This window comes from Moschus berezovskii, chromosome 14 (genome assembly GCF_049115385.1).
Source record: "Moschus berezovskii isolate FMDL1 chromosome 14, NW_MosBer_1.0, whole genome shotgun sequence".
Classification (NCBI taxonomy): Eukaryota; Metazoa; Chordata; class Mammalia; order Artiodactyla; family Moschidae; genus Moschus; species Moschus berezovskii.
Window position 1 is genome coordinate 43,370,547 of NC_142473.1, and position 144,179 is coordinate 43,514,725.

Consider the following 144,179-nt stretch of genomic DNA (forward strand, 5'->3'; position numbering starts at 1 on the left):
TCCAATTGCCCAGAAATAATATTACTGCTGAAGTTTCCAAAAGGTCTCCCTTAGACAGGGTCTATTGGAATATTGGCTGCAGGGCACCAGTCCTTCCAAAGGCCGTTTTTCCTCACAATCTGACTCGATCTGCCTGGGTGGTGTAAGCAGGTTTGTTCTGGATATGGAAGCTGTGTCAACCCAGTAAACAATTCCAGGTTAAAGACTACTGTAGGGAAGTTTTGGGCTTGTCCCAAGCTCCCCAAACAGCAGAGGCCTGAGAAACAATTGCTGAAGCCCCAGGTACACCAAGGGCATCTTCGTCCTTCAGCACAGGGTCAACACCAGTCAAGTGAGGCTGATCTTCCTCTTTCTCATTCGCTGTAACTTTCTCTCTTTGAAGATCCTGATGGGCGAGGCTCCAGTCAACCCCTTAAGCCAGGTTCCTCCTAAGTCAGCCCTGGGTCAGGGAGAAGGCAGCAGGAGCATAAAGGAGAGTAAGGAACTGCTAAGTAAGCCCATCTGAGAAACAGGACCCTCAACCCCAGGAAGAATTTGACCTTGTCTCCACTGTCTAACTCTGTGGCCCTCCCACCTGTCACAGTCGCTGTTAATGCCCCTCAGCCCACCCCAATCTGTTTCCTCACCTCTCATTTCTGGATCCACTATACTTTCTTCAGTCACTCAAAGGTCAGCTGTATTCTGTGCCCAGACACCTCAGGGCTCTGGCTCAAATGGACTCCTGCAGAGTCTAGGGCCTAGCTCTCCCATGCCACCCCAGGCACCACAGGCCCAGGTCTGATTTTTTTTGGCAGCTCTTGCCAACCCAGCCCTGCCATGGCCTCATGGCTGGTACTTTCCCCTACGGGCTGACTTCTCAGTGCCTCCCACTTGTTTGACACTGGCTTCTGTGCCCAGAAGCAGGGGAAAGGCTGACTAGCTGTGGCCTTCCTGTTGTGGGTCCAATCATCCACCCAGGGCCACACTGAGGCCTTCCGTGCTCTGTGACATCACACTGACTCTGACTAAGTTCCTTGAGGACAGACAAGGTGTTGTAGCCACAATTACCATAACTTCATCCCAGTGGGGCTCCATGAGAGTCCAGTTCTCACTGCTTCCTGGTATTTCAAATGATGAGTCCAGTTGGTTCCAGAATTTCTATTTAGAAGGAGCTAAGGAGTAGCAATCGGGTTGGGAAGATTGGCAAGGAGACTGGTTCTAAAGTTGCATTTTCCTAAAGTTGCATTTAGAAGGAGCTATGGTCTGTCTCAGAGAAGGCAATGGCACCCCACTCCAGTACTCTTGCCTAGAAAATCCCATGGATGGAGGAGCCTGGGAGGCTGCAGTTCATGGGGTCGCTACGAGTCAGACATGACTGAGCGACTTCACTTTCACTTTCACACATTGGAGAAGGAAATGGCAACCCACTCCAGTGTTCTTGCCTGGAGAATCTCAGGGACGGGGGAGCCTGGTGGGCTGCCGTCTATGGGGTCACACAGAGTCGGACACGACTGAAGTGACTTAGCAGCAGCATGGTCCGTCTAGTCAAGGCTATGGTTTTTCCCATGGTCATGTATGGATGTGAGAGTTGGACTGTGAAGAAAGCTGATTGCCGAAGAATTGATGCTTTTGAACTGTGGTGTTGGAGAAGACTCTTGAGAGTCCCTTGGACTGCAAGGAGATCCAACCAGTCCATTCTAAAGGAGATCAATCCTGGGTGTTCATTGGAAGGACTGATGCTAAAGCTGAAACTGCAATACTTTGGCCACCTCATGCGACGAGTTGACTCACTGGAAAAGACTCTGATGCTGGGAAAGGTTGGGGGCAGGAGGAGAAGGGGATGACAGAGAATGAGATTGCTGGATGGCATCACCGGCTCTGTGGACATGAGTTTGAGTGAACTCCGGGAGTTGGTGATGGACATGGAGGCCTGGTGTGCTGTGATTCATGGGGTCGCGGAGAGTCAGACACGACTGAGTGACTGACCTGGACTGAACTGAACTGAAGAAGTAGCAATCAGGTTGGGAAGACTGGGAAGGGGACTGGTCCTAAAGTTGTTTTTCTTGTGTGGTAGACAAGTTTACCACCACATTCTCCTTAAAGGGAGGACTTACCATTCAGCTGCAGGGAGTGTGGTCAGCAAACAGCCTTTGAGTGAGTTCCTGCAGGGTCTGAATCAGCTGAAGAGTTGCATGTCCGAAATCATGCCCTCACCAGAGTAGGCCCTATCTGGTGATTGAGGGAGGTAGGGTATCTAGGCTCAGCCATTTTGCCTTGATAGGAGACATCTAACAGGCAATGCTGACTCCTGGGCTCCCTGCCCATGGATTGAGGCTCTATAGCAGCCTCCAACACAGTTTGACTTCTACCTCTGCCAATCCTGCCTCCCCTCCTTTTCGCAGGTATTCAGTTCAGTCACTCAGTCATGTCCGACTCTTTGCGACTCCATGGAATGCACCATACCAGGCTTCTCTGTCCATCACAAACTCATGTTCATCGAGTCGGTGATGCCTTCCAACCATCTCATCCCCTGAGGTCCTCTTCTCCTTCTGTCTTCAATCTTTCCCAGCATCAGAGTCTTTTCTAATGAGTCAGTTCTTTGCATTAGGTAGCTAAAGTATTGAAGCTTCAGCATCAGTCCTTCCAATGAACGTTCAGGACTAATATCCTTTAGGATTGCCTGGTATGATCTCCTTGCTGTCCAAGGGATTATCAAGAATCTTCTCTAACACCACAGTTCGAAAGCATCAATTCTTTGGCGCTCAGCTTTCTTCATGGTCCAACTCGCACACTCATACACGACTACTGGAAAAACCGTAACTTTGACTATACGGACCTGTGTCATAAAGTGATGTCTCTGCTTTTTAATACATTGTCTAGGTTTGTCATAGCTTTTCTTCCATGGAGCAAGCGTCTTAATTTCGTGGCTGCAGTCACCATCTGCAGTTGATTTTGGAGCCCAAGAAAATAAAGTCTGTCACTGTTTTCATTGTTTCTCCATCTATTTGCCATGAAGTGATGGGACCAGATGCCATGATCTTTCATTTCATTTTAGGCCAGCTTTTTCACTCCACTCTTTCACTTTCATCAAGAGGTTCTTTAGTTCCTCTTCACTTTCTGGCATAAGGGTGGTGTCATCTGCATATCTGAGGTTACTGGTATTTCTCCCTGCAACCTTGATTCCAGGATGTGCTTCATCCAGCCTGGCATTTTGATGATGTACTCTGCAAATAAGTTAAATAAGCACGGTCAAAATATACAGTCTTGACATATTCCTTTAGCAATTTGGAACCAGATCATTGTTCCATGTCTAGTTCTAATTGTTGCTTCTTGACCTGCATTAAGATTTTTCAGGAGGCAGGTAAGGTGGTCCGGTATACCCATCTCTTTAAGAATTTTCCACAAATTGTTGTGACCCACACAGTCAAAGGCTTTAGCATTGTCAATGAAGTGGAATATGATGTTTTTCTGTAACTCTCTTGCTTTTTCTATAATCCAATAGATGTTGGCTATTTTAAATCTGGTTCCTCTGTATTTTCTAAATTCAGACTGAACATCTGGAAGTTCTCAGTTCACGTACTGTTGAAGCTTCGCTTGGAGAATTTTGAAATTTTGTTTGCTAGTGTGTGAGATTGTGCAGTAGTTTGAACATTCTTTGTCATTGCCTTTCTTTGGAACTGGAATGAAAACTGAACTTTTCCAGTTCTGTGGCCACTGCTGAGGTTTCCAAATATCCTCACATATTGAGTGCAGCACTTTAAAAGCATCATCTTTTAGGATTTTAAAAAGCTCAGCTAGAATTCCATCACCTCGATTAGTTTTGTTTGTAATGATGCTTCCTAAGGCCCACTTGACTTCACACTCCAGGACATCTGGCTCTAGGTGAGTGATCACACCATTGTGGTTATCTGGGTCATGAAGATCTTTTTTGTACAGTTCTGCTGTGTATTCTTGCCACCTCTTTTTAATATATTTTGCTTCTGTTAGGTCCATACCATTTCTCTACTTTATTGTGCCCATCTTTGCATGCATGTTCCCTTGATATCTCTGATCTTCTTAAAGAGATCTCTAGTCTTTCCCATTCTACTGTTTTCCTCTATTTCTTTGCATTGATCATGAGGAAGGCTTTCTTATCTCTTACTATTCTTTGGAACTCTGCACTCAGATGGGTATATTTTTCCTTTTCTCCTTTGCCTTTTGCTTCTCTTCTTTTCACAGCTATTTGTAAGGTCTCCTCAGACAACCATTTTGCCTTCTTGCCTTCTTCTTGGGGATGATTTTGATCACTACCTCCTATACAATGTCACGAACCTCCATCCATAGTTCTTCAGGCACTCTATCAGATCTAATCCCTTGAATCTATTTGTCACTTCCACTGTATAATCGTAAGGGATTTTATTTAGGTCATACCTGAATGGTCTAGTGGTTTTCCCTACTTTCTTCAATTTCAGTCTGAATTTGGCAATGAGTTCATGATCTGAGCCACAGTCAGTTCCTGGTCTTGTTTTGCTGACTGTATAGTGTTTCTCCATCTTTGGCTGCAAATAATATCATCAGTTTGATTGATGATTTTGGTGATGTCCATGTGTAAAGTTGTCTCTTGTGTTGTTGAAAAAGGGTGTTTGCTATGACCAGTGTGTTCTCTTGACAAAACTCTGTTAGCCTTTGCCCTGCTTTGTTATGTACTCCAAGGCCAAACTTGTCTGTTACACCAGGTATCTCTTGACTTCCTACTTTTGCAATCCAGTCCCCTATGATAAAAAGGACATCTTTTTTGGGTGTTAGTTCTAGAAGGTCTTGTAGGCCTTCATAGAACCATTCAACTTCAGCTTCTTCGGCGTTCATGGTTGGGGCATAGGCTTGGATTACTGTGATACTGAATGATTTGCCTTGGAAACAAACAGGTATCATTTGTTATTTTTGAGATTGCACCCAAGGACTGCAGTTCGGACTTTCTCATTGACTATGAGAGCTACTGTATTTGCTCTAAGGGATTCCTGCCCACAGTAGTAGATATAATGATCATCTGAATTAAATTCACACATTCCAGTCCATTTTAGTTCACTGATTCTTCAAATGTGATGTTCACTCTTGCCATCTATTTGACCACCTCCAATTTACCTTGATTCGTGGATCTAACATTCCAGGTTCCTATGCAGTACTGTCCTCTACAGTTCTATTCAGACTTTACTTCCATCAATAGTCAAATCCACAACTGGGCCTTGTTTTCACTTTGGCTCAGCCCTATTTCTCCACTCTTCTCCAATAGCATATGAGGCACCCACCAACCTGAGTTCATCTTTCAGTGTCATATCTTTTAGCCTTTTCATACTGTTCATAGAGTTCTCAAGGCAAGAATACTGAAGTGGCTTGCAATTCCCTTCTCCAGTGGACCACATTTTGTTAGATCTTTTCACCATGACCTATCTGTCTTGGGTGGTCCTGCATGGCATGGCTCATAGTTTCATTGAGTAAGACAAGGTTATTAATATCACAGGTATTAATCCCTAACAAACAGTTTGATCCCCAAACCCCAACCCTCAGTCTGTTCTCCAAAACCTGAACTGCTACATTTTAAAAAAATTTAAAGATAAACAATGATCCAGCGATCGCACTCCTGGGCATACACACCGAGGAAACCAGAATTGAAAGAGACACATGTACTCCAATGTTCATTGCAGCACTGTTTATAATAGCCAGGACATGGAAGCAACCTAGATGTCCATCTGCAGATGAATGGATAAGAAAGCTTTGGTACATATACACAATGGAGTATTTCTCAGCCATCAAAAAGAATGCATTTGAATCAGTTTTAATGAGGTGGATTAAATTGGAGCCAATTATACAGAGTGAAGTAAGCCAGAAAGAAGAACATCAATACCATATATTAACGCATATATATGGAATTTAGAAAAATGGTAACCTAAACCCTGTATAAGAGACTGCAAAAGAGACATAGGCATTTAGAACAGTCTTTGGGACTCTGTGGGAGAGGGTGAAGGTGGAATGATTGGAGAGAATGGAATTGTAGCATGTATATTATCATAAGTGACCAGTCCAGGTTCGATGCATAAATTTTCCTCTGTTCATTTCTTTGCATTTGTGCTTTTTTAATAAAATTCTTTTTTAGAAATAAAAAAAAAAAAGATAAACAAAAATATCAGTATTTTCTAAAATTCTTGTAATTCAAGCTTTTCATACATTTGAGAACAGTCATCCCTACTGAGGAATACCAATAGGTGACTTGGGGGTGTTAAGACGATGGAGGAGCTAAAGCCCCTCCAGTCCTCCGTTTCCACTTCACTGATACCTGATAGAGTTCTCTAATTTGGAAGCCTTGTGGGTACAGAGAAATTTAGCAAGGGGTACATCAGAGACAGGGAGCTGGGTGGCCCAAATGGACCCAGGAGGAGAAAGGGAGCTGCAGATTTCTCCCTGGATATCAGGCACCTCCCTAATCAGATGGCCAGAAACAGTGCCACAATCACCTCCTTCTCTCTCAGGAAGGACTATCAGAGCCTTGAGGAGTTCAGGACTGAGGGTGATCTTGCTAGGTGGAGGAAACAGAAAGCACAGTCTGGAGCTGCTGAGGTGCCTGGAAATTTAAGATATCAAGAGAGGAGGGAGCTGTGTGGAGAAGGAGCTCCTGAAACCTAAATGAGAACCCCCTTGGCTCTTTGGCCATGTATTTGTCTGTAGATACACAGAGCAAGATACCACAGGTCTGTCAGAAAACAATTACCAATGAGGTTTTGTGTAAACTAAGTGAAGATTCTGAAGGTTGAACAGTTCTGGTGTTCTGACTAGCCAGAATAAAGTGACACCTCAGGTGTTCGGTGGAGAGCTCAGAAGGGCCATATCTTAGAAGTCTGCTCTAGCCTTAGAATAAGGGCTACTCTAGTCCCACCCTGCTGCTGCTGCTGCTAAGTCACTTTAGTCGTGTCCGACTCTGTGTGACCCCATAGACGGAAGCCCATCAGGCTCCCCCTTCCCTGGGATTCTCCAGGCAAGAACACTGGAGTGGGTTAAAGCCTAAAAGCAAGTCCAAGTTGGAGCACACTGATGAACCAATACATTAAACTGCCTAAAAGAAGAAAAGCAATACTCTTTGAGGAAGATAACAAAATCCAGACTCTCCAATAATGTAATATCCACCCACATGTTCAGCAAGCAGTAACAATAACCAGACATGGAAAGGACCAGGGAAATATGACCCATAACCAGGAGTAGCAACAACAAAAACAGTCCAAAGAAACAGATTTTGAGAGGACACAGACACTGGCATTAACAGCCAAGGACTTTAAAATAGCTACTATAAATATATGCGAGAGGGAGTTCTCTGGCGGTCCAGTGGTTAAGACTGTGCCTTTCAATGAAGGAGGTGCAAGTTTGGTTCCTGGTTGCAGAGCTAAAATCCCACATGCTTCATGCCCCCAAAACCAAAAAATATAAATGGGAGAAATACTGTGACAAATTCAATAAGTACTTTTAAAAATGGTCCACATTAAGGAAAAAAAAAAATCTTTAAAAAATATATGCAAGATTTAAAGAAAAAGACAGATATAAGGAATCTCATCAGAGAAATGGAAACTATAAAGATAAAAGAGAACAATGAAAATTCTAGAACTAAAAATTATAATATTTAAAATGAAATTTTACTGGATGGGCTTAACAGCAAATTGGACACTACCAAAAAAATTAAAAATTTCAGTATATTTGAAAACAGGTCAATAGAAGCTATCCAAACTGAAAAAAAGAAAAAGGACTGAAAAATTAAACATAGCCTTGGTGATTTATGAGATAATATTAAACAGCCTAATATATGTATGTTTGGGATCTCAAAGGAAAAGAGTAAAACTGGCACAGAAATGATTCTGAATAATGGCCAACATTTTCTAAATTTGATAAAAACTATAAACCCACAGAACCCAGAAGAAGTTCAATAAAACACTAGCAGTATAAACATGGGGAAAAAACCCCAACAATACCTAAATATCCATCATATACAAACTGCTACAACAAAATAAGGCAGCCAGAGGAAAAAAGGCACATTACATATAGGGACCAGTGATAATAATTATTGACTTCTCATGAGAAGCTAGAGATCAAAAGACCATAGAATGACATATTTAAAATGTTAAAAAAAAAAGTCAACCTAGAATTCTTTTTCCAGAGAAAATATCCCATCAAATGACGATAAAATATAGACTTTCCAGATAAAGTCTGAAGAATTCATCACCAGCAGACCTACACTACAAGATATGTTAATGCTTTCAATGCATGTGTTAATGTGTGCTCAGTTGTGTCTGACTCTTTGCAACCCATGGACTGTAGCCCAGCAGGCTCCTCTGTCCATGGAATTCTCCCGGCAAGAATGCTGGAGTGAGGTGACATTCCTTTCTCCAAGGGATCTTTCTGATCCAGGGATCAAACCCAAGTCTCCCACACTGCAGGCAGATTCTTTACTATCTGAGCTACTTCAAAGGGAAATGGCACCAGCTGGAAATGAAGAAAAGAAGAACTACATGAAGAAAAAGAAGAACTTCACTACATGAAGAAGAACTCCAAAAATGTTAAATACTTACTCTTAAAAGTATTTTAAGACAATACAAAGTCTTGTTTTTATTAGAAGAAAAACAGTTGACTGTTCAAAGCAAAGACACTAACAATTTATTACAGCTTATAACATTTGGAAAAGCAAAACAAGAAAAAAGCTTAACAACATTATCATGAAGAATGGGAAGGGGTAAATGGAAGTATTCTGTTGTTAGGTTTTTAAGTGGTATAACATGAATTCCAAGCAAACAGTGTTAAGCAGAAATAAATATGAGCAAGCTGAATTCTGTGATGTATACAAAAGACACTATACCAGAACTAAATTGGGTTTAATCCTACCAAAGTGAGGTGGTTTTATCATTTAAAGTGGAGTAATTCACTGTTTGCAAATTAAAGGAGAAAAAGACAAATAATCATATTGTTTTTCCTACTCTAGAATTGTCCTTTTCCATCCTGACAAGCTAACTATGAAACTTTCGTGAAACTTTTAACCAGGTCACTTAGAGATGCTTATGGTTGACAAAAGATGGCAGGTATCACTAAATGATCATGCCTCATTCTCTTCTGCTGAGCCTCTCAAACTTTTTCTCAATACAGGTATCAGTTATCAAATGAATGGCAATAATACCTAGAATCTGTTTATGATCCCTGGTTTGGATCAGAAGAACGAGAATGTGGAATGAAACTTCATCAGAACTCTGAGATCACTTAGGAACAATAGGTTAGAAGACTAATACTATTATAATAACAGTAACAATTATGATGACAAGTAATGAATCAATGCTACCAACTGCCTACCTCTAGAATTTTTGTATGAGAAAAATTCCTTATTGCTTAGTAGCAATCTGTTTTTGGATATCTGCCATTGAAAGCATTCTTGATATAGACTTGAAGCCTAAACTGAAATCTGAAAGATGGGTGAGAACGGACAAAATTTTGCAGAGGCACATCATGATCAAGACAGAGATGAGAACTTTGGTGAGAAGCAAGTGGTTGGGGAAAGAGGAATAGGAAAAAATGTGATAAGAATATCCAGAAGGTAATGAGTTTTAGAAATTGTGTTATGTGAACTTGATCCTAGGGGCAGTGTATAAATGGGAAGTCACTTTGGGGTTTTAAGGGTCTGAAGTATGAAAACTAACATAACAGAATTGTGATTTAGAAATATCATTCAGTAGCTGAAGAGAGCATGCTTTGGAGAGGAACCAGACTATAGGCATGGCAATCAGTTTAAAAAATGTCATTATGATACAGGTAAGAAAAATGTTGGTCTCTGGACCACACCGGTAGCAATGAAGATAGAAGGAAGTTAATATACCCCCAGTGTTAAGGGAACAGAATGGCAAAGATCTGGTGACTGGTGCAAAAATTAGTATAAAGAGAGGGAAGAGCAAAGAATGATTCGCACTTCTAGTTTACCTGGGTAGCTTATGGGGTCCATCAGATGGGACAGAGGAGGGAAATTTGAGGGACAGGGAGAAAAATTTCAAAGATTCTGAAATCTATTTTTGGACAGCCTTGAACAGTCTCTTCCAGAGCTGAATTCATCTTAAGGAATGGATGAAGGGCTCTGTATTGAAGTATTACAGCTTTAACTCCACTGTCTGACATTTAATAGAACAACGTGTGTGTGTGTACACTTATGTGCTGGAAATGGGATGTATATATAGGGGAAGACAGACTAGGTTAAAAGGGTGAAACTATTTTTTTCCCCCCTCAGGCAAAGAATTTACCTTCTGTATGTTGGTGGGCTGACCAAATCTGTGAATAAGCAACCGGTTCCATAGTGATTTATATGGATGAGCAAGAATGAGCTCCATGTGATGATGCTGTACCCATATCAGGTACTGACAAAGTGGTAGCCAACTTGAAAAGGAAAGGTTGTAAACATTTTTTCAGGATCAATCAGTAGGCTTTATTCCACCACATTAGCGTTCTGAACTGTGTTAGCGGAAGGGACCAGCATTGCATAAGGTAGACGACTGTGTTTCCAAGCCAGACAGGAAACAGGCAGGGGAAAAGTAACAGAGGTCAAGGAAGGGCCTCCAAAAATATGAGCAAGGTTAAAGCAACAATGAATGACAGTGAAGTTGCAGGCAAGGGGAGGAGGCAGTGACTAGAACTCTGAGAAACCTGGAGCTGTAGGAGGAAGCAGCAGCATTTGATAAAGCAGTGCAACAACTGCCAAACCACAGCCCAGAGGGAGTGGCTGAGGAAAAAGCTGCCCTGTGCTTTCTTTCCTCCTGTCATCTACTCCCGCTGGTGCCTCTCATGGGCTCAATCCAACTGGAAGCCAGAAGGCAAAGGAACCCAAATGTGTCATCTACAAAGGTCAGCTTGATGTGGCAAAGAACTGCATGGAGAAGAGATTGGGTCTGCAGGGGCAAAGAAGAACATTCCACATGAGAATTTTCTTTCTCGGGGAAAAACATTTTCCCCTTGCATTTATTATTTTTAAATTTTTTCTGTATGAAGATTATGCTAATACATGTGCCCAGCAATAAGGAGGATCTCTGGATACACCAAGACCTTAGTACTGACAATTCTTGAAGAATCTGTTCTTATGCTCTGTGATGACCTAGAATTTTATGGTCTGTTAAGCAGAGTATGGGTATATACAATATGCTTGCAGGTAAGATGCATCTGACAATACGAGAGATAGGGTGCTCCTAACATGGTATAAGTTAGAACAACACTGAAATAATATAATGAGGAAACTGAGGGCTGAAGTGAATGTCACAGCAGGGTAGGCATTCCATATAGTGTATTGAATGTTACCTCTTATGTCAGAGGGGAAAAGTTCAAAACTTGGCCTAGGCCTACAAGATCATTCTGGTATACTGGGAAAGAAGGCAGATGATACAGCCAGGTCAAAATGTGCATTAGGCCATTCTGCTGTGCTGCCAGATGTTACATGCACAGTCCACCTTCCCAGTGGTTTCAGCACCACTGAGCTGAGCAGATTCATAAAGCTTATCAGGAGTTTCTGTTATCTAAAGAAGACACTGCTTGAACCAGCACATACCAGGGTCAAGTTGCCCTTCAATCTAGACAACTGTAATTTCTTTGGATAAATGTCTTCATAAAGAAAAACTCTAGAAGTATTACAGGCATCAGAACTAGTACTTTAAGATCTACTAAGAATTCAGAAGATTGTGTTTAGCATGACTTTACATCAGTGGATAACAAGCAGCCAATCAATGTTTATTGGATAAAAGTAATACTTGTCAGTTGTGGAGTTTCCAACTTGGGGCATTTGTATCATCTTCTGTAAGCATCTCTAGGTGAGGGGAGAAAAAAGAGGTTACTGGTGTCAGCTTACATATTCTTTTGGGCAAGTTCTTCTTGATTGTAGAATTTTGTATATTAAAAGGAAGCTTAACAATTCTGGGGCTGATAGAAGGAAGGACAAACTTCATGTTCTGTGTTAAGTTGAGACATTTATTGAGTAACTTCCATGTGCCAGGTTGCTTAAAAAAAAATGGGCCCTGCCCTACAGGAGAGCTCAATCATATGAAGGAAACAGTGTAAATAGATATTTTCAATCTAATGGGGGTAGGTTCTGTTTTCAGACAGCTTAAGGCAAACTCCCTAATCATTTCAGATTTTCTCCAGTAAAACATTCTAAACTTAGCAATACTTTCAACTACCTGTATGCTATGGTAATTATGAGAGGTTCCCATGGCACAGGCTCTAGAACTCAGCTTTAAGGATAGAAACACCTTCTTCATCTATCAAGAGTTGAGAATTCTCTGTGGGAGTTGCCTCTCCATAAACTCACAATTCACTGATGTGTAATGTGAGCATTATAATGGGAATTACAACAGGGAATTAAGCTAGTTAGAGGACTGTGGTTACTTGGCTGCACAGAAAGGACATACACTCATGGTTGGTACCATATAAAGACCAAGTAACAAACTAGCAAGCATAGAAATGAATATAATTACTAAGTTCATCAAAAACATAACAAAGACTTGGACAATTTCAAGGGCCATCACAACATAGTAAGTTGCTGCTCTCTAATCATGAGACAAAAACACCATCTCAAGATCTGGAGTTTAAAAACAGACCTTTCTTAGGTCCAGAATGAATGGACCTTTTTTTTTCTTTTAAGCTTTTTTCCCCCTCAGCATCCTCCCACCCTTATCTATAAGTTACTTTAAAATTAAAAACTTTTGCTTTTGTGTATAACAAACTCAGGCTCCTTGCAGAAAACGGGGAAAAGTGAAATAAGGGACAAAAATCTAGCCCACCCACAGTTATCACATAAAGCTAACTTCTTGAACATTATGACTTTATTCCTAGGAGGTCAGATCTTTTCCTATGTATCACTACATGTTTTGTATCATGTTTTATGTGTTGATCTTTAGTTTTAAGACCTTCTCCAAGGACCTTAGGACCTTGCTGGTATCTCACAATGACTATCCACACCAGCAGTTCTCCTTAGTATGCTTCATAATCACTTAGAGAGCGTGTAGAACAGGCTGCTGGCCCACCCCAGTTTCTGACTAAGTATGGGCGGGACCTGAAAGCCGCATTTCTATTGAGTTCTCAGGTAATGCCAGATGCTCACTCATGCTGCTGGTTTAGGGTCACACTTCGAGAATCACAGAAAACTGAAAAACATAGAGACCAGTTGTTTCACCATTGGCACCATTAACACTTAGTGACACTATTTTTCTCTTAAATTGATTTCATTCAGAAAATGAGTGTAATTGGTCAGTTCATTCAAAGTCCAAAATGTATTCGTATTTAATAGGAACTGGGTGTGCTCTGACTAGGAGAACCTTCTAAGTGGTTTTGACTATAGCCACTCCACATTCCATAGTGAATTCTGAGCACGCAGAGGCCCTCGTTGGCCCCCAAATATTCCCCCAACCTCATCTTCCATTAGTCATCCTCAACTTTAGCATCAAAATATTTACTCATGGCTCCCCACACTTCCCTTTACAGATGCCCTTCTCTGTACCTGGAATGCTTCCCTTTCCCAGCATTCTTCCAATCAGACTTAAAACCACAATTCAAATATGCCTGTATGAGCTCTTCCCTGAAAACACTAAGCAGTATATCACTCCTTTGTGCTTTTAGTATTTTGTTCTTTATATGTTAATTAAAACTATGTTTATCTACCTATGTTAATTAAGTCACATGATCCTAAATAGTAGGTAGTGTGTCATATTCCAATTCAAACCACTGACAAGTTTACAGTGTGCTGAGTGATACAGATAAACAATGCCTAACACAACACATGTACATGTGTTCCTATAATAAAAGACGGTATAGCGTAATGGACATGTGTAGCAGACTTTGATGCTAAACTACCTGAGTTCAAACCTTGGCTCTGCCACTAGCAGTGTAACTGGATAAATTACTAACGTCACACACCTTAGTTATCACACCTATAAAACATGGGTAAACAGAGGTGCCCTCCTCAAAGGGCTGCTAGGCAAAAATGGGTTAATACATGTAAAATGCTTAGGGTAGTGCCTCACACACTTGCTCAGCAAGTGTTCACTAGTGTTATTTCTACACTGCAAAAGGTTCAAGCTGGTTTTCTTCTCAAGAAAAACAACCTAGTTGGGGAAAATGACAGAAAATTGTGAAAGATGTAACATAAAACAGAAAAGTAGGTATTAGATGTCAAAAAATTAAGCACTAATGAAATAAATACACATTCTCCTGGGATGACTATTTTAAATAAAATCGCACTCATCTGTATGTTTATGTTCAGGTGTGTTTGTTAAAAAATAAAGAAAGCCACTCTTAACACTAGGTTGAGTCATATGAGATTATTTTTGTAGTTCAAAGACCATCAAGTATTGGCATTAATAATTCATGTTTCAGCCTAAACTTTCTAGTCATACTTTGCTCTCAAAAACTGAAGATAAGCTCTTCACAGATAAATGTGGAAAAAGAGAAAGAAAGAAAGAGAATTAGATATTCTGTATAACAGCAGAAAATAAAGGAATTCGGCTTCCAAAGTACCTCTGGAGGATGGCTAATTCAACCCCATAAGGCTGTAACATACAACTAGGTCAAATGTCTAGGAGAGAATCTTAAGGTAAATATTTTGAAGAGAATATTAGGAATGCTTTTTTTTTTTTTAAATGAATTCAGAAAAATCTCCACTGTCTCTTCATCTTGTATAAAAATACAGGTATTGTATGTGATCTGTGATGAAGGAAGAAAGGGAAGGAAGGAGAGAGGGAGTGGGAGGGAAGAAGGAAAAGGAAGGGAGAAAGAAAGAAAAAGACAATTATATCCTTATTAGCCAACCTTAACATTTATCTATATAAATATAGTTTATAGCCATCAACTTGTAAAAGAGCACGTCAAACTTAAATGTTAATCAAAATTTTTTTAATAAAGAAAAATCAAAGGAATTATTTAACAAATATGCTCAAATGACAAAGATGATTTGTTTAGGAATCTTAATGATAGAAATGTTTGCTAAGAGTATCACCATTAAAAAAAAAGACATTCATTCTATGACTAGAAAATACCTCAAGATAAAAATATTAATTCAATAAGAAAATATTTCATATTTCTTTATCACAGAGACTGTAGATTTAATTAACTCATTTCTACTTAAGTTATGCAGTATACATTCCTTTCTCTAGATACTCATGCAAAAGAATAGGGAGTTTTTCTCAGAACAAGTCAGTGCCAACAGTTTCAAATCACGACTTAAGAGTCAAGCCTAGAAGAGCTTGGCTGGGAAGGCCATTTATATTCACCTGTACCCTGGCCTGATGTCAGCTCTCTCCTTTTTTATGGTTACACTCTATTACTAATGAATGGTTCTTTATACTGACTCAACAGACAAGTTACAACAAATGTATTTATAAATTAATATGATATCATTCAATGGGGAGGAGAGTACCTGGAACCTAACTGACACCCTGGCAGTTTTCAGAGAAACCACCTCATTCCAGCTAATAAATAAAAATAATATTTTACAAAAAGTATTCATGCTGCCTATGTGCTTCCTCTAAAATGCTGTGTAAGAGACTTAGAATTCAATAAAATTAGGATACAAAAAAATAATGAATACACCTTAAGAAATGTAAGAAGTGTAAGTGAGAACTGTTTCCTGTAATTCTAACCACATTACCTCATGAGTAACTTTCAGGACAATTATTGTAAAAAAACAATAAGTACTATAATGGAAATATAGGGATTCATTTATTACTTTTTGGTTTACAAACAAAGGCACCCAATAATGCTTCTATTTCTTATAAAAGACTATCAATTTACATTTAAAACAAAAAAGCAAAAAACCCTGAACCAGTTCCTACAGACAAGCACAGAAAAGGGATAGAAATAAGATTTTCCCTTCCTGCTTCCAAACTTTATTACACAGATTCAGAAAATGTTTATTTTATGCCATCCCCAAGTCAAAGAATGTATTGCAATGCTTCTCGGTGATGAGTTATTAAATATATTAATGTCGCCAAGTCAAGTTTACTTATAGTTACAATGACTTCACAAGTGACAAATGCATATGCCAGAATTATAAGAATCAAGAGTGAATGGTGGAAAAAAATGTTTAAAATGTAGCTTTATCAAATGAGTTAAATGATTATTATATTTATTTAACAGGCTATCCTGTTAAAATTTGAGTCTGTGTGTAAAAATATAATCAGAAAGAACTAATAAACCAGGTTGAGCAGATGACATCAATACAAATGATTTCTAAAATCTTTATGTTTGAGTTAAGCTCAAAATTAATTTGGTGAGGATTAACAACCTATGTATGTTCTGTACTAATTTTAAAACTTTTAAGTTCCAGAATGACATATTAATTTATTCATTAGCTTTCGTTTGACAAAAGAATTCTAAACACACAAAATTAATGCAGTGGCCTTAGCACCCTCCCAATTATCATTTCCTCAAGTTAGATTACAATAATAATGACAGAGTTCAAAGATACACACCTCCCATGTACTTCACATGCCTGCTAAAGTTGTACCTGATTCTTTTGCAAGATACAAAGATAATTCATCTAAGTATATTCAGCAGATGTATAAAAATCATACAAATGTTAGCATATTTTCAGCACATTATGGAAATGTATTGGATAGATGGAGCATTCAAAGGATAGAGCATCTATAGTTAATTATGTGGGCCACTTTAAATCAAAGGCATCATCATTTATTCCATTCTTAGACACTGCCATGGTCTCTCACACCTTATAAAAGGTATGGTCCTAGACCAGAGACTTCAGTATCACTGCAAAGAATATATATATATATTATATACATATTTCTTTTAAAATAATGTTTTAAAAGTTTTACTACAGAAAATCTGGCTTCAACATGGAAGCATTTTCCTTTTCAAGATTATACACCTGCATGGAAGAAGGTGATTTCCTTTACATTTAAGTTTTTCACAATAATAAAATAAACTTCTTATACACTGCATCTAAATTGACAAAGAAAATTAAGATTAAAGTTCTATATAACTTTTTGTATTGTAAACTGACTTCATTAAACATATTCAAGATACACTGTTAATGATCTAAATATAGTACAACTTGATCAGCTGAACTAGAACATGTTATGCTGATTTGTTAAACCAAACGTGTTACAACAGTAAAGAGAATTAACTACTATTAAGATTTAAAGGGAATTATAATGTATCATTAAAATATACATCAATTTTCTTGCTATTACTTGTTTCTATAACTCATTTCTTTCTAAAAGCCAAAACCACATGCACAAAAAATAAAAGGTATCTTTAAACTCATTCAACAGTTTGTTACTTTATGTGGTATGTAAATAAAGTTCTTTATTTAATCTTATACACATTATTTTATGCATTATTTTTCTTGAAGGAATTCAGCTCTCAAGGTCAAAAGTTAGTATGTGTTTACACACATATGAGAACATTTTCTTAATGTTATGACTACCTGCAAATACATTCTTCCATAGTAATATACTTTCAGCTTTAATTGGACAGTATAAGCCTTTTAAAGTCCTATTAATAAAATATATAAAGGGAGGAGAGCACAAGTATGATGAATTCCTCCCTGTACCCACATCTGCTTGTCAAAGTCTCAAGTAATCATCCAGCTTCAAAACATGAACAAAATGTCACAGAATTGGTTTTTATTTGGTCATAATGTGGTCAAGAAAAATGTACTCCTATTCTTCTCAATACTAATAGTTTTAGTGAATTTTCATTTTCCTTCTAAAAACACATGGCATATGCTGATATGGATTCTCAAACTCATTTAGATCCAGAAGGGTCTCTATAATAATATATAGTCTTCTGATTATGAAAGTAACTGATTGCTTATAGAAAATGATATGTATCAGACCTCTAATCAGAGAAAGAAGGAAAATGAAAATGTGTCTTTCACATTTGAGACCATTCAGTAACTTACAGGATGATGTGAAAATAGTTTGGCTGTAATTTTAACAAAACTAAAAATCACTTCAACTGATGATAAAAATCAAACATTGAAGAATCAAATATCTACCAACTTAACTAGTATTCCCATCCAAATAAATGCTTTCCACTGCACTAAATATTATTATTAGAAAATCACTCTATGTTAAGGCATATTTTAATTAGTATGTTCCAGAATTGCACAGTTATACTGGTCAGTGTTCCTAATCTCCCCCTCCTACCCTTACCCAACCCCTTTCCCCCAAGGATCAAAATGTTAAGTCATGGTTTTGGTGGCTATTACAGATTTGAGTTGGCATACCACAGTGTATTCACCAGGCTTTTATGAGCATACATTAAAATGTTACATAAAATGTACCATAATTTACTCCACATTCTGAGCTAAGATGGTTTAATGTCTTGACAAAAGGTGAAATGACTTAAGTACATTTTACATTTTATGCATTTAGACCACCATATGCATAGATGTTCTAATGCTAAATTCTTGTCTTCAGTATCTCATAGTGCTGGATGCTCGGAAATAAGACAGAAACTTGTAACACAGACTAACCACAAAGTACCAGATGTTTCTTGCCATTTGTGATCTTGCAATAAAAATGCGCCAAATCAGGATCACAAGGATAGTATTGAAACCGTAACGTATGTTCCTCAACCTGGAAAGCAGATCAAGAGATATATTGGATATTATCTTCTAGAAAAGAATATTGTTGGATAGCAGATAATTCATATCCAATTCTTAATCTAATCAAAGTTCAAATCCATATTAATTTGAAACTTAAAAATTAACTAGAAATTAGAAAGTTAGCAAACATCAAAAACACCTGACTGTGCACATTCTGGATAGCAGTCCATCAAACAATGCATTAATTCTATTAACAATAATAACACAAAGTTTTTTGTAACATTTGAGATGTAAATTTACTTGTTAACAAGTACTATTAAGCAGCCTTCTGTATGCCCTAAACTGTGCTAGGCAATAAGTCTGTTAGGTAAAACAGAAACATCTCTTGTACTTTCTGAGCTTATCTCATCTAAAAAGGGAGATTCATTACATATGTCATCCTACAGACAAAATAAATATTTTTGGACATCTTTAGCTGCTTACAAGTTGTCAGAAAAAAGAACTTACTCCTTAGTTATACCTGTCTGTCAAGATCAAAAGTCAACTGGTCAAGTCCTCATACCATGAATGAAACAAGGTACTTGCTCTACACAGGAAGACCCTCCCATTCTCAAAGAGCAAGATGCGAATTATCTTGCTCATGTTTCAAAACATTTTTGATGTTTTTTTAATGGTGTTAGAAAGGAATCTAAATTCTTTAGGCATGCCATAACATTGCATAAATTCCACTAACTTAAACAGGCAGTGAAAGATATAGGACTACAGTTGATCCTTAAACAATGTGGGGGTTGGGGCATCAATCTTCCACACAATTGAAAATCCAAATATAACTTTAGTCAGCCCTTCTTACCTGTATTTCTGCATTAGTGAATTCAATCAACTTCACATTTTGTGGTACTACAGTATGTAGTTATTGAAAAAACACCATGTATAAATGTACCCAGACAGCTCAAATCCATGTTATTCAATGCTTAACTGTACAATATATGAACAATGGGTGTAGACAAAAGAACTTTGCTCTGCCACTTAATACAATATGACCTTTCAAACACAACTTCCCTAAGTCTCTATTTCTTCATCTACACAACTATTTGCCCTATAAAGTCTCAAAGAGTTGAAAGAGCAAGAATAATGTGAAAGTTTTGAAAACTGTTATAAAAATTGTATTAAAAATTACTATGAATAAAAGACATTACTATTAAAACTAATTGCATCTCTGAATAATGAATTAGCAGTAATTTTTTCTTTTCTGTTTTCTAAGTGTTTTTTAACAATTTATACATATTAGTTTTATAAGAGACTAGGGGAAAAAGAATAACCATTTTATAAACAAAGAAAAGCTCTATGCTGAATAATGTATTGTTAGATCTCTTTTCCTCTTCTAAAGATGAATTTCAATAAGGTAGAAGAAACTTTACATTATCTCCAGTCTAAAATACATTTTTATTATCTCCTGATATCTTTACTTCTTCAGCAGCAATAAGGGAAGATGGAAGTGATATTTAAAACTAAATTCCACTTGACTTTCTTACTAATGAATAGTATAAACTGATGAAAACAGTAAGCTTCAACAGTCATAGGTTAAATCATCACTACCAGAGTTACAGTCCAAAGGCAACCACCTTCCTAAATACAATATATTATTATTATTTTTTTTTTTTTGTCGCTCAGTCGTGTCCGACTCTCCACGACCCCATGAATCACAGCACACCAGGCCTCCCTGTCCATCACCAACTCCCGGAGTTCACTCAAACTCATGTCCACAGAGTCGGTGATGCCATCCAGCCATCTCATTTTCTGTCGTCCCCTTCTCCTCCTGCCCCCAACCTTTCCCAGCATCAGAGTCTTTTCCAGTGAGTCAACTCGTTGCATGAGGTGGCCAGAGTATTGTAGTTTCAGCTTTAGCATCAGTCCTTCCAATGAACACCCAGGATTGATCTCTTTTAGAATGGACTGGTTGGATCTCCTTGCAGTCCAAGGGACTCTCAAGAGTCTTCTCCAACACCACAATATCTCAATTTAACAGCTTAGGAAAAAACTAGTATTTCATAAGGAAGACAAGATGAATTCAAACCCATATAAAACTTACTTGTTCAGATGTTTTCTAGCTGCAGGAAGGCCAGACATTTCTTCATTCAGTACATATTTCTTAGTTCCCATACAGTAGTTCTCTATATATTCTGCCCAATGTAACTGCCGTACATCAATATTAAAAGTCTACATAAACAAAAAAGTTACTGGTTATTTTCTTGAATAATTTTTTTCATTACCAGTCAAAAATTCACTTTTTCCAAAGGCTAATTCCACAGGACATGCTTACAAAATGTTTACCATATTAATTTTTAAAATCTTACTGCTACTCACAAAAAAAGTTCTTACTCTTACTTCATTATCTTCCATTAAACACAGAAACAATACACTTATTTCCAGTTTCCTTCTATCTACAGTATCTCTTCTTTTTAAACATCTTGCATACTACACAATTAATTTTCCTAGAGAATAGTATTGACATTAAGAGAAAGAATGTGGCTTTCTTTTTTTAAGAAGAATGAAAGCTGGCTTAGGAGTTTAGGTAACAGTAAGTAGGCCATTTGATGAAAATAGTAGGTAAATGAAGAAAAGAAAGCCTTACAAAAATGCTACTTCATGACAAAATAAGAGGGCTATACTCTGCTCAGAGCTCTTCCACACACAATCAGGTAATTTTTTTGGTGTGATAAACAGATTATTCACAATTTAATTTATCATCACACTTCTTTGAAAATAGCAAGCTCTAGACTAAAAATAAAAAAGCTACCATAAATAAATCATTAAAGTACCACAGCACTGAAATGGAGACTTAAGATATGAGATAATATGAGAAGGTCATACATTTGTGTAACTGGATTCCCATAGGAAAAGTGAAAAAGAATAGAAAAAAAGCCATATCTGAAAAGACAATGGCTGGAAATTTTCCAAAAATTGTGAGACATCAAGCCACAGATTCAAAACACACACATACCACATGTACACACATGTATCTATACATATTAGAGTAAAACTTCTGAGAGTCAAAGAAAGAAAAATTTTTTAAACCAGAAAAGGCACTGCAGATTACCTCCAAAAAAACAACTATTAGTCTGACCACTGGCATCTCAAAAGAAGCAATGGAAACTGAAAGATTATGAGATGTCTTCCAAGTGTTCAAAGAAAGCTTGCTAACATAGAATTCTATAGCAGTATGAATACCATTGAATAATAAAAGTATTACAAGAATAAAAACTGAGAAAATCTAACATCAATAGAAGACAGACACTAGAGAAAGTACACTAATGGGTACTCTTTAGGCAGAATGAAAATGATTCCTGACTGAAGTCTGAAATCATTAGAGGAGGATGAAGGAAGAAATAAGAGCAGTAAAAAGACAACTATGCTGGTAAATCTAAATGAATACTAATTGACTAGATTACACGTTTTAGTCTTTGCATTATCCAAGGAAAGGTGGAAGTATCAATATTTTATTCAGTTCAGTTCAGTCACTCAGTCGTGTCCGACTCTTTGCAACCCCATGAAGCACAGTACACCAGGCGTCCCCTGTCCATCACCAACTCCTTTTATTCAGTTCAGTTCAGTTCAGTCGCTCAGTCGTGTCCAACTCTCTGCGACCCCATGAATCACAGCACGCCAGGTCTCCCTGTCCATCACCAAATTCCGGAGTTCACTCAAACTCATGTCCATCGAGTCGGTGATGCCATCCAGCCATCTCATTCTCTGTCGTCCCCTTCTCCTCCCGCCCCCAACCTTTCCCAGCATCAGAGTCTTTTCCAGTGAGTCAACTTGTCGCATGAGGTGGCCAAAGTATTGCAGTTTCAGCTTTAGCATCAGTCCTTCCAATGAACACCCAGGATTGATCTCCTTTAGAATGGACTGGTTGGATCTCCTTGCAGTCCAAGGGACTCTCAAGAGTCTTCTCCAACACCACAGTTCAAAAGCATCAATTCTTCGGCGATCAGCTTTCTTCACAGTCCACCTCTGACATCCATACATGACCATTGGAAAAACCATAGCCTTGACTAGACGGACCTTGGTTGGCAAAGTAATGTCTCTGCTTTTTAATAATGAAGTGAAGTGAAGTGAAAGTCACTCAGTCGTGTCCGACTCTTTGTGACCCCAGGGACTATATAGTCCATGGAATTCTCCAGGCTAGGATACTGGAATGGGTAGCCTTTCCCTTCTCCAGGGGATCTTCCCAACCCAGGAATCGAACCCAGGTCTCCTGCATTGCAGGCAGCTTTTTTACCAGCTGAGCCACAAGGGAAGCCCTTTTTAATATTAGGCCTTGCTAAATTAAGAAATGATACTGTAAAACAGGAGCAAATTAGCCTCCAGGCTTCCCTGATGGCTCAGTGGTAACGAATCCACCTGCCAATGCAGGAGATGCCGGTTCAATCCCTGGGTTGGGAAGATCCCCTGGAGAAGGAAATGGCAACCACTCTAATATTTTGCCTCGGGAATCCCATGGACAGAGGAGCCTGGTGAACTACAGTCGTGCAGTAGCAAAAGAGCTGGACACTACTTAGCAACAACAACAAAGCTGAACAAAACCACCATATAATTATGAGATTTAAGTAGAACACTAAAGTAACATATAACCACGTAAGTTAGTGGGGGTAGTAATCAGAGCTAAAACATTTTATGGTCCTAAGTATCATTAAGGAAGATGCAAACTGCTCAATTTTTTAAGTATGCATGTTCAAATATCTAAGGTAACCTTAAAAAGAAAATTTATAAGAGTTTAAGTTTCAAACTAACAGAAAGCAAAATGTGGAATGGCAAAAAGTAGACTATTTGAAAAACAATTTCTGAGACATTTTCCTTAAAACTTAAAACAGTATTTGGGGGGAAAATGTATAAAGAAGTAAAAATTCTCTTTGAACCTGACATTAAAAGAGAAAAAGAGAATCAACATTTCAATCATGCTTTGAAAATATTTCTGCTACTCTCATAGTTAATTATAAAATTCTAAGATATATATATGGAATTTAGAAAGATGCAAATGATAACCCTGTATACGAGACAGCAAAAGAGACACAGATGTATAGAACAGTCTTTGGGACTCTGTGGGAGAGGGTGAGGGTGGGATGATTTGGGAGAATGGCATTGAAACACGTATGTTGTCGTATGTGAAACGAATCACTAGTTCAGGGTCGATGCATGTTATAGGATGCTCAGGGCTGGCATGCGGGGATGACCCAGAGGGAAGATAAAGGGAGGAGGGAGGTGGGAGGGGGGTTCAGGAGGGGGAACTTACGTAAACCCGGGGCGAATTCATGTCAATGTATGGCAAAACCAACCAATATAATATTGTAAAATAATTTGCCTCCAATAAAAAATAAATTAATTACCAAAAGAAAGAAAGAAAGAACATATTTGGATGAAAAAAAAATAAAATTCTAAGATAAAGCAAGTTTACTTTATTGCCAATTATGATTGAAAATGAGACACTATAGATAGATCAACTTTCTTATTGCATAATGGTTGTAGAAAATATCCAATTATTTCTCAGGTTGCTAATTAGCATACTCTAATTAGTATGCTCCTTATTTTCTAATATAAAACAAAAAAATACTTGCCTTTTTATCTTCAGGGTTTAGTTGATTCATTAACATATTGACATTGTCAGTATTCCAAACCCAAGAATTACTTGTGAAATATTCAAGAAACATCATAGCTTTGTGAAGACGAGTTATTGTTTTCATCATCCTGTATTTCAAGAAAAACTGAGATTCATAATTTGCATAGATAAGGAAAAAATCTCACCACCACCCAGGGAACCAGTTTCTATTTTGAGACACTGACAGTAAAATTTTAACATGTAGTTCAATAAGTGTACCAAATCACCAGGAAATAAGAATATTTCTGCATCTTGGAACATTATATAAATGCAAAACAAAAAAAACATTAAGCAGCAGTAAATGAATTTAATATTGCCTAAGGAGAGTTCTGCTGATATATGAAATGGAATATTTCAAGGCCAAATTTTCTACATATAATACTAAGTAAATAAATGAATTCAATTAGCATTCTTTTCCTTTTTTGTTCCTTAAATCACATTTTAGTTCAGCTTCATTTTAGTAAGATTTTCTGTGAATTTATAACATACTGTTACATTTTAATCTCAACTCTTCAGCATCATGGAAGCAAAGTATACAGAAATATTCATTTGCCATTTAGTTAACTATATATATTTTAAACAACTTGCTCTTGAACACCAACAGGCGCCTGGATATGCCATGAAATCAATGACACATGTTGACAAACTTTCTCAAATAGATATTCAATATATTCCCTAATCTTCCCAAATCCCCAATATCCATCTTTATAGAAATAAGAAAGTTCAATACTTTTTTGTTTCTTTTTAAAAGGGTGAGGGGCTTTAATCTTTAAATTTGGCATTTTATATATCATGGTTCACTGTAAGTCATTGATATCATAACACTAACCAGAACAGTAACATCTATACAATAATAATTAATGATAGGGAGAGAAATAGAAGGCAGAACTTTTTGAAACAAACACACCAAAAATTCCTAATCTATGATAAAAAGAAAAATTATATGTGAAGAAATACTTTAAAAGAATTCTATTTATAGTCCCACAATTAGGATTAGCATTATGCAGTTCAGAGATCCCCAAATCAGGGCTTCAGAAATGGGAGAAATAGGAGAAAACGAGAACATTAGAAATGAGGAGGAAATCAAAACAGTAACATTAGCTAAGCAATTCTGACACATTCAATACATTTAGAAAGAAACCCTGAATATAGAATACTGAAAGAAAATGAGACAACATGGACTATGTATGTAAAGAAGAACTGTACTTCATTAAAGAAAGTAATTACAAAATAAAACCTCCATTAAACACTGAAAGAATTACTGAGCATCAAAGGCTAAATCTAGACAGGAATAGTTCAAACAGATAGAATTTGAAGGGAAGAGAAGATTTACAAGATTGGTAATTAATACCCACTATCACAGCCAGTATAGTATACCTGAATCACACATATACACGTATTTGGTTAATGTGGCTTTCTGACATACACCTTATTTAAAAAGTTTTTCTTCCTAACTCCATTTTCACTGACAATTCTCACTCAGTCTTATTTTCAGATTCATTCAAGTGACAGAATTACCCTAAAAGTCAATCAGTGATTTCGCCATAATTACAATAAAAAACTGGAGAGGGAGAAGGAAATCTGAAAGGTCATATATATAAAGTTCACAGAACATTTATCAAATAATAATTCCGGATTGAATACTATGGGAAATATAAATAGAAACTTAAAACTCTGCCTCACTAGTCTTTGGTTAAACAAGCAGATGCCTGGGACCATATTGCCATGTATACGCTGAGTATTCATTATTACAGCAACCTGAAAAAAATTCTTAAAAACTTTTAGAGGAGGGCAAGATCCTAACGATCATCTAGTCCCGGGTTTCTCAATCTCAGCATTATAGACATTTTAGACCAGATAATTCTTTGTGGGAGGGGGCCGCCGTGTGCACTGTAAGACACTTAGCAGTATCTCTGGTCTCTACCCATTAGATACCAGTAGCATCTACCCAGCTGTGATAACTAAAAACATCTCTGAAAACTGTCCAATGTCCCTTGAGGGAGGCAAAACTGCCCTCCACTGAGAATCACAAAAATAAAAAATTTAAGATTCAGAGAAGTTAAACTAGAGAAAGTTAAGCTAAATAACAAAACAACAACAAAAAACAGAACCATTTTTTTAAATACCATTTTTAAGAGAAAGTAACTACTACATTTCAAGAGCTAAAGCAGATAACTTATACTGCTTCTATATGTGATAGTAACATGCATTCTAGTCCCCAGAGACTAGTCACGAGGAATACATATGATGCATATCTGAGCTGTACTTTTTAAATTATACCCAGATATATAGCAAGTCAGATTTTTATTAAGCCAACTGACACTCAGAACAATGCAACTGAGTAAACTGGACACCATGAATGACATGACTGACATTAGTTTAATGCAGAAGCAGGCATTAAGGTCCTAATGTGTAGAGGCCACTACTTTGCTCAGCAAATATCTGACCAAATTTAATAATATAAATTATAAGACTTTATATTTAACATTTGAGGCTTCCCTGGTGGCTCAAATGGTAAAGAAGCTGCCCTCAATGCGAGACACCTGGGTTAGATCCCTGGGTGGGGAAGATCCCCTGGAAAAGGGAATGGCAACCCACTCCAGTTTTCTTTGCCTGGAAAATTCCACAGACAGAGGAGTCTGGAAGGCTACAGTCCATGTGGTGGCAAAGAGTCAGACATGACTGAGCAACTACCACCACGTATTTATAAAATATTATAAAATTTATAAAATTGCCTAAATAAAAAACCTTTATGTCTCTTATTGCTTTTAGAGGGTAAGCTCCCAGAGCATTCCTGGTTTGATATTTAGAAAGCCTTGTACAGGACAAACCTCAGTTAATAAGACTTTTATTTGATGCTCCTATTTGTAGCAAATTTTAATTCCCAAAGGTGGCTGCAAATATTATCTCCCATCTTATATGTTCACCTACAATATCAACTTAACTATTAAGAGGTGAAGGTAACTTATACCAACAGATTGAGATGGAAGAGATACTGTGACTTCTATGGGGAGTTAAGAAAAAGTAAGGTAGCTTTCTGCCTTGCTCAGTGGAATACTCACCCTTGAAGCCTTCAGAGATCATGTATGCTGTTCAACTCCCCCTGAGGCTGCCACACTGTGAGGAAGCCCAAATTAGTCCATGTGCAGAGACTACACTGAAAGGTTCTGAGACTATATGAAGAGAGAAAGATGTCTGGCCACCCAGCTGCTCGGCACCCTTCCTCTCCTTTACCATTCCCTACAGTGTACCTGGCTCTAGTCCCTATGACTGCAATCACTTCTAAGAGAGAACCATCCCATCAAAGTCTTCTAGAACTTCTGACCCACAGAATGAAATGATTACTGTTTTAAGATACTAAGTCTGATATCAACTTTATCTAAATTAAAAAAAAAGATTCTAAATTTGAAAGATTTGTCATGTAGCACAAATAATGGGAATAGATACATCAGTACTGGGAGTGAAGGACTGCTGTAATATAAATCTAAAACATGCAGTACTGGCTTTAGGATTAGGTGGTAGACAGAAACTGTGAGGCCCTTGAGACCACTGATAAAACATGTATGGACCAAAGATGTTAGTGGAAAAAAATAAAAGGGCTATAAGGAAGCTGTTGGTGAGAGTTTCAAGGTAAGTGAGGAAAATGATGTTGGAAGTTAGAAGACAAAACTATTACCCATGGTCACGTGGAAGTACAAAATGTATCTAATAAACTTGATGATCTATGCCAAGATTTCCTCAAAGAGGACAAAGATGATCTTAAAAAATGAACTATCTGGTTTTAGTGGAATTTGGAAGGAATGTAAAATTTTAGCCAGGAATTCATTTAGAAACAACTTCTGATCAAAGATCAAATTGAGAATGCAGATGTAAGATTCTGTTAGGACCTCAAAAAGATTAAAGTAGTATATCTCATAGAAACTTTCAGACAAAAGTTTCATTCTAGATGTTAAAGACATGTATTATAGAGGCTCTAAGAGGCAGGATTTAAGAGTCTAAGGATATAAGAGGCAAAGATTTAAGACAAGGGTGCTGTTCCACAGCAACTTCATAAGGAACCCAAGACAGAGAAGGGTATGTCTCAAAAAAGATCTGTGGGTATGGCTTTGGTCTAATGGACTGAATTGTTTTAAAACAAATACATGGGAAACACACAATTTTAAAGGAATCATGAGTTTACACTTAAAAGGACAGAGACAGTACCAAATGCAAAGAGGCCTCTGCATTAAGGTCCAGCAAACCAGAGTTTAGGGCCAAATACACCTATTTTTAAAATAAAGTCTGACTGGAACAGTCATGCTTGTTCATTTACATACTGTCTGAGGCTGCAGAACTGAGTAGTTGTAAGGTGGAAGCTACATTTAACAGCAGAGGTAAAAAGCTGCAACAGAATCCATATGGCTCACAAAGACTGAAATATTTACTATATGGTGCTTTACAGAAAGTTTGCGGATCTCTGCTCTAAAGACTCCCAACTTTTTGTGGACAGGAAGTAGGATAAGAAGGCTATTCAGTTGCAAACACAGGCCTTTTTTTTTTTAACGGGAAAAGGATGATTCAGGAGAGAACCAAAACCTCAGAGACCAACCAGAGAGGGGGAATGAAACCCTAACTAAGAAAACATCAAACATACCCTGCTGGAATGCAGAATTGTTATGGACCAGTGATTGCTGTATGCCTCTTATTTTTTCTCTTTTGAATAACACTGTCTAAATTATTTCCCATGCTTGTCTCACTATTATACGTCGGATGGGCAGGAGGTAACCTGACGCTTTAGTTCACAGGTTTCCAGATCAATATTTGAAGAACTGTATCTGAAAAAGCTTCATTCACAATTTCCACTAACCACACTGGCTTCAAGCTTTTGTCAGAGAGGTTTTGTGGGGAAAAAGCAAGAGTGTTTTCCATGTAGGAGGAATATAAACTGTTGGGACTAGAAGACTGACTATATCAAACTGCACTTTCCAAAAATGGTTGCAACAATACCTTTCATCTCACCAGTTCATTTACAAGATGATCCTGACTATTCTCTATATCCCTGCTCCTTGAATCTTGGAAGATCTGTGACTCGCCTGGGACTAAATGAATAAGGTGGAAGTAGTGTTGCATGATTTTCTTAGGTAGGTCAGAAAATGCACGTTGCTTCCACCTTGCCTGCTGAAGCACTTTTCCCTGAAGCCTCCAGTTGTCATGTAAGCAGTCCAACTCCCCTAAGGCGACCACTCGTCCTTGCAAAGACACTCTATGAAAAGATCCGGATACCACATGAAGAGACAATGATACTAGCTGTTCCACTGCACGTCCCCCTTTCATTTCCATCTGACCTCAATCACATGAAAGACCTCTAAGCCAAAGCTGCCCAGTGGATTCCTTCCTAAATTCCAGGTGCTGAGAGAAGCAATAAACCAAAAGAAAAAAAAAATGACAGCTGCTGTTTTAAGCCACTGAGTTTGAGATAATTTGTTATGCATCAATATCTACTATAAATTTTTTAATCAACTCTGGTTCTTCATTTAAGTTTACTAAGCCCCCTGTTCTGTGTAAAGCACTGTGATATATTTAACTTATTTTACTGTTTGAACCTAGTTTTGATTTTTCTGCCCTAATCTACATAAAATCTATTAATATCAAGATAGCATGCACTATTGTTCAACACCACTCATATATTTCAATATTTAATATCATGAGGAGAAACATAATGGACAACTGAATCCACAGAAAATTCCCTACATGTAACTCAAATCCTGATACACTATAACTAGCAGATACCTCACTTTTATTTTTTGAGCAGCTGACACAAGTTCTGGAATCAGCATCTTCTTTACACTTAAATACTCAAACCCTGAACTCTCCAATCAAAGGCTCCACTACCAATGCCAATGTACTTAAAAAAAATAAATATTTTTATAGTATGTTTCACTATAATTGTGGTAAAAACAGTAGAATTACTTTAAGTTTGCGAGCTTTCAATAAAAAAAAAAGAAAGGCCATAACAACTATAAGAAATGAAGTTTTCAATTTGTTAACCTTTGTTTTAAACTATGACATTATCAACCTGAAAAATTAGTCAGAAACTGTAATTACAATATTATAAGCTGAATGGGAAGCTGAGACAGCTCAAGCAATTAATTTCCTAGAAGCATCCTAGGTTTTTTTTTCATATAAAACTGTACAATCCACTTAAAACAAAACATTTAACCCTTAATCCCCTATAAAACTCACCTCCAAGTTATTAATGGGCAGAGAAGGATTCAATTTCAGCTTATAATAACAATGACAACCTTGACGCTGGACATTTCCTGTAATATGGGATTTTGGAGGATCAATGGCCCAATAAGATGAGATCCACAGTCTCCCCAAATATCCTCAATTTCTAAGAAATGTTCTAGCATCCGGATTGTGATTGTGATTAATCAGGTTAGTAACTAAAGGTAAAGCTCATGCTAGCGACTTTTTGTCTCTCCAGCAAGCCTCCACCACCTTACCAATACAGTGTATTTACTGCTATTCTTCTTACCACGGTTTCTGACCTGTCAACCTGAGTGCAAGATCGAGCAATAATGCAGGTACTGTATGTCTGACACCCTTCCAATAATGAAGCAATAAGTTGTTTGAATAAAGCTTAATATTGGGGCGCCTGAATACTTGGTTTAAAGGATTCATCTTGAAGAAATGATTTAGATAATATCCTGTAGGAAAAATAAGCATCAAAGCATTTTGAATGTTATTTGTTATTCAGAAAAAAATACCTAAAGTTAGACCTAGAATTCAGCATATGACAATAATTTATCATCCAAAATTTAGAACAGAATGAATTATAACACTACCTTTGCTTTTCTGACAAATTCTTAAATTCAAGAGTCTTCTCAGTCACAAAAGGCCATTAAGCCTTATCATAAGCATAAACAAATACAGAGTTAATATGCAGTTTAGTGTAAGCATGGGTTGTTCAACAGTCAGAGGAACAGATAAGACAGAGCTAGTCACCATTACCTTGGGCTTCTTCCAGTCATCCTGAGGTAGATATCATACAGGAATGCTGGGGCCTTATGGCTTACAGCAATCCAGTAATGATATAAAAGGTGATTGGAGGTTAGATTTACATTGGGCCGTCTGAAGGCCTGTTCGAGAGGATTCCTCTTGAAAGTAGAAATTACATGGTATTCTGAAGAAGAAAAGTTGTGTAACAGCTTTGATAATAACCATGTAGCGAAGTTTTGGGGAAAAAAAATCATGTTTTTACAAAGCAAAATATTTTACCAAAGATGTCAGTTTGCTCATTTAAAAAACAAACTTTTCTACTTTCTATAGTAACTAAAGGAATATGGGTATTAAACTGCTGAACTCAAGTGGTTTCAGAACTCCCACTATTCATGAACTTTAATTAATGAATGAATTTTTGCTAAAATTCACTCTTAAAAATCCTTTTAACGTTTTACCTATATCAGTTTACAATGTCATTTTCTATATTTCACCTCTCACGATAGCTTCTTTCTTTCTGTTCCTCTTTCCAGATTCTTACTACTGTACTTACTTAAAAAAGAAAAGGGAAATCATCATCCTTTGCTGAAGAATAATTAAGTTGCTCAAATTAACATATATCAACAAGCTTAAAACAACCCCAAATTAACTTCTGCTGTAATTTATCTACATTATACAATATCAAAACAATGAAATCTATTATCATCTACATTAATACTTCAATGGAAATGTATACTGAGATACTCACTAAAAAATAAAGCTCAACCTGATTTTTGCTAAACTTCATAACACAAGGAAAGACTACAAAAAACCTAACTCATTTAAAGTGTTTTAAAATTCTTAAAAGAAAACAAATAATTATCATAAAATTAAAAGCACCCTAGATTTTTTTCCCTTATATTCTCTAACAGTCAATCGTTAAATAGAAATAAAAATGTCATAGAATAACCCCTAGGATAAAAGACAAAGATTTACTTTAAAATCAAAATTATTCCACAAAGGTAACAAAAACTGTTTAATTAGAGATAAAATAAGACCTAGTACACTAAATCAACACTGTAAATGTATTTTACTTTATATTTGACTTAAAAATAATTAAATTTCAGTACATTCTAAGTTATACTATTCCTGTTTTGAAACAAGTAACAGCATAAACACTACTGCTGTGAATTTGTGAATTTAACAGATTAATAAATGCAACAGAAAATATTCTGGCAAAATGTATCCTACTTGCTTACTCCTTTAGCTGTTCCTCTTAGGACAACTAGCTATTTCCTGTGATATATCAACTCTTGTAGCTGTGAGTGATACTGCCTGTGAATAGGGAACATCAGGATTAAAATACCCATGAGGGAGGAAAAAAGCTTTATTTCCATACCATGGGTATCTACGGGCATCGCTGCAGATGGCAGCAGAAAAACAATAAGGGTCAGACAAGGATGGGATGAGGAGGGAATACAAAGCTGGGTATTTTTAAATTTATGAAACATTATTAAGGACCAAAAGGCAGTATTAGTAGATATTCTAACATGGCAACTAAAATAAGAATAAACTTGTAACTGGGTGGCTTCAATTTCTCATGGATTATTCTAATGTAAAAACTCGGTGAACATTTTAAGGTTATAAAAATTTATTCTAACATTCAAAAATACAGGTAAAATCATACCAACTTCACCCCAGTGAAAGGGATTAGTGCTTCCTGTTGTACAGTTATACACCATGATGTTTCTTGGTCTGCAAAGACAACGATCAAAGCAATGAAAAATTTAAAAAAGCTACACTTAACCAATCTAAATCTTATATGATACTTAAGTAGGAAGAAATGAGGACTTTTCTACCGTAAACATTTAAAATATTATCTTTAAAGGATTAATTTTTATGTCTGAACAACTATTTACACTACCCTTTTTTCCAATCCTACCCAAAAAATATTTATAAAAAATAACACAGACTTCATATTTTTCTTCTTGTATTAGCACGAGTGTCTTTTTTTCATACAGGAAAAAGAACCACCTTGGCTCTCCCTATCTCCTTCCCATTTTCAGAGGCTTTAGTTAAAAAGAAATTGTGAACGGAATTCACTTTTACCAGAAACAATATATTCATATAATCATATCCCTCCTTTTTGTAAAATATAAAACAGTGACTTCAAAAATAAGGGAAGACTATTATTTAGAAAAATGTCACTGGGAAGCTTAGGTGTTTAGGTTTAAGTGTTAGACCTATAAATATTACTACTCTCTTTTAAAAGGAGACCCATGAGTTGATTAAAGTGTACTAGTATTCATGTTTGATATATATAAGTTGTTCTCTGTGAATTTCACCTCTTTATATATGACAAGTTTATACCAAGTTTTAGTCTGTATTAAAAAAAAATTTCTAATGACCTTGTCCATCCTGTAGGCAGTACACAAGATTTTATGTTAATTCTTATTACTGATGATGGAACCACTTCATTGGCTGTGGTAAGTCAACTCTTGCAGTTGAAAGTGATAATATCTATATAATATTGGTATGGGTTAATAAAACTGATAAATATCCATTATAGAGGATTTTTTAACATTAGTTCTCATCTCAGTTACTATACATCTAATAAATGACATTGCCATCTCATATACCTATTTACTCCGGAATACCAGGCTGCCGCAAGACTCATGTTGACAACTACATCTACAGGAACAAGATCTGCAAGGGCATTGTTGGAGGCACGCATTGTTCGAAGAATTCCTTTCCCTGCCTTTGTTGAAATTAAAAACAAAACCTTAAGGTACAGAACCATAGTGCATATATACAATACAAAGATACACAGAAAACAGAAAAAGAGAAAACACAGAATATTCAATAAAATAAAAGGCTTATCACTTACCGCAATAAAAAGACCACTTGGTCCATTAAAGTTATCAATCCATCCCTAATACCAAAAATTAAAAAAAAGGAAGGGAGCTTAGAAATACTATAAAATCAGAGAAATACTATAAAAATACTATGAAATACTTAGAAATACTATAAAATCAGAGAAATACTATAAAATCAGAGTTCAAATTACAATTTGAACTCTGTAACTCCACAAACATACTTGGTAGTCTTCTTCTAAGAACTAAAAATCTGACTATATTCAGGCCAGAATATTTGTCCCCATTTTAAATAGTCTTTTCTGAGATTGCAAATGACTAAGTAAAATAATTTTCAAAGGGTTACCTACTCTTTCATTAACTCTCTGCAAAGAGAATTTTGCAAAAAGGAGTTTATATCTGTCAAATATTTAAGCTAAATTAAGATTGCTTGTTTGATTTTGTGCTATTTACTAAGGCAGTATCCTTAGATTGAAGGAAATGGTAAATTCTCAAGATTACTGAATAAAATAGAGTAATGTCAAAGTAACAAAAGAGATAATATCATTTACTACTACTACAGAGACTTAAGTCTTTCCTAAATCAATTTATCTCATTTTATATCTACGTTTTCTCTTATTTCAGTGATTCACAAATACTGTAATGCCTTGCTTTTCTACAGCCAATCACAGAAACTTTTTATCTTCCTTAGCATGTGAACTATACAAGGAGAAGTGAACTTCTTAGAAGACCTGCCTCTTTTAGGTACTAAAAAAGCAAATGAAATAAGATCCTGAATATTCTCATCTCTATTCCCTTCACCTCCACAAGGGAAACTAATCCACAAATAATTTTAAAAGCCAACAAATGGTGATGTGGCAGTGTCTAATCTCTTATCAATGACAAAGAAACTTGAAAGGCATGGTCTCCTCTGATTCTGGACAAAACTATAGCCTTAATCTTCAGTTAACATTTTAAAAGTTTATCTGCATTTCTATACATGCAACATTACAGTACATGCGCCTTACATAAAAGTACCAATAAGAGTGTCTCTCTCTACAAATGGAAACAACTTTGCCACAGTAAGTCATGTTCAGTAAGTAAAACCTGCTCTTAAAAAATTGCCAACTCTTTTTGTACAAAATTATGACTTAAAATTCTCAATTCCGATTATTTACAAAGATCTCTAGCAACTTACTGGAAAAGGTTCTTTCCAACTGGCACCAACAATTGATGGCCTTAGAATCGCCACATTTAGCTTTGCTCCTTCTTGCTGTACAACATATTCTGCCAGTGCTTTTGTGTATATGTATGTATTAGGTCTGTCTCCTATCAATTTGGGTGTGATATCATTTACTAAGCCATCATCCATCCACCTGGTAAATAAAAGAAATTACATGCAAAAATATTTTCAGATATTTTTTCACTTCAAAAAAATATTTTCAGATATATTTTCATTTAAAAAATGAAAAACCACTTTGCACATTTCAAATATATCTGTGGCTCCAACTCAAGTGTTTGACAACTTCTACTAAAAAAAAAAACAAAGGAAATCAGCTTTACTCTCATTAAACATCAACCACAAATCCAGATGTATATCCAGTTTCTATATCTGAAAACCAAGAGTTTTTTCATATACCATATGGTAGGTAGCAAAAGTGAATTAGAACTGATTTATGGTCTTTTTTTAAAAAAACATCTTCTAGTTGTAAGTATTCATATACTTCCTGTGTGTTTGACAAGGAGCTGCTGCTGCTGCTGCTAAGTCACTTCAGTCGTGTCCGACTCTGTGTGACCCCATAGACGGAAGCCCACCAGGCTCCCCCGTCCCTGGGATTCTCCAGGCAAGAACACTGGAGTGGGTTGCCATTTCCTTCCCCAATGTGTGAAAGTGAAAAGTGAAAGTGAAGTCACTCAGTGTCTGACCCTTAGCGACCCCACGGACTGCAGCCTACCAGGCTCCTCCATCCATGGGCACTACCCCGAATCTAAATAGTTGAAGTTGTTTCATATTACACAATAGATTATATTTTTTTCTAAAGTCTAAATAAATTCCAAAATACATCTGGCCCCAAGGAATTAAAGATTTGTATATAATCACCATAACAGCATAACATGTTAATTATATACATTTTAAATGAACATACATTTACAATTAATATAAAAGGTCTAGTAATATACTGCGAAGTCATAAAATTCCTTCAGTTCTCTCAGTGTCTCTGAAGAAAATGTCTACTATGATAATCTGTAAGAGGAGGGCGGTATACTAGGTGATCTCTGTAGTCTTTTTCAGTCTAAATTTCTAATTTCAATGTTATGTACTTGTTTTCAGATAGTTTTCCTTTCTGTCTATAATACTATGCATATTTGTATACTAAGAATACTGTTAGTATACAGTGATACCCATACTAACTGATGAGGATGTATAAAAAGGGACTATCAAGATAAACTTTCTTCTGTATGTGAAAGTACTTTTTTGTGTGGAAGGAAAGGAATATTTATAAAATTGAAGGTAGGTTACTATTCAACATAGGAAAAATTCCATAATGGAGATGAACTTCAAAAAAAGGATACAATAGTTGTTACATTAAAAAATAAAATAAAACGGGCTTAACTAGGAGAGACTGTAGAGCCAGTAAGTCTTATCACTGGAAGGAGATTACATAGTCAATCTATGAGTTATCCTAAAATTATCTGCTGGCCAGATTTCTTTGTAAACAAAGAAAGGAAATAATAGAATAGGTTTATAGGCTCTTTCTCAGCAACTGAGATGTTTGGATAGAGAAAAAGTAAAAAGATAAATTAACTTGCATGTTCAACTTCTCCCAGAGATATTAAACACTTTGGCCTAATGATCTGAGGAAAATGAGGTAGATATTTGGAACCATCTAAGAAATGGAGTTAGAAAACAGAAACCAGGGAATTACTATAAGAATTTCCCAGAAAGCTCCCAATACTAACTTTCTTACAAATCTATTTTCTCATATTTCCAGGAAAACCTTAAAGAAATGGACTTCTATGCTTATTTTAGTAGAAAACTTGGAGAAGGAGCTATGAACATTCTGTAGCGCCCCTGGGAAGTAAAGCATTCAACTGAGAAAATGGGGTGGTAACTAAGGAGCTGAAAGTGAACAGGATCTCTTGGAAGAAGAGAGACCTAAGGGCAAACAGAGAATAAAGGAAGAAAAAGCTTGCAGGAATATTATATGAGAATAAAAAAACACGTGAAGATATAATGGACACTGGAATTTCCTATAATTACAGTCTATAAAAGAAGAAAAGACCTTGCTATTTATTCTTGCTTTGATCCTGTTTGTTTCACTCAATGAGAATGTACAGGCTGAAGCAAATGAAATCTTGGCCATGCCTAGTTGTATCCACCAAATCACACACTTCTCAAGCAATAATTGACAGCAGGATTCTAGTCCTTAGAAAGATAATAAACAATAACACTGCTGCTGCTGCTAAATCACTTCAGTCATGTCCGACCCTGTGTGACTCCACAGACGGCAGCCCACCAGGCTCCCCCATCCCTGGGATTCTCCAGGCAAGAACACTGAAGTGGGTTGCCATTTCCTTCTCCAATGTGTGAAAGTGAAAAGTGAAAGAGAAGTCGCTCAGTCGTGTCCGACTCTCAGCGACCCGGTGGACTGCAGCCCACCAAGCTCCTCCATCCATGGGATTTTCCAGGCAAGAGTACTGGAGTGGCTTGCCATTGCCTTCTCCGAAACAATAACACTAGGAATATCAATTAAAGGATCATGATTCCTCTGTTTCCTAAAAATTCAAGGCTCCTCTGAGGATATACAGTTGACACTTGGAAAAACACAGGGTTGGGCACTGACTCTACACGCAGTAAAAAACCCCATGCAACTTTACAGTCAGCACTCTGAACCATGGTTGTGTATTAACACATTCAATCAACCACAGACTGTGCAGTATTAGAGTACTTATTTAATGAAAAAAATCTGCAATATAAGTGGACTCACATAGTTCAATCCCGTGTATTCAAGAGTCAACCATACTCCACTGGGCAAAATAAAAGCATAATATTTTAATAAATTAGACCTTGCTATTGAATAGGCAGTCATTAGTCTCCATGGTTATCAGGAACTTCTTGGTGGCTAAGATTGATTCCTTGGAAAAACTGAGACTCTAATACCATGAATAAGCTGTTCAAAGGCTTTCCTCCAACCATCACACCTGTTCAAAAGTGAAAGCTTCACAATGACTTCACCTAGAGTCATTAGGTATAAATTGAAACAACAAACAGAACACAGTAGATATATAATAATTTGCTGAATAAGGAAGAGAGCAATGTATACGTATGTGTGGATAGAGAGAGAAACTAAACAGACAAAGAGATACAGGTAAATAGATAAATCTGGATCCAAAGTTTGGGGTCAAAGCAAATTTAAATAAATTTCAAACAAACATACTCTAAAGAATCAATCAGCTTTTTGGGATCCACAGGGGGTGGATAGACTACTTCATCAATATGCTTTCGATTGCAGTAGGCATATGCCGTTGATACATGCATGAACACTTCCAGATTCTTCATCTGTTGTGCAAGCAGAATAAGCTGTCGTGTAGCAATCACATTTAACTGAACAGCATCTCTGTAAAACAAAAAGTCACAATAAAAAATTGGGAAGCTATGTCTTTCTTTCACCCACTAAAAAAAACCTTATTTCCATTTTAGAGTTTCAAAGACAGAAAGGCACAAAGAGATATTTGTTTCTTTACAACTAATCCCTTAGCTCAGATTTTGTTTGTTATTTTAACATGAAGTACAGCCGTTCTATCAGTTGTGTTTAAAATTTTTCTGATTATTTTAAATTACCCAGAAATAGACACAGATAATTTCAGTCTTTGGCTTTTATGCATACATTTTGAAGTCATTTTACACTTTTTTTGCATCTTGATTTTTGAAAGCATACTGTTTTATGAAATGACTATACCACATACAAAGAAAAGAATATGTAATTTTAAAATGCTACGGTAGAGTCATCAATTAGGACAAAACAGTCAAAGAAAATTCAAAAACATTAAATTTTATTAACATAAAATCAAGTAAAAACGTTTATTTCTCTTTTTGTAGCAATTAACCTAACCACCTTTTTAAGACTACACAATGCAAAGGGGTGTTAAGAATAAAACTGGTACATTTGTTACAAGAGGGACATGAAAGATCCCAAGGTCTATATATTCCTTTCTTGAAATTTATTTGAGGCAAAAATTTCACAAATACCAAAGTTATCTATGCAGAATAATAACTGATAAGGCACTACCTAGAAATAGCAAAAGGCGAAAGCTCAAATATTCACTACGATATGATTTAATGAAGTAGGTATTTTTAACACAATGAAAGAATACAGCCATTAAAAAATTATGACAACTATAAAAGCATGGGAAAATATGTGAATAATATTTTAAAATTTTATACATCCTGAAGTGAAGTGGAATTAAAAACAAGACTCTGGAATAAGACCTGGGTTCAAACCTGGCTTAGCATATCTATCAGCTAGGATTAGTGACCCTGTAAAGTCACTCAAGCACTCAGGCCTGTGTCCTCATCAGTAAAGGAGAACAGGTAAGAGACTACCTACTAAGATTTTATCTAAAATTAAATGGAAAAAAAAAAAGACTTGCAAGTACTTAGCATTATTTCTAACATAGTCCCAAAATAGGCATTTAATAAATATTACTTAAAGGGTGAGTAGTTTTTGCTATCTATTATGTGCATGCTAAGTCACTTTAGTTGTGTGTCTTTGCAACCCTATGGACTATAGCCTGACAAGGTCTTCTGTCCATGGGATTCTCCAGGTAAGAATACTGGAGTGGGTTGCCATTTCCTCCTTCGGGGGGGCGGGGGAGTTGTCCAGACCCAGGGGTCGAACCCATGTCTTTTATGTCTCCTGCATTGGCTGGTGGGTTCTTTACCACTAGCATCACCTGGGAAGCCCACTTTATGTTATACTTTGGTTTAAAACTTATTTGAGGGGGGCATAAAGTTGAAATACTCAAAACCAGTAATACTGTGAAAAAAACTGGCAAAGTTAATACAGCATTGGTGACACTATAAGCTGATACAACTGATATGAAAGAGATTACGATAAAGCACCAGGAATTACAGAAGTAACAGTTACTAATTTAGTTAACTTACTGAAATTTTAACTGAGAGGAGAAACTTGTTCTAACCCTAATTTTTCAAAAAGAAATTAAAATTTTCAAAATTGGTTGTTTCAGGGAATTTTTGGTTGCATTTTTGCTTTTGTTTTTTAATTGAAATATACTTGATTTACAATGTTGTGTTAGTTTCTGGTGTACAGCTAAGTGATTCAGTTATATATATATTAATATAAATATTCTTCATATTCTTTTCCATTACGGTTTATTACATGATATTAAATATAGCTCCCTGTGCTATACATTAGGCTGTCGCTGTTTTTCCATTCTGTATATGAGAGTTTGCATCTGCTAGTCCCAAACTTTCATTCCAACTCTCCCCCACACCTTGGCAACCACCAGTCCGTTCTCTATGTCTGTGAGTTTGGTTCATAGGTAAGTTCATTTCTGTCATACTTTAGATTCCACATATAAGTGATATCATATAGTATTTGTCTTTCTTTCTGACTTACTTCACTTAATATGATAAGCTCTAGGTCCATCCATGTAACTGCAAAAGGCATTATTTCATCCTTTTTCACGGCTGAATAACATTCCATTGTATGTATATATACCCACCTTCATTATTCATTCATCTGTCAATGAACATTTAGGTTGTTTCCATGTCTTGGCTATTATAAATAGTGCTGCTATGGACACAGGGTTGCATATATCTTTTTGGATTATAGTTTTGTGCAAATATATGCACCCAGGAGTGGAAGTGCTACACCATATGGCAAATCTGTTTTTAGTTTTTTGAGGAACCTGTATACTGTTCTCCAAAGAAACTGGCTGCACCAATTTACATTCCCACCAACAGAGTAGAAGGGTTCCTTTTATTCCCACACCCTCAGAAAAATTCCCTAAATTTGCCATACTAAGTGAATGTGAAATTACAGTAAAATAACATGAAATATCACATCATGAAAATTATATATGAAAAAGTCAGAAATATAGAAATTGTTTCAATAGGAAAATTATAAATTTTATGCTTACATTTCATGGAAAACAATGTATTTTCAAAGAGAAACCACAAGAAAAAAATTTTTTTAATAAAAATAGTTTTGAGTTACGTTTTCAATATTTAAGAAGAAAAAAATCAACCATTTTTTTAAAAGGTCAGACTATGTCACAGATAGAATCTAGTCCACTTAACTGTAAAGTAGTGCTTTGATGCATATCACATTTGCAAAACAGAATGGGGAGGGTGCTGTTTTGGAAAAGGTATACAGAGAATATCCTATTACAGGTTTCTGAGGACAGGACTACAAGTTCTGGGTCACTAGGAACAAGAAATAATTCATGAGAAAAAACTCTTGGGCCTTATTTTTTCTTTTAATTTAATAATATCTGAGAACCTATGAAAACAGAAGAAAAAAAATTTTCAATGAAATAATCAGATTGGGTTCTTACAATCATGAGTTTATCTTTTTCTTTCCTCCTCAACTGAAGGAGGAAAATCTGTTTGAACAGATACCCAGCAAAAAAGACATTTCACAGAGAGGATACTGTCCACTAGACTGTAAGGCAGTGCTATCTTCTTTCCTATTAGAAAAACAATAGTGATAGGGAGAGTAATGTTTTGAGAGCAAGACACAAAGGATATTTTGTTACAGGCTCCTGAGGATGGTGACAGAATTTCTGGGTCACTGAAAATAAGGAATAACTTTAGAAAGGAAGCACACCTGTGCTGTCTGCTCACCTCTTACCATTCATCTGCAACTGAGAGCCCAAACCTGAAGGCATTTTGTGCCCACATAAATAACTCTTAATATCCCTGCCAGGCCAGTATCCTCACTCTTGTTTTACCAGCATCCAATTTCTATACCTTGAACTTTAGGTTGAGATCTTGACATGTTAGATCTGAAAGCATTCAGTAGTGCTAAACAAAAGTTCTCACTATGCTTTGGTTATATGGATTCTTAAATGCATTTTATGTTAACACTTGCTTTTGGTGGGGAGAGCAAAATGAACAAATCTTTGTAATAATGGTCCAATCATTAATGCAGACACAGAAATTACTTCAATAAAGGAGAAACCTCAACTTGAACAGCTAATAAATTTTCTTATTCACCTGTCTTCTATATTGGGTTGTTCAAAATCTATGCTGATAACACCTCTAAGACATAGATCAGAGATCTCATCCTTGGCATGACTGATACCTGTTGAGTTATTAAAAATGCAGATTGTTGGACCTCTTCCTTACTCTCCAATGTCTAAACTGAGTCCTGGGAAGCTACATTTTAAATAAATTCCCCAGGCCATTGTGATCTCTCCCTCTTAATACCACCTACATCACTGATTACAAAATACTACCTACATTACTGATTTCATCACTAATGCTGCTGAAAAATCAGCAGCATAAAAAATCTTTTTAACTTAATGAAGATATAGAAACAGATGTCTAGGGGCCAATTAATTGACCAAGGCAGGGGACCCAGACATCTGTCATTTAAATCACATCCTAGGTTCTTCCTAAAAATGAGGATTCCCAGTTATTATCTCAAAACTATAGGGTCTGAATTTGGCAAACACAGTCCAAGATTCTGCATTTTTAACATTCTCCAGTAATTCTTAAGCTTCATAACACACTCTAAAGTTTGAGAATCAATGCCCTTAGACTCAACAGTTTCTTAATCTTTTCTAATAATGGATCTTTACTTCCACTCCTTTCAGAACACCTACTCTCATATTCCTACCCTGGGCCTTCTCACCCCAAACTGTTCCATCTCTAAAACATCATAATGTGAATTTTCCCCACACCACATTATCTGTCCTTCCATTTCTGCACTTAAGCCTGTTTTACCTCCTCATCAGGATCTCTACTGTCTTGATACTTCTTTACTCTCAACTCCATAGGATCTGCCTACCCTCACTTTCCTTACTACTTAAGGGATACCAGACTTTATGATCAACTATTTAAGTAACTCCTTTTTTTATCCTCAATATCACTCTCTCCTTTTGTCAGTATTTCTTTATAATTCCTAATCTTGATATCCATTTCTCCCCACTTCAAGATTTATAGACCACCATATATGAAAAATAAATGAGCTCTGCTACCTCTCAACTCGCATAGCACTTTAACATATGCTCTTCAGTAACTCCACATTTTCTATTTTATGGTTATTTAAGCATATTCTATTAGACTATATGGACTTTGCAAATAGGATCTGTGTGCAATTTATTCTGATTTATCCAAAATTATAGTTTGGGGAGTAAAATCTAAATTTTTTTGCCCTGGAAGTAAAGGCTTTGAACCATTTTTAATTTGTGGGCTAACATAAAAAGTGGCTATAAAGAATAATTGCTCTGAAGCAACAAAGGTTTACCGTATAGCACAGGGAACTACATACAGTCAATATCTTGTAACAACCTATAATGGAAAATAATCTTAAAAATAATATATGTGTATATGAATGACTCACCTTGCTGTGCACTTGAAACACTGAAAGGCAATTAGATTTCAATAAAATATATATTAAGAAAAAAAAGACATAAAAGTGCTAACCATTAAAAAAAAGAATAACTGCTCTGTAAAAGTAGTTATTATATGTCAACCTACAGTATTTTAGAATGTTGTAATATCACCACTTAGACATCAATATCCATTAAAACTGCTTCATAGAAAACAGTAATTTCAATGTAACAACTCGGATTAGGTGAATAAACATACACGCCTTGGCAAGGAAGGGAAGAACAATAAATGTTCATCAATCCCTAGTGAAAGAACAAATAATAATAAATTTTCCCTTTTGTTAATGGTAATGTTGCTTACCCTAAGGGGAAGATGTTTGCCCAAAAGTATTACACTTGGGTCCTTCTCAAAAAGGTTATTTAAGATGAGTTTCACCCGAATGAATGTTGCCAGTTTGCAAAACAATTTTCCTTTTGAAAGCATCTAATTTTCCCTTGGAGGATTATACCACAATTATCAAGTATGAATATACCTTTTTCCTCAAAACACTTTCATAAGTTTATGTGAACTCTTTTTTGGTTATGAAAAACATGAAAGCTAGAATAAGGGAAAATACCCAATAGATTGACTATTTCATAATAAAAACCCACCTATAATCACACTATCCAAATATAATAACTGGCCAACATTAAAAGATATGTATATAAAACATGTATGTGTACACACATATTTTATGAAAATGAGATTATACTAAGTTCTAATAAGATTCTCTTGTCACTTTTGAATCTTGAACACATAACTGCTGCATAAAAAGAACTAAAAAGTAAAGAAATAATTATCACCAGATAATAAAGGATAAAGCCAAGATTAGAACCAAGGTATGTAATTCCAAAGCTCATGCCTTTTCTACTACATAGTGCTGTCTCAGCTTCCTCAAGTATAAAATGGATGTGCCCGTTATATAAAGGTGGGTAATGTAAGCATGGAATGAAATAATGAGTGAGAAAACACCTTGAAACTATAAAGCATTGTTAAAGAAACTTAAGGAACTATTAATCATGTCCCTCACCTGAAATATAAGCAGAACTCACTGCAATGTTTTGGTGCTGAACTGTCATGTCACACAGTGTCGATTAAGGTTTGCACTTCTACAGACAATATGGGGGATAATCTCAAAGTCCTTTATAATCAGAACTGAACTTAAAAACATTTTAAGAAGCCCTTCAAGCAATCATGAAACCTAAAAAATATACACCATTCTAACGGATCTAAGACCATATAATTAGATTTACATTATAAAAGTGTATATAACATCAAAAGTGCTCTGAATTAAGCACCATTATTTGAATTGCATATACATGAGACTTTTTAAACACAGTGACCATTTGGAAAGCTATGTTTTTTCTTGAAATAGGTATCTTGAAGGAAGTCCAAACTGTTTTTAAAGTAAACCTATATCCAATGTGCCCTCCTATTAACAGTGATACCAAAATTTTAAAACAAAAACAAGGTATGACTTCAATGTATAAGCCATTTTTTCTTTCTCTGCAAAACCTGAGCATATTTAATATCAGATGAATATGTGTGAAGTAGAAAAATAAGACTGCTGGAGTATACACTTCTGAAAGAATGGAGGGAAAAGGAAATAAACACTATTAGTTGTTAAGACTAATACTCCTACCCAAGGTAAAGTTCCTTCTTCTAATCCACACTTCCCATTTGCTTTCTCCCTGCCCCATATTTAAATTCACAGCAACTACTTCTAAGAAACATAAACTAGCAATCCAATGTTTTTAACTGTTAAGAGAAGGAAAATTCTTTTAACACGCTGTAGGATACTGAAAGCTACCAGAGAGCAAACATTTTCAAAACATTTTCAAAATTACTTGACTAACAAGTAGAATTCAAATTAGATCTTTTAACTATGCTGCAGTTCAAATATCATATAAATACCTTTACTTACCTCAAATTTTCATTAAATCTTACTGTAGCTGCACAGTGGAATATAATATTGGTAGAATCTATGATGATCTCTTTATCTTCTTCACTAAGAGCCAGTCTAGGTTGGGTGAGTTCACTGTTGATTGCTATAATTTTCTCCCTAAAATCTGGATTTTCATCTCTCAATCTGTCAAAAAGCTATCAAAGGAGAAAAACATTTTAGGGCAGCATTTTTCAACTTTCTACAATCCATCATCACCATCTTCTCCCCCAAGGATCAGTATTTTTTAGATTTCAAATATGTAAATCCTAAGGTTGCTTAAATTGCAATCATTCTGTATGGAAAATACTCTATGGGGTCCAGATTACTATCCCCATTTTACAGATGAGGAATCTGAGAAACAGAGAGGTTAAGTAACTAATCAAGGACACAGAGGTAACAGTTTGCAAAGTTAAATTTTAACTGTTTATGCCTTTGTTCATTAGACTGTATGATCCCTCAGCACAGACATAAGCAGCATATATATGCTTATATGTATAAGCATTAATGTTTAGAATGATCAGTGTTTAAATGATCAGATTTCTAAAATCCAAACTTTATCACTTTTTATTTTTGGTTGTAGTCCTCTTTAGCAGATTAGAGTAAAATGCCATTAACTATCAGTTCAGTTCAGTTCAGTTCAGTTCAGTCGCTCAGTCGTGTCCAACTCTCTGCGACCCCATGAATCACAGCACGCCAGGTCTCCCTGTCCATCACCAAATCCCGGAGTTCACTCAAACTCATGTCCACAGAGTCAGTGATGCCATCCAGCCATCTCATTCTCTGTCGTCCCCTTCTCCTCCCGCCCCCAACCTTTCCCAGCATCAGAGTCTTTTCCAGTGAGTCAACTCGTCGCATGAGGTGGCCAAAGTATTGCAGTTTCAACTTTAGCATCAGTCCTTCCAATGAACACCCAGGACTGATCTCCTTTAGAATGGACTGGTTGGATCCCCTTGCAGTACAAGGGACTCTCAAGAGTCTTCTCCAACACCACAGTTCAAAAGCATCCATTCTTCGGCGATCAGCTTTCTTCACAGTCCAAGTCTCACATCCATACATGACCACGGGAAAAACCATAGCCTTGACTAGACGGACCTTGGTTGGCAAAGTAATGTCTCTGCTTTTTAATATACTATCAAGGTTGGTCATAACTTTCCTTCCAAGGAGTAAGCGTCTTTTAATTTCATGGCTGCAATCAGCATCTGCAGTGATTTTGGAGCCCCCAAAAATAAAGTCTGACACTGTTTCCACTATTACCCCATCTATTGCCACTGTTACCCCATCTATTTCCCATGAAGTGATGGGACCAGATGCCATGATCTTTGTTTTCTGAATGTTGAGCTTCAAGCCAACCTTTTCACTCTCCCCTTTCACTTTCATCAAGAGGCTTTTGAGTTCCTCTTCACTTTCTGCCATAAGGGTAGTGTCATCTGCATCTCTGAGGTTATTGATATTTCTCCCAGCAATCTTGATTCCAGCTTGTGCTTCTTCCAGCCCAGCGTTCCTCATGATGTACTCTGCATAGAAGTTAAATAAGCAAGGTGACAATATACAGCCTTGACGTACTCCTTTTCCTATTTGGAACCAGTCTGTTGTTCCACGTACAGTTCTGACTGTTGCCTCCTGACCTGCATATAGGTTTCTCAAGAGGCAGGTCAGGTGGTCTGGTATTCCCATCTGTTTCAGAATTTTCCACAGTTTATTGTGATCCACACAGTCAAAGGCTTTGGCATAGTCAATGAAGCAGAAATAGATGGTTTTCTGGAACTCTCTTGCTTTCTCCATGATCCAGCGAATGTTGGCAATTTGATCTCTGGTGCCTCTGCCTTTTCTAAAACCTGCTTGAATATCTGGGAGTTCATCGTTCATATATTGTTGAAGCCTGGCTTGGAGAATTTTGAGCATGACTTTACTAGCATGTCAGATGAGTGCAACTGTGCAGTAGTTTGAGCATTCTTTGGCATTTCCTTTCTTTGGGATGGGAATGAAGACTGACCTTTTCCAGTCCTGTGGCCACTACTGAGCTTTCCAAATCTGCTGGTATATTGAGTGCAGCACTTTCACAGCATCATCTTTCAAGATTTGAAATAGCTCAACTGGAATTCCATCACCTCCACTAGCTTTGTTTGTAGTGATGCTTTCTAAGGCCCACTTGACTTCACATTCCAAGATGTCTGGCTGTAGGTCAGTGATCACGTTATCGTGACTATCTTGGTCGTGAAGATCTTTTTTGTACAGTTCTTCTGTGTATTCTTGCCACCTCTTCTTAATATCTTCTGCTTCTGTTAGGTCCATACCATTCCTGTCCTTTATCGAGCCCATCTTTGCATGAAATCTTCCTTTGGAATCTCTAATTTTCTTGAAGAGATCTCTTGTTTTTCCTTTTCTGTTGTTTTCCTCTATTTCTTTGCATTGATCACTGAGGAAGGCTTTCTTATCTCTTCTTGCTATTCTTTGGAACTCTGCATTCCGATGCTTATATCTTTCCTTTTCTCCTTTGCTTTTCGCTTCTCTTCTTTTCACAGCTATTTGTAAGGCCTCCTCAGACAGCCATTTTGCTTTTTTGCATTTCTTTTCCATGGGGATGGTCTTGGTCCCTGTCTCCTGTACAATGTCACAAACCTCCGTCCAGAGTTCATCAGGCACTCTATCTATCAGATCTAGTCCCTTAAATCTATTTCTCACTTCCACTGTGTAATCATAAGGGATTTGATTTAGGTCATATCTGAATGGTCTAGTGGTTTTCCCTACTTTCTTCAATTTAAGTCTGAATTTGGCAATAAGGAGTTCATGATCTGAGCCACAGTCAGCTCCTGGTCTTGTTTTTGCTAACTGTATAGAGCTTCTCCATCTTTGGCTGCAAAGAATATAATCAATATGATTTCGGTGTTGACCATCTGGTGATGTCCATGTGTAGAATCTTCTCTTGTGTTGTTGGAAGACAACACAATGACCAGTGCATTCTCTTGGCAAAACTCTATTAGCTTTTGCCCTGCTTCATTCTGTGCTCCAAGGCCAAATTTGCCTGTTACTCCAGGTGTTTCTTGACTTCCTACTTTTGCATTCCAGTCCCCTATAATGAAAAGGACATCTTTTTTGGGTGTTAGTTCTAAAAGGTCTTGTAGGTCTTCATAGAACTGTTCCACTTTGGCTTCTTCAGCGTTACTGGTTGCGGCATAGGCCTGGGATTACTGTAATATTGAATGGTTTGCCTTGGAAACGAACAGAAATCATTCTGTCGTTTTTAAGTATACTCTACCTCAAATCAGAAAAATTTTAAAAGGGAAAAAAAAGTAAGTATATTAAAGGGAAAAAAGTTTTTAAGGAAATACTATGATCAGAAGCTGGAAAAACCTGTGAAGTATCATATATATAGGATTCTAATTTGAAAATAAAAAATTCAATATTCCTTAAGTATATTTACAGGAATAAATTTAACTAGAGAATCAGTCAGATCCCAAGACAGTTATATTACGAATGTACATTCAACTGTGAGTCAAATTTAATTTTTTTACCCCAGATTTTATAGATGGGATCTCCAGATCACTGTTCTATTACACCCTGACTCTCCAATCCATTTAAAGTCCAAATTTGTAGTTTAAGCAGAGAGTCTTAAATCTGGGGCAAAAAGAAAAAGTCGATAAAACGTACATGGCACTCACTTTCACCTTCCTATATGACTTTTATTAAGTAAGACTCTTCTCCACCTTTAGCTAATGACTTCAATATTAGTTTTTATAATAACTAATAAAATACTAAGCATTTCAGATAAAATGAGTACTTTCCATGCCCTGAGAAAACAAGAAAATGACCTTTGCCTCAAGTTATTTAGATTCTTACAGGAAAAATTAAACAAGGAAACAGTTAAAATATAGTGTTATAAGTAATAAAACAGGGCTAACACAACAGTGTTATATGAGACTGTACGGGAGCAACAACTCGCCTTGCTGGGGAAGGACTTGAGATTATAAAGTAGAACAGTGTCTCAGGCAGAGAAAGTGTCACATATAACCACCTAAGAGTAACAGATCATTTATGTTTGGGAAATTAAAAATAACTCAGTAAGACTTGGCCAATGACAGGAGAAGGAATAAAGAATACAAACTCCATGTGCACAGGGTCCACATCTATTGTGCTCAGCACACAGGCCCCAGATAACAGAGTGCTGACAAACACTTGTTACGTGAATAAACTCATTAGGTGGAAAACACTGGAAGAACACCTATGGAGATGAGTTCAGTTTTGTTAATGTTGACTGTAAAGTGTCAATGAGACTCCACAGAAAATCAATGCCATAGAGGTAACTGGCTCTGTGGGTCCTGAGTTCAGGGAAGAAAGAATCAGATTACTGATTCTATAAACCACACATGTAGCCCTGGGAGAATATCACTCAGTAGCAACAGTGATGAGCACCCAAGGTCCAGACTACATGGAGCTTTTTCCAAACCTATTTTAAAATACAACAGTTCATCTCACATACAACAGAAGGTGCTGAGTAATCACCTAACTGGACCTAGTAAGAAGAGATCTAGGCCTAGGACAAATTCTGAAGAATATTTAAGGGGCTAGCAGAGAAAAAGGAGCCCAAGATATAACCAGAAAAGTACTTTTAACACACTGAATTCACTTTTTCATTCACCCAGACTGCCAATGACCTTTGATTCCTCTTCATATTAGATATCTCCACCACTACCACCAAGAATTGGTCATGCTGCTTCACAAGTTACGTCTCAAACTTGATGCTCCTCCCTTCTCTAGCCACCATGTTGTTATTCAAAGCCAATTTTTCCAATGCTTTTAACCCACTGGTACCCCAATTAGTTCCTACTTTACTAAGTCCACTAAAACCCTCTTTAATGTACTTTATTCTCTTTCCAGAATTTATTTCATGGTCAGCTATTTTAATTCAATCCTGGCCAGCAATGAGGTTTATTTTCCCAGGGACATTGCTGCATATCACTTCTCAAGCTGGGGCAACTTTAGCCCCCACAGAACATTTGCTGATGTCTAAAGACAATTTTCGGAGAAGGCACTGGCAACCCACTCCAGTACTGTTGCCTAGAAAATCCCATGGACGGAGGAGCCTGATAGGCTGCAGTCCATGGGGTCGCTAAGAGTTGGACAGGACTGAGCAACTTCACTTTCACTTTTCACTTTCATACCTTGGAGAAGGAAATGGCAACCCAGTCCAGTGTACTTGCCTGGAGAATCCCAGGGACGGGGCAGTGGGCTGCTGTCTATGGTGTCACACAGAGTCGGACACGACTGAAGTGACTTAGCAGCACCAGCAGCAGCAAAGACAATTTTGCCTTGTCACAACTGGGATGGTGAGGAAAGGGAGCTGCTGGCATTTAGTGGGCACTGGCCAAGAATGCTGACCACAATACAATGCATAGGACAGCTCCCCACAATAAAGAATTAGCTGGCCTAAAATGTGAAGAGTGATGAAGTTGAGAAATTCTGCTAGAAGACAATGTCACACTACAGTATATGCCCTATGCTTATGCTCTTTTATTCCTGTTTCAAAATCATAGTAGACTCTACTTAAATGTTTAACAACTTTAAGTGTACATATTGATTTCTGATTGATATAAAAAGAACTCATTTTATTGACTTAGCAGCTATGCTATATATACGTGAGAATGCATGACCCTAGGAATAATCAGTAGGATGTGCCAGGGGGAATTAAAGGCATAAAATAAAATGACATAATTTTATAGAGTATTTTAGTCAAACATTTAGAGAAGTACTTGGGGACAAGGTCTTTTTATATAGAAAATAATAGCCATATGTTTAAACTACAAAAGTTAAATGAAATTTCAGGTTTGAGTAGAAGACAATCATTTCCTTTACAAATAAGGCTTACTGGTGAGGAAAAATTTATAAGCATTACCCTGGAGAATCCAGAGAAGATGCCCAACTCTTTCACATTTTACTTAGGCCCTCAATTCCAACTAAGACAACAGCTTCAATAATTGCTCCTATCCAATCTTTCCTAACACCGCTACACTCTCTTCCTCACCCCGCTTCTTAAAAACTCTGTAGACTATAGGTTCCATTAAAGCAAGGACTCTTACTTATTCCTGAATTCAACCCTTTATATCAAGTCAAATGCCCAGCACTGAGCAGGCACAAAAAATGTTTTCTGAAAAATAAAAAATGAGAAAGAATAAATAACCTCTCAATAGAGGGGAAAAGTGTGTTGGGAAACAATTATTAGTGGTTATACCAATTACAGGGGTTCCCTGGTGGCTCAGTCAGTAAAGAGTCTACCTGCAGCGCAGGAGACCTGGGTTCAATCCCCGGGTTGGGAGGATCCCCTGGAGATAGCAACCCACTCCAGTATCTTGTCTGGAGAATCCCATGGACAGAGGGGCCTGGTAGGCTATAGTCCATGGGTCGCAAGAGTAAGACATGACTTAGCGACTAAACCACCATACCAATTATAATTATACCAGTTATAAGTGGTTCATGATAAAATGCCAACATGAGTAAACAAAGGGCAGAGATGGCAACAAAACACACAAGCAGGCATTATTACATAAAATAGGCCTTGTGGTCTTAAAGCCCCCTTGCTGCCTCCCTTTTTGAAAGTTTTAAGGGAAGGTTTATTGCCACGCTTGGGTTCAAATTAATTTTGGATATGTGCAAACGTCAGCTCTCTCCTTAAAGCATAAAGATTTTTGCCCCTATTGGTATATCCCTAAGAATGTGCCAGAAGGCTGTCCCTAAGTCTAAGCAACACTGCACCCTCTTAATCTGCAGCAGTTCTCAAAGTGTGGTAAATTCCTAGGAGTCTCTCAGACTATTTTAGGTATTTCACAAAGTCAAAACTATTTTCATAATAAAACTAAAACATTATTTATTTTTTACTTTCATTATTTCACAAGTATAGAGAGGAATTTTCCAAAGCTACATTTGTGATGATATCATCACTCTTCCGAGATCAGACCAGATCGGGCACATTCAGGGTGGAATGGTCATAGACGATATCATCACTCTTGATGGTTAATGGAATGTGTGCTTGTACATATATTCTCTTCCTTTAAAAATGTCTCTGGTTTAGAATCTACTATGACAAATATCAAGAAGACATCTGAAACAAAACCTCACAAAAACAAAACCTTTTTGAAGTTCTCAATAACTTTTAAGAGTGTAAAGGGATCTAGAGACCAAAAGTTTGAGAATCATTGCTTTAAATAAACAGAATCTTTCAACCTATTTGGAGGATATGAAAAAATATAGCGATAAGGTAATAATACTAACTGCAACACACTGCAGTCAATATACATTATCAAATAATTTGCTCAAGAGTTACAATTAAGTCACTTGGAAAAAAGCTATAAATTATATCATGTTTTTCAAAAACATCTTTATACTAGGCTACCAAATAGTTTTAATTTTAAAATTACATTGAATACGGCTGAGTCAATCTCAGTTCAGTTCAGTTCAGTCGCTAAGTCAATCTCAGCTCTCACAAAAAAACTGAAAATGAACTTTGCACCTACCACACTTTAAGGCGGCAGATTCTTCAATGATAGTTATTATGTAGCAAGGTTTTATGGTGGTAAATACTGAAGTATTAACTCACATCTTTTTTTATTGTCTGTACAGAATCTAGCCATGAAATTAAGACACTTGCTCCCTGGAAGAAAAGCTATGACAAACCTAGACAGTGTATTAAAAAACAGAGACATCACTTCACCCAAAAACGGTCCATATAGTCAAAGCTATGGTTTTTTCAGTAGTCATGTATGCATGTGAGAGTTGGACCATAAAGAAGGCTGAGTGCCAAAGAACCGATGCTTTCAAACTGTGGTAATGGAGAAGACTCTTGAGAGTCCCTTGGACTGCAAGGAGATCAAACTAGTTAATCCTAAAGGAAATCAATCCTGAATATTCATTGGAGGATTGATGCTGAAGCTGAAGCTCCAATATTTTGTCCACTTGATATGAAAAGCTGATCTTTGGAAAACACTATGCTGAGTAAGACTAAAGGCAAAAGGAGAAGGGGGCAGCAAGGGATGAGATGGTTAGATATCATCACCAACTCTATGGACATGGATTTGAGCAAACTCCAAGAGATAGCAGAGAACAGAGCAGCCTGATGTGCTATAGTACATGGGGTCACAAAGAGTTGGACACAACTCAGAGACTGAACAACACATCTCTAGTAACCTAAACAGCCTCTAGTGTATAGCAGGACTTATATATCTTAATGGAAGGAAGGGCAAAGGGGAAGAACACAAGTGCATGGGAGTCTGTGGCAACGGGGAGAATATTAGTAGAGTATAACTACCCTTGTGAGCCATTTAGTCACTGAGTAGCCCTCAAAGAGCTAAATTCGTTTTTTAAAACTAATTCAGGGAAAAGAAGTTTTTCTAGCTGAAGTAAGGACTATTTAAAGTTTTCATGTAGAGACATGAAATAAACACTGGGAAAAAAGTAAATATTATTCTTATTCTTTAATGTCTTACTATTAGTTTCAAATAATTTATTTTTAAAAGGAAAAACTAGTATTAATTTACACCTCACTATTAAAACCCTGTGGGTCTAGAATTACCTCTTAAGGAATAAGAGGAAAATACAAACAAGAAAAACATGAATGCTTCACAAAAGAAAGAAGTTTATCCTTCTGAATCAAATTTATATTTGAATGGAAATCATTTCCAAACAATATAACACCTTGGTAAAGAAAACATCTAAATATATCAATAATTTAACCTTTTCTTAATTTATCCTAAGTCACTGTAGTGAATATTGGTGATTGTATTTTATTATAATGCTGTAATTTTAAGAAAATTAAAAATTGTATTTAACACTCCCACACTTCTGTACAGGTCTTACTCTGTATGGTGTATCTTTTCTTTTAATTGATCTTTTGTTATCATACTTTGGGCTTCCCTGATAGCTCAGTTGGTAAAGAATCCACCTGCAATGCAAGGACCCCGGTTCAATTCCTGGATCAGGAAGATCCCCTGGAGAAGGGCTAGGCTACCCAATCCAGTATTCTTGAACTTCCTTGTGGCTCAGTTGGTAAAGAATCCGCCTGCAATGTGGGAGACCTGGGTTCGATTCCTGGGTTGGGAAGATACCCTGGAGAAGGGAAAGGCTACACACTCCAGTATTCTGGCCTGGAGAATTCCATGGACTGTATAGTTCATGGGATTGCCACGAGTCGGACATGACTGAGCAACTTTCACTTTATTATACTTTATCTCTCCTAGGAGATAAGCTTCCCATGACTTCCCTAATCCATAAACTGACTCTTATTCCTGCTGTTGTTAACTCTGTTTTTCTCTGGTCTTAACCCATTTCTTTCTTGCTTTTGCCATCTTCTCTTTTAATTTTTGTGAAAAAGGCACCAGGCTTTTTGCCCTCGCCTTTGGGAAATTAAGCTATTAAAGTATCCAACTCTCAAGATTACTTTTCCCATTGAATCACAAAGCCTTCCATCATCTTTGCCTTACTTTCTCATCTACTGAGGAAATAATGCTATAAAGTAGAAAGGAATTTGTTATCAAGTCATCTACGTTATATCCAACATCTATTAGCTACACAACTTCAGATAAAATGACAACTTCTGAGACTCACTGTCCATATCTGCAAAATGGGACATATCAACATTTGGCCCTACCAGAGCATGAGCTCTAAGGTCCAATCATTAAGAGTTCACAAACACTGGCTCCAACACTAACTATATGACCTGTAGAATGGGAATAACACCAACACTTACCTTAAAGAGTTGCTGTAATAATTAAATATATACACAAAGTGTTTTGCACATAGTGCCTGGCACAAGGTAAGCACTCAATAAAGGTCAGCCACTATTAACTATGGATTTCTACTGAAAGATCAAACCAGAATGTAATACAAATTATTTCTAATAAATTATTTATTAACTCTAAGAGAGCTGTTAATCTAAAATTAATCATCATATCTTTTGATACTTCTTAGCAATTCTTTGACTGCTCAGAGTAACTCAGATGTTTCTGGTTTTGGTCTTTTGTTTTTTTAATGTAAGTCACAGTTGCCCTAGAAGGTTAAAAGGTACCAAATACCTACCTAGTAACTAAAAAATTACATAGCAACTATACCAAAGTTATTAACAACAAATGTCAGATAAATCCATTCATTTTGAGAAAATTCAAAAGCTTATGACCATGAAATAATTTTACTCCAGCTCATCTCCATTTTCTCCTTAGCGATGTTTTTCTAAAGGTTTAAATGTATGACATACTCTGTATTCTATATGACCTTTCTGTCATGTTATTAGTCAAATAAGAGTATGTGATTTTGCCACTTCCTAATACTTTCATGGGGAGCAATCAGTGCTTACAAAATTTTAACTGCTGTCAAAGTATTGTGTCTCACAGCACAGTAAGAATTAGAAAGTAACTTTTAAATATTATTATTCTGAAAATGATTTAAAGCATCTAGTAATTACAGATAACTTGCCTCAAATATTCTAAAAACACATTAAACATATAACATAAAGATACTTTAGAACTTGTTATACAATTTTATCATGGAGGAAAGCTTTTATCTCCTACTGATCAGGACTCACATTCATTTACTGCCATTTTTACAGGACTTTCTACTAATTTTTTTCAGGATACTAGGCTGTTGATGATTATAATAATATACACACAAACACACTCTTTTCTCTCTTCTTAATGACTACTTTTCATACTTACCTTGCCACTAATGACTTCTTCTACTCGCTCCTGGGGTGTCTGTCCAGCTTTCTGTCTCACCAAAACATATACTGAATTCACCTTAGGGCAAGACCTCAGCAACTTTTCCAGAAGTACCTTCCCTAGGAAACCAGTAGCTCCAGTGAGGAGGACATTCTTGCCTTCATAGTATTCCGGGATGGAAACCATTCTGATTCTAAAGAAAATATGATAAATAAGTATCAGTTCAAAGATTCATGCTAATTGTTATCTACTAAAAATCTCTTGGTATTCAAGTATTTTAAAGGACAGGCAAAAAGCCAAGATGAATGTTAACAAAAGGGAACATTAACTTTTGGCTCATTGTAGTAAGGTAGAAAGTACAACGAACTGCAACACTAGCTTCTAAACCCTGTGATTTTTCCCCTGGATCACCTCAATCAAGTCACTCACCTTCTCTGGGCCTGGGTTTCTTTAACACAGCTTGTACCAAGTGACCTCTAAAAATTCCTTCAGCAATAGGAACCGAAATCTTCACTTAAACCTCAGTTAAACTCCAAACATGAATGAATGGTATTTCTCTGTCTCCAAAAGTATTTATAACACCAAATAGAGGTCAGCAGTAAGACTCAATTGCTTAGCTTGAATAACATGGTGAGGTGTCATATTCACCTATCATCACCAGTTGAAACAAGAGGTAACACCAAGTCCTTTCTTTTATATGTCTGTAGTGATAACATAATCCAAAAGGTATTTAAGTCTCCCTTTTAAAAAAAGTCCTAGTAAGAAATATATAGGCTGAGTTATCTTCCTTACCCAAATTCCACTGAAACAGGAGAAAACAGAGTGAGTATGCTAAGAGAACGAACAAATAACTATGGTTAAGTGGAAAAACCAAGATGCAGAAAGATTCATGCAGTATGTCACTATTCAAGGTTCAAACATATTCAAAAGAATGCAATTTAGTGTTTAGCAATGCACACACATGATAATCTTTATGTGAAGTAGCTCATCGTGTCCAACTCTTTGCGACCCCATGGACTATAGTCCACCAGGCTCCATGGGATTCTCCAGGCAAGAATACTGGAGTGGGTTGCCATTTCCTTCTCCAGGGAATCTTCTCGATCCAGGGATAGAACCCAGGGCTCCCACATTGCAGGCAGACGCTTTAACCTCTGAGCCACCAGGGAAGTATGGATGCATTAGAAAGAGTGTAAACAATCAGAGAAGAGAATGAGGACCTTCGACTGTATTTGTGTTTTACTTAAGCAAAGGAATAGATACATGTATTTACCCCTAAATTTTTCACAATTATAAAAAAATAAATTAAATCTGAAAACCGATAAACAAGCAGTAAGAAAAGAAGGACGATAGGGAAAAATAAATAAATGAGGCTAAAATGACAGAGAAGTCACAGCAGAAGAAATAAAACCTAAGCAAAACAAACATAGTTCAGTTCAGTTCAGTCGCTCAGTCGTGTCCGACTCTCCGCGACCCCATGAATCACAGCACGCCAGGCCTCCCTGTCCATCACCAACTCCCGGAGTTCACTCAAACTCATGTCCACAGAGTCAGTGATGCCATCCAGCCATCTCATTCTCTGTCGTCCCCTTCTCCTCCCACCCCCAATCCTTCCCAGCATCAGAGTCTTTTCCAGTGAGTCAACTCGTCGCATGAGGTGGCCAAAGTATTGCAGTTTCAGCTTTAGCATCAGTCCTTCCAATGAACACCCAGGACTGATCTCCTTTAGAATGGACTGGTTGGATCTCCTTGCAGTACAAGGGACTCTCAAGAGTCTTCTCCAACGCCACAGTTCAAAAGCATCAATTCTTCGGCGATCAGCTTTCTTCACAGTCCAAGTCTCACATCCATACATGACCACGGGAAAAACCACAGCCTTGACTAGACGGACCTTTGTTGGCAAAGTAATGTCTCTGCTTTTTAATATACTATCTAGGTTGGTCATAACTTTCCTTCCAAGGAGTAAGCGTCTAATTTCCTGGCTGCAATCAGCATCTGCAGTGATTCTGGAGCCCAAAAAAATAAAGTCTGACACTGTTTCCACTGTTTTTCCACCTATTTCCCATGAAGTGATGGGACCAGATGCCATGAACTTTGTTTTCTGAATGTTGAGCTTCAAGCCAACCTTTTCACTCTCCTCTTTCACTTTCATCAAGAGGCTTTTTAGTTCCTCTTCACTTTCTGCCATAAGGGTGGTGTCATCTGCATATCTGAGGTTATTGATATTTCTCCCAGAAATCTTGATTCCAGCTTGTGCTTCTTCCAGCCCAATGTTCCTCATGATGTACTCTGTATATAAGTTAAATAAGCAGGGTGACAATATACAACCTTGACGTACTCCTTTTCCTATTTGGAACCAGTCTGTTGTTCCATGTACAGGAGGTAGGGAAGATGGGGCATTGAGAGAAACAAAACAAAAACAACCAAAAGAAAAGAAGTCTTCAGAGCACTCGATCCCCAGAAATAAATTTTAGGTCCCCAGGCTATCTGAATGCTGCTGGCCCTTAAAACAAATTCATACAGAGCTTTCTATAATTCCACTTGGAGAGAAAGCTCTCTTGGAAAAACAGACTTCAGAAAACTGAGAGGAAGCCAGTATCAGCTACCAAAATCAACCATTCTAGTCCTTCATAAATATGGATAACTAAGGATCATCAGATATTTAAGAAAATTAAAAAGAACCAAAATGAAAAGCAACAGAATCAATCACAAAGAACACTAAAGAAGTAAAAAATTTAAAGAAAATTTAAATTCTAATAAATACCCTCTAAGTCATTCAAAAAGAATATTGCCCATCCATCAAATAATAAACCACTATGAAAAAGGAATAGAGAATAAGAAAGCACTGGAAATCATAAAGGCAAATGTGTGTAGAAATTTCAATCAATACATAAGTAATTATCAGAATTACCAAGTGAATTTAAGAAGGTCACCAGTTTTAAAGTTTATATAGAAAACAAAAAAACAAATGTATCTCTATATACCAGCAAAACACAGGAAACAAAGTTTAAAAAAAAACAAAAAACTATACCACTTGTAATACCATACAAAAGCACAAAAAGTTATGGAAAATATCAACTAGCAATTGATAAGGATATAGAGAAACTGGAACTCATGTACTCTGCTGAAGAGAATGAAAAATGATTCAGCTGATGACAGGAAAGTTTGGCAGTTTCTCAAAAAGTTAAACACATAATTATCATGACTCTGCAATTCCACTCCTGGGTTGTTATTGTTTAGTTGCTCAGTCATGTTCAACTCTTTGCGACCCAGAGGACTGCAGCACGCCAGGCATCCCTGTCCATGACCAACTCCTGGAGCCTATTCAAACTCATGTCCATCGCATTGGTGATGCCATCCAACCATCTCATTCTCTGTCATCCCTTTCTCCTGCCCTCAATCTTTCCCACATCAGGGTCTTTTCCAATGAGTCAGTTCTTCACATCAGGTGGCCAAAGTATTGGAGTTTCAGCTTCAACATCAGTCCTTCCAATGAATATTCAGGACTGATTTCCTTTAGGATTGATAGGTTAGATCTCCTCGCTGTCCAAGGGACTCTCAAGAGGCTTCTCCAGCACCACAGTTTGAAGGCATCAATTCTGCTCTCAGCCTTTTTTATTGTCCAGCTGTCACATCTGTACATTACTAGTGGAAAAACCAGAGCTTTCACTACACAGACCATTGTAGGCAAAATAATATCTCTGCTTTTTAATATGCTATCTAGGTTTGCTGTTGTTTTTCTTCCAAGGAGCAAGTATCTTTTAATTTCATAGCTGCAGTCACTGTTCACAGTGGTTTTGGAGTCCAAGAAAATAAAGTCTGTCACTGTTTCCTCATCTATTTGACATGAAGTGATGGCCCTCCTAGATATATACCCCAAAAGAACTGCAAATAGGTACTCAAAAAAGTACATGTATACACCTGTTTACAGTAGCAGTGTTCACAACAGCCCAAAAATATAAACAGCCCAAAAATCTATCAACAAATGAATGGATCAACAAATCATGGTATACACACAGAGTCTACTCATTCATAAAAAGGAATGAAGCATACTGACATGTACTACACAATGACGATGAATCTCAAAAACATACTAAGTTTAAAAGGCCAGATATAGAAAATCAAATACTACAGGATATCATTTACATGAAATAACCAGAACAGATAATCCATAGAGACAGAAAGCACACTAGCAGTTGGCAGGGGCTGAAGGGTGAAGACAGTGGGCAATGGAGGAAAACTACTTAAGGAGCTTTACTTTGGAGAGACAGAAATGTTTAGGAACTAGACAAAGGCAGGAGCTACACAACATTGAATGGAATAAATGTTACTGAATTTTTCATTTTAAAATGATCAATTTTATATTATTTCAATTTTACCTTAATGAATTATTTTTGAAAATACCAAAAATTAGAAGTAAATGTAAAAGATACCAACTGAAAACTAAAAGATATTGAGAGAAGTTAAACAATACTTAAATAAATAGAAAGATGTGTATACTATATTCCTCAGATTCAACAAATAAACCAAAGTTTAAGCTGTTTTCGTTTAGGTATAGAAACTAAGACTCTAAAATGATACAGAAATGCAAAGGGCCAAGAGTAGCCAAGACAAGCAAAAAGAACAACAAAGCTGGAGAACTTACATTATCATGTATTAAGATGTATTATAAAGCTACAGAAATATGGTATTGGGACAAGAAAAAAAGACTACAGTATATCATACCACACACAAAAATGAATTCCAGATAGACTATACATCCAAATGTAAAAGGCAGACTAGAATAAGACATAGAACATCTCCACAACTGGGTCAGGGAAACATTTATTAAATAGGACACAAGTAGTACTAATCAATATGCTATTTAGGTTGGTCATAACTGTCCTTCCAAGGAGTAAATGTCTTTTAATTTCATGGCTGCAATCAGCATCTGCAGTGATTTTGGAGCCCCCCAAAAATGAAGTCTGACACTGTTTCCACTGTTTCCCCATCTATTTCCCATGAAGTGATGGGACCAGTATGGATGTGAGAGTTGGACTGTGAAGAAAGCTGAGCGCCAAAGAATTGATGCTTTTGAACTGTGGTGCTGGAGAAGACTCTTGAGAGTCCCTTGGACTGCAAGGAGATCCAACGCGTCCATTCTGGGTGTTCATTGGAAGGACTGATGCTAAAGCTGAAACTCCAATACTTTGTCCACCTCATGCGACGAGTTGACTCACTGGAAAAGACTCTGATGCTGGGAAGGATTGGGGTCAGGAGGAGAAGGGGATGACAGAGAATGAGATGGCTGGATGGCATCACCGACTCGATGGAGGTGGGTTTGAGTGAACTCCGGGAGTTGGTGATAGACAGGGAGGCCTGGCGTACTGTGATTCATGGGGTCACAAAGAGTCGGACACGACTGAGCGACTGAACTGAAATGAACACTAATCAAAAAGGAAAAATGTTGACAAACTGGAAACCACTAAAATTGAGTTCCTCTCACAACACTATTAATAGAGAGAAAAGGCAAACCAGGTAAAATATATTGGTAGTAGCATGCATAATGCAGTTACTACCCAGAATATATGAAGAGTTACAAATTCAGTAAAAAGAAAAGAAAAATGGGAAAGGCCTGAAGAGATAATGAAGCATGAAGGATATCTTCACTTGCTTCAGATGTTAGTCAACCAAGTCCAGGAAGCACAGTGAGCCCCAGGCAGGATAAACCCAAGGAGGAACACACTGAGACACACAGTAATAAAACGGACAAAAATTAAAGACAAACTATTAAAAGCAACAAAGAGAAAACAACAAATAACATACAAGGAAACTCCTACAAGGTTATCAGCTGATTTCTCAATAGAAACTCTACAAGCCAGAAGGGAATGGTACAATATATTTTAAGTGATGAAAGGGAAGAACCTACAAACAAGAACATTCAGCCAGACTCTAGATCAGATTTGATGGAGAAATCAAAAGCTTTACAGACAAGTAAAAGTTACCACCAAACCACCTATGAAACAAATGCTAAAGGAACTTCTTAAGACATGAAACACAAGAGAAGGAAAAAACCTACAAAAAATAAACCCCCAAACAAATGAAATGATCATACACAGAGATAATTACCTTAAATGTAAATGGATTAAATGCAACAACCAAAAGACACAGACTGACTGGGTGGATGAAAAATTTGCATGCATTCACTTCCACTTACTTACCACATCACTCTATTTAACCCCCAACTGTACGGAATTATTTTACATTGTTAGGTTAATCATTTCTCCATTATGGTTTGCAACTGTAATGATCTTTTCTTTTTTGTCTGTCTATTCATTGTGAAAACTGATAAACATCATTTATCTGAGATTATGTTACTATTACTCATTTTAATAACACTGTATCCTGACTAGTCAACAGAAAATAATAGGATTCTATATCACTAAAACTACCATTTAATAGAAAAGTCTGTAATTACTTTTTAAAACCCAGATGCACATTAGAATTACCTTGGAATTTGTTTTTATTTTAAATACAAATGCCAAAGGTATTTTTTTTTCTCCAAAGCTCCAGTTGTGATTCCAATGAGCTGCCGTGTTTAAAAACAACCAGACTATATGATGATCTTTTACTTTTATCTAGACTGTTTCACTTTTCCTATTTCGTATTTAGTACTCTCATTTCATTTAGTTTTCCAATTTCCCTCTTTTTTGTTGGTCTTTCTCAAGTTTTTATCAAGTGTAGAAAAGCGTTTGTATACATATAAAAAGAAAGAGAATATGTATAAATGTATATATTACAGAAAACTTCAAATTTTTGCTTACCTAAAAAATTAATGACATTTTGGTTCTACTTGTCTAAGTAGGAATAGAATGCCAGATTTCTAATTTATATTCACTCAAAATTTTTGATATAGTGGATTCATTCTGGCATCTAGCATTACTGCTAGAATTCTCTAGTCCAGTTATTATTTTAGAGATTTTTTTTTTTTTTAATTTGAATGAGGCTTGAAATTTTTAATCCAATTCTGAAAACATAAAGAAATACTGTGTTGTAAAAAACAAAACAAAACAGGAAACATGATATAGTATTAACTAAGATACAGATTTTATTCAAATTTCACAAAACTTTATGCTAGTGTCCACTATTTGTTTTCATACTTTATTCAAGATTCTACACTGTATTTAGTTGCAATGAGTAACTTCAGCTGTATGCAACAAATACTGATAAATTCTCTTTTCATTTTTATTCTGTTACAAATGTTTTCTACTCTTCTTTGTAACGGTTTCTTAGATACATCCATCATTTAAAAGACAATAAATTTCCAAATACAATGGGGTTTTTAAAATGTCCTTGACATTAATTTCTCATTTAAATGCTTTCTTCTTCTCTGCAATCACCCTCTGTTTTTTCCACTCTTTTTAATTTTATTGAAATTTTCAATGGTTAAATCAAAGATTTATCTGGGTAAATGTCAAACTGCACTTGAAAACATGTAGGTTATTTTCAACTATCTTTTGATATTGATTTCTAACATAATTCCACAGTGATAAAAGAACAGATTCTGTATGATTTCAATACCTGCAGACCATGAAATTTTTGTACCTTGTTTTAGATCCCTTGGTTTTAGTTCCAGTGTTTTCTGGTTTATAATCTATGGGAACTTGAACAGAAGTTGTACCCTGTTGTGTGAAAATTGTATAAATCTTAATCATGTTGAATTAGTTCACAGTGCTTTTCAAGTCTACTATATCCTTCTACTTTCCTATTTCTTCTATTAATTTTTGAGAGTCTGATATTGAAATTCCACTAAAAATCTTAATTTATCTACTTAAAAAAATAATTGTAATATATAGTGAAGCTGTATGTAAGTATTTTCTGTATTTTCCAAGTCTTCTGCAAATGTGTTATCGTACCTTAGTAATTTAAAAGATCAAAAATAAATAAATAAAAAGACTATTTCAAGACTGTGCCAAAACGAAATCTAATTAAAACTATAGGGCATTAAAACTGTCATAGGGGAGAAATGAAGAGTAATTCTGCATCAATACACCTAACAAATCTGGTAAATACTAATAACAACTACGTACTAAATATATGTTAAACAGTGTCCTGAGCACATGACCTAGAACACATTATCTAATTCTCTGAGCTTCATTTCCTTCCTGTGTAAAAATCTGTTCCACAAATATTTATTAAGCACCAACCAGATACCAGGCACCAGAAAGTTTTCCAGAGGTGTACATGTGCCTTTTAGACATTAAAAGATACTAAGCAAATTTTCCCTTTAATCACTGAGGATTTATACTTGAATACATGCTTGGCTCAACCCTAAAAAAAACACATCACAAAGCTGGTGGAGGCGATGGAATTCCAGGTGAGCTATTTCAATTGCTGAACGATGATGCTGTGAAAGTGCTGCACTCAATATGCCAGCAAATTTGGAAAACTCAGCAGTGGCCACAGGACTGGAAAAGGTCAGTCTTCATTCCAATCCCAAAGAAAGGCAATGCCAAAGAATGCTCAAACTACTGTACAATTGCACTCATCTCACACACTAGTAAAGTCATGCTCAAAATTCTCCAAGCCAGGCTTCAGCAATATGTGAACCGTGAACTTCCAGATGTTCAAGCTGGTTTTAGAAAAGGCAGAGGAACCAGAGATCAAATTGCCAACATCTGCTGGATAATGGAGAAAGCAAGAGAGTTCCAGAAGAGCATCTATTTCTGCTTCATTGACTAGGCCAAAGACTTTGACTCTGTGGATCACAACAAACTGTGGAAAATTCTGAAAGAGGTGGGAATACAAGACCACCTGACCTGCCTCTTGAGAAACCTGTATGCAGGTCAGGAAGCAACAGTTAGAACTGGACATGGGACTGGTTTATATAGGAAAAGGAGTACGTCAAGGTTGTATATTGTCACCCTGCTTATTTAACTTATATGCAGAGTACATCATGAGGAACACTGGGCTGGAAGAAGCACAGGCTGGAATCAAGATTGCCGGGAGAAATATCAATAACCTCAGATATGCAGATGACACCACCCTTATGGTAGAAAGTGAAGAGGAACTAAAAAGCCTCTTGATGAAAGTGAAAGAGAAGAGTGAAAAATTTGGCTTGAAGCTCAACATTCAGAAAACTAAGATCATGGCATCTAGTCCCATCACTTCATGGGAAATAGATGGGGAAACAGTGGAAACAGTATCAGACTTTATTTCTGGGGGCTCCAAAATCACTGCAGATGGTGACTGTAGCCATGAAATTAAAAGACGCTTACTCCTTGGAAGGAAAGTTATGACAAACCTAGATAGCATATTAAAAAGCAGAGACACTACTTTGCCAACCAAGGTCCGTCTAGTCAAGGCTCTGGTTTTTACAGTGGTCATGTATGGATCTGAGAGTTGTGAAGAAAGCTGATTTCCAAAGAATTGATGCTTTTCAACTGTGGTGCTGGAGAAGACTCTTAAGGACTGCAAAAAGATCCAACCAGTCCGTTCTAAAGGAGACCAGTCCTGGGTGTTCATTGGAAGGACTGATGCTAAAGCTTAAGCTCCAAAACTTTGGCCACCTCATGCGACGAGTTGACTCACTGGAAAAGACTGATGCTGGGAGGGATTGGGGGCAGGAGGAGAAGAAGATGACAGAGAATGAGATGGCTGGATGGCATCACTGACTCAACAGAGGTGGGTTTGATTGAACTCCGGAAGTTGGTGATGGACAGGGAGGCCTGGCGTGCTGTGATTCATGGGGTCGCAAAGAGTCGGACATGACTAAGCGACTGAACTGAACTACTTTCTTCCTAATCTATCAGGGAGGACACCCTCCCTATAAAGCCTGAACAGCCACTTTGTTAACATCAAATAACAAAAATTTTTACCAAACTTAATACTCTCTCCTTAAGAGTATAAAGACTAAGAGAGCTATAAAATGAAACTGCTTATTAGTTTGCACATGATTTTATCTTTAGGGTTTTCTTCATGGAAGAAAGAACAGATTTCCACAATTCCCCAACTTTATCACAGTGCAACCACAAACTTTACAAGCACCAAGTATTTTTACACTCTGTCTCCAGGTATTCTTGATTCCCCCACCCACCAATATACTTTACCCTTACTGGCAATACACTTTAACTTACTGGCAAAGCCAGTACAAATGAGAATTTTTTTAAGCAAAGTCTAGACTGATCACATTTTCCAGAGTCCTGTCAGTATGGCCAAAAACTACCGGAAAAGCAGAAGTCAGGAGAGAAATGCTGCCAATCCTTCCAGAACATGCAGTTTCGATTCTTACTGTGTGATTCTAATGAAATGAAAAAGATATCTAACGCTCCTATGATCCGTTGAAAAGTATCTGAAGCACTGCAAGAATGAGAAAAGCAGCAGTATTATTTCCATGTGCCTGGGCAGAGAAGCAGTGAAACATGACTCATATTTATTTTCACTCTTCTTCAGCTGTCTTAGGAAAACCACCAAGCAGTGGCAGCTGGGTATCTTCCTCAAAAAGTGCCATATCCTATGATTCAAAAGTTAAAGGGGCAGAAATCTTTCGGAAGACCAGCAAAATAATGGAACCAAATATCACAATTACTTTCAACGCTTTCTTGCTAAAGTGGGTTTTGCTAGTGGGTTTTACATTACGCATGTAAACTTATATTCAGTTCAGTCGCTCAGTAGTGTCAAACTCTTTGCGACCCCATGAATCACAGCACGCCAGGTCTCCCTGTTCATCACCAAATCCCGGAGTTCACTCAAACTCATGTCCATCGAGTCGGTAAGGCCATCCAGCCATCTCATTCACTGTCGTCCCCTTCTCCTCCCACCCCCAATCCTTCCCAGCATCAGGCTTTTCCAGTGAGTCAACTCATCGCAGGAGGTGGCCAAAGTATTGCAGTTTCAGCTTTAGCATCAGTCTTTCCAATAAACACCCAGGATTGATCTCCTTTAGAACGGACTGGGTGGATCTCCTTGCAGTCCAAGGGACTCTCAAGAGTCTTCTCCAACACCACAGTTCAAAAGCATCGATTCTTCAGCGATCAGCTTTCTTCACAATCCATCTCTCATATCCATACATGACCACGGGAAAAACCATAGCCTTGACTAGATGGACCTTTGTTGGCAAAGTAATGTCTCTGCTTTTTAATATGCTATCTAGGTTGGTCATAACTTTCTTTCCAAGGAGTAAGCGTCTTTTAATTTCATGGCTGCAACCAGCATCTGCAGTGATTTTGGAGCCCAGAAAAATAAAGTCTGACACTGTTTCCACTGTTTCCCCATCTATTTCCCATGAAGTGATGGGACCGGATGCCATGATCTTTGTTTTCTGAATGTTGAGCTTCAAGCCAAACTTTTCACTCTCCTCTTTCACTTTCATCAAGGGACTTTGAGTTCCTCTTCACTTTCTGCCATAAGGGTGGTGTCATCTGCATCTCTGAGGTTATTGATATTTCTCCCAGCAATCTTGATTCCAGCTTGTGCTTCTTCCAGCCCAGCATTCCTCATGATATGCTCTGCATATAAGTTAAATAAGCAGGGTGACAATATACAACCTTGACGTACTCCTTTTCCTATTTGGAACCAGTCTGTTGTTCCATGTCCAGTTCTAACTGTTGCTTCCTGACCTGCATACAGGTTTCTCAACAGACAGGTCAGGTGGTCTGGTATTCCCATCTCTTTCAGAATGTTCCACAGTTTGTTGTGATCCACACAGTCAAAGGCTTTGGCATAGTCAATGAAGCAGAAATAGATGTTTTTCTAGAACTCTCTTGCTTTCTCCATGATCCAGCGGATGTTGGCAATTTGATTTCTGGTGCCTCTGCCTTTTCTAAAACCTGCTTGAACATCTGGAAGTTCACGGTTCACATATTGCTGAAGCCTGGCTTGGAGAATTTTGAGCATGACTTTACTAGCGTGTGAGATGAGTGCAATTGTGCGATAGTTTGAGCATTCTTTGGCATTGCCTTTCTTTGGGATTGGAATGAAGACTGACCTTTTCCAGTCCTGTGGCCACTGCTGAGTTTTCCAAATTTGCTGGCATATTGAGTGCAGCACTTTCACAGCATCCTCTTTCAAGATTTGAAATAGCTCAACTGGAATTCCATCACCTCCACTAGCTTTGTTCGTAGTGATGCTTTCTAAGGCCCACTTGACTTCACATTAAGAGAACATAGTACAAAGCTACTGAGACTAAGATAATTTCACTTGCTAGAAGCTCAAGTCCAGGCTCTGCCAGTTTGTATCCACGAGATCCTAAGATAAACTACTACTCTGAACCCGTTCCCTTATTCATAAAAGGAGAACATGCAGGTCTCATGGGCAAAAAGAGCCTCAAATGGACACAAATAGAGAACCCCCAATCAACATAATCTGTACCTTTGTAAAATAACTGTAGTCTCTTAATAAAAGTCCTAATATTAATGAAAAGCCAATCATGTTGTCTCATTACTTTTAGAGACCCAGTTAAGATAAAATAATTAGATAAGTTGTCTCTCATTTCTACTTGTAAAAAAAAGAGTTATTTAAATAGACAAAGCAATCAAAGTGAGAGATTGGGATATTACAAAACCAAGAAAACTGTAAAAATCTGCCCCCAAAAAGTAGCTCTTTAGTGCCAAGAAATGGGAGTTCCTTTGCCTATATTAAAGCTAAGAACAACTCAAATTAAAATTTTAACACATTTCAACTAGTTGTTTCAGACACTTGCTAAGCAGAAAGACAAATGTGAACAGTACTTGCAGATTAGGATATGGTGAGAGGAAGGAACAAGGTGGATCCATGGGCTTGAAGTAAAGTTTTATAGAGACTCACCAGTGATAAGAAAAATAAATAATAAAGGCAAGACAGGAAAAGGAGAGATTAAGCACAGAAAGCTGTATCTCTCATGCTTTCAGATATAATTTCCTACAAGTCTTCTTAATAATTTTTCTTGCTTAATGCATGAAGACTCTTAACAGTTAAAACTCAAAGGCTGTAGACTTTACCAGTATTTCCCTGAAGGCCATTTCCAGAGGCACCCAACAAAGAGAATGAGAAAGGAAAAGGTCTACTGTCAAACTCAGAATTTGACTCACAAGGCCACCAAGGTGGACTTAATTATTACCATTATCAGTTTAAATAAAAAGACAACATTCTTGGGTTAAGAAGTAAACACTTATCAAAGGTTAGTGGATTTATTTCCAAGTCTACTCTACCCGATCCACTGAAAGACTTTCTCTAAATATAATTATTTATTGGAATAAATTTTAAAAAAACCCTCAGGGTAGTAGAGGTAATAAGATAAGGCAGACAAGAAGCTCTGCGAGCATAAGGTCTTGCTTAAGATTGATAACAAAATTCAAACATGTTTCTACAAACACCTGTAACAATATATACAAATATATATAAATACTACATACTACACATAATTACCTTTGAAAAACAGTGAGTTTTGTGTAATGGGGCATGGGCTCAGAAATTTGTACTCCCAAATTGTCACTAATGGCACATGGATTACTTTGAGCTGAAGGAAGTGAGATCTAACATAGGCAGAAAGAATTCTTCTCAGACTTTCCCTCATTTGATTAAAAGCAGAAACTTCCAAGAAATGAGGGTTGCCAAAATGAGGACTCTCTGGGTGAGTTCTATGGTGATAAAGAAAATGGAAAGTTAGCACCAAGATGCAAAAACTTTACTAAAATAACCTATATCTTCTATTAATTTTCCCACATATTTACCTCGCAACAATATGTTGCCCCTAAAGTCCAAACTCTTTTCTGTCTAGTCACGTCGCCATAATTTATAACCCTTTTTAATACGGTATATAAGCTCTCAAGTCTCAAGGTGAAAACCACCTCTTTTGGGGTCTTCACTTTTCTGTGATGCCCTTATGCAAGTTTAAAAAAACATATGTATGCCTTTTCACAAACATATGGGAGTATGTGAAGGCTGTATATTGTCACCCTGCTTATTTAACTTATATGCAGAGTACATCATGAGAAAGGCTGGGCTGGAAGAAGCACAAGCTGGAATCAAGATTGCCGGGAGAAATATCAATAACTTCAGATATGCAGATGACACCACCCTTATGGCAGAAAGTGAAGAGGAATTAAAAAGCCCTTTGATGAAAGTGAAAGAGGAGAGTGAAAAATCTGGCTTGAAGCTCCACATTCAGACAACTAAGATCATGGCATCCGGTCCCATCACTTCATGGCAGATAGATGGGGAAACAGTGGAAACAGTGTCAGACTTTATTTTTCTGGGCTCCAAAATCACTGCAGATGGTGATAGCAGCCATGAAATTAAAAGACGCTTACTCCTTGGAAGGAAAGTTATGACCAACCTAGACAGCATATTAAAAAGCAGAGACATTACTTTGCCAACAAAGGTCCATCTAGTGAAGGCTATGGTTTTTCCAGTGGTCATGTATGGATGTGAGAGTTGGACTGTGAAGAAAGCTGATTGCCAAAGAATTGATGCTTTTGAACTGTGGTGTTGGAGAAGACTGTTGAGAGTCCCTTGGACTGCAAGGAAATCCAACCAGTCCATCCTAAAGGAGATCAATCCTGGGTGTTCATTGGAAGGACTGATGCTGAGGCTGAAACTCCAATACTTTGGTCACATGATGCGAAGAGCTGACTCACTGGAAAAGACCCTGACACTGGGAAAGATTGAGGGAAGGAGAAGGGGATGACAGGGGATGAGACGGTTGGATGGCATCATCGACTCGATGGATTTGGGTTTGGGTGGACTCCGGGAGTTGGTGATGGACAGGGAAGCCTGGAGTGCTGTGGTTCATGGGGTCACAAAGAGTCAGACACAACTGAGCGACTGAACTGAACTGAACTGATGCCTTTTTTATTAATCGGTCTTTTGTCATTCTGATTTGCAAGCCTCAGTAATAGAGCACAAAGGAATAGAAGAAAAGTTTTTCCTCCCCTACATAAGCTATTAAAAAATTAAGTCTCTAGTGAGGCCATTTTCAGTATTCTATTGAATCTGGTCCTGTTACTGTTTCCTGATAAGTAAGTTAGGCTCACTTTTGGAACAATCCTTTCAGACAACCCAATGCCATAATGCAGTAGGGACCTGAGTCCGGCAGGGTTGGGCTAGAATCTAGATGCACCCATTTATCTTGGGGGTGAGCTTACTTATCTGTTTGTTTCTGCAGTTTCCTCATCTCTAAAAACATACAGACAGCAAATATACCTACCACCCTTCACTTCATAGCGTTTGTGTAAGGATTAAGGCTGGGCACATAATTACATTTCTGTATTCATCTTGCCAAATTCAGACTTAAATTGAAGAAAGTAGGGAAAACCACTAGACCATTCAGGTATGACCTAAATCAAATCCCTTATGATTATACAGTGGAAGTGAAAAATAGATTTAAGGGACTAGGTCTGATAGATAGAGTGCCAGACGAACTATGGACGGAGGTTCGTGACATTGTACAGGAGACAGGGATGAAGACCATCCCCATGGAAACAAAATGCAAAAAAGAAAAATGGCGGTCTGGGGAGGCCTTACAAATAACTGTGAAAAGAAGAGAAGCAAAAAGCAAAGGAGAAAAGGAAAGATATAAGCATCTGAATGCAGAGTTCCAAAGAATAGTAAGGAGAGATAAGAAAGCCTTTCTCAGCGATCAATGCAAAGAAATAGAGGAAAACCACAGAATGGGAAAGACTACAGATCTCTTCAAGAAAATCAGAGATACCAAGGGAACATTTGATGCAAAGATGGGCTTGATAAAGGACAGAAATGCTATCGACCTAACAGAAGCAGAAGATATTAAGAGGAGGTGGCAAGAATACACAGAAGAACTGTACAAAAAAGATCAATATGACCCAGATAATCATGATGGTGTGATCACTCACCTAGAGCCAGACATACTGGACTGTGAAGTCGAGTGGGCCTTAGAAAGCATCACTACGAACAAAGCTAGTGGAGGTGATAGAATTCCAGTTGAATTATTTAAAATCCTGAAAGATGATGCTGTGAAAGTGATGCACTCAATACGCCAGCAAATTTGGAAGACTCAGCAGTGGCCACGGGACTGGAAAAGGTCAGCTTTCATTCCAATCCGAAAGAAAGGCAATGCCAAAGAATGCTCAAACTACCGCACAATTGCATTCATCTCACACGCTAGTAAAGTCATGCTCAAAATTCTCCAAGCCAGGCTTCAGCAATACGTGAACCGTGAACTTCCAGATGTTCAAGCTAGTTTTAGAAAAAAGGCAAAGGAACCAGAGATCAAACTGCCAACATCCGTTGGATCATGGAAAAAGCATGAGAGTTCCAGAAAAACATCTACTTCTGCTTTATTGACTATGCCAAAGCCTTTGACTCTGTGGATCACAATAAACTGTGGAAAATCCTTGAAAGAGATGGGAATACCAGACCACCTGACCTGCCTCTTGAGAAACCTGTATGCAGGTCAGGAAGCAAGTTAGAACTGGACATGGAACAACAGACTGGTTCCAAATAGGAAAAGGAGTACATCAAGGCTGTATATTGTCACCCTGCTTATTTAACTTATATGCAGAGTACATCATGAGAAATGCTGGGCTGGAAGAAGAACAAGCTGGAATCAAGATTGCTGGGAGAAATATCAATAACCTCAGATATGCAGATGACACCACCCTTATGGCAGAAAGTGAAGAGGAACTAAAAAGCCTCTTGATGAAAGTGAAAGAGGAGAGTGAAAAGGTTGGCTTGAAGCTCAACATTCAGAAAACAAAGTTCATGGCATCTGGTCCCATCACTTCATGGGAAATAGACAGGGAAACAGTGTCAGACTTTATTTTTCTGGGCTCCAAAATCACTGCAGATGGTGATTGCAGCCATGAAATTAAAAGACGCTTACTCCTTACAAGGAAAGTTATGACCAACCTAGATAGCAAATTAAAAAGGAGAGACATTACTTTGCCAACAAATGTCCATCAAGGCTATGGTTTTCCCAGTGGTCATGTATGGATGTCAGAGGTGGATTGTGAAGAAAGCTGATCGCCAAAGAATTGATGCTTTTGAACTGTGGTGTTGGAGAAGACTCTTAAGAGTCCCTTGGACTGCAAGGAGATCCAACCAGTCCATTCTAAAGGAGATCAGTCCTGGGTGTTCATTGGAAGGACTGATGCTAAAGCTGAAACTCCAATACTTTGGCCATCTCATGTGAAGAGTTGACTCATTGGAAAAGACTCTGATGCTGGGAGGGATTGGGGGCAAGTGGAGAAAGGGACGACAGAGAATGAGATGGCTGGATGGCATCACCGACTCGATGGACATGAGGCTGAGTGAACTCAGGCAGTTGGTGATAGATAGGGAGGTCTGGCGTGCTGCAATTCATCGGGTCACAAAGAGTCGGACACAACTGAGTGACTGAACTGAACTGAACTGATTCATCTTTCGTCTACTTCTTTGGCAAAGATTTCTCAGTAGAGTCCCTCAACAATTAGTCTGATCTATAATATTTCAGTCTAAAAAATGTTAATTTATCTTTTTTCCCCGCAAATAATCATTTACATATGAGTATAATTTTTAGACTAGGAAAAAAATTATATTACCGTAGTAAAAGTGCAAGTGAAGTCACTCAGTCATGTCGAACTCTTTGCGACCCAGTGGACTGTAGCCTACCAGGCTCCTCCATTCATGGGATTCTCCAAGCAAGAATACTGGAGTGGGTTGCATTTTCCTTCTCCAGGGGATCTCCCAGCGCAGGGATCGAACCCAGGTCTCCTGCATTGCAGGCAGACACTTTACCCTCTGAGCCATCAGGAAAGCCCAACTCATAGCTAATTTATCTCTGGATTATATACTATTATAGTCACATGCACATAAACTCACTTTTTAATTCTGAGAAGTAAATTAATGATTTTAGAAGGTTTAAACTAAACCTCTGAGGACTAAAAAATGGAAGAGGTCGTTCAGCTTACATCAACGTGAAACACAGATTCATGATTAATTTTAAAGGCCAAGATGTAATATACTGTATGATAGACCACCTTTTTTGGAAAAGAATGGAAAAATGAATGCATATGTTTACAAATAAATGGATTTTTCTAGCAAAAAAGGCCAAAAACTTGATAATAACGGTTGCCTCTGGGAGGGAGAACTGGATAACTCAGGAAGAGAAATTATGGACATTTGTTTTTCACTATATATCCAGTGCATGAGTTATGTATTTTTAAAACCAACTATTTTTGTAAAATAGAAAAATCAGAAGGTACCCAAAAAATTTGAAAGAGTATATTTTCCCATCAATTAGCCAGTCTCCATTATCTTTTGTCCTCTAACAATTTACAAACTCCCTTTCAGCTAAGAAGAAAAAAAAGTTTGAAAAATCTTTTTAAAGTGAAAATATAAGAGTATGATTGTGTAAAGATACACAGTATTTACCTTTCTTCTGGTAATCTTTATTACCTGAGCTTTTCCTTTTTTTCTCATTTATTTTTGGCTGTGCACATTTTCATTTATTTTGGTCTTTGCTGCTATGTGAGTCTTTCTCTAGTTGCGCTGTGTGGGCTTCTCACTGCAGTGGCTTCTCTTGTTGTGGAGCACAGGCTCAATAGTTGTGGCACATGGGGCTTAGCTGCTCCGCAGCATGTGGGATTTTCCCAGACCAGAGATAGAACCAATTGGTGGGCAGATTCTTTACCACTGAACTAATGGAGGGAAGCCCTCCATTTCTTTATTAGATGGAAAACCTACTAGATTAAAAACCAGAAGGTGTTTTAACTGCGAAACTGCTGTTTAACAAGATTTTAACAGGCTGGATTTCCTAAATGGAATGTGAGAAATTCTTCCCCCATCAGGATAACGTTGATCTTTGGATCAGATATCCCTCTCTCCCATCTCCTGAGAGGACCTCTACATTCATATGCTTACCAAGGAATCAAGTACACAAAAGTACCAAATACTGCAGTGAAGGTCTGCAGTGAGATTGGCTCTACCTGTATGTTTTTTCTGTAACAGTATTTACTGAACACAAACAGTAAAAGCTGACAAAAGATAGTTGTAGTTCTAAGTTTTAGCTGCTATAAATTTGTTTAGAAAAACTAAGCACTGAATACGAAAGTCTCTAGACAATGTCCAAACATTCATTCCAGCTTCCTATAAATTTCCACCTACAGTTATACCTTAAAGTAGGATCTGTTTAGCTGTCTTCCTCTTAAAAACTGACTCCTCTGTGCCTCTAACATGTAACTAACCCAAAGTAAATAAACTACCAATGGAGACAGTGGGGAAAACAAAGAATAATCTACTTCATCTATCTTTTCACGGGGAGTCAGTCACTGATTGACTACCAGTCAGGGACAATTCTGTGCTTAACACAGTCACATCCAATGCTGTTTTGTCACATCATCCTACACCTCTAAGCCGGAGGACAACTTGGCAGGAGTACTGAAGGAAACTCAAGCAGCAGTAGATAGAACGCTGAGCTAAATGGCCTTTTAATATCCTTAGATTCTATGACTGAAAAACAAAACCACAACAAAAAAAACTTCAAATATTCTTAAATGGGGGGAATTAATTCCAAAATATTTTAAACCAAGAGCTGGCAAAGGTTTTCTGTAAAGGGTCAAGTAATAAATATTTTAGGCATGTGGGCCATACAATCTTAGCAGCAACTACTCAATTCTGCCATTTGTGGCACAAAATCAGCCATGACCAGTAAGCAAATACACATGGCTGTGTTCCAATAAAACTTTACTCACAAAAACAGGAAGACAGTTCGTAGGTCATAGTCTGTCAACCCCTGTTCTTTCTAAATAAAGATTCTGAATATTTCACATTCAGAAAAATGAACTAAGAAAGGTATCAATGGGAAACCAGCACAGTCTAAATATTCAATGCCTATGACTCCACTATTACTAGAATTAATGTGCATATCACTAAAATGGACAGTAAATATTCGATTGTTACATCTTTAAAAAAAAATCAATAAATGAATGACAGGCTTCATTTATACAGATATGCCACAAACTCCATGCAAAACAAAGACATGACTGATAGCCTTTTTTAAGACAGACTAAAAATATATTTATTTTTAAAAGGGAAGTCCATTAAGTTGTTCAGGGCTGAAGCCTGGGCAAGACTGTTTTGGAGAAAAGGCTACAAATGAAGAAGAGCAGAGAGTATACAATCCAGTTGTAGACTCAGAAACCCTAGACCACTACTATGTTCAAAAAAATCTTGATACAATAATCAAAAAATAACACAGAAGGTAAAGAGGTCAAGAGCTAACCTCAACACCGTGGAAGATATAAAGTTTGTTTATATTCTATGTAGAGCACAGGCTCAATAGTTGTGGCACACCGGATTTAAGTAATAGGTCTAAAAATACCTATTCTTTTCTACATAAAAGTATTACATGGCTAAAGGAATGGGACTGGAAGCAGAAAAGAGACTAAGCACATAGTAAATATTACCTGAGTATGAAAATTCCCCCAAAAGCTACACTGAGTTACAGTGAAGACAATGCAGATAGCCCATATACATACTTCTGCTTCTTCCTTATTGTTTTTCCATTTCATTTGCTTTTCCACTAAAAGGGAAATTGAGATTAGGTATCTGTAACTGCTAGGAATTAATATCTTTCTAATCCAGAAGTTCATGAACAGGATTGCACGGAAGCGGGTATCCAAGGAAACTTAGTTTCATGAAAAATACTTTTCTGAGTGTGTATATATATGTGTGTGTACAAGTGTGCAATCCCATGCTTATATCTCTACATTATTCTAGAGGAAAAAATCCACTGCTTTTATCAGATTCTCAAAAGGGTCAATAAGTCTAACAGTAAAAAACTACTATCAAATTTTATGTATACTATGTGTGTATGCTAGAGGGAGGAGGACCTAAAATGCAGAGAACAGATATTCTTCAAGGTCACTGATTAAAAATTCTGTTCACATCTAATCTGGAGTGAAAAGTGAAAGTGTTAGTCACTCAGTCATAACCAACTCTTTGTGACCCCATGGTCTGTCCATGGAAGTCTCCAAGCAAGGATACTGGAGTGGGTTGTCATTCCCTTCACCAGGGGATCTTCCCGACCCAGGGATCAAACCCGGGTCTCTGTATTGCAGGCAGATTCTTTACCATCTGAGCTACCAGGGAGGCTGGAGTAAAAATGTGTAAACAGTTAAAACGTAATTATACCGATCTCTCTCGAAGCCTGTTGTGGACTGAATTGTGTTCCTCCTAAAAAAAACATGTTAAAATTCTAATCCGTAGGATTTCGGAATGTGACTTATTTGGAAACAGGGTTGCTGAAGTATAATTGGTGAAAGTCACTCAGTCATGTCTGACTCTTTGCGACCCCACGAACTATACAGTCCATGGAATTCTCCAGGCCAGAATACTGGAGTGGGTAGCCTTTCCCTTCTCCAGGGGATCTTCCCAACCCAGGGATCGAACCCAGGTCTCCCGCATTGCGGGCAGATTCTTTACCAGCTGAGCCACATTAGTTAAGGCAAATGATATAACACTGGAGCAAAATGAGTCTCTAATTCAACATCACTGGTGTCCTTATAAGAGGAGATGCATTTGAAGACAGAGATAAACAGGGAGAACTCCACCTAATAACAAAAGCAAAATTGGAGTTACACATTGGAGCTACAAGCAAAGGAATACCAAAACTGCTAAGAAAAAATTAGTGAGAGGCAAGGAAGGACTCCCTTACAGGTTTCAGACAGACCATGGATTTTGGACTTCTAACCTCCAGAACTGTTAGACAATAAATTTCTGTTGTTTTAAGTCACCCAATTTGTAGTACTTTGTCACAGCAACCCTGGGAAACTAATAGAAGGCCAAATATCATAGTAACTAAAATTAAAGTGCAGAACAAAAGGCTTTCTAAAGATGAGCATGTGTCCTTATGACCTAATAAACACATCATGGGCACTTTCCAACAAACATGACAGTTTCAATTACCAAAACACATTCTACTAAATAGTTAAGAGATGGAATGGCTTTTCTAAATGGGTACAGGAAAGAACAGAAGAAAAAAGTTTTATGTATCAGAGGTTAAACACCAACATAAAGTTAAAGATCAGATTCCAGAACAAATCAGTGGGATATACCACTGACTGTACATCTAAATACTTTATACAGATAAATACTGTATACTGATAAATTTCAGTATACAGAAACAGATTCAGGCAAGGCAGTGTTCTAATTATCTACTGCTATGTAACAAAATCACACTAAAACTTAATGTCTTAAAACAATAATCTTTTTTTTTCTCTCACTGTATCTCAAAGTTAGGAATTTGGAAGAGCTCTAATAAGCAGTTTTAGTTGAACAGTTCCAGCTCCTGCTGTTAGAGTCATACAGTCTGTCCATATGAGGCAGTCTGGGATAGCAAGGCAATCTCAAGCTATACAGCTTAAATGCTGCTGAAGACTTCAAGACCAGTATTTTGTTGAGTTGGATAGGGAGCTCACCTTTTCTGATCACACCTTATTGCTCACGAGTGAATCACATGATCACCCAAATTCAACGGAAAGGGACATAAAATGCCACCTCACGATGAGAGAATAATCAAGGTCACACTAAAAGAACATATGAAAAGGAAGATATTGTTACAACTACCTTCAGAAAATACAATCTGCCAGAGAGAATATGGTAAAGTGACTGATTATTACTCTTGAAATGGTCAACCATTTGAAACTGTCCCATAGGTTAACAAACTGATGACTAAAAGAAATTCTTGAGCTTGTCTTACAGAACAGCAACTAAGGGAACAGCTGATTAAAAACCCTCTGTTTGGAATCTGCTTCCATCGATCAAATTCATCTTAATTATTTCTTCTGACTCTTTAAACACCCCCTACAGATATACCCATGGCTGGATGGCATCACCGACTCTGTGGACATGAGTTTGAGTGTACTCCGGGAGTTGGTGATGGACAGGGAGGCCTGGTGTGCTGTGATTCATGGGGTCGCAGAGAGTTGGACACGACTGAGCGACTGAACTGAACTGAACTGAACAGATAAACCACTGTAGAATGGTTCCCTACAGTATCAGGGGCTTATGCTGCTTTTCAGAAACATGCAGTCAGCTCTTATCCAGTTTAAGCTGGCTAAGATTTTTGGTTGGGACCACTGACACTAAAACTGGGCCTATGCAAGTGTCCAACAAATGATGTCAGAGGGCTCAAAAATCCACCCTCAGATCATGCTAAGTGCCTCCAGTTTTGAACACACATCTCAAGAAGCAGCATGTAACTTAGATACACCTGCAAAGAATACTGATTACCTCGGCTTTTCCATACCAGAATTCACCTTTCCCCATGCCTAATACCACCCTGCTTCTTTATTCCATAAAGACTGCAACCCCCTTGCCTTCAGGGAAGCGAATCTGAGATCTGTTCTCCTACCTCCTCACTTGGCTGCCTCCTGAATAAACCCTTCATCTACTGCAAAGCTTTGGGTCTGTTGCAAGCATTTTGGCCTACTGCACATAGGGCAAGTGAACCTGGTTTAACAACACATTTTATCCATGTCTGACCTATTTCATAGGAAATACTTAAGCCTTTTAAAAACATGGCCCATGGGTCTTATTTTAAAGTACAGATGATTCTTGAACAACACAGGTTTAAACTACATGGGTGCAATTATGCACAGATTTTTTTTAATAAATGCATAGTACAGTACTATATAACACAGTCGGTTGAACCTGAGGATGCAGAACCATAGAGTGCTGTTTCGTAGTCACTCAATCGTGTCTGATTCTTGGCAACCCTGCAAAGACTGTAGCCCACCAGGTTCCTCTGTCCATAGGGATTCTCCAGGCAAGAATACGGAGTGGATTGCCATGACCTCCCCCAGGGAATCTTTCCAACCCAGGATCGAACCCAGGTCTCCCACACTGCAGGCAGATTCTTTACCGTCTGAGCCACCAGGAAAGCAAGCCCATAGATACAGAGGGCCAACTGTAAAATGACACAGATTTTTTGACATCCCTGAGGACCGGCAAACCTAACACCCACTGTTGCTCCACAGTCAACGGATTTTGCCTAACAAATAATCTCACTCACTTAATAAAAGTTTCATTTTCCCATATTCACTTAACTGTGAACGTCTAACGAAGATTTCTACTTGAAGTTGACATACTTGCAGCCAAAAACAACCCAATTCATTCTAGTTAGACTATTAAGAGGCCTCATATTGTAAGTGAGCGTATATTTTCTTTTAAAATTTTTGATAGACGCTCATCTAGAGGCATACTGGGAACCACTAACGTCTTTTTACTATATTTTAATAAGTCTAAAATCTTTATTTATATAAAGATTAACTTAAAAAATAACTTTAAAAAAATAACTCTAGAGTCTTAAGTGTTTTTTTCTTAAGACTCAACATAAACGAAACCTCCTCTGAAAGTGAGCTGTAAACAACAAAAAAGGCTAAAATCCAAACTCAAAATGTACAAGTTGATAAGAATAGTGGGTTCCTTTTTCCTTTCAAAAATTAGGGCTTACAAAGCATTTTTCCCACAAACAAAAGAGTAGCTCTAGCATCTTGGTTTTCAATAAAAGATGCTAGTGTCTAACCCTGTTGTAAGCACCCATTGAAGTAAATATAATGGCCACTCTGTTTGCCTACACAGATATTGATGCCAATATTTAACTCTCTATATCCAATTTTCCCCAATGTCTAGGATACGTCTCAGTAAGGAATCTCAGTAGGTTCATCAGTCTTTAGGGCACTACACAACTATTTTGAATACTGACATTGCTCTGTAAGCAGGGCACTTTAGCAAGTTAAAATACCTATTATCCTGGAAAATTATACATTAAGAAAAATCAGACTCATAATTCCTTTGAGTGACATTAAAAAAACACAAAAACATCTTTAAATATCAAGTTTTACTTCATCAGAGAGGAAATGTTAATTCTACAGCATTAAAATTACCAGCTGATAAGAAAACTTAAACTTTTTAGCAACGCCCGTTTTCCTTTCTGTCCTTAAGGTCTGTACCAGTAGGGTAACGTCTCTACCATAAAGCCTACAGAAAAAGGACTGTGCTCTTGTTAACACGTTGGTCAAAAGCAATTCCACTGCGTGCAAAAACATGCATTCAATTCCATTCTGGGAGAAAACAACTCTTAAAAAATAATCTCCAAAGTCACACATGATTTTTCTTTAGATCAACAATTGTGCTCAGGCTCTCCTTACCTTAATAAAAATATTTTCATGTTAAGAGATGTAATTTCCATCCTAATACTTTCAAACTCAGAAAAGTAAAATACCATATACAAAAGTATCCTAATATTTCAAGTGTATTACCAAAGATAAGACTTCTTAAACATCTACAAAAGAAAAGAGAAATCAAAATATCCTATTTTGCTTAAAAATTCATGAAAGCTGTCCATCTGATTTCACAATATACCTAAAATTAATATAAAAATATTTCACTCTTTTCCTCTCTGGCTGCTTTAGATCAGCAACCATCATGAATGAAACAGTAATTCTCCAGACCAGAAAGTTCATGACCTACCAAAAACAAGTTGTCATCAACATCCTTTACCCTGGGAAGGCAAAAGAAGCTAAGATAGAAATTTAGGTAAAACTAGCCAAAATGTCGGAGAAGGCAATGGCAAGCCTTCGGACACGACTGAAGTGACTTAGCAGCAGCAGCAGCCAAAATGTACAAGACCACACCAGATGTCATCTTTGAATTTGGATTCAGAATCCGTTTTGGTAGTGGCAAGACAACTGGCTTTGGCAGGTTTTACTATTTCTTAGATGACAGAAAGAAAAATGAACCCAAACATTGACGTGCAAGATATGGCCTGTATAAGAAAAGACCTCAAGAAAAAAGAAAAAGGAATGAAGAACAGAATGAAGGAAGTCAAGAGGACTGCAAAGGCCAACGTTGGTGCTGGCAAAAAGTGAGCTGGAGACTGGACGACAGAAAGAGTAAAGATTCTGCAGTGACTGTGCAAATTTTTCATGAGATGATTAATAAACTGAGAATGTTTATGTGAAATAAATATATATATATATATATACTTCAAATTATTCAGTAAAACTAACTTTAACAAGAAAATGTTCCAGGTATACCCTGATCATTACATGTAGACTACACGCAAGTTTATCCAAAAGACTGATTCAGGCAGATTACTAATCATGTACCCTGCTGCTGCTGCTGCTGCTAAGTCACTTTAGTCGTGTCCGACTCTGTGCGACCCCACTGACGGCAGCCCACCAGGCTCCCCCGTCCCTGGGATTCTCCAGGCAAGAACACTGGAGTGGGTTGCCATTTCCTTCTCCAATGTGTGAAAGTGAAAAGTGAAAGTGAAGTCGCTCAGTCGTGTCTGACCCTTAGCGACCCCACAGACTGCAGCCAACCAGGCTCCTCCATCCATGGGATTTTCTAGGCAAGAGTACTGGAGTGGCTTGCCATTGCCTTCTCCGATCATGTACCCTATGTGGTCTAAATTTAAAGATATCAAAGCCTATTCACGAAGATTAGCAATTTTAAGAACAAGTTCACAGAATCAGATATTTCACTGGTTATAGAAGTAGTCAGACTTTGTTTAAAAGAGTTTATATCCAGTCTGATTACAATAGCAAATGTCCTTAAGGATGTAAAAGTGCTTTGAAGCTCCTGCTATATGCTGTATTTCCTGTTTCTCTTGTGTCACTTTCTTATGAAGCCTTCTCAATCTGTTCCCAAGGCTGAACTTAAAAACAGGCTCTACTCAGCCAAGGCAGCATTTTCCAAATCGTGGACTGGGAAACTGTACACTTTAGCCCTAACCAGAAGAGTTACAAAATACATTAGCATATCAAAGACCTACAAAATGTTCTGAGGTAAAGAAACTCAGCAGACATCTTTAAAAGCCTGGCCTTTCACAAATTTCCAAACACGGCTAAGAAAGCAAAGTGCCTGAGAAACTCGCTGATTACCATACCAGCCTTCTGAGGTAATGACTGTACAAACATGAGCCAAACCTTCCACGAACTACAAATGATTTAGAAAGCATGACCTTCCACTGATCCTCAAGAGTACTTCTGAATAAACTATAAAGCCAGTTATTAAGAGTTGCAAAAATGAGTCTGCTATTCAGTTCAGTTCAGTTCACTCGCTCAGTCATGTCCGACTCTTTGCGACCCCATGAATCACAGCACGCCAGTCTTTCCTGTCCATCACCAACTCCCAGAGTTCACTCAAACTCATGTCCATCAAGTCGGTGATGCCATCCACCCATCTCATTCTCTGTCGTCCCCATCTCCTCCCACCTTCATGGAAGTAATAATAACTTCTCTCATCTTGAATGTCAATGATTCCCGCAGTCTCAAGTTTTGGTTAGGAAGCTTCCAGTAAGGTCTTAAAACAACTTAACCCCACAACGAAGTCTCTTCTCAAAAATCTTTTCCTGGTCTATCTTTAAAACTTTCCAGGTTCTGCTCTCTGATGACTAGGGGGTAGGGTGAGGGAAGCTGGGGGCGGGGGTGGGGGTTGGGGTTCAAGAGGGAGGGGATATATGTATCATTACGGCTGATTAACGTTGCTGTATGGCAGAAACCAACACAACATTGGAAAGCAACTATCCTCCAATTTTGCAAAAAAAAAAAAAAGAACTTTACCAGGTTCATATGTACAGCTTGCAACAAAATGCTATAAAGCACAGAAAGATACAGAAAAAAGGAGGGAAATGTTTGATGATTTTGTGGATTCTTATCTTTTTCTAGCTCTGAAAGTGACTTAATGCTTCTAAGAAGCCTACCCTAGTAAGCCTTGTAACCATAGGTTATTGTGCTAAAGATGGGATTAGAACACATACAGCAAAGTAAAAATATTAGAGTTTAAAATTTCAGAGAATTCTTGGTCAATTTATCAATTGGGAATCAAAGTCACAACACTAAAAACTCTAGTGTTAAGATATTTCCTTCTCCAGAAACTGAGATCCAGAATGAAAAGAGTCAAGAAAATAAGAGCAACACTGCACCTGACCTTGGGCAAGTCAATTAACTGCTCTGATCATTCACAGAATTTACTGAACAGGAGGCTAAACCACTGGTGGATAAATCCTCTTCTAGTTCTCAAAGTCTAGATATTACCATGTATTAGAAGACGCTGCTGTGCTGCTGCTGCTAAGTCACTTCAGTCGTGTCCGACTCTGTGTGACCCCATAGACGGAAGCCTACCAGGCTCCCCCTTCCCTGGGATTCTCCAGGCAAGAACACTGGAGTGAGTTGCCATTTCCTTCTCCTAGAAGACGCTATTTCCCAGTAATACATTAGATACTCAGAAAATTATTAACTCAAATGGGTCACAAGGGTTATCACTTTAAAGTCATACACCCAATATTCACTGATCTTCAAACAATCCACGCTCTGCTCTGCAGAGTCAAATGTCCCATTTAGTAGCTAACTGATCTGCTATCTCATAAGGATTCTGCTCATGCTAATACCCATAATTATGATTATATTGGGTTAGCCAAAAAGTTCACTCAGATTTTCCCGTAAGGTGGTACAGAAAAACTGGAATGAACTTTTAGGCCAACCCAATATTGTTAGCTACAATTCACAAGTTTTTAAAACCCTATACTTCTCAGAAATGTATTTAGGACCATCCTTCAAACTAGATATACAATAAACACTTATGATCTCAGGGCTATACTGAAAATTAATCCTATGTCAGACCAATACATGTTTCTAAGCCCTTGTGTATCATATCTAGGAGATTTTTTTAACACAGATCATTTCCTCCACAGACCTGAACTATTTAAGGATAACAAAAGTCAAAGAAGATTTTTCTTTTACCTCTGAAAAAGCGGTATTTATGTATTTATTAATTCTTAAGTCATATTCTACCTCATGTTAATTCAGGATGGACAGCAGCCATTATATAAAGTTCCATACACTTATTCCAAAATCTTTGGCAAAATCATTCCTACATATTTATTAAATTGGCTACAGCTGGCATCTGGTCCCATCACTTCATGGCAAATAGATGGGGAAACAGTGCAAACAGTGGCTGACTTTATTTTGGGGGGCTTCAAAATCACTGCAGATGGAGACTGCAGCCATGAAATTAAAAAACGCTTACTCCTTGGAAGGAAAGTTATGACCAACCTAGACAGCATATTTAAAAGCAGAGACATTACTTTGCAACAAAGGTCCGTCTAGTCAAGGCTATGGTTTTTCCAGTGGTCATGTATGGATGTGAAAGTTGGACGGTGAAGAAAGCTGAGCGCCAAAGAATTGATGCTTTTGAACTGTGGTGTTGGAGAAGGCTCTTGAGAGTCCCTTGGACTGTAAGAAGATCCAACCAGTCCATCCTAAAGGAGATCAGTCCTGGGTGTTCACTGAAGGACTGATGTTGAAGCTGAAACTCCAATAATTTGGCCACCTCATGTGAAGAATTGACTCATTGGAAAAGACCCTAATGCTGGGAAGGATTGGGGGCAGGAGGAGAAGGGGACGACAGAGGATGAGACGACTGGATGGCATCACTGACTGAATGGACATGGGTTTGGGTAGACTCCGGGAGTTGGTGATGGACAGGGAGGCCTGGCATGCTGCGATTCATGGGGTCGCAAAGAGTTGGACCCAACTGAGCGACTGAACTGAACTGAACTGTTCTTCCCCAAGAATCCAATTAAGAATGGGTCTTTTAAAAAATTAAGCATTCACATAATGAAATTTATAATTTCACTCAACAGTGAAAACAACTTGTTTGCAAAAGGTCAGGAGCACATAGAAATAAATTTAAGTTGAATTTTACCAGTATGCTTTCTGCCTAAACATTAAAGAATTAATTAAACCAGAATCTCCATTATACAAACACTCAAAGATATCTGAATGTGTTTTAAAAGGCTTATCAGCCCCTGAAATTATACGAAAAACTGTGCATATGTTTATTTTTTCTGAGAAGAGATAGCACAAAGCTATGAGGGGATGCTCAAAGGGGTTTATGACCCTTGACTAAAACTCTGCATTATGGGAGATATTTTAAAACGTTAATTCTCAGTTAACAGTTCAAAGTTTTTAAGTCAACTCCAAAATAATAAGATACAGTGGTACAAATTCCTTACATTCAAGTTCTCAAGTGACTGCCATGCCAACATTTTTTGACAAAAATTCCATAAAAGACAAGAATGACCTAGAGGAGATATTTCAAAGTAATCTTAAAACTGTCAAATGGTTAAAATTTACACACACACATATTACACACCTCACCAATGTCATTCCCCAATTAGAATCTCTAATCCAGGCACATGACCTGATGTTACTATATTCTGTTTTACATATGAATAGTCAAGTCTCTCCAACTACTTATCCCTGTCATATAATAAATTATATCTAATTTTCCTTGCTCAAAATACTATAACATACAAGTCTCAAATATATTTGCTTGAAGAAATTCCCACTTCAGTTAGATTAGCATGTCTACTGTTACACTCATCAAGCTGTACAGTAACAACTGGTAAAAATGTCTAGGACTTGCTTCAAAATTTAAAAGGCAGGGGTGCAGCGGGGAATGAGTGAGGATACAGATAAAAAAGATTGACCACAAGCTGAAAATTGTTAAAGCTGGTGACATGCATGTATAAAAATATATACAAAGAAGCAAGCTCTTGAATCTGTCTTTAAGAAGCTCTCTGTTCTACTACAACAATTTCACAATTTGTATGGAAACACAAAAAACCTTGAATGGCCAAAGCAATTTTGAGAAAGAAGAATGGAACTGGAGGAATCAACCTGCCTGACTTCAGACTATACTAAAAAGCTACAGTCATCAAGACAGTATGGTACTGGCACAAAGACAGAAATACAGATCAATGGAAAAAAGGAGAAAGCCCAGAGATAAATCCACATACCTATGGACACCTTATCTTTGACAAAGGAGGCAAAAAAATACAATGGAGAAAAGAAAATCTCCTTAACAAGTGGTACTGGCAAAACTGGTCAACCACCTATAAAAGAACAAAACTAGAAAACTTTCTAACACCATGGTGGTGGTGGTGGTGGCTTAGTCGCTAAGTGATGTCCAACTCTTGCAATCCCATGGACTGTGCCTGCTAGGCTCCTCTGTCCATGGGATTCTCCAGGCAAGAATACTGGAGTAGGTTGCCATTTCCTTCTCCAGGGAATCTTCCTGACACAGGAATCGAACCCAGGCCTCCTGCGTTGCAGGCAGATGATTTACCAACTCAAAATGGATTAAAGATCTAAATGTGAGACCAGAAACTATATAACTCTTAGAAGAAAACATAGGCAGAACACTCTCTGACAAAATCACAGCAAGATCCTCTATGAACCACCTCCCAGGGTAATAGAAATAAAAACAAATATAAACAAATGGAACCTAATTAAACTTCAAAGCTTTTGCAAAACGAAAGGAACTATAAGCAAGGTGAAAAGGCAGCCTTCAGAACGGGAGAAAATAATAGCAAACGAAACAACTGACAAAGAATTAATCTCCAAAATATACAAGCAGCTCATGCATCTCAATAACAGAAAAATAAATGACCCAATCAAAACATGGGCCAAAGAAATAAACAGACATTTCTCCAAACAAGACATACAGATGGCTAACAAACAATGAAAAGATGCTCATCACTCATTATCAGAGAAATGAAAATCAAAACCACAATAGGGTACCATTTCACGCTGGTCAGAATGGCTGACATCAAAAAGTCTACAAACAATAAATGCTGGTGAGGGTATGGAGAAAAGGGAACCCTCTTACACTGTTGGTGGGAATGCAAACTAGTACAGCCACTATGGAGAACAGCATGGAGATTCCTTAAGAAACTGGAAATAGAACTGCCATGTGACTCAGTAATCCCACTGAGGGGCTTACACATGGAAGAAACCAGAACTGAAAGAGACACATGTACCCCGATGTTCATTGCAGCACTGATTACAATAGCTAGGACATGGAAGCAACCTAGAAGTCCATCAGCAGATGAATGAATAAGAAGTTGTGATATGTATATACAATGCAATATTACTCAGCTATAATAAAAGAATGCATTAGAGTCAGTTCTAATAAGGTGAATGAAACTGGAGTCTATTACACAAGTGAAGTAAGCCAGAAAGAGAAACATCAATGCAGTGTTCAGTTCAGTCGCTTTAGCATCAGTCCTTCCAATGAACACCCAGAATTTATCTCCTTTAGGATGGACTGGCTGGACCTCCTTCCAGTCCAAGGGACACTCAAGAGTCTTCTCCAACACCACAGTTAAAAGCATCAATTCTTTGGCACTCAGCTTTCTTCACAGTCCAACTCTCACATCCATACATGACCACTGGAAAAACCATAGCCTTGACTAGAAAGATCTTTGTTGGCAAAGTAATGTCTCTGCTTTTAATTATGCTGTCTAGGTTGGTCATAACTTTCCTTCCGAGGAGTAAGCATCTTTTAATTTCATGGCTGCAATCACCATCTGCAGTGATTTTGGAGCCCCCCAAAATAAAGTCTCTCACTGTTTCCACTGTTTCCCCATCTATTTCCCACGAAGTGATGGGACCAGATGCCATGATCTTAGTTTTCTGAACGTTGAGCTTTAAGCCAACTTTTTCATTCTCCTCTTTCACTTTCATCAAGAGGCTTTTTTAGTTCCTCTTCACTTTCTGCCATAAGGGTAGTGTCATCTGCATATCTGAGGTTATTGACATTTCTCCTGACAATCTTGATTCCAGTTTGTGCTTCTTCCAGCCCAGCGTTCCTCATGATGTACTCTACATATAAGTTAAACAAGCAGGGTGACAATATACAGCCTTGATGTACTCCTTTTCCTGTTTGGAACCAGTCTATTGTTCCATGTCCAGTTCTGTTACATCCTGATCTGCCTATAGGTTTCTCAAGAGGCAGGTCAGGTGGTCTGGTATTCCCATTCTCTTTCAGAATGTTCCACAGTTTATTGTGATCCACACAGTCAAAGGCTTTGGCACAGTCAATAAAGCACAAATAGATGTTTTTCTGGAACTCTCTTGCTTTTTCCATGATCCAGTGAATGTTGGCAATTTGATCTTTGGTTCCTCTGCCTTTTAGAAAACCAGCTTGAACATCTGGAAGTTCACGGTTCACGTACTGCTGAAGTCTGGCTTGGAGAATTTTGAGCACTACTTTACAAACGCTTGAGATGAGTGCAATCATGCAGTTGTCTGAGCATTCTTGGCACTGCCTTTCTTTGTGACTGGAATGAAAACTGACCTTTTCTAGTCCTGTGGCCACTGCTGAGTCTTCCAAATTTGCTGGCATGTGAATGCAGCACTTTCACAGCATCATCTTTCAGGATCTGAAATAGCTCAACTGGAATTCCATCACCTCCACTAGCTTTGTTCGTAGTGATGTTTTCTAAGGCCCACTTGACTTCACATTCCAGGATGTCTGGCTCTAGGTGAGTGATCAAACCATCGTGATTATCTGGGTCGTGAAGCTCTTTTTTGTACAGTTATTTGTGTGTTCTTGCCACCTCTTCTTATTATCTTCTGCTTCTGTTAGGTCCATACAATTTCTGTCCTTATCAAGCCCATCTTTGCTTGAAATGTTCCCTTGGTATCTGTAATTTTCTTGAAGAGATCTCTCGTCTTTCCCATTCTGTTGTTTTCCTCTACTTCTTTGCACTGATCACTGAGGAAGACTTTCTTATCTGTCCTTGCTATTCTTTGGAACTCTGCATTCAAATGGGAATATCTTTCCTTTTCTCCTTTGCTTTTCGCTTCTCTTCTTTTCACAGCTATTTGTAAGACCTCCGCAGACAGCCATTTTGCTTTTTTACATTTCTTTTCCATGGGGATGGTCTTGATCCCTGTCTCCTGTACCATGTCACGAACCTCCGTCCAGAGTTCATCAGGCACTCTATCTATCAGATCTAGTCCCTTAAATCTATTTCTCACTTCCACTGTATAATCATAAGGGATTTGATTTAGGTCATACCTGCATGGCGTAGTGGTTTTCCCTGTTTTCTTCAATTTAAGTCTGAATTTGGCAATAAGAAGTTCATGATCTGAGCCACTGTCAGTTCCCAGTCTTGCTTTTGCTGACTGTATAGAGCTTCTCCATCTTTGGCTGCAAAGAATATAGTCAATCTGATTTCGGTGTTGACCATCTGATGATGTCCATGTATAGAGTCTTCTCTTGTGTTGTTGGAAGAGGGTGTTTGCTATGACCAGTGCGTTCTCTTGGCAAAACTCTAATTAGCCTTTGCCCTGCTTCATTCTGTGCTCCGAGGCCAAATTTGCCTGTTACTCCAGGTGTTTCTTGACTTCCTACTTTTGCATTTCAGTCCCCTATAATGAAAAGGACATCTTTTTTGGGTGTTAGTTCTAAATGGTCTTGGAGGTCTTCATAGAACCGTTCAACTTCAGCTTCTTCAGCGTTACTGGTTGGGGCACAGGCCTGGATTACTGTGATATTGAATGGTTTGCCTTGGAAACAAACAGAGATCATTCTGTCATTTTTGAGATTGCATCCAAGTACTGCATTTTGGACTCTTCTGTTGACCATGATGGCTACTCCATTTCTTCTAAGGGATTCTTGCCCACAGTAGTAGATATAATGGTCACCTGCGTTAAATTCACCCATTCCAGTCCATTTTAGTTCACTGATTCCTAGAATGTCGACGTTCACTCTTGCCATCTCCTGTCTGACCGCTTCTAATTTGCCTTGATTCCTGGACCTAACATTCCAGGTTCCTATGCAATATTGCTCTTTACAGCCCCTGACCTCAGGCGTGAGGTAGCTCCTCTCCCCAGTGCAGTGTATTAACATACATATATGGAATTTAGAAAGACAGTAATGATGATATAATATGCACGACAGCAAAAGAGACACAGATGTAAAGAACAGACTTTGGGACTATGTGGGAGAAGGCAAGGATGGGACAATGTAAGAGAATAGCACTAAAACATGTATATTATCATATGTAAAATAGACGACCAGTGCAAGTTTGATGCATGAAACAGGGCACTCAAAGCTGGTGCTCTGGGACCACCCAGAGGGTGGGGTGGGGAGAAAGGAAGGAGGGGGCTCAGGATGGAGGGAAACCTGTACACCTGTGGCTGATTCATGTCAATGCATGGCAAAAACCATCACTATATTGTAAAGTAATTAGTTTCAAATTAAATATTTTATTTTATTTTTTTTTTATTTTTTATTTTATTTTTTTTTTATTTTACAATATTATATTGGTTGGTTTTGCCCTACATTGACATGAATTCACCCCAGGTGTACATGAGTTCCCCCTCCTGAACCCCCTTCTCACCTCCCTCCTCCCTTTATCCTCCTTCTGGGTCATCCCCGCACACCAGCCCCGAGTATCCTGTAACATGCATTGACCCTGTTCTATCACACAAGGCAGTCTTCTTTAAACTTTTTATTTTTATGTTTGCAATTTTCCATAATATAAAGTTTAAAGAAGTCTGCCTTGCCTATTAGAACAGAGAGCTTTTTAATAACAGATTCAGGAACTTTCTTCTTTCTACATCTGCCCAGTAGAGAGCAAATACTTACTTTTATAAACACATTTCATTCTTTTTGTGAAAGGGAGCAGATTACTTCTCAATGAAACCTCAACAACTCTTTCATGATATTTTATTTAAACGATTCTTTTATTAACCCAGATAAAACATATTAATTCATTCATTAACTACTTACTGTTTACCTACTTTCTCAGATAGTCTGTCTTGAAGAAGATATAAAAAGTAATTCATACTCTCTAATGAACCAAGAATCTGAAAATACCCTCAAGGATCCAGGGAAAAATGGGCACGGAAGAAAGACAGTGGATGAAGAGAAAAAAAAAAGTAAAAAGCAACAAATACAGTTGTTTAAGAAAGGGCTTTAAGGCTTTCACATTTTTTAATAAGAAAAAAGGCATAGTTTCTTCAAGCTAGACAGGTCTGTAAAGTTTCCCTCCTCATTCCGCTCTACAGATGAGGAAAGTAAAGCTCAGAGAGAGGAAGTGATTTGCCTCGAGTTACACATCAAGTTGCTAACAAAACCAACATTAAAATTCAGATCTGCTGATTCATGGCACAATGTAAATTTTCTATATCAAAATTTTTTCTTCTATACTATAATATTCACTAGCTGAAGAGAATGACTATTTTTATTTTATTATTAATATAAACTTCAATTCTGGATTATACCATACTAAAAAGAAAAAAGTAATAGACTAAAGGTAGAAGACTAGAAAATGCAAAGAAACTGCTAAAACAGTTATACACAAAGACTACATGCACGTATCACATCTCCTTAATTCTGAGACACATTTGACTTTAAGACATAGTATCCATTTCACAAACATTTTTTAAGAAACATAGACACTGTAAAATCTTCATTTCAAAAAATACTAAAATGTGAAACCATATACCTCTAAAGCAATAAAATATAATGTACCCTATAAGACACAAAAATCACTGTTATTTAAAACCCTATGTCACAAGGAACAAACGCACAGAGCAAGAGTCCCGTCTTCAAACGTAAGGAAAAGTTACTACATACCTAAAGCTATGTGGCATTCTTTCCAGTCATATGTACTAATAAACAAGTCCTTCTAGCCACACATCTCATATGCATGAGCTGTGGGACCAGGAAAAGCAAAATTTGAATCTCAGCCCTGCCACTTAGCTCTGTGGCATTTGGAAAGTTACTAATTCTCTGAATCTCATTCTCTTCATAAAATGAGATATCCACCTTAGAGAACTGCACGAGAATTAAATGTGATATTAATAATTTATTTAAGGAACATATACAGTGGCTAGATGAAATAGTTTCCTCCTATAATTCCTATGCGCCAAATGAAATTAAACTAAAAAACTACATCCCATTCTCAACTTACAAGGTTGGAATAAATCTATACTAAAACAAATATTTCTAATTTGCTTTGGAATGATTATTTGATAAGAAAAGATAATTTTCTTGAAATGTATCTCATTTCTTCAAATTGGGAACAGAAAACATGACAAATTGTAAGTGTTTAGGTTAAATTTGTTATACGTAAACTCAGCACTTTCATGTAGCTATACTGAACTGATACTCTAAACCCATTACAAACCCACTGAGGAGAGAAACTATAAATCCACACGTGGGAGCAAGGAAGGGCTACATGCAGATTTAGGGAAGGCCAAAAATATAGACAAAATGATTCAGTGTGTGATTTGTAAGGTCTGGTTTTTTTAATCTTAAGTTCATTCATTAAACAATGCTCAGAAAAGCCAAGACCATATATCTATGATTTTTAGAGTGCTTTCGTAACCGGATCCTTCAGATTAGGCAAATGTACAGTTTCAGGTTGTTTCCAATAGTAATTCATTTTCAAGATGGAACTGTGCCCACCAAAGTCGCTCATATGCAGTAGACACTGAAACAAGACTATCTTTCTTCCTATCCCAAACATAGACTAGGCCACCCACATATTCCCTCACTATTAGTTCATTTTAGTTGAATAGTTTCCCCCTACTAATTATAAAAATAACAATGCTTATTTTAATAAACTTGGAAAAATACAAAGAGCACCAGCATTTTTAAATTATCCATCACCTTACCAGTCAATAATTAAAATATTACAAAGGGACATACCAACATCTTTCCTATGAATTTGACCGTAACTGTGATTATACCAAACTTTAAATGTGTATAGAGCTGCTGCTGCTGCTGCTAAGTCACTTCAGTTGTGTCCGACTCTGTGTGACCCCATAGACGGAAGCCCACCAGGCTCCCCCGTCCCTGGGATTCTCCAGGCAAGAACACTGGAGTGGGTTGCCATTTCCTTCTCCAATGTGTGAAAGTGAAAGTGAAGTCGCTCAGTCGTGTCCGACCCTTAGCGACCCCACGGACTGCAGCCTACCAGGCTCCTCCATCCATGGGATTTTCTAGGCAAGAGTACTGGTGTATAGAGCACTTGCCACTAAACACAATTAACAACCAGCCTGTATCTTAATGTCTTTATTTTGGCTTTCTTGAGATTAAATTCACACTAGTTTTTTCCTTACTTAACTCAATGGTTTCTTCTCAATCTTTGTTCTTCTGAGTCTCTGAGCTACATATTTTGCTACTGATAACTTCCTCTTTAGTAAAACTCTACCCTAAGTTTCCCTAAACAGTATATTCTTCAGTGTCTACAAAAGTCTCTCCAACTAATCTTTTTCTATTTCTTCACTGGCTTTCTTCGGTTAACTCCTGAAAATCTCTAAAAATGGTTCAGGCATGACCTTGAATTTGCTTGCCAACTTTGAATCTTCAGCACTTAACACAATGCCTGGCACAAAGCAGGTGTTCAATTCACATTCACTTATTGCCTTTGCCAACCCTGACCTGCCACTTACTAGCTGTATCAGTTCAGTTCAGTTGCTCAGTCGTGTCTGACTCTTTGTGACCCCATGAATCACAGTATGCCAGGCCTCCCTGTCCATCACCAACTCCCAGAGTTCACCCAAACTCATGTCCAACGAGTCGGTGATGCCATCCAGCCATCTTAACCTCTGTCGTCCCCTTCTCCTCCTGCCCTCAATCCCTCAGAGCATCAGGGTCTTTTCCAATGAGTCAACTCTTCGCATGAGGTGGCCAAAGTATTGGAGTTTCAGCTTTACCATCAGTCCTTCCAATGAACACCCAGGACTGGTCTCCTTTAGGATGGACTGGTTGGATCTCCTTGCAGTCCAAGGGACTCTCAAGAGTCTTCTCCAGCACCACAGTTCAAAAGCAATGACCCTGGTTAAATTAAATCTCTCTGAACCTCAGTTCTCTCATCTATAAAGTAGGGATAATCAAAAGAAGATTAGGCTTGGAAAGTTCAAAATAGCTTCTGGCACAAAGTAATACCCAATAAATTTTGCTATTAATATCAGCATAATCTAGCACAGGAATCAAAAATATTTATTATTATATATGCTTGAACATTAAATCTAACTGTGAACAATCCAACTTACTTTCACCATATTCTTCTTACCATAACTATCAAGACACGTTCTTGTACTCATTTCTTTATTACCATCTCCAAGCCATCATTACATATTCTAAGTTCTCTCTCTGTAGCCACCATACAAAACCATCATTTATCAATCAGGCTATAACAAGACTTAATTGATTTCCCACCCTTAAATCTTCAATCAAATCTAATTCCTTAAAACCATTTTTAATTTGTCACTCTTGCCCACAGTTGCTTATAACATGTCCATACTAGTGGAATATCATCCTGTCTTGCAATAACCCACGCCCCAACTCCTAGTTCAAAAGCACTCACCTCTTTCAGGAAACTTTCCCTGATTAACTCCACACCACTCAGATTACTCCTCTGCTCCCAGTCGCCTCAGCACCTCGGTACTTAGGTATTCTGTTATACTAAGAGTAAAATGTGGTCAGTAAATAGCATTACCAAGAAATTACTTCCAAACAAGTATTTCTACATCCTAAGGAATGGTCCATTACCTACAATGCTTTGTTGATGTGGCTAATAAAGAAACATACAACAAATGCCCTCTTTGGCTTTTGTCCTTAACACTATATTATTTTATGTTGCTAAGTGAGTGAGTGAAAGTCGCTGAGTTGTGTCTGACTCTTTGCAACCCCATGAATTATACATATACAGTCCATGGAATTTTCCAGGCCAGAATACTGGAGTGGGTAGCCTTTCCCTTCTCCAGAGGATCTTCCCAACCCAGGGATCGAACCCAGGTCTCTCGCATTGCAGGCGGATTCTTTACCAGCTGAGGACAAGGGAAGCCCTATGTTGGTAAAGTGAAAGTGAAGTTGCTTAGTCGTGTCCGACTCTTTGCAACCCCACAGACTGCAGCCTACCAGGCTTCTCTGTCCATGGGATTTTCCAGGCAAAAATACTGGAGTGGGTTGCCATTTCCTTCTCCAGGGGATCTTCCCTACCCAGGGATCAAACCCAGATCTCCCACATTGCAGGCAGACACTTCACCCTTTGAGCCACCAGGGAAGCCCTATGTTGGTAAAGAAGTACTTAATTCTTCATAATCCTTTTGCCCTACCCTCAAGCAGAAAGAAGGCAATGGCACCCCACTCCAGTACTCTTGCCTGGAAAATCCCATGGACGGAGGAGCCTGGTGGGCTACAGTCCATGGGGTCGCGAAGAGTCGGACACGACTAAGCAACTTCACTTTCACTTTCAAGCAGAAATTACACCTTAGTGGTAATCACCTTCTCCTGCTGAAATTCAATGGAAATGCATTAATGGACCATTTCATTCTCTATTACCTTTTCTCTTCCCACATCCCCAAATAAAAACTCGAAACATTTAAACAGTAAGGCAGTAGCAATACCAAATTAATCTTTCCTCTAAGTGAAAAGAACTTTGAACCTATCTAACTGCAAAACTCTTCCCAAGGCTGAACAATTTCCCAACAAGCATGATACACAATCAAATTCTATATCAAAATGTTTGACTCTTACACAGCAAAAGAACTACTTGTGTTCATTCTTACTGTGTTATTGTAAGAGATCTTACATTGCTTTTATATTACATAGACAGTTGAGAAACTCCCTTGCAGGGCGGAATTTCTTAAGTATCCTCTCATGTTCTCTTTAAACCAACACATTGGATTAAATGATTCCCCACTGTCATCCAATCAAAAGCAAACAATAATTGTGCCAGTGCTTTTGGGAGGATGAGTTCCTGCTGAGGTAAAACAATGAGATGAACTACCACAGGGGTTGGAGGAGGGTTGGGGAGGAGGACAATCACCCTCAGAGGTGAGAGTTAACAAGTCTGAGCGTTTGGCCATCTATGACAAATAGATGGGGAAACAATGGAAACAGTGAGAAACTTTATTTTTTGGGCTCCAAAATCACTGCAGATGGTGACAGCAGCCATGAAATTAAAAGACACTTGCTCCTTGGAAAAAAAACTATGACCAACCTAGACAGCATATTAAAAGGGAGAGACATTACTTTGCCAACAAAGGTCCATCTAGTCTAAGCTATGGTTTTTCCAGTAGTCATGTATGGATGTGAGAGTTGGACTATAAAAAAAGCTGAGTGCCACAGAATTGATGCCTTTGAACTGTGGTGTTGGACAAGACTCTTGAGAGTCCCTTGGACTGCAAGGAGATTCCAACCAGTCAGTCCTAAAAGGACTGATGCTGAAGCTGAAACTCCAATACTTGGCCACCTGATGCAAAGAAATGACTCATTGGAAAAGACCCTGATGCTGGGAAAGATTGAAGGCGGGAGGAGAAGGGGACGTCAGAGGATGAGATGGTTGGATGGCATCACCGACTCGATGGACATGAGTTTGAGTGAACTCCGGGAGTTGGTGATGGACAGGAAAGCCTGGCATGCTGCAGTCCGTGGGGTCGCAAACTGTCAGACAAGTCAATAACTCTCAATGTCTTCAGTCTTTCGACTGAACTGAACTGAAGTGAGTAGTGAATGAACCTATTGCCCTGGCTTTTTGACTCCTACCTGATCAAACGGACAATTATTCTTGCTGACTTACTCATAAAAGATCCACACCCTTCAGTTACCACACATAAACCTATCTCCTTTGCTCCCGGTATACTTTCTCCTAACTGGCCTCCTAGTCAAATAGCGTGCACCCACACCTCACCTAAAACCTTCGCCTCTCAGTCACCTTCCGGCTTTAGGAAGTGCCTCGTACTCCAGACCCGTGTCCCAAGCCTCTCCTGCCTTCACTCCCAGTTGATCTACCCCCAGTCTCTCAATGCCGACTTCCGAGAGGCCAAACACGCGCCCTGCCTCCGCACCTTCTCCGAGGACTCCGCTTTCTGAGCATCACCCTATTCCATCACTTTCTTCGTCCCCAGATCCAGAATCCTTCCATCACAGGCCTCCTTTCACTGCCACCCTCGAGCCCACAAACCTGCTCCTCCGTTAACTATCCTGCCCCACCTTCGCCACCTCTACGCAGCTTCCCCGCCCCAGGCGGCGCCCCCAGGCTCCGCGTCTGCAAACCAGGCCCCTCCCTACGGCTCCGCTCTGGGTCCTGGCCCTCCAGAGGGCGGTGGCCCCGCCAAGCCGCGCTGAGACCATCCGGCAGAGGCTTGCACCCCGGCACCCGGCAGCGGAGGGTGGGGGTGGGGGCTGGGGCTGGGGCTGGGGCGGAGCGGCGGGCACAGCCCCCGCCTCAACCGGGCCTGCCTCCACAGCTCCCAGAGCCGCAGCCCGCTCCAGGCGATGAGGGGCCCGCAGCCCGCCTCTCCCGCCCGGGGTTCCCGCCTCTCACCTAGTCGCAGAGGCTCTGGCCTCGCTTTCCTTCCGGCCGTCCAGCGATGTCTCCGCCGCCGTCGCCGTCGCGCTCTCCTCACTAGCTCTTCCACCGCCCCCGACCGGCTGCTGAAGAGCGGACGGGTAGTGGCAAGCCCATTGGCTGCGGCCCGTACTCGCGTCAGCCGGCCCCGACGGACCTCGGAATGTGACTGGCTGGCGCGGCGCCTTTTCTCCAAGTCTTGTCCTGATTGGCTCTCCCGCGCCCCTTACCAGAGGACCGCTCACCCTCCTCCGGGTTCTGGCCTTCCACCCCCTCAACCCCGTTTCCATCCGGGCGGGATGGGGACGCGAAGGGCCAATGGGAGGGCAGAGAGAGGGCCGGGAGGTGGGCTCTGCAGCCGGCCAGCCCGCGGGGCAAGTTCAGCCAATGGGCGCGCCCCCCACATCCCGGGCTCAGGAGCGCCCCCGCTGGCCGCTAGCGTTCCGGCGGCTCTCGCCCACGGCCACGCCCCGGGTGCCGGTCGCCTGGAAGCGGCGCAGGGTGGAAAGGCGGGGAAGGTGTGGCGAAGCGGGTCCGAGGGACCGCGGATAGCTATTGTGGCGTGCTCCCGCACTGTCTACGTGAGGCCCGGCGCTCGTCTTGGCGGGGCTGGTTCAGGTCGCTGAGAGCCGAGCCGCGGCTCTGTGGTCCGCTGGAGGCTCTGTGGTCCGCTGGAGCCTCCGCGAGGTGCTCTAGAGAGAGGGGGAGCCGAGCGTACGTCTCGTCCACCCCGCGGAACTGTGGGCCAAAGATTTCCACTTAACACTTCTTCCAGAATAGTTTCATATAAAATTTATCCATGGTGAGAAAAATTAGAGTAATGTTTACCTCACGGAGGGAAGAGGGGAAATGGAAGGGGCCCAGGGCACCTTCAGAGTAGCTGGGAGGGTTTGCCTCTTGATCCGGGTGGTAGTTACTGAGGTGGTGTATGCCTCGGTAAAAATTCTCCGAGTCGTACAATTAAGATGTAGTGCACCCAACGCACTTTATAAATATCTCAATTTTTTTTAATGATAAAAGAATTGTGAGAAAAACTCTTGTCATAATATTACTATAACCTTAGGCTCCATGGGACACCCACGGTATAAACCATCCACTGGGATTTAACTATAATTCAAAAAGTAGAAACTATAGGAAGAAAAAAAAAAAAGGATTGTGAGAATTTAAAACGAGTGAAGTTCCTGGCACGATGAATAAAACTCACAGATTGGTGCTTTAAGGGTGGGGTAAGATGGTTCAGAAGATTTACAGCCTGTTTCAGTTTCTGACACTCAGTAGAACAAAAGCACCCAGGGTGCTGCACCTAATTGAAAACTACATAAGTTTACTGAGCTGCCTACTTTGTGGCCTACCTAAGTTATAAACCCAGGAAACTTTATAGTTCTGTAAAAAAAAAAATAAATTACACCAAGTCAAAAATGTATTATTGTAGTTTACAGCCTAAGGTTACTATATATTGCTGAGAATATACATAGGAATAGACACCAAAAACACATATGCTGCTGATGAAGTTGTTATAGCTGTTTATGTATTCCCTCAGACTTTCATAACTTCTTTAAAAACAAGGCAAGATCAAGCTTTAATTTTTTTTATTCAAATAGTACCTCTTCCTGCTGTGAGGAAATACATTTCTTATGGTATGTATTGATAACATTTTCTAACTCATATATTGTTCTGTCAGGGTTTCATTAAACAGTTCTTTTGAGGTTCTTCACTCCATATTTACAGGAACTCTATGCAACTATTCATTTATTCATCTGAATTTTGTAGAAGAGAAAATTGGGGCTCAATGAGACAAGTAATTTGCCCAAAATCACATATCTGTTAGGTGGCAGAAGTGGGGTTGAAATCTAGGTCTATTTGATACAAAATTCCATAATCTTTCTACAGTGCCACATTTGCCTCCTCCAAAACAAAATCAGGTCATTTTGCTTTGTCCTTATTCATCTTTGTATTCCCCACAGTGAGTAGCACAGAATCTTGCTTATGTCTCTCATGGAACTCATGGGGTTGATAGTGATTATCACCATGCTTTATTTTTATAGATTTCATAACAAAGTGTGAACTACTTAAAAGTAACTTCTTTTGATTAAACGAAAGGGAACACAATTTTGTAGCTGCAGTAAACAACCCATTACAACTATCTAGAATGCATCAAAAATGCACTTTCATAGTATAGATTGAGCACAGCATAGAAGGTGTTTTAGGCAGCTTTTCTGAAGAGAGTCAAATTTCTAGTGAGCACGATTATTCTCTGCAATTCCTTTGGTGTTCTCTACCTTGGCTGCATACAATTATGACATCCAGAATTGGTCTGCTTTAAACATAAAGCCCGTTATTAAAAAAACAGACGGATCATGTGACGGCAGCATTTAGAGGAACCTGTCCCAGAAGCTGTCCCTGAAGAGACAGCTCAGAGAAACAGGCAGCCCAGAAACCCAAGCATGGAGATTAATCCTGTTGGAGAAAGGGGTTCATTATGGTGGATGACCTGAAATGCTTCCTGTATAATTACCAAGTGTTGAAGGGCTCCATGCTACTGTTGTGTCAGAAATGGAGTGCTTATCATTAAAGTGACCAGTGATAATGTTCCAGAGCATGCTTTGAGACCTGGTTTCTTGTCTGCTTTTGCCCTTACAAAAGACCAAGGGGAAAAACTCAGACTTTCAAAAAAGAAAGATGTATCATCTGTTACTATAACGCATGCTGCTGCTGCTAAGTCGCTTCAGTCATGTCCGACTCTGTGCAACCCCATAGACAGAAGCCCCCCAGGCTCCCTCGTCCCTGGGATTCTCCAGGCAAGAACACTGGAGTGGGTTGCCATTTCCTTCTCCACTATAACTCACACCAGGTGGTTGAATTCAATCCTTTACCTTAGGTGGTGAGTTTCATAGCCAGCAGCAATGCTAATACAATACTAATTGTCAGCCTAGAAAAGGAAATTGCTCCATTATTTGAAGAATTGAGACAAATTGTGGATTTCTTAATCTGGAAGTTTCTTACCTTCATCATATCAGACACACTATCAATCCATCAGTGTTTAGGCCACAAGAAAGGGCCCCTTTTCCACCTTACACTGGTGAAAGAGCCTATGGATAGAATTTATGAACAGATTGATGATTGTTATCTTTTCTTGTGTAGGGCTTTTTCTTATTTAGTGAGATCACAGAAGGTTCAGTCTATCACAGCTCCTATGTAGTTAGTCCAGTCACCAAATATGTATGAGATCCTATTTAGTGGCTCAGAATCAAAATGATACTTTGATCCACTTGAGCAATGAAGTGCTCAATATGTACAATTTTGTACAATATGCCATGCCTGCAGAATGAAGCAGACTATTTTTATTGTGAATAATGAGGGCGTATTTTTCTTCATATTACTTTCTTTGCATTGAGTATAAGGAAGAAAAAATGGCTTGTTGTTTTTCAGTTGCTAAGTTGTGTCCAACTCTTTCTGACCAAATGGACTATAGCTTGCCAGGCTTTCCTTTCACCCTCTATCTCTCAGGGTTTGCTCAAGTTTATGAGTATTGAGTCAGTGATGCTGCTTAACCATCTCATCCTCTGTCGTCCCCTTCTCCTGCTGCCCTCAATCTTTCCCAGCATCAAGGTCTTTTCCAGTGTTTCGGCTTTTCATATCAGGTGGCCAAAGTACTGGAGCTTCAGCTTTAGCATCAGTCCTTCCAATGAATATTCAGGGTTGATTTTCTTTAGGATTTATTAGTTGTATCTCCTTGCAGTCCAAGGGACTCTCAAGAGTCTTCTCCAGCACCACAATTCGAAAGAATCAATTCTTTGGTGCTCAACCTATTTTTGTGGTCTTTTTTGAATGGTTTAGAAAAAGTAATAAAACCAGTACAATCACTGGCTTTCCTTTGTATATACTTTTTTTGGGGTGTAAGGAGTCTTACTAACTGATTTGATTCTTCCCAGAGGGTGCTGCTTTTTAATGGAAATGAAAATGATACCGAATTTTTTATTCCACTCTGCTTTCTATAACCAATCAGTATTTTTTAATGTTTGTGCGTTTTTTATAAAATTTAGATGTGATTCAATTATTGAATTCTGTTTCCACTGTTGGTATGTATGTAAACATAGTAGTATAGCCCTTTTTTTCATATGTGAGTATAAATGAAATAGTATTTTTTTAGAAGTACAGTTTGAGCACTGCTTAAGTTTTCTCTCCCCCAGACTGTTTTCAGACATTTAAAAATTATAATTCATTTAATTCACTTTTTCAACCACATGAATAAATGATTGTTTTTTATCTGGTCTGGAGACATCTTTACCTAACATTAGTTAGTCAGTCAGTTCAGTTACTCAGTCATGTCCGACTCTTTACAACCCCATGGACTGCAGCACACCAGGCTCCCCTGTCCATCACCAACTCCCAGAGCCTGCTCAAACTCATGTCCACTGAGTCGGTGATGCCATCCAACCTTCTCATCCTCTGTCATCCCCTTCTCCTGCCTTCAGTCTTTCCCAGCATCAGTCTTTTCCAGTGAGTCAGTTCTTCGAGTCAGGTGGACAAAATATTGGAGCTTCAGCTTCAGCATCAATCCTTCCAATGAATATTCAGGACTGATTTCCTTTAGGATTGACTGGTTGGATCTCCTTGCAGTCCAAGGGACTCTCAAGAGTCTTCTCCAACACCACAGTTCAAAAGCATGAATTCTTTGGTGCTTAGGTTTCTTTATAGTTCAACTCTCACATCCATACATGACTACAGGAAAAACCATAGCTTTGACTAGATGGACCTTGTGGGCAAAGTAATGTCTCTGCTTTTTAATATGCTGTCTAGGCTGGTCATAGCTTTTCTTCCAAGGAGCAAATGTCTTTTAATTTCATGGCTGCAGTCACCATCTGCAGTGATTTTGGAGCCCAAGAAAATGAAGTTTCTCACTATTTCCATTGTTTCCCCATCTGTTTGCCATAAAGTGATGGGACTGAATGCCATGATCTTAGTTTTTTGAATGTTGAGTTTTAAACCAGCCTTTTCACTCTCAGTTTTCACTTTCATCAAGAGGCTCTTCAGTTCCTCTTCACTTTCTGCCATAAGGATGGTGTCATCTGCATATCTGAGGTTATTGATATTTCTCCTGGCAATCTTGATTCCAGCTTGTACTTCATCCAGCCCAGCATTTCACATGATGTACTCTGCATATAAGTTAAATAAGCAGGGTGACAATATACAACCAAGAAACAAGATGGCGGAGTAGAAGGATGTGTGCTCATCTTCTCCTGTGAGAACTCCAAAACTGCAACTCACTGTTGAACAACCATCGACAGCGGAATGTTGGATCCAACCAAAAAAAGATACCCCACGTCCAGGGCAAAGGAGAAGCCCCAACAAGACGGTAGGAGGGGCAAAATCGCATTTAGAATCAAACGTCATACCCGCTAGCAATGCTCAGAGGGCTCAAACAAAACCTTGTGTGCACCAGGACCCAGAGGCCCCACAGAGACTGAGCCAGACTTGCCTTTGAGTGTCTCAGTGTCTCCTGTGGAGGCACCAGTCAGCAGTGACCTGCCCCTGGGACAGAGGCTGTTGCTGCATCAGACCTGGGACACCCAGCGTGTGGCGTAGGCCCTCTTAGAGAAGGTCACTCTAAGCCCCACTGTAGAGCTTTCAAGCAGATGACCCACAAACTGCAGAAAAATTATACCAAAGAAATTCTCACACTGTTACGGAAGTTCTAGGACCTGCAACTGATTTCCCAACCTAAGGATCTGGCAAAGGGACTGAGAACCCCCAGGGAGTTTGGAGGCCAGGGAGAGACTGAGTCAGACTTGCCTGTGAGTGTGCAGTAGGTCAACAGTTTCGCCTTAGGCCAAACAACAGGAAGGGAACACAGCCCTGCCCTTCGAACAATTGAATTCTCAGGCCTAGCCAAAAAACCTTAAGAAGATAAGAGGCAAAATTTTGCCTTCCCTCCAATTTCTGGTGATAAGGTTGGGATTTTAACAATTGGGAGATTCAGATATCCTGGGACATCTGAGAAAAAACTGGCAGAAGGTAACAGTTCTTACACATTGGTCCTTTAAATCTCTGCCTGCATGCCCCAACCAAAACAAGAAAAATAAAAGTCTCTCCTTATCTTTTCCCTTTCTAAATGTAGCTTGTCAGGAGAAAAATATATGTGAAAATTAGTTCTTTAAATTGTGGCTCTTTTAAATTTGGTTCCCGGTACCTATTGTCAATAATCCACAGGCTCCTTGTCCTTGTTTTGTTTTTTCTGTTTCTTTAGTAGTATTTGTCAAAAGGAGAAAAAATCATGAGATGCCACATTTGTCTTGTTTCTTGTCATCAGAGCTTGGCTTTGTGACCAGTGAAAATATTCTACCTGGTCTCCACCAGCTAGACTGGACAGTACAAGTGTTGGCTTGAGTCAGGTAACCAACCAAACAGGCTAGAAATCAAGACACAAAATGACAAGCAGCATTCTCATTGTCCAACCTTGCCATCTTTGTCTTAATTAGAGATTCCAGCCCCTAGGGAGCCTTTCTCTTACCTTCATTGTCTTCCTAGAGCTAGGAAGCCCTCATCCTAGTATTGCGCACTGGATGCCACAGATTAGCTAGTTAATGCTAGAAGCATTTAGAATCCCTGTAGGAAGCAAGAGACAACAGTTTCACAAATTCTGTTCTTACTGCTTGTAACAGTGAAACTGTGTTCTTAGGCTAACTCTGTGAGTGAACTTTGTTGGTCTTTGGAGGGCTGCATTTTTTCTACTCTCCGGGGATGCCAGTTATGTCTGTGGTTAAGCCATAAAAGGTTTATTGAATTTTAAGCCATAAAAAGGCTTGTTGGTTTTGAGTCATAATTAAAATAGGTATGTCGTGTTTGACTCTTTTGCAACCCCATGGGCTGTAGCTCACCAGGCTCCTCTGTCCATACTGGAGTAGGTTGCCATTTCCTCCTCCAGGAGATCTTCCTGACCCAGGGATCAAACCCACATCTCCTGCATTGGCAGGCAGATTTTTACCTCTGAGCCACCTGGGAAGCCCCTAAAATAGGTATATTCTTGAATATTTAAACTTTCATATCTGAATGTTTTTAGACAGCAGTCATCTTAAACACATATCCTATTGCTACCTATGGGAAGGTCAAATTGAAAGGAAAAAATAAGACAAAGGTAACTCTTAAGTTTGTAAATTTTGCTTTTCTGTATTCATACCTAATGCATGGCTAAGATTTAAAATGAAAACTGTAACATTTCTTTTCATATCTGTCTCTGTATGTCTATGTGTATATGTAACATTTTTCTATCTCTGGATGATGTTGCCAAAATTACTTTGTAAAAGAGTTCTATTTAATTGGCTTAAAACATATATGCTTACATAAATTAAGTATTCACAAAACTCTCAGAAATATAGAAACTAACCCATATGTTTCTCAGGGACACAGCATCTGGGATGAAAGCTAGCTTAAGTTTGTTGGTTTTAGTAAAAGCAGTTACGTCTCCAGAGTTGTCAGCATTAAATATAATGAAAACACAGAATGTATTCTATTAATATTTGGGTTTACTAGTCGAATTTATGTTATCTCAACTAGATGTTTGAGATTGTAAAATTTTAAATTCAGAATGTATAATGAAAATAAATTGCTTGTTGTGCATCAAACACAACAGTATGTTTAAAAAGTTGGAGAAAGTCATGTTTTAACTTTTAGGTTCTTTGTTTCTATGGTTTTTTAAAAATATTTGCCTGATTTATCTACAGGAAAAGTAATTTATACTTGTTTTTTTTAATTAACAAACAGTAATATAATAAAATATTATATTTACTTAAAAATAGTTTTCAAAATCTGTTCTGAAGCTCGAGACCTTAAAGTTATATTAAGTTAAATTATGGATATTCAAATCTGTACGCTTGTCCAGAAGGAACAGTTACAACTGGTCATGGAACAATTGACTGGTTCCAAATTGGGAAAGGAGTACATCAAGGCTGTGTATTGTCACCCTGCTTATTTAACTTATATACAGAATACGTTATGCAAAATGCCAGGCTGGATGAAGCACAAGCTGGAATCAAGATTGCCTTTGAGTGTCATATTGTCATATTGATATGGCAATCTCTCTCTTTGATGAAAGAGAAGAGTGAAGAAGCTGGCTTAAAAATCAACGTTCAGAAAACTAAGATCATGGCATCCAGTCCCCTCATCGCATGGCAAATAGATGGGGAAACAATGTGACATGACTGAGTGACTGAACTGAACTGAACTGATGGATATTCACTGAATATCTAGATCATTTCTAAATGAGATAATACACTAAAAATTAATTGCTAAACCTAAGTTTATTTACTTTTGGCTTCTTAATTTTTAGGTAAAGGATTTGAAGATAAAGAATCTGCCTACAATGCAAGAAACCTGGGTTTGATTTCTGAGTCAGGAAGATCACCAAGAGAAGGAAATGGCAACCCACTCCAGTGTTCTTGCCTGGAGAATCCCATGGACAGAGGAGCCTGACAGCCTACAGTCCATGGGGTCACAAAGGGTAGGACATGACTGAGCAACTAACACTTCCTAATTTTTGCAAAGAGAAAAAAGATATTTGAGGGTCTGTTCAGTTCAGTTCAGTTCAGTCACTCAGTCGTGTCCGACTCTCCGCGACCCCATGAATCACAGCACGCCAGGCCTCCCTGTCCATCACCAACTCCCGGAGTACACTCAAACTCATACTATACATATTTTTTTCCCACATTAAAAAAATTGTGTATATGAAAAAGCATATTTCTCTAAAACTTATAATATTTTATAATTATGTGCCAGGTATACCTCATTTTATTACACTTCACAGTATTCTTCAGAAGACTGCCTGCAATGCAGGAGACCTGAGCTCGATCCCTGGGTCAGGAAGATACCCTGGAGTATGAAATGGCAACCCACTCCAGTATTCTTGCTTGGAAAATTCCGTGGACAGGGGAGCTTGGTGGGCTGTAGTCCATGGGGTCACAAGGGGTCGGACACAACTGAGTACATACACACCCATAAGATGTTTTTAAATGATTGCAATAATATGTGGATACAAAGTAGAGTTAATTTTTTTCTCTGTTAACATGACAAAGTTTATTAGATTATTGGTCTGCTTTTGTAAAATTTTTAAATTTTTTAATACAGTTTTTAAAGGTTATGCTATGTTTGGTCTGCTTTTAATACAAGATCATAAAAGGATGTTTTCTTTGTTTAATCTGTCAAGGAAATAAATATTTTGGGTTTGATCATAATAATTTCCTATTTCTCACACTATTTATTAGATCTTTGCTTACTTAACAAAAACTGAGTCTTCGGTATTAAAATAGATGACGGGTTTTTTTTTTTAAACACCTATGTAATTTTTTGCTTTTCCCTTTAAAATCTTTCATTAGTCACCTTAATTAGATATCTGTTTTTCAGTGACCCGTGATACTACTTAAGTGTTTTAAACATTTTGACAATTTTGATAAACTTCCCCCAATCAAATTCAAAGAGAAGACTTTTTGACCTTGAACTAACTTGTATTTTCCATATGGCCCCCAGAAGATCTCAAAAGACTTGTTCCCTCTCCTTAAAAAGAGAGAGATTAATTAGCTTATTTAATGGCACCAGAGATCAAATTGCCAACATCCGCTGGATCATGGAGAAAGCAAGAGAGTTCCAGAAAAACATCTATTTCTGCTTCATTGACTATGCCAAAGCCTTTGACTGTGTGGATCACAATAAACTGTGGAACATTCTGAAAGAGATGGGAATACCAGACCACTTGACCTGCCTCTTGAGGAACCTGTATGCAGGTCAGGAAGCAACAGTCAGAACTGGACATGGAACAACAGACTGGTTCCAAATAGGAAAAGGAGTACGTCAAGGTTGTATATTGTCACCCTGCTTATTTAACTTATATGCAGAGTACATCATGAGGAACACTGGGCTGGAAGAAGCACAAGCTAGAATCAAGATTGCTGGGAAAAATACCAATAACCTCAGATATGCAGATGACACCACCCTTATGGCAGAAAGTGAAGAGGAACTCAAAGCCTCTTGGTGAAAGTGAAAGAGGAGAGTGAAAAGGTTGGCTTGAAGCTCAATATTCAGAAAACAAAGATCATGGCATCTGGTCCCATCACTTCATGGGAAATAGATGGAAAAACAGTGGAAACAGTGTCAGACTTTATTTTTCTGGGCTCCAAAATCACTGCAGATGCTGACTGCAGCCATGAAATTAAAAGACGCTTACTCCTTGGAAGGAAAGTTATGACCAACCTTGATAGTATATTAAAAAGCAGAGACATTACTTTGCCAACAAAGGTCCGTCTAGTCAAGGCTATGGTTTTTCCCGTGGTCATCTATGGATGTGAGAGTTGGACTGTGAAGAAAGCTGAGCGCTGGAGAATTGATGCTTTTGAACTGTGGTGCTGGAGAAGACTCTTGAGAGTCCCTTGGACTGCAAGGAGATCCAACCAGTCCATTCTAAAGGAGATCAGTCCTGGGTGTTCACTGGAAGGACTGATGGTAAAGCTGAAACTCCAATACTTTGGCCACCTCATGCGACGAGTTGACTCACCGGAAAAGACTCTGATGCTGGGAAGGATTGGGGATAGGAGGAGAAGGGGATGACAGAGAATGAGATGGCTGGATGACATCACCGACTCGATGGACATGAGTTTGAGTGAACTCCGGGAGTTGGTGATGGACAGGGAGGCCTGGCGTGCTGTGATTCATGGGGTCACAAAGAGTCGGACACGACTGAGCGACTGAACTGAACTGAACTGAATGTGTTAAGTTACATAGAAAGCATTGTTAAAAATGCTTAAACAACTTTGTTTATATTTGTATGGCCATATGTTGCTAATATTTCAAGAATTTTCCAAAATTTCTAGAAATTTGTCAGTTTTCTTTTTATCTATATAAGTAGTCATAAACCCAATTATTATTTTAAAACATTCCATGTCACAGAAATATCCAAATGTCCCTGACAATTTTACCATTTTTTAAATAGTGAACTCCTACCAGATCTTTAACCATGGCTATTTTTAAGTCTTTCATCATTCGCAGTTATTGATGTGTACAACTCTTTGTGACCCCATGGACTGCAGCACGCCAGGCTTCCCTGTCCATCACCAACTTCCAGAGTCTACTCAAACTCATGTCCATTGAGTCGGTGTTGCCATCCAACCATCTCATCCTCTGTCATCCCCTTCTCCTTCTGCCTTCGATCTTTCCCAACATCAGAGTCTTTTCCAGTGAGTCAGCTCTTTGCATCAGGTGGTCAAAGTATTGGAGTTTCAGCTTCAACATCAGTCCTTCCAATGAATATTCAGGACTGATTGCCTTTAGGATGGACAATTGGATCTCCTTGCTGCCCAGGAGACTCTCAAGAGTCTTCTCCAACACCACAGTTCAAAAGCATTTATTCTTTGGTGCTCAGCTTTCTTTATAGTCCAACTCTCACATCCATACGTGACTACTGGAAAAACCATAGCTTTGACTAGACGAACCTTTGTTGGCAAAGTAATGTCTCTGCTTTTTAACATGCTGTCTATGTTGGTCATAACTTTTCTTCCAAGGAGCAAGCGTCTTTTAATTTCATGGCTACAGTCACTACCTGCAGTGATTTTGGAGCTCCCCAAAATAAAGTCTGTCACTGTTTCCACTGTTTTTCCATTTCCCATGAAGTGATGGGACCAGATGCCATGATCTTTGTTTTCTGAATGTTGAGCTTCAAGCCAACCTTTTCACTCTCCTCTTTCACTTTAATCAAGAGGCTCTTCAGTTCCTCTTCGTTTTCTGCCATAAGGGTGGTGTCATCTGTGTATCTGAGGTTATTGCTATTTCTCCCAGGAATCTTGATTCCAACGTGTGCTTCATTCAACCCAGAGTTTCTCATAATGTACTCTGCATATAAGTTAAATAAACAGGGTGACAATATACAGCCTTGATGTACTTCTTTCCGTATTTGGAACCAGTATATTGTTCCATGTCCAGTTCTAACTGTTGCTTCCTGACCTGCATACAGATTTCTCAAGTGGCAGGTCAGGTGGTCTGGTATTCCCATCTCTTTAAGAATTTCCCACAGTTTGTGGTGATCCACATAGTCAAAGGCTTTGGCATAGTCAATAAAGCAGAAAGAGATGTTTTTCTGGAATTCTCTTGTTTTTTCTATGATCCAACAGATGTTGCAATTTGATCTCTGGTTCCTCTGCCTTTTCTAAATCCAACTTGAAAGTTTATTGGTTACCTCAAGAAGAGTGAAATTCACCTAAATCCATGGGTACTATGGCACATGGGTACATAGGCAAAGTCTGATGGTGAATTCTTGATTGGCTTCTTATCCTTGAAAGACTCTTAAAGTTTCAGCCTAACATTCCTTATTAAAAGTTCTATCAAAGCAGACTTAACAAAAATCTATGTATGTCATTCTTGCTGCACTTACATAATCAGGCTAAGTTTAACAAGACTAAACTTATTTTACAAAAAGAAAATAGTCTTACTGTAATTATGTTTAATTAAAATGGAGTTGACTAGAGAGAAAACATGTTTCAGTGAAAAACTATAACACATTATTATAACTATTAGATTCTAGCTGTGTTCACAGTCTTTCAGGTTTTGTTCAGTTCAGTTCAGTTCAGTCGCTCAGTCATGTCCAGCTCTCTGCGACCCCATGAATCACAGCACTCCAGGCCTCCCTGTCCATCACCAACTCCCAGAGTTCACTCAAACTCATGTCCACAGAGTCGGTGATGCCATCCAGCCATCTCATTCTCTGTCGTCCCCTTCTACTCCCTCCCCCAACCTTTCCTAGCATCAGAGTCTTTTCCAGTGAGTTAACTCGTCGCATGAGGTGGCCAAAGTATTGCAGTTTCAGCTTTAGCATCAGTCCTTCCAATGAACACCCAGGACTGATCTCCTTTAGAATGGACTGGTTGGATCTCCTTGCCGTCCAAGGGACTCTCAAGAGTCTTCTCCAACACCACAGTTCAGAAGCATCAATTCTTGGGTGATCAGCTTTCTTCACAGTCCAACTCTCACATCCATAGATGACCACGGGAAAAACCATAGCCTTGACTAGACGGACCTTTGTCAGCAAAGTAATGTCTCTGCTTTTTAATATGTTATCTAGGTTGGTCTTAACCTTCCTTCCAAGGAGTAAGCGTCTTTTAATTTCATGGCTGCAGTCAGCATCTGCAGTGATTTTGGAGCCCAAAAAAATAAAGTCTGACACTGTTTCCACTGTTTTTCCATCTATTTCTCATCATGGGACCAGATGCCATGATCTTTGTTTCCTGAATGTTGAGCTTCAAGCCAAACTTTCACTCTCCTCTTTCACTTTCCTCAAGAGGCTTTTGAGTTCCTCTTCACTTTCTACCATAAGGGTAGTGTCATCTGCATATCTGAGGTTATTGATATTTCTCCCAGCAATCTTGATTCCAGCTTGTGCTTCTTCCAGCCCAGCGTTCCTCATGATGTACTCTGCATATAAGTTAAATAAGCAAGGTAACAATATACAGCCTTGACGTACTCCTTTTCCTATTTGGAACCAGTCTGTTGTTCCATGTACAGTTCTGACTGTTGCTTCCTGACCTGCATACAGGTTTCTCAAGAGAGACAGGTCAGGTGGTCTGGGATTCCCATCTCTTTCAGAATGTTCCACAGTTTATTGTGATTCACACAGTCAAAGGCTTTGGCATAGTCAATGAAGCAGAAATAGATGTTTTTCTGGAACTCTCTTGCTTTCTCCATGATCCAGCGGATGTTGGCAATTTGATCTCTGGTGCCTCTGCCTTTTATAAAACCTGCTTGAACATCTGGGAGTTCATGGTTCACATATTGCTGAAGCCTAGCTTGGAGAATTTTGAGCATGACTTTACTAGCGTGTGAGATGAGTGCAATTGTGCGGTAGTTTGAGCATTCTTTGGCATTCCCTTTCTTTGGGACTGGAATGAAGACTGACCTTTTCCAGTCCTGTGGCCACTGCTGAGTTTTCCAAATTTGCTGGCATATTGAGTGTAGCACTTTCACAGCATCCTCTTTCAAGATTTGAAATAGCTCAACTGGAATTCCATCACCTCCACTACCTTTGTTCGTCGTGATGTTTTCTAAGGCCCACTTGACTTCACATTCCAAGATGTCTGGCTGTAGGTCAGTGATCACGTTATCGTGACTATCTTGGTCGTGAAGATCTTTTTTGTACAGTTTTTCTGTGTATTCTTGCCACCTCTTCTTAATATCTTTGCTTCTATTAGGTCCATACCATTCCTGTCCTTTATCGAGCCCATCTTTGCATGAAATATTCCCTTGGAATCTCTAATTTTCTTGAAGAGATCTCTTGCTTTTCCTATTCTGTTGTTTTCCTCTATTTCTTTGCATTGATCACTGAGGAAGGCTTTCTTATCTCTCCTTGCTATTCTTTGGAACTTTGCATTCAGATGCTTATATCTTTCCTTTTCTCCTTTGCTTTTCGCTTCTCTTCTTTTCACAGCTATTTGTAAGGCCTCCTCAGACAGCCATTTTGCTTTTTTGCATTTCTTTTCCATGGGGATGGTCTTGGTCCCTGTCTCATGTACAGTGTCACGAACCTCCGTCCAGAGTTCATCAGGCACTCTATCTATCAGATCTAGTCCCTTAAATCTATTTCTCACTTCCACTGTATAATCATAAGGGATTTGATTTAGGTCATATCTGAATGGTCTAGTGGTTTTCCCTACTTTCTTCAATTTAAGTCTGAATTTGGCAATAAGGAGTTCGTGATCTGAGCCACAGTCAGCTCCTGGTCTTGTTTTTGCTAACTGTATACAGCTTCTCCATCTTTGGTTGCAAAGAATATAATCAATCTGATTTCGGTGTTGACCATCTGGTGATGTCCATGTGTAGAGTCTTCTCTTGTGTTGTTGGAAGAGGGTGTTTGTTATGACCAGTGCATTCTCTTGGCAAAACTCTATTAGCCTTTGCCCTGCTTCATTCCATGCTCCAAGGCCAATTTTGCCTGTTACTCCAGGTGTTTCTTGACTTCCTACTTTTGCATTCCAGTCCCCTATAATGAAAAGGACATATTTTTGGATGTTAGTTCTAAAAGGTCTTGTAGGTGTTCATAGAACTGTTCAACTTCAGCTTCTTCAGCATTACTGGTTGGGGCATAGGCCTGGATTACTGTAATATTGAATGGTTTGCCTTGGAAAAGAACAGAAATCATTCTGTCGTTTTTAACATTGCATCCAAGTACTGCATTTCGGACTCTTTTGTTGACCATGATGGCTACTCCATTTCTTCTAAGGGATTCCTGCCCACAGTAGTAGATATAATGGTCATCTGAGTTAAATTCACCCATTCCAGTCCATTCTAATTCACTGATTCCTAAAATGTCTATGTTCACTCTTACCATCTCCTGTTTAACCACTTCCAATTTGCCTTGATTCATGGACCTAACATTCCAGGTTCTATGCAATATTGCTCTTTACAGCACCGGACCTTGCTTCTATCACCGGTCACATCAACAACTGGGTATTGGTTTTGCTTTTGCTCCATCCCTTTATTCCTTCTAGAGTTATTTCTCCACTGATCTCCAGTCGCATACTGGGCACCTTCCGACCTGGGGAAATCTTCATTCAGTAGCCTATCATTTTGCCCTTTGATACTGTTCATGGGGTTCTCAAGGCAAGTATACTGAAGTGGTTTGCCATTCCCTTCTCCAGTGGACCACATTCGGCTGTGGTCCATGTGATCAGATCGACTAGTTTCCTGTGATTATGATTTCAGTGTGTCTGCCCTCTGATGCCCCCTCGCAATACCTACCGTCTTAATTGGGTTTCTCTTACCTTGGGCATGGGATATCTCTTCACAGCTGCTCCAAGAAAGCGCAGCTGCTGCACCTTACCTTGGATGAGGGGTATCTCCTCAAGGCCGCCCCTCTTGACCTTGAACGTGGAGTAGCTTCTCTCGGCCCTCCTGCGCCCACTCTGCCACCGCCTATTGGACGTGGTGTAGCTCCTCTCAGCCGCTGGCCCTGGCCTCAGGCGTGGGGTAGCTCCTCACGGCTGCGCCTCTTTGCGTGGTCGGTTGCGCCGGGGCCGGCGTCTCTCGCGTCTGCGCCGCCAGGTTTTGTTACCTACTCATAAACTGCTCTGGATTTTGAATTCTAGTTTCCTCCAGTATATGGCTACCACTCTCCAAATTATCACTTCTAATTTTTCTCCCACCCTTCTGACTTAAAGTCACTAAGAACTAAAAATGCCCTTTTCCCCAAGTCCTAAAATCTAAAACTAGATGACAATATAAACTTCAGAAAAATCGCCACAACAAATCATACATTAAAAGAAAATTTTCATGCCTGCTGTCTCGTGTGGGCCACCCAGAAAATTCACCAGAATACCCAGTGCCATAACCAGAGACTTTCAAACTTCAAACCAGGACATTCATCAAAGTACAAAAAACTACCCTCCTCATTCTACCATCTAAAGATGCTTCTAAGCTTAAATCTAGAAATCTCACCTGGCTGTCCTCTGTACTCAGAAACTAGGTTTCCAACTGTTAATATTTATTTTTCTTTTGTTTCCATTAAAAGGCACTCATTGAATGCCTGATTGTTCACATCAAATAGAGTTCTAACTTAGATGAATTACTACTCTCACCTGTACTACTGCCTCCTGAACTAAGACACTATTGTTCAAATGAACTGACCTATTCTCAAGACTAAGAGACTTATTCAATGAGAAACAGAATAATCTGCCAACTCAGATTCTGGATTATGAATCTTTAGGGGGAAGTTTCAAAGGAGAGGAATAAAAAGTGGCAAACTATGCCACTCCAAAATATGCTACTTTGACATAAGGATTATTTTGAACTAAAGGCACTTGAACAAATGCTGCTACTGATGCTGGGTCACTTCAGTCATGACTGACTCTTTGCTATCCCATGGACTGTAGCCTGCCAGGTTCCTCTGTTCATGGGATTCTGCAGGCAAGAATACTGGAGTGGATTGCCAAGCTCTCCTCCAGAGGATCTTTCCAACCCAGGGATCAAATCCACATCTCTTATGTCTCTAGCATTGGCAGGCAGGTTCTTTACCACTAGTGCACCTGCTATTTGAAACAATAAAAAAAGACTTCTAATCTCCCCATTTCTTTCTAAAAAGAGAAGGTGAAATCTCCCATGTGAGGAATACCTTCCCTATACCAGGAGAAAGAAACATTCTTCAATAGGGAATCAAAGCTGAGAGAATCCTGTATAAACAGACCTGTTAAAATAATTCTTATCTTTCTTTAACCTTCCCATGTAATTTAGTTACTTTCCCACAATTTCTTCTTTGTTTCACCTAATGTAAAAGCCTGTAGGTTTTGCCATTTTTTTGGGGAGGCAGGGAGGGTCTTCATTTTCTTATCAAGCCCCTGTGTCATGTAAAACATACAAATGTGTATACATTTTTCTTGTCTTATGTCAGTTTAATTCTCAGGCCCTGTTAAAAACCTCTAAGACGATAGAGGTAAAATTTTGCCTACGTTTTCAAGCATCTCCTCTAGACCCTGTTTATTGATAACAGTGTTCTGTTGTTAGTTGGCTCACAGGTATTGAAGAATAGTAAATGTAACATTGCTTTAAATACCATCTGTTGTCTTTTTTCCAAGTGTCACTGTGAACAGAAATAACTGTCTTGCTGGCCAGTTTCTTCCCACAACTGATTTGATAGTCATTTGCCCATCTTTTGTGTGTCACGTTGGCATTTATTTGGATCTTACTTTTGGGGTGGTAGTAAATCAATAGAACCCTGAGACCTGGAGGTTATTTTCTTTTTCCTGTCTTTTTTTCTTTTACTTTCTTTTTTAGTGATTTACTCCCTTTGTGCACCAGTCAGAATAGAGCTGCTGCCAATGCCCAGAAGTAAGAATCACTAGTTCATTATCTGTATTCTAACACCACAACATGTCCAAGGTGTAAGTCACAGACTCTGACTCCCCTCTGTCCTGCTCTTTGGATGGTTCTTTTAGAGAGCTGTGCCTAAAGTCTCTATGTATGGATGTGAGAGTTTGACTGTGAAGAAAGCTGATCGCTGAAGAATTGATGCTTTTGAACTGTTTTGTTGGAGAAGACTTTTGAGAGTCCCTTGGACTGCAAGGAGATCCAACCAGTCCATTCTAAAGGAGATCAATCCTGGGTGTTCATTGGAAGGACTTATGCTAAAGCTGAAACTGCAATACTTTGGCCACCTCATGCGACGAGTTGACTCACTGGAAAAGACTCTGATGCTGGGAAAGGTTGGGGGTGGGAGGAGAAGGGGACAACAGAGAATGAGATGGCTGGATGGCATCACCGACTCTGTGGACATGAGTTTAAGTGAACTCCGGGAGTTGGTGATGGACAGGGAGGCCTGGCGTGCTGTGATTCATGGGGTCTCGGAGAGTCGGACACGACAGAGCGACTGAATTGAACTGACCTGAACTGAACTGAAAGTCTCTGAAATCAGTATCAGCTCACCTTTCAGCTTCTAGGGAGAGGCCTCTTAACACAAACAGTTGAAACAAAGGACCTGAACTGGGAGAGCCTTAGGCAGCAAACCACACCTATGTGTAAAAAAATTGTCAGTGATTACAAATGTATGAATCTTAAGGAAATAAAACTTACATTTGATTCAATCCCCAATCATTTATTCTCCAGAGGAGAGAACCGTGCACAGATTAGTTTCTCCATTAAAAAAAGCCATTTTACCACTCTGTTATGATATTTATTAGTGCAGCCAATTGAATGGTTTTTTCTAATAAATTAATCAGTGGTTAGATAGAGCAATTGTGCGGTAGTTTGAGCATTCTTTGGCATTCCCTTTCTTAGGGATTGGAATGAAGACTGACCTTTTCCAGTCCTGTGGCCACTGCTAAGTTTTCTAAATTTGCTGGCGTATTGAGTGCAGTACTTTCACAGCATCATCTTTCAGGATTTGAAATAGCTCAATTGGAATTCCATCACCTCCACTACCTTTGTTCATTGTGATGCTCTCTAAGGCCCACTTGACTTCACATTCCAAGATGTCTGGTTCCAGGTGAGTGATCACGCCATCGTGATTATCTTCGTCGTGAAGATCTTTTTTGTATAGTTCTTCTGTGTATTCTTGCCACCTCTTCTTAATATCTTCTGCTTCTGATAGGTCCATACCGTTCCTGTCCTTTATCGAGCCCATCTTTGCAAGAAATATTGCCTTGGATCTCTAATTTTCTTGAAGAGATCTCTTGTTTTTCCTATTCTGTTGTTTTCCTCTATTTCTTTGCATTGATCACTGAGGAAGGCTTTCTTATCTCTCCTTGCTATTCTTTGGAACTCCGCATTCAGATGCTTGTATCTTTCCTTTCCTCCTTTGCTTTTCACTTCTCTTCTTTTCACAGCTATTTGTAAGGCCTCTTCAGACAGCCATTTTGCTTTTTTGCATTTCTTTTCCATGGGGATGGTCTTGGTCCCTGTCTCATGTACAGTGTCACGAACCTCCGTCCAGAGTTCATCAGGCACTCTATCTATCAGATCTAGTCCCTTAAATCTATTTCTCACTTCCACTGTATAATCATAAGGGATTTGATTTAGGTCATATCTGAATGGTCTAGTGGTTTTCCCTACTTTCTTCAATTTAAGTCTGAATTTGGCAATAAGGAGTTCGTGATCTGAGCCACAGTCAGCTGCTGGTCTTGTTTTTGCTAACTGTATACAGCTTCTCCATCTTTGGCTGCAAAGAATATAATCAATCTGATTTCGGTGTTGACCATCTGGTGATGTCCATGTGTAGAGTCTTCTCTTGTGTTGTTGGAAGAGGGTGTTTGCTATGATCAGTGCATTCTCTTGGCAAAACTCTATTAGCCTTTGCCCTGCTTCATTTCGTGCTCCAAGGCCAAACTTGCCTGTTACTCCAGGTGTTTCTTGACTTCCTGCTTTTGCATTCCAGTCCCCTATAATGAAAAGGACATCTGTTTTGGGTGTTAGTTCTAAAAGGTCTTGTAGGTCTTCATAGAATTGTTCAACTTTGGCTTCTTCAGCATTACTGGTTGGGGCATAATTCTCCATGCTCAAAATTCTCCAAGCTAGGCTTCAGCAGTATGTGAATCGTGAACTTCCAGATGTTCAAGCAGGCTTTAGAAAAGGCAGAGGAACCAGAGATCAAATTGCCAACATCTGCTGGATCATGGAGAAAGCAAGAGAGTCCCAGAAAAACATCTATTTCTGCTTCATTGACTATGCCAAAGCCTTTGACTGTGTGGATCACAATAAAATAAACTGTGGAAAATTCTGAAAGAGATGGGAATACCAGACCACCTGACCTGCCACTTGAGAAATCTGTATGCAGGTCAGGAAGCAACAGTTAGAACTGAACATGGAACAACAGACTGGTTCCAAATAGGAAAAGGAGTATGTCAAGGTTGTATATTGTCACCCAGCTTATTTAACTTATATGCAGAGTACATCTTGAGGAACACTGGGCTGGAAGAAGCACAAGCTGGAATCAAGATTGCTGGGAGAAATATCAATAACCTCAGATATGCAGATGACACCACCCTTATGGCAGAAAGTGAAGAGGAGCTCAAAGGCCTCTTGATGAAAGTGAAAGAGGAGAGTGAAAAAGTTGGCTTGAAGCTCAACATTCAGAAAACAAAGATCATGGCATCTGGTCCCATCACTTCATGGGAAATAGATGGAGAAACAGTGGAAACAGTGTCAGACTTTATTTTTTTGGGCTCCAAAATCACTGCAGATGCTGATTGCAGCCATGAAATTAAAAGATGCTTACTCCTTGGAAGGAAGGTTAAGACCAACCTAGATAGCATATTAAAAAGCAGAGACATTACTTTGCCGACAAAGGTCCGGCTAGTCAAGGCTATGGTTTTTCCCGTGGTCATGTATGGATGTGAGAGTTGGACCGTGAAGAAAGCTGATCGCCAAAGAATTGATGCTTTTGAACTGTGGTGTTGGAGAAGACTCTTGAGAGTCCCTTGGACTGCAAGGAGATCCAACCAGTCCATTCTAAAGGAGATCAGTCCTGGGTGTTCATTGGAAGGACTTATGCTAAAGCTGATACTGCAAATCTTTGGCCACCTCATGCGACAAGTTGACTCACTGGAAAAGAGTCTGATGCTGGGAGGGATTGGGGGTTAGGGGAGACGGGGACGACAGAGAATGAGATGGCTGGATGGTATCACCGACTCTGTGGACATGAGTTTGAGTGAACTCCAGGAGCTGGTGATGGACAGGGAGGCCTGGCGTGCTGTGGTTTATTGGATTGTGAAGAGTCGGACACGACTGAGCAACTGAACTGAACTGAACTAGATAGAGCAGTGATGAAGAGTCCTGACTCTAGGGACTTCCCTGGTAGTCCAATGGTTAAGAATCCACCTTCCACAGCAAGGGACACAGATTTGATCCCTGGTCTGGGAACTATGAGGGCTTCCTGGTAGCTCAGTATGTAAAGAATCTGCCTGCCATGCAGGAGACCCAGGTTCAAATCTTGGGAAGATCCCCAGGAGAAGGAAATGGCAACCCACTCCAGTATTCTTGCTTGGAGAATCCCATGGAGAGAGGAACCTGGCAGGCTATAGTCCATAGTCACAATAGTCGGCCACGACTTAACAAGCAAACCACCACTGGGAACTAAGATCCCACACGCCTTGTAGCAGATAAGGCCTCAAGCTGCAACTATAGAGCCAAGCCTATTTGCCACAACTAGAGAGAAGCCTGTGTGCTGCAACAAAAGACTCTGCATGCTGCAACAAAGACCCGATGCAGTCATAAATAAATTAATAAAATTAGTTAAAAAAAAAAAAAGACTTCCCTGTTGATCCAGTGGTTAAGAATCTTCTTGCCAATGCAGAGGACACAGGTTCCATCTCTAGTCCAGAAAGATTCTACATGCCACAGGGCAACTAAGCCCATGCACTCAACTACTGAGCCTCTGTGCCACAGCTACTGTAGCCTGCACACTTGAGAGTCTGCTCTGCAACAAGAGAAGCCACCACAATGAAAAGCCCAAGCACCATGGCTAGAGAGTAGCTTCTGCTCACTGCAACTAGAGAAAACCCACAAATGCTGCAACAAAAAAAATGAGAGGAGAGACATATGTCCTGACTCGCACTGAACACCTGGCATTACACCACCTAGTAAGTGGTTCAATCCAAGCACTACCACTTACTATCTGTGTGACCGTGGCAAGTTATATACCCTCTTTGTCTCAGTTTCCTGGGGGTAAAATGGAAATAACAGTAATAGTATTTACGTCATAGGAATGCTATCAAGCTGAATGAGTTAATGTTATATTTTAAAACATTTTAGCACATGGTAAGCAATGGCAAGCCACTCCAGTACTCTTGCCTAGGAAAATCCCATGGACAGAGGAGCCTGGTGGGCTACAGTCCACGGGGTCGCTACTAGTCCGACAAGACTGAGCAACTTCACTTTCACTTTTCACTTTCACACATTGGAGAAGGAAATGGCAACCCACTCCAGTGTTCTTGCCTGGAGAATCCCAGGGATGGCGGAGCCTGGTGGGCTGCCATCTATGGGGTCGCACAGAGTCAGACACGACTGAAGCGACTCAGCAGCAGCAGCAGCAGCAGCAAGCCCTATGTAAAGGCTTATTTTTACGATTGTTAAATCCTAAGGGGGCAAGTAGAGTGAAAGATTTCTCATAACCAATAATGTCTCTGTCTTTTGAAGATATACTAATATGCCAAACATTTTAGAGATACTATTTCCAAACTCCACAGCAAGGTAGGTATTACTATCTCCATTTTACAAAGAAGTGGAAGGTTCGTAAATTTAATTTCATTGCCTAAGAGCACATAACTATCTGAATAATGAAGTTGGGAATTGTAACAAGGTGTGCCTAATTCCAAAATGTGTGCCCTTCCACTGCGCAATAGTCTTTTAAAAGTTACCTGACCATCGATTGTTTTCATGACTCAACTCAAAATATGCTGCATTTATTTATATCCACACTATTTTAGGACTGGTCTAAGAGTCACTTTGCCCATCTCCTTTCACAAGTGGAAATATTGTATTCTTAAGAAAGTAAGTGGCTTTCCCAACACTAATTATTACTTAATCACTGTTAAGTAGCCATTGAATATCAATTGAACATTGCTGGTAGAGAAAGGAATGAATTTATGTGTATCGCTTACTGCATTGCCTTTTACTTAGTAAGCAATCAACATCAGCTATTTTTGTCATTGTTCATTTATTCATTAATTAATTTAAGAAATATTTGTTAGGCATTTCTGACAAACACCTGGGAGTACAAAAATTAATAGGATATGATTCCTTTTGAATGTCCACTTGTTGTTCAGTGTGGGAGCCTTTAACCACATATAGCTACTGAGCACTTGAAATGTGGTCAATCTAGATTGGAATAGGCTATAAGTATAAAAAAATGCAGAATTTTGAAGACTTAGTACCAAGAAATAAGATAAAGTACCTCATTGATAAATATGTTGCATATTGAAATGATAATATTTGGGATGTATTAGCCTAAATTAAAATATTTAAATTCTTTTAATCTATTTCTCTTTACATTTTTAATATGACTATTAGAAAAATTACATGTGACTAGTATTATATTTCTATTGGACAACATTTATCAAGATGGCAAAAAGATAAGGACAATTAAAGGTAGTCCAACAAGAAGTCACTCAGTCATGTCCAACTCTTTGCAACCCTGTGGACTGTAGCCTACCTGGCTTCTTTGTCCCTGGAATTCTCTAGGCAAGAATTACTAGAGTGGGTAGCTATTCCCTTCTCCAGGGGATCTTCCTGACCTAGGAATCTAACTCAAAGCTACCGTACAACTGTACATGCTAGCAAAATAATTCTCAATATCCTTCAAACTAGGCTTCAATGGCACATGAACTAGGAACTTCCAGATGTATAAGCTGGATTTAGAAAAGGCAGAGGAACCAGAGATCAAATTGCCAACATCCATTGGATCATAGAGAAAGCAAAGGAATTCCAGAAAAACATCTACTTTCACTTCATCAACTATGCTAAAGCCTTTGACTGTGTGGATTGTAACACACTGTGGAAAATTCCTAAAGAGATGGGAATACCAGACCACTTTACCTACCTCCTGAGAAACCCATATGCAGGTCAAGAAGCAACAGTTAGAACCAGACATGGAACAACAGACTGGTTCAAAGTTGGGTATGGAGTACAACAAGGCCATATATTTTCATCCTGCTTATTTAACTTATATGCAGAGTACATCATGCTGGGCTGTATAAGTCACAAGCTGGAATAAGATTGCTGAGAGAAATATCAATAACCTCAAATATGCAGATAATACCACCCTAATGGCAGAAAGTGAAGAGGAACTAAAGAGCATCTTGATGAAGGTGAAAGAAGAGAGTGAAAAAGCTGGCTTGAAACTCAACATTCAAAAAACTAAGATCATAGCATCCAGTCCCATCACTTCATGGCAAACAGTTGAGGGAAAAGTGGAAACGGTAGCAGATTTTATTTTCTTGGGCTCCAAAATCACTTTAGGTGGTGACTGCAGCCATGAAATTAAAGGATGCTTGCTCCTTGGAAGAAAAGCTATGACCAACCTAGACAGCATATTAAAAAGCAGAGACATCACTTTGCCGACAAAGATCCATATACTTAAAGCTATGATTTTTCCAGAAGTCGTGGAGGGATGTGAGAGTTGGACCATAAAGAAGGCTGAGCACCAAAGAATTGATGCTTTTGAACTGTGGTGCTGGAGAAGACTCTTGAGAGTCCCTTGGGCAGCAAGGAGATCTTTACTAATCAATCCTTAAGGAACTCAACTCTGAATACTCATTGGAAGGACTGATGCTGACACAAAGAGCCAACTCATTGGAAAAGACCCTGATGCTGGGAAAGATTGAGGGCAGGAGGAGAAGGTGGCAACAGAGGATGAGATGGTTGGATGGCATCACCAACTCAATGGGACATGAGTTTGAGCAAACTCTGGGAGATAGTGAAGGACAGGGAAGGCTGGCGTGCTGCAGTGCATGGAGTTGCAAAGATCCAACATGACTTAGTGAATGAACAAGCAGAACAAACCATTTAGAAGAGTCATTAAAACATCTGTGGGAGCATAGAGGACAAACTGCCCAGAAGTCAAGAAAATCTTCACAGAGGAGGTAAAATTTGACTTTAATCCTAAAGGATAAGTAAGAATATTGTCAGATGGATACTTTCCAGGCAGAAGATAAACATGTATAACATCATATAAACATGAAAGAATAACTGACACATTTTAAGTTTTGGGATGAGAAAATGGGAAAGGAAGAGAGATTCAGTTGGCTATAACTTGGGCCATGTTAGTGGGAATCCTAAGAAGAAAGGGCCACAAAAGATATCTCAGAAGTAGAACTAACGGGACTTGGTAATTCTTGTCAGGGAAGCAACAAAAAGAGAGGGATGAAGAGAGATACCTAGTTGTATTTGTACATGGCTACATATTGACATTTCCTTCTGTTCATTCACCAAATATTTACTGAAGATTTATTTAGGTGCCAGGTAGTAGGCAGTAGTGCGTAATGGGCTCCTGGTGACAATGTCTTAACATTATGTGATTATGTTTTAAAGATTCATGATTCATGGGGTCGCGGAGAGTCGGACACGACTGAGCGACTGAACTGAACTGAACTGAACTGAAGGATCAGAAAAGAATATATTATTAAATTCACATTTAATTACTGTCCTGGGTTTCCCTGTTGGCTCAGTGGTAAAGAATGCTCCTATCAACACAGGAGACACGGGTTTGTTCCCTAGTCTGCGAAGATCCCCTGCAGAAGGAAGTGGTAATCCACTCCAGTATTCTTGCCTGGAAAGCCCCAAGGACTGAGGAGCCTGGCAGACTACAGCTCATGGGGTTGCAAAGACTTAGACACAACTTAGAGACTGAACAACAACAAATGGCCCACTACTGAAATTTTTATTTTTCTTCTGTGGAATAATCTTAGTTTCAGGGACATTAAGCAATCAAAGATCTTGTGCTAAGGTGAGAGTAGGAGGTTCCTTATCTAATGAGACAGTCAGAGCAAGAATCTGATCTTTGAGGGGAGAGATCAATCCACAGCTGGCACGTGCAAAGTCTGACAATATGAAGTTTAGAAAGAATGTGAAGAAATAGGAGCTCCTTCATAAACTGCTTGTAGATTAGCACATTGTATTTTGAAAAGCAATTTCACGGTTTGCAGGAAAATTGAAAATGTACATTTCATAGAAGTCAACCATTGAATTTCTGTATTTCTGAGCACTGTTATGGAAAACGAGGCTCTAGCAACCCAGGCATGTGTGGGAAGAAAATGTGAGAGCTTCTATAGATGTGTTTTTAAAATACGTATATATACAGAAAGTGTGGAAGTGTTAGTCACTCAGTCATGTCCAACTCTGTGATCCACGGACTGTAGCTTGCCATTTCTTGAAGTTGTCCATTTCTTGATGTTAAGCTTATTTACTGTAGTAATCACACGCACAAAATTATATGTAAGAAAGTTTGAGTAATGAAGAAGAAACAAATGTTTAGCAACTTTATTTTTCATTTTAGCTTACATAAGAAGATGTTCTGCTTACCTCTGCCTGACTCACTAACATATTTACATTTTTAGTGTAGAGTTTGGTGAACTTCGAGTGGTAAAGAAAAGTTCTTGGTTAAATAGTTAGTAGAAATTTACAACCAGGTTAGAGCATGTTGGCCAGAACTTGAGGTACATGGCAAAGCTTTAGGATGGGTAAAAAATTGAGAAGGGGAAAGGACCTCATACTTGAAATAAAAATGACATGTGTACTTCTCTCTTCATCTCTGAAAAGTGGCAAATCAATTTACACAGACCTTCAAATATAGAATGATAAGGAAAAGCACAGGTAATGTATACAGAGACGAAAGAAAAATTATGAAGGAGAGAGGAAATCAAGTTCTTTTCTTTCAACACAGTAAGAACCTGATAGCAGCTGGAATCTAAAGTCATTGTTTATTGGTGTTATACCCTAACTTTTCCAGTATATAGTCACAATTTTTACTTAATAAAAACATCAAGGGGGCTGAGGGAATCTCACTCTTTAAAGTGGTATTCATGTTACTCAAGAAAGTAAGAGGGATGCCAAGATATCAGGAATATCTTGTATGTAGCAAGTATGGTTGTTACTGGACATATTGCTGGGAGAGCTGGCTATTGGGAAGCCTAATGGGCTGGAACAACAATGTGGATAAAGGGGTATTGAGGAGGTGGGGGAGGACTTGCGGAGGGAACCCATCAGATTGTAAGGTCTGAATGTGAGGTTTACTACTCCAGAAAGTAGTCTTTGGACCCTAGAATGAACAGATTCTCAGTGAGAGATTCATAACAGAATTTTCTGCGTTGGTGCAATTAGCTTGAAAGCTGGATGATTGGTTTATACAGGGGATGTATTTTTCTAGTGACAGTATGTTTATGTGCCCTTTTCACTGTATTCCTTTCCCAGAACAACAGTTCCTGTAGGCTGAATAAATAATCTTAAAGTTTTTGGATAGGAGGTCTTTCTGCAATGAGAAGTGCTCTGACAGAAATTCAAATAAGAATGCTTCCAAGGACAGAGAGGTTGTTCAACTTTTCCAAAGTCACACAAGATCACTGAGCTGCTGGGATATAAATTGCCTCCCTGTGGTCACAAAGCCAGCAAATGACAGTTGTGTGTGTGTTCAGTTGCAAGTTGTGTCTGAGTCTTTGCGACCCCATGGACTGTGACATGCCAGGCCTCCCTATCCGTCACCATCTCCTGGACTTTGCTAAAGTTCATGTCCATTGAATGGGTAATACCATTCCAACTATCTCATCTTTTATCCCCCTCTTCTTCTGCCTTCAAGCTTCCTGATCCAGGGATCGAACCTGGGTTTTCCGCACTGCAGGTGGACTCTTTACTGTCTGAGTCACTGTGGAAGTCCTGACTCACTGGAAAAGACCCTGATATTGGGGAAGTGACAGACACAGGATTAAGAAAAGTCTGTATGAGATAATTGGATTGAAGTTTTACTGAGCAAGGACCTGCCCACCAGAGCAAGACCCAGTTTTCCCCACTGCCAGTCCCTCACATCAGGAAGCTTACACAAGCCTCTTAACCTCCTCCATCAGATAACAGAAGAAGCAAGAAGAACCACAATCCCACACAGCTAGAACAAAAGGCACATTCAGTTCAGTTCAGTTCATTTGCTCAGTCGTGTCTGACTCTTTGCAACCCCAGGGACTGCAGCATGCCAGGCCTCCCTGTCCATTACAGAAGGTAAATCAGGATGAAAAAGCAGAAAGTTATGTCCCAGATGAAGGGACAAGATAAAACCCCAGAAAAACAACTAAGTGGAGATAGGCAATCTTCCAGAAAAATAATTCAGAATGATGATAGTGAAGATGATCCAGGGTCTTGGGAAAGCAATGGAGAAGATGCAAGAAATGTTTACCAAAGACCTAGAAGAACTAAAACAGATGAATAATACACCAGAAGGAATCAGTAATAAATAACTGAGACAGAACAGATAAATGACCTGCAGGACAGAATGGTGGAAATCACTGCCACAGTACAGAATATAGAAAAAGGAATGAAAAAAAAATGAAGACAACATAAGAGATTTCTGGGACAACAGTAAATGCACAAACACTCACATCATATATGCTTCACCCAGTTTCCCCTACTGTGTGTAGTATCTTTTACACAAACAGTACAGTTAACAAAACTTTCCACTGATGTCCTTTTTCTATTCCTAGTCCAACCTGGTGTCCCATATTGCATTTAGTCATCACATTTTCTTTACATTTCCATTACCATTTCCCCTTCAATCTTTGTCAGTTTCTAAGTCTTTGAGATTGGGTAAACTCCGGGAGTTGATGATGGACAGGGAGGCCTGGTGTGCTGCGGTCCATGGGGTCACAAAGAGTCAGACATGACTGAGTGATTGAACTGAACTGAACTGAAGTCTCTTTGTCCTTTATGACTTTGAGAGTTTTGAAGAGTACTGGTCAGATACTTTGTCAAATATCCTTCAGTCTGGGTTTTTCTCATGATTACACAAGAGTTATAAGTTTTGGGGGAAATTACCACAGAAGTAAGGTGACTTTTCCTCACACCATTTATCAGGGGATATATGATATCAAAATTATTTGTCACTGATGATATTAACCTTATCCACTTGGTCAAGGTAGTACCTGCCAGCTTTCTCCACTGTAAAGTTACCATTTTTCTTTCCCATACTCTGTTCATTGGAAGCAAGCCACTAAATCCAGCCCACACTCAAGGAGAGGGGAATTATCTCTCTCTCCTGGAAGAAGAAATATCTACAAATATTGTTTTGAATTCTTTTAAAAATTCGTTTATTTATCTTAATTGGAGTCCAATTCTTTACAATATTGTGGTGGGTTTTGCCAAACATTGAAATGAATCAGCCATGGGTGTACATGGATCCTCCATCCTGAATCCCCCCTCCCTCTTCCCTCCTATCCCATCCCTCTGGGTTGTCCCAATGCACTGGCTTTGAGTGCCCTGCTTCATGCATTGAACTTGGACTGGTCATCTATTTTACATATGGTAATATACATGTTTCAATGCTATTCTCTCAAATCATCCCACCCTTGCCTTCTCCCACAGAGTCCAAAAGTCTGTTTTTACATCTGGGTCTCTGTTGCTCTCTTGCATATAGGGTCGTCATTACCATCTTTCTAAATTCCATATATATGCATTAATATACTGCATTAGTGTTTTCCTTTCTGACTTACTTCAATCTGTATAATAGGCTCCAGGTTCATCCACCTCATTAGAACTGACTCAAATGTGCTTTTTTTTATAGCTGATTAGAAAAGGCAGAGGAACCAGAGATCAAATTGCCAATATCCGCTGCATCATGGAAAAAGCAAGAGAGTTCCAGAAAAACATCTATTTCTGCTTTATTGACTATGCCAAAGTCTTTGACTGTGTAGATCACAATAAACGGTGGAAAATTCTGAAAGAGATGGGAATACCAGACCACCTGACCTGCCTCTTGAGAAACCTGTATGCAGGTCAGGAAGCAACAGTTAGAACTGGACATGGGACTGGTTTAAATAGGAAAAGGAGTATGTCAAGGTTGTATATTGTCACCCTGCTTATTTAACTTATATGCAGAGTACATCATGAGAAACGCTGGGCTGGAAGAAGCACAAGCTGGAATCGAGATTGCTGGGAGAAATATCAATAACCTCAGATATGCAGATGACACCACCCTTATGGCAGAAAGTGAAGAGGAACCCAAAGGTCTCTTGATGAAAGTGAAAGAGGAGAGTGAAAAAGTTGGCTTAATGCTCAACATTCAGAAAACGAAGATCATGGCCTCTAGTCCCATCACTTCATGGGAAATAGATGGGGAAACAGGGGAAACACTGTCAGACTTTATTTGGAGGGGCTCCAAAATCACTGTAGATGGTGATTGCAGCCATGAAATTAAAAGATGCTTACTCCTTGGAAGGAAAGTTATGACCAACCTAGACAGCATATTAAAAAGCAGAGATATTACTTTGCCAACAAAGGTCCGTCTAGTCAAGGCTATGGTTTTTCCAGTGGTCATGTATGCAAGTGAGAGTTGGACTGTAAAGAAAGCTGATCGCCAAAGAATTGATGCTTTTGAAGTGTGGTGTTGGAGAAGACTGTTGAGAGTCCCTTGGACTGCAAGGAGATCCAACCAGTCCATCCTAAAGGAGATCAATCCTGGGTGTTCTTTGGAAGGACTGATGCTAAGGCGGAAACTCCAATACTTTGGCCACCTCATGTGAAGAGTTAACTCATTGGAAAAGACCCTGATGCTGGGAGGGATTGGGGGCAGGAGGAGAAGGGGACAACAGAGGATGAGTTGGCTGGATGGCATCACTGACTCTGTGGACATGAGTTTGAGTGAACTCCGGGAGTTGGTGATGGACAGGGAAGCCTGGCGTGCTGTGATTCATGGGGTCGCAAAGAGTCGGACACAACTGAGCGACTGAACTGAACTGAACTGAATTGAACATTCCATTATGTATATGTACCACTGAGTAACATTCCATTGTGTAAATGTACCATAACTTCCTTGTCCATTCATCTGCCTATGGACATGTAGGTTGATTCCATGACCTAGCTGTTGTAAACACTGCTGCAATGAACACTGGGGGACACGTGTCTCTTTTAATTCTGGTTTCCTCAGTGTGTATGCCCAACAGTGGGATTGCTGAGTCACATGGTAGTTCTATTTCCAGTTTCTCAAGGAATCTCCACACTGTTCTCCATAGTGGCTGTACCAGTTTGCATTCCCACCAACAGTGTAAGAGGATTCCCTTTTTCCACACCCTCACCAGCATTTATTGTTTGTAGACTTTTTGATGGCAGCCATTCTGACCAGCGTGAGATGGTACCTCACTGAGGTTTTGATTTGCATTTCTCTGATAATGAGTGATGTTGAGCATCTTTTCATGTGTTTGTTAGCCATCTGTATGTCTTCCTTGGAGAAATGTCTGTTTAGTTCTTTGGCCCATGTTTTGATTGGGTCATTTATTTTCTTGGCATTGAACTGCTTGTATATTTTGGAGATTAATTCTTTATCAGCTCTTTCATTTGCTATTATTTTCTCCTATTCTGAAAGCTGCCTTTTCATCTTGCTTATAGTTTCCTTTGTTGTGCAAAAGCTTTGAGGTTTAATTAGGTCCCATTTCTTTATTTTTGTTTTTATTTCCATTACTCTGGGAGGTGGGTCATAGAGGATCTTGCTGTATTCTATATCATAGAGTGTTCTGCCTATGTTTTCCTCAAAGGGTTTTATAGTTTCTGGTCTTACATTTAGATCTTTAATCCATTTTGAGTTGAATGCTCAAACTACCGCACAATTGCACTCATCTCACACATTAGTAAAGTCATGCTCAAAATTCTCCAAGCCAGGCTTCAGCAGTATGTGAACCGTGAACTCCCAGATGTTCAAGCAGGTTTTAGAAAAGGCAGAGGCACCAGAGATCAAATTGCCAACATCCGCTGGATCATGGAGAAAGCAAGAGAGTTCCAGAAAAACATCTATTTCTGCTTCATTGACTATGCCAAAGCCTTTGACTGTGTGGATCACAATAAACTGTGGAACATTCTGAAAGAGATGGGAATCCCAGACCACCTGACTTGCCTCTTGAGAAACCTGTATGCAGGTCAGGAAGCAACAGTTAGAACTGTATATGGAACAACAGACTGGTTCCAAATAGGAAAAGGAGTATGTCAAGGCTGTATATTATCACCTTTCTTATTTAACTTATATGCAGAGTACATCATGAGGAATGCTGGGCTGGAAGAAGCACAAGCTGGAATCAAGATTGCTGGGAGAAATACCAATAACCTCAGATATGCAGATGACACCACTCTTATGGCAGAAAGTGAAGAGGAACTCAAAAGCCTCTCGATGAAAGTGAAAGAGGAGAGTGAAAAGGTTGGCTTGAAGCTCAACATTCAGAAAACAAAGATCATGGCATCTGGTCCCATCACTTCATGGGAAATAGATGGAAAAACAGTGGAAACAGTGTCAGACTTTATTTTTTTGGGCTCCAAAATCACTGCAGATGCTGATTGCAGCCATGAAATTAAAAGACGCTTGCTCCTTGGAAGGAAAGTTATGACCAACCTTGATAGTATATTAAAAAGCAGAGACATTACTTTGCCAACAAAGGGCTGTCTAGTCAAGCCTATGGTTTTTCCCATGGTCATGTATGGATGTGAGAGTTGAACTATGAAGAAAGCTGATCGCTGAAGAATTGATGATTTTGAACTGTGGTGTTGGAGAAGACTCTTGAGAGTCCCTTGGACTGCAAGGAGATCCAACCAGTCCATTCTAAAGGAGATCAATCCTGGGTGTTCATTGGAAAGACTGATGCTAAAGCTGAAACTGCAATACTTTGGCCACCTCATGTGATGAGTTGACTCACTGGAAAAGAGTCTGATGCTATGAAAGGTTGGGGGTGGGAGTAGAAGGGGACGACAGAGAATGAGATGGCTGGATGGCATCACCGACTCTGTGGACATGAGTCTGAGTGAACTCTGGGAGTTGGTGATGGACAGGGAGGCGTGGCGTGCTGTGATTCATGGGGTCACAGAGAGTCGGACACGACTGAGCGACTGAACTGAACTGAACTGAACTGATGGTGGTTAGAAAGTGTTCTAGTTTCATTCTTTTACAGGTGGTTGACCAGTTTTCCCAGCACCGCTTGTTAAAGAGATTTTCCTTTCTCCATTGTATATTTTTGCCTCCTTTTTCACAGATAAGGTGTCCATAGGTGCATGAATTTATCTCTGGGCATTCTATTTTGTTCCACTGATCTATATTTTGTCTTTGTGTCAGTACCATACTGTCTTGATGACTGGTAGCTTTATAGTCTGAAGTCAGGCAGTTTGATTCCTCCAGTTTCATTCTTCTTTCTCAAGATTACTTTGGCCATTTGAGGGTTTTTGTGTTTCCATACAAATTGTGAAATTATTTGTTCTAGTTCTGTGAAAAATACCATTGGCAGCTTGATGGGGATTGCATTGAATCTATAGATTGCTTTGGTAGTATACTCATTTTCACTATATTGATTCTATCGATCCATGAACATGGTATATTTCTCCATCTATTTGTGTCATCTTTGATTTCTTTCATCAGTGTTTTATAGTTTTCTATATATGGGTCTTTTGTTTCTTTAGGTAAATTTATTCCTATGTATTTTATTCTTTTTGTTGCAATGGTTAATGGGATCATTTCTTTGATTTCTCTTTCTGTTTTCTCATTGTTAGTGTATAGGAATGCAAGGGATTTCTGTGTATTAATTTTATATCCTGCAACTTTACTTTGTTTACTGATTATCTCTAGTAAATTTCTTGTTGTGTGTTTAGGGTTTTCTATGTAGAGAATCATGTCATCTGCAAACAGTGAGAGTTTTGCTTCTTCTTTTACAAGCTGGATTCCTTTTATTTCTTTTTCTTCTCTGGTGCTGTGACTAGGACTTCCAAAACTACGTTGAATAGTAGTGGTAAGAGTGGGCACCCTTTTCTTGTTCCTGATTTTAGAGGCAATGCTTTCAATTTTTCACCATTGAGGATGTTTGCTGTGGGTTTATTGTAGGTGGCTTTTATTATGTTGAGGTATGTTCCTTCCATGCCCACTTTCTGGAGAGTTTTTATCATAAATGGGTGCTGAATTTTGTCAGAGGCTTTCTCTGCATCTATTGAAATAATCATATGACTTTTATCTTTCAATTTGTTGCTATGGTGTATCACATTGATTGATTTGCAAATATTGAAGAATCCTTGCATCCCTGGGATAAACCCACTTGGTCATGATATATAATCTTTTCTTTTGTAAAAAAAAAAAAAATTGTTCTTTCACATTTACATATCTACTTATTTATTCAGTGGTTTATTTATATCAGTATAAATTCATGGATATTTATTTTATTCTATGTATTATAAGAGAATTCTGTCATTATTTTGTTGCTGAAATAGTTGCAGCTTTGGTCAGATTTTTCTAGTTCTGAAAGTTATTTCGGGTTATTTCAGATTACCTGAGTTATTTCAGGTTACCTCCTGTGTCCTTTTATTGGAGAATTATATTTATGAACCAAGATCTAAGTCCTGAATGTGCTTATTGCTGCTGAGTTGCCACCATTTCTGAGCCCACTCAGTGAACAGAACTAGCAAATGTGTGTGTGTGTGTGTGTGTGTGTGTGTGTGTGTGTGTGTGTGTATGGGTGGGTGTGTACGGGTGTTTACACATAGACATTAATCCATGTAAACACACACATACATGTTTCTGTATCTGTGTGCATATATCTTACAATAAACATGACTTCATACATCCCTAACTCTAATGCAGCACTACAGGATTAATTATAGCCTTTTCTCCTTAATTAATTTTTAACTTTATTCTCTGAGAGTTAGAAATCTGGCTCCTATTATCTATACCATTCAATTATTATACCCTGTGTATGTGATAGTCACTCAGTGGTTTCCAACTGTTTGTGACATCATGAACTGTAGAGACTGAAGCCACCAGGCTTCTCTGTCCATGGAATTCTCCAGGCAATAATACTGGAGTAGGTAGCCATTCCGTTCTCCAGGGTCCAACCCAGGGATCAAACCCAGGTCCCCTTTATTGTAGGCAGATTTTCTTTACTGTCTGAGCCACCAAAGAAGACCTTATTCTACCCTAGTATGTATATAAAGTAATTTCAGAAATGTTAACTCATATTAACTAGTTCTTTTTGTGTTTAGCCTTAAAATATCCTGTCAAAATATGTTTTTCCAAAGTCACTTAAGTCAGCTCCTGTTTTTCCCACTTCCTTCTGTCAGGTTACAGTGTACATTTGTAATATTAAGTTCATTCATCATTGTCTGCATTCCATCCTGAGATTTCTGCACATCCTGGTTGATATTTTTTAAATTTGCATGCAGAAATTCACTACTTGTAATGCAATATTCTATGGGTTGTGACCAAGGTATAAGTCATCTGTCTATAACTACAGTATCATACAGAATATTTCCATCACCCTATAAATTCCCCTGTGCAGCTGACTTGTAGTCCAAATTGTTCTAAAACACTAGTTTCTCCTATTAATTGATTTATTCACTTTAACTACATAGTTGTTTGTAGGGCCTAGGAGACATCTTGCTGGCTTCTTACATATGCTGAATTTATAAGTTTAGGATTCAAATAGCAATATTCCTTTTCATTTCTAAAACTGTGGAAGACTCCTCATTGTTTCTTACTCCACCACCATGTATGGATATTAAGTCATTTATAGCTCATCTATAAAATTATGATGACTCCAGAATTGCTTCTAAAAGACTCGTTTTGGGCTGAACTATGGGACTGTTCCATTGCTTTCTCTATGTAATATCATATCAGAGTAAGATATGGAAAACTTTATTGGAAAGCAAAGATTTATATTTAATCTATTATTTACAGTTAATGAGGACTTTGTATAATGAGTAACTGCCAGGGCAGTTGGTAAGGGTGCTGCTTGTTCAAACAGTATAACCTGGAGTCTTCAAATGTCAAAAGTGGTTCACTCAGCTTAGATGTCTGTTTATGATGACTCCTTGAACTTTCTTGACCATCTCATACTCTTTCAGTCTTCTAAGAATGTGATGAAAATTGTGAGCCCATCACCCATAAAGATCCAAAAACATACATCAACTCAAAATGCTGTATATAATTAGAATGTTTCATGAACCTCCTCCCCACTCCTGAAGATGAGAGACCCTCTAGAGATCCATGGATTCCAGATTAAGAATCTTTAGGTCCATGGATTTCAGATTAAAAATCTTTATCTAGGACTTCTCTGGTGGTCTAGTGGTTAGGACTTCATCTGCCAATACAGGGCACACATGTTTGATCCACAGTCCAGGAAGGTTCCACTTGCTGAAGGACAACTAAGCCCATACACACAATGACTAAGCCCAGGCGACACAACTACTGAATCTCACATGCTCTAGGGCCCGTGCTCTGAAACAAGAGGAGCCACCACAGGAAGAAGGCCACACACTGCAATAAAGAGAAGCCCTCAATCACCACAACTAGAGAAAGCCTGTCTGCAGCAACGAAGACCCAGTGCAGCCATAAATAAATAAAAAATCTTTATCTAAACACTAGTAAGTCAAGTTGATGAACACAGCAAAGGAACTGTTGTTAATTAATCAGTGTATTCTACTGTAGAGTTAAATGTACATGTGTACATTGTGATGGTTAATTTTTTGTGTCCACTTGGTTAAATTATGTGCCCAGTCATTTGGTCAAAGAACAGACTAGGTGTTCTGTCAGGGTTTTGTTTTATTTTTTAACTTGTGATTAACATTTAATTCAGTACAGTTTGAATAAGGCAGAGTACCTGCATAATGTGACTGGGCCTCATTCAATCAGTTCAAGGCCTTCAGAGCAAGGACTGAGGTTTCTGAAGAAGAAATTCTCACAACTGCAACATTGAAGCCCTACCTGAGTTTGTAGCCTGCTGACCTACAGAATTCTCACTCCTGCAACATCATCCTGAATTCCCAGACTGCCAGGCAGCCCTACAGATTTTATACTTGCCAGACCTCCTAATTGTGTGGGATTATTTCTTAAAACACACATACAGAGACATCGCACATATATAAAATCTCTAATTAGTTCTGTTTCTCTAAAGAATCTTGACTAGTACATATATCAAACTGTAACAAATACACAATGAATTTCCACAGAAATGTTCAATTTCCTTCTTACTATGAAAAATGATGAAACCAATTAGTGTTTAGCTAGGTATTGCCTCTGTTTCGATCCAATTTTGATTTCTCTTGTCTTTGCATTGTCCAAGTCCTGTATATGCTTTTGTTTTGTCTCAGGCTGTTCTTTTTCTATGCAAGCCTGTACTTGGATACTCTAATGCTGCTGTAGCAAATTATTCCAAACTTCTTGTGGCTATGCATGCTGGCTCAGTCATGTCCAACTCTTTGCAATCTTATGGACAATAGACCACCAGATTCCTCTCTCCATGAAATTTACCGAGCAAGAATGATGGAGTGGATTGCCATTTCCTACTCAGGTGATCTTCCAGGCCAGGGTCAAACCTGTGTCTCTTGTGTCTCCTGCATTGTCAGGCAGATTCTTTACCATAGCACCACCTGGGAAACCCAAACTTAGTAGTTTAAAAACCTTAAATTTATTATCTTACAGTTCTGGAAATCAAGTCTAAAATCCCTGTCAAGGGGACTATTTCCTTCTGGAGGTTCCAGAGGAGAATCTATTTTCTTGCCTTTTCTAGTTTGGGGAGGCCATCTGCATTCCTTGGTGATGGCATCACTTCAATTCTGCTTCCATTGTCATATTTCTTATTCTGACTCTGACTCTCTTGCCTTCCTTTTGTAAGAACTTTTGTGATTACATTGGGTCTAACTGTATAATAAAAAAATAATTTCCCTATTTCATGAGAACTTATTCATATTTTAAAAACAAATTTTGCATGTACAATAACATTTACAGATTCCAGGAGTCAAGACATGAGTATCTTTGAAGATTTATTATTTGGTCTACTACAGAAGTCCTTTTTTTCTAATTTATTCTCTATTTTACTTTTTTATTCATAAAATAATTTACAAAGTTCACATTAAGGACTGTTTTGATTAGTTTAATTTTCATAGGTGTATTCTTCTCATACTCAGAAGAAGTATTTTTTTCACTTGTTAAACCCCAATTGCTTTTTTTCTTTTTCTGACTTTGATTTTGAAGCATTTCTCTCTGTATATCTAGGACCTCTACATTCTCTTGGAGTTCTGTTTTGTTCTTTGTATGACAATGGAAGGATAATTTAACAATCCTGTTGTTGAGAAAAATTATTCTTTATTGTTCTAGCTGAAAATGGGTTTCCTCCCACTAGTCAGTGGTGTATAGGTTGGTAGTGTATATGCTCAACTGCTGTTCTTCCCTTTATCCTTGCCAATATTGGTTTTGGTTTGATTTTGGTTTGAAATTTTATCAACCAAAAATGCTCACAAATATTGTCAAATGTCCCCTGAAGGGCAAAATCAGCCTCAGTTGAGAATCACTGTCTTAGACAAGTCATGACAATCCAGTTCTTCTTTTTCAGTGACTTATTTAGAGAAGAGCATATGTTCTGGCAATATGAAAGGAGAAGTCTATTTAGGGTTTGGGGTGGAAGGAAGAGAGGTTCTGAGGGAAACTTTCTTTTCTGAAAAAAAAAAAAAAAAAGAGCGATAAAAAATAACTCCCTCTTAGTTCCTTCCCTATCCTTGCTTGCTGGGATGCTGGTGTATATAAACTTGAATCTTGGAGCTGTAGCAACCATCTTGTGATTTTGCGGTATGGCAGAACAGAAAGATGGGAATAGCTTAGGTCCTCAATGATATAGTTAAGCTGCAGAAATAGCCTTGAAAGATCTAGATACTAGTAACATAATAGACATGTGTTCAGTTCAGTCACTCAGTCATGTTCGACTCTGCGACCCCATGGACGGGAGCATGCCAGGCTTCCCTGTCAATCACCAACTCCCGACACCTACTCAAACTCATGTCCATTGAGTCGGTGATGCCATCCAACCATACTCATCCTCTGTTGTCCCCTTCTCCTCCTGCCTTCAATCTTTCCCAGCATCAGAGTCTTTTCCAATGAGTCAGTTCTTCACATCAGGTGGACAAAGTATTGAAGTTTCAGTGTCAGTCCTTCCAATGAATATTCAAGTAGAGGTGTATGGCAGGTGTTAAAGAAGAAACATCTGCAACTGTTTCAATACTTTGCAGAATAAACATGTTCATAAGTATACCTAGTGTTGGAGAAGACTCTTGAGAGTCCCTTATACTGCAAGGAGATCCAACCAGTCCATTCTAAAGGAGATCAATCCTGGATGTTCATTGGAGGGACTGATGCTAAAGCTGAAACTCCAGTACTTTGGCCACCTCATGAGACGAGTTGACTCACTGGAAAAGACTCTGATGCTGGGAAAGGTTGGGGGCGGGAGAAGAAGGGGACGACGGAGAATGAGATAGCTGGATGGCATCACCGACTCTGTGGACATGAGTTTGAATGTACTCCGGGAGTTGGTGATGGACAGGGAGGCCTGGCGTGCTGTGATTCATGGGGTCGCGGAGAGTCGGAAACGACTGAGCGACTGAACTGAACTGAAGGAACTTTTAATAATCTCAATTCAACAAAGCAAGAACTCAAAAATCAGGTAAGATGCAACAAGAGATGGAAAGGGAAATTGCAGTTATGAAAACAATTCAAGGGTCAAAATAACACTAACTGTCTCTAGTAAATTAACATACAATAGGAAGAAATAAAATGCATGCAACTGAAAAATGATTTCTAACACCAAAAAAAAAAAGAAAAAGCCTAGTGAAAAAGTTGGCTTGAAGCTCAACATTCAGAAAACAAAGATCATGGCATCTGGTCCCATCACTTCATGGGAAATAGATGGGGAAACAGTGGAAACAGTGTCAGACTTTATTTTGGGGGGCTCCAAAATCACTGTGGATGCTGATTGCAGCCATGAAATTAAAAGACGCTTACTCCTTGGAAGGAAAGTTATGACCAACCTAGATAGTATATTGAAAAGCAGAGACATTACTTTGCCAACAAAGGTCCATCTAGTCAAGGCTATGGTTTTTCCAGTGGTCATGTATGGATGTGAGAGTTGGACTGTGAAGAAGGCTGATCGCCGAAGAATTGATGCTTTTGAACTGTGGTGTTGGAGAAGACTCTTGAGAGTCCCTTGGACTGCAAGGAGATCCAACCAGTCCATTCTAAAGGAGATCAATCCTGGGTGTTCATTGGAAGAACTGATGCTAAAGCTGAAACTCCAATACTTTGGTTACCTCACGAGACGAGTTGACTCACTGGAAAAGACTCTGATGCTGGGAAGGATTGGGGACGGGAGGAGAAGGGGACGACAGAGAATGAGATGGCTGGATGGCATCACCGACTCGATGGACATGAGTTTAAGTGAACTCTGGGAGTTGGTGATGGACAGGGAGGCCTGGCGTGCTGTGATTCATGGGGTCGCAAAGAGTCGGACACGACTGAGTGACTGAACTGAACTAAAGAGAAAAAACAAAAATGAAAACAATTAGAATTTAGTCATTGCAGAAAACAAACTTTATCCGACATGAGACTAATTATTATCTCCATAAGAGTGAGCATTAAAAAAATTGCAGCAAAGGGGATTTCCCTGGTCATACAGTGGTTAAAACTGCTGTTCCAACGGAAGGGGCAGAGGTTCAATCCCTGGTAGGGGAACTAAGATCCCATATGACGTTCAGTGAAACCAAAAGAAAAAAAGGCAGATAGTGAATATACGTATATGTATAACTGAGTCACTCTGTTGCACATCATTGAGTAACACAGCATTGTAAATCAACTATACTTCAACAAAAATTTTAAAAATGAAAAGCCCTAAATAGAGGTAACAAAAAATGCAGCAGAAAAAAATATAAAAGAAATTGAATCTGTAAAATAAAGAGCTGATTTTGAACATTCCAGAATGATTTACTTGAGATGAAACATATCAAATTAAATTGAATTTCAAGATTAAAGAATGTTCTTCAAGCATCCACATAGAAAAAACAGGGGTAGGGAATTTGGATTATCCTTTGACCCTTCCACAGCAACGTTCATGCCTGAAATATAATAATCTCTAGAAAATTAAAATGTGAGATAAGAGTACAACACATATAAGGAAGCATATTAACATCTTTGAGCAGAAAGAAACTCAGGAATCACATTACCCAGGAATACTAACACAAAACTACTTTAAGAAATCCATATATCCATGAGATTTAAGTATAGAGAAGATTTTTTAAGAGGAATGGTGATAAACAATGAATGCATTTAAATATGGAATTAAATAACTGTGATATAAAGTATGATCTGAAATAGTGTTCACTAAATATATCTGATGATTATTTCTGGATGATACTATTTTTATATTTTTTTGCTTTCAGATTAATATGTTGCTGTGCTTCTTGAATGTTTTTCAAGGAGTATGATATATTTGCATTTTCACAAACAAAATAATCCTTGGTTTAAAAATGTTTGTGATATAGCTTAAGTAAACTATCTTTAGGAATTTTAGGAGGGAGTAAACTTAATCTGGGACAAAACTTATTGGCTTGATTTTTGTCTTTTAAATATTTCAGTTAAGTTCAGTTCAGTCGCTCAGTCATGTCTGACTCTTTGAGACCCCAATGAATCACAGCACGCCAGGCCTCCCTGTCCATCACCAACTCCCAGAGTTCACTCAAACTCATGTCCATTGAGTCAGTGATGCCATCCAGCCATCTCATTCTCTGTCGTCCCCTTCTCCTCCTGTTCCCAATCCCTCCCAGTATCAGAGTCTTTTCCAGTGAGTCAACTCTTTGCATGAGGTGGCCAAAGTATTGCAGTTTCAGCTTTAGCATCAGTCCTTCCAATGAACACCCAGGACTGATCTCCTTTAGAATGGACTGGTTGGATCTCCTTGCAGTCCAAGGGACTCTCAAGAGTCTTCTCCAACACCACAGTTCAAAAGCATCAATTCTTCAGCGATCAGCTTTCTTCACAGTCTAACTCTCCCTAGTACCTTGTTAATAATTGTCTTTGTATATCATATTTCATATTCTTATAAACTAGAAGGATAGAATTATTCAGCAAGAAACAGCTTTTAATTTTCTTGGTTTTAAGTTGTATTACTAGTATGGTCTTTCCAAACTTCAAAAAAAAATGGAAGAGGAGGGAAAACTTACAGCCTAATCCTGTGAGGCCACTGTTATCCCAATACCTAAAGCAGATAAAGAGAGGATTTCCTGGTGGTCCAGTGTCTAACACCTTGCACTCTCACTGCTGAGGGAGCAGGTGAAATTCTTGATCAGGGAACTAAGCTCCTGCAACCCACACAGCTCAACCAAAAAAAAAGCCAGACAAAGGTATCACAAGGAAAAAGACAGAACAAAACTACAGACCAACATCCCTTGTGAATATGTCACAAAAATCCTCAGCAAAATAACAGCTGTGTACTTCTGCATTTATAAACCATATCTAGCAACATATAAAAAAAGGATATACACCATGGCCAAATGGCACTTATCCCAAGAATGAAAGGTTGGTTCAACATATAAAAATCAAGCAAATAATATACCACATGAATAAAGTTTAAAAAATCACATGATCATCTCAATATCGCTGATAAAAACATTAAACAAACTAAGAATAGAAGGCAATTTCCTCAATCTGATAAAGGGCATGTGTGAAAACACTACCGCTAGCATCATACTTAATGGCAAAAGTTTTAGAGCTTTCCCCTATGATCAGGAACAAGATAAGTTTGTTTGCTCTTGTTGTTCTATGCAACATTGTGCTGGAGAGTCTAGTCAGTGCAATTAGACAAAAAGAAAAAAGGAAATGTCATCCAGATTGGAAAGGAAGAAGTAAAACTACTTCTATTTGTAGATAACATAATCTTGTATATAGGAAATCCCAAGACTCCATTAAAACCATTATAAAACTAATAAATAAATTTAGTCACTGAAGTTACAAAATAGCAGATCAATACACAAATATCAGTTGTATCTAGGTACACCAGCAAACAACCATCAGCAAATAAGGTTGAGAAAGCAATACCATTTTAATAGCATCAAACAAATAAAATATTAATAAATAATTTTTTAATTATTAAACATTTTGGAAAAAATTAGATAAGACCTAAATAAATGTAAAGACATGGTCACAGATTAGAAAACTTCACAATGTTAAGATGGTATACCCCAAACTGATCTGCAGATCCAGTGCCATCCCTTTCAAAATATCAGCAGCTTTTCTTTTGACCCTAAAATTCATATGGAATACCAAGGGATTCAGAGTAGCAAAAACAATCTTGAAAAATATCAAAGTTGGAGGACACACAATTCTTGATTTCAAAAATTACTACAAAGCTACAGTAATCAAGACAGTGTGGTACTGGCATGAAGATGACAATATAGATTAATAGAATCAAATTGACAGTACAGAAATAAACCTTTATATTAATAGTCATTTGATTTCAAAAAGAATACTGAAGCAACTCAATAAGGAAAATAATAATCTTTTCAACAAATGTCACTGGGACAACAAGATATCTGTATGTAAAAGAGTGAATTTGTTCCCCTCACTTCACACCATGTACAAAAATTAACTGGAAATGAATCAAATAACTAAATATAGAAGCTTAAACTATAGAACTCTTAGAAGAAAACATGAGTATAATGTTTTGTTACCTTGCATTAGCAAATCATTTCTTAGATATGCCACCAGATAAAAGATAGATCAGATTTCATCAAAATTAAAAACCTTTGTTCTTCAATGTCAAGAAAGTGAAATAATTAACCACAGAACAGGAGAAAATATTTGCAAATTATATATCAGATAAGGCTTCCCTGGTGGCTCAGATGGTAAAGCATGTGCCTGCAATGCAGGAGACCCAGGTTCTATCCTTGGGTTGGGCAGATTCCCTGAAGAAAGGAATGGCAAGTCACTCCAGTGTTCTTGCCTGGAGAATTCCATGGACAGAGGAGCCTGGCAGGCTTCAGTGCATGGGGTCGCAAAGAGTCGGACATGACTGTACAACTAACACACACGCATAAATCAGATGAGAGACTAACATCCAGGATACATAAAGGAAGGTCTCTTTCAACTAAAGAGTAAAAAGACAATCCAGTTACGTGTGGGAAAAGGATTTGAATAGACATTTCTCCAGAGAAATTATACAAATAGCCAATAAGCCCTTGGAAAGATGTTCAACATCATCAACAATTAGGGAAATGGAAATGGAAACCACAATGAGATACCATTTCACACCCACTAGAATGGTTAAAATAAAAATGAGGAACTGGGACTTCTCTGGCAGTCCAGAGCTTAAGACTCCATGCTTCCACTGCAGGAGGCACAAGTTTGATCTCTAGTTGGGAAACTAAGATCCTCACATGCCAAGTGATGTGGCCAAAAGAAAAAAATGAGGGACAAATGTTGTTGAGGATCTGGAATATAACCTTATACTTTGCAAATAGTGTTTGTCAGTTTCTCAAAATGTTATACATAGAATTACCACATGACCCAGTAACTACACTCCTAGGTATATACTCAATAGAATTGAAAACACATGTGGACACAAAAAAAGTGTACATAATGTTCATAACTGCTTTATTTACAATAGCCATAAAGTGGAAACAACCCAAACATCTATCAGTTGTGAATGGATAAATATATTATGATGTATCCATACAATGGAATATTGTTTAGCCATAGAAAGAAATGAAGTACTAATTCATATTACAACATGAATAAGCCTTAGGACCTTATGCTAAATAAAAGAAGCCAGACATACAATGTCAAGTATTACATTATCTGATTTATATGAAATGTCTAGAATAGGCAAATTCATAGAGACAGAAAATAGACTAGTAGTTGTTAGGGGTTGAAGGGAAAGAAAAACACAGAGTAACTGATGAAAACATTCTGGTGTGTTATAGTAGTGATAGTTGCAGAAGGTTGTGAATATACAGCAAACACTGAGTTTCATTCCTTAAAAGGGTGAATTTTATGGCGTGTGAATTATAAAGCTCATTTTAAAAAGGAAAAGAATGAGAGAGTGTAAGGGCCCATGTATTGCTGCTCTTTGGGCTGATCTCTGAGCCAAACCATGCGAACATTAACTGAGAAAGGAAATACTATAATATTATAAGCACTTCCCACATGGAACATGTCCAGAGAGAAAACTGACAAAGTCAGGAGACTCCAGCAGAGCCAAACACTCTATGAAGAAGCAAGCTGAGATCTTTTTCTTTATTTTTTGAGAGGTTTCAATAATTTCTATAGGAGATAGACCAAAAACAAAAACAGCAGAAGCGTCAAAAGAGCATGCTTTTCTTTGCAATCTGCCTCAACTTTTTCTGTTGCCAAGTACTGAGAATCATTCAAGTGACAGTTATGGAACAGCCAATAGTAATGGTATTCACAGGAATCAAAAGACGGGAATCCAGTCATGTGGGAAAGCCTCTGGCAACACAGGAAAGGACAGGAAGCCATGTTGTTGGACACTGGACAGTTCTTGGTTTGGTTCCCAATATTCACCTTTTCCCCTTTAGCACCCCAATTTTCTTTTCCCCTATTATCTCTTCCACTTTGAGTAAAAATTTGGAGCTATCATTTGAGAACTGGCTTCTAATTCAAGCTAGGAGGGCAAGCCCTTGACCCAAGCTGAGGCATTGTATATTCCCTCCCTGGAATTTCAATTGCTAGGACAGGGAAAAAGAGA

General features: G+C 38.6%; 1 protein-coding gene and 2 pseudogenes across 3 annotated transcripts; 2 read left to right on the top strand and 1 right to left on the bottom strand.

Moving 5' to 3' along the window:
- Positions 1–14,878: 14,878 nt before the first annotated feature.
- On the bottom strand, positions 14,879–98,558 carry FAR1 (fatty acyl-CoA reductase 1). 3 transcript variants are annotated; one of them, XM_055423336.2, is made up of 13 exons: positions 98,419–98,558; positions 95,455–95,552; positions 56,298–56,493; positions 45,583–45,758; positions 38,476–38,655; positions 35,235–35,412; positions 34,072–34,116; positions 33,824–33,942; positions 32,872–32,939; positions 30,742–30,913; positions 24,184–24,313; positions 20,661–20,788; positions 14,879–18,602 (listed from the first exon to the last, which is right to left on the bottom strand). In XM_055423336.2, the coding sequence occupies exons 3-13, from the start codon at positions 56,484–56,486 to the stop codon at positions 18,440–18,442; spliced, it is 1,548 nt and encodes a 515-aa protein (XP_055279311.1). In that variant the 5' UTR covers positions 56,487–56,493; positions 95,455–95,552; positions 98,419–98,558; the 3' UTR covers positions 14,879–18,439. The 3 variants fall into 3 exon arrangements, with proteins under 3 accessions (XP_055279311.1, XP_055279310.1, XP_055279312.1); XM_055423335.2 differs by lacking the exon at positions 30,742–30,913 and adding an exon at positions 31,218–31,389; XM_055423337.2 differs by lacking the exons at positions 30,742–30,913; positions 95,455–95,552 and adding an exon at positions 31,218–31,389.
- LOC129554494 (small ribosomal subunit protein eS24-like) lies at positions 81,699–82,141 on the top strand (annotated as a pseudogene).
- A 2,363-nt stretch (positions 98,559–100,921) lies between the features above and the next one.
- On the top strand, positions 100,922–101,641 carry LOC148775581 (ragulator complex protein LAMTOR3 pseudogene; annotated as a pseudogene).
- Positions 101,642–144,179: the final 42,538 nt, after the last annotated feature.

What these genes read in the sequence shown, in the direction of transcription:
- FAR1 (XM_055423337.2), bottom strand. Translation starts at nt 56,486, where the DNA reads ATGGTTTCCATCCCGGAATACTATGAAGGCAAGAATGTCCTCCTCACT. An exon ending in AAGAAGTCATTAGTGGCAAG is followed by an intron (nt 45,759 to 56,297) that starts GTAAGTATGAAA and finishes CTCCTTTGATAG; the next exon opens with CTTTTTGACAGATTGAGAGA. An exon ending in TAAACCCTGAAGATAAAAAG is followed by an intron (nt 20,789 to 24,183) that starts GCAAGTATTTTT and finishes TTGTTTATGTAG; the next exon opens with ACTTTTAATATTGATGTACG.